This window comes from Haliaeetus leucocephalus, unplaced genomic scaffold (assembly GCF_000737465.1).
Source record: "Haliaeetus leucocephalus isolate CR32 unplaced genomic scaffold, Haliaeetus_leucocephalus-4.0 Scaffold284, whole genome shotgun sequence".
NCBI classification, from domain to species: Eukaryota; Metazoa; Chordata; class Aves; order Accipitriformes; family Accipitridae; genus Haliaeetus; species Haliaeetus leucocephalus.
In genome coordinates, this window is record NW_010972720.1 from 5,178,401 (window position 1) to 5,322,579 (window position 144,179).

Here is a 144,179-nt window from a genome sequence, read left to right on the forward strand (position 1 = left end):
GCAACAGTGATTTTCTCAATTTAACTGTGACCTGTTTAAACAAGTATCTCTTATTTATTGTTTTACAATTTCATCTGAAAAAAACAGTGAATACCAGTATTGATTTCCCAGAGATCTGTTATATGCCATCTCAGTTACCGTTATTCTAGGCAGAAGGGTCCTAAACTATTCAGTTGGCTCTCCTGCAGAAGTTGTGTTATCGCCTTAGTGATTTTTTGATGATCCTGTATTTTTTCTACTTCTTTCTGTTAAGGAATGTAACAAATTGTAAATCTTAGAGAAGTAATTTTGAATTGCATAGCTACTGTCTATTTAGTCTTTGTTATGAGGGTAATTTTTAACATTTAAAAATCTGTAGTTCTAGCATAAAAGGTTTTAGTGCAACCAATTAAGTTCCTTTAAAAGGATACAATAATTTGACACACAGATGAAGAAAAGCTGTGTTACTAAAAGCCTTGGAACAATGTGTTGATGTGTAGCATGATAAGGTGAACATTCTTGTTACATATGCAAGGATGGGCAGAGATTTAGGCTAAAGACCATGGAGGTAAGGAAGTTTAGGGGAATTTAATCTTTCATTTTCCAAAACAGAAAGGTCTTGGATTTTGTGGAAGAAAAAAATATTTAAACAATTAACTTGGGACACTATGCAGATGAAAAGGAAACAATGCAGTCCAGGGGAGTAGGAAAGCTTTTTAATTATCCCAGGATTTTTGAAGTTGGAAGTATTTCAACAACTTAATTCTTAAAACATTTCCCTGAGGAACAGAATCTCTTACTACATATTACTCAATGTACGTGAATTTAGTTCAGGAACTTAAGAAAGTGTAAAATCATAATGAGAAATGAGGTTTTGACTGATACCAGGTAGACACTGATTTTTAGAGGCAACTCAGATACCTGCCCTTGAAAAGTTTCATATACCAGATGAAGTGTAACAGTGCAGATTTGCTGCATTTTTTAAAAATGGTTCTGCATCTCTAAATATTAACATTGTCTTTAATTCACAAGATTACATTTTTCCAGAAAGATCATACCTACAGCAGAAGCCAAATTATTCCTCAGTGGTTTGGAAACTGCAAAAATGTTGCTGCTAAAAGTGAGAAACTTCTGCAGAGTTTTCATGATTATAGGTCAAAATCCTTTAACAATAATCAAGAAAGATACCATATATTTTAATATTGAAAATACTGATTTTAAATGCTGATTTGAATTTGTACAAATAATCCCAATTATTTTTGAGATTAGAAGAGACGGGCTAAATCATTTTATTAAAAATCTTGAATGAAATAAAAAGTACGTACTCCCTAACAATATGAAAATCTGCCTTTAAGGTAATAGCTCCAGTAGAATCACGGAATCATTTAGGTTGGAAAGGACCTTTAAGATCATCACGTCTAACCATTAACCATGTCCCTAAACACCATGTCTACATGTCTTTTAAATACCTCCAGGGAAGGTGACTCAACCGCTTCCTTGGGCACCCTGTTCCAATGCTTGACAGAAGTTTGTAAGGAAAAAAAAAAAAAGGAAGTAAGTAGTCTTAGTGAGGAACACAAGTACATTACTATTTCTGGAACCTCTGAATACATGTGAACTGCTAGAAGAAAAAAGACAAGCATAACAAAGACTGTCTACTGTTTTTGCTGAATATCTCTTGTAAAACAGATACGATTTGAATGTTCATAGCTTAGCAAAAAAACTCGATGTGTAGTTGACCAATACAGTAATTCTGCAAAGTGCATTAATACTTTTTATCAGAAAAAAGTTTAATAATGATTTCTGTGTTAAAATATTTAGTTGTTTCCCATTATTAGAGCTTTCAGTAAATAAAAACCAGAACAGTCTTTGTTTCCACCCTAAATTTCTGCTACAGCTTGTGTCATTGCATTGTTTAAAAATTATTCTAGCATGATATGTGTTTCCTTTTTGTGGAAAAAGAGAACAATTTTAGGTTTTTCTAAATGCAATGTTAAAAAGGTTTATTTTTTATTTTAAATGTGTTTTTACTAGCTTTGTTAGTAACAGTAGATTTCTGAAGGTGAAAACCAGACCTCCAAAATTCCAGTACACATCACAAACCAGTTTTCTAAGTTTCTTTGAATAGGAAAAGGTATTTTTTAATAGAAAGTGAAAGGAGGCTATTCAGTGGCTGAAGCTTCTTTTTGCTTTTGCCTAATTTTATTTTTGTCCTGGGTTGTCCTATAATATTCTTGAGACACTGTTCTGACTCTTACAGAACAAAGATCATCATGATAGTATGATATTGGTGGAAAAGCGGTACAAGGATCCTGAATATGTTATCATCGTGGGGCTTGATCCCCCCTAGTGGTCTGTAATCTTCCACTTCGTATGTTTAATGCAAGCTGTTTGTTCCTGCTGCTTCCTGCCTGTCTCTCCCCCAGCTGTGCTGAATCAGCATCTAAGAAGCAGTGCAGCCTTTCTTTCGGGCTGTCAGCAGCCCTGCACTGAAGGGTCCGATTTGCTGCAGCGGCAGTTCAGCACTCTGGAAAAGGTGTCCTGGTTGCACTGGGCACATACATTGAAATCTTATTAGAGTAAGAAAGGCACAGAAATATGGTCTAGGGGAAGAAAAATTAATGGAGAGAAAAATGCAGGGACAAACAGTAATATTTGGAAGCTACTATTAAATGAGAAAGGAAGACTCACAGGTACTGCTGTGATACAGAGGAATCCAAGCACCAGTAAAATAGAAAGTACAAAGTTTTTATATCATGGAGAGAAGAGAGTGAAATGGTTTGGGGGACCAAGGAGTTTAAGTGGTCTGTAGAGCTTCACAGTTTCGTACGCTCTGTGACACCTCTCAGTGACTGTTTTACAAGTTGCTTAGCTTTTCTGTCTCTCATTCTTCATGTATCAAATGAGGATAAGTATAGTTGCAGTAGTGGAATTTATTTCCATATGAGAACATTCATTTTTAGGATGGAGTTCACAAAGCTGATCCTGATGAATTCATGTTTGACTCTAATTCCAAGAGTTGGGGTGTGACAGCAGCTCAGATATGTGATCACACAATTTAATCACGATTGACCAGAGTGCAGCCTGGAAGCCTGATAAACCTTAATACTCTCTGTTACAGAAAAGCTAGCATATGCTCGGTGTGACATACTGGTCTTCAGCAGCCTTTTAGTTCCTCTGGGAAGTGGAAGTGGTACTAATTTTCTAGTGTATATGTCCCAAGCATTTTGGTAGACATGGTGGTAGGAGTTCCACAATTCTGTGTGGAGGGAAGATAAGTGCAGGTTTCAGAATTAGGCTATCTTTGATTGAACTTGAGAAAGAACATACACAAGAGTACAGTCTGCATTTCTCATCCACCTTAAGTTCAGCACACTTAACCGCAGATAAGAACACACAGAATATAAAATGTAAATAGTATCTGTTGAGTGACATTTTAAATCACCCCGCTAGGAGAGAATAAAAGACAAGGTGTGCGTGAGAGTGGAAAAAATATGAGCAGAATAATTGTAAAATCTGTCCCCAAAACAGACCTTCTACTAAACACAAAATAGAACACAGAACTGTTGGTGGGTCTGAGCAGCCTGCCCTCTCTTATACTCTTGGTTGAAAAGGATGTTCCCAAGAGCAATATTCCTGATGAAACTAAGCTGATAAAAGAATATATATTTTCTCAGACTGAAACTTAAAAGTAAGAAGTGTAATAAAAATATGCGTTTTTGTATTTTCCATTCTACTGTTGCTCCTCTGTAAGAACAAATGCTAGGTAATAATTGAAGATTTTCCCTGAACTGAAGACAGGCCCATACTACATCAGAAGGTCCAGTTTCATGACTAACTGTTCTTATCTCTGTCAATTCAATAAAGAAGAATGTCCAGTTTTATTTTCAAAAATTTATACCTGCAGTCTCACCATCATTACAAAAGCTGTTATGGTCCTAAGGTTAGTGAGATCGAATCTGACTTCCTCATGTTCTGATTATTTATGGTAAATTATTTTAAAAGTAGAATGCTAAAGCAGACTGTAAATGAAAAAATATCCAATTTTTCAAACTAATTTATTTTAAAATACAATTTCACATGCTAAAAGATGTCAAAATGAGTAGATATGTAACCTGCTTCCATTGTGTTTGCATATCAAATTTAACTAACTTTAAAAATATTAATATCCAAACACCAATGGACTGTAGACTTTCAGTAATTTAGCTTGAGATTATCTAAACAGAAGCAAATGTGTCTGCTTCTCATTTGATACTGAACACCCCTGCTTAAGCATTCTTCCTCTAACTTGGGGCACTGGGAGAGAAGAAGTGTTAGAAAAAGTAAAAAAAAAAAAAAAAAAAAACAGACTATTTAGACTTGCCACTACCTCAAACCAGAACTACTACGTTATTGTGCAAGATTCTGTTGTTCTGAAATTTTAACTAAAGATTGTGGGACAGAAGTCAATCAGTTCATAATTTTTGCTGCCTATTTTTGTGGGGTTTGAGAGATTCATTAAGTGGAGGAACTATTACTGGATTAAGAGGGAGAGAACTTCGTCAAATATGGGGAAATGAGAGGGGAGGAGGTAGTTACAGGAGAGGATAAAGAGAATTAGAGGGTCGAGAGGAAGGAAAGCTAATAGTCAATGACAATTCATGAAGTGAAGAAAAATGTCTGAGTTTAATACTTAGAGTGAGTGATTACATAAAGAAATTACAATGATTCCTCCTGGGCATTACTGTTCCTTATCTGAAGTGGTTAGGGAAAGATTCCATTTAAAGAATGTACTTGTGGTGCAGGAAGATTTTGCCTCAGATTTGCATTTATCTTTGTTTCTTGGAAGGATCCCCAAAAGGCCAGTTTTAAAGTCAGGTTTCATAGCAATCCCATCCAAATCTTAATGCTGCATTCCATGCAAAACTAAGATACCATGATTTTCAGGTTTAGACTCAGGGCATCATATTTAGCACAAAATAAATGAAAAAGGAGGTCTTAGCCTTTTCATGCTTTCTGTAAGTCAGGTGGTTAGAAGCCCAGAGCAGATGACTTGGGAAGTGAAGCTAAGGGAGCTAGTTTTATTAGTTTGGTGAGAAAGAAGCTAAGGGGCAATCTAACAAAAACTTACAGTTCTTTGATGGGCAGCTTCACAGCTGGTGGAGCCAGACTATTCCCTGTAGTGGTAGACTATGAGGTACAATGACCACTGTTTGCTCCCTGGGAGATTCAGAACAGGTCAGTAGGAAATACTTCTCCCTTAGAAGTGTAGTGCAGCACTGGAATAGGATACCTGGGGATGATATGGAAGTCTATAGCCTCTCAGTTTTTCAAGATTTGGCTAGACACATCTATCATCTCATCTAGTGATTGCAATATTTCTGCTCTAAGCAAGAGACAGGAATATGTGGCCTGCAGGAATCCCTTCCAATCAACATTTCTGTAATTCTGTGGTAGTTGTCGTGGTTTACCCCCCAGCCAGCAACTAAGCACCATGCAGCCGCTTACTCACTTCCCCCCCACCCAGTGGGATGGGAGAGAGAATCAGGAAAAAAAAGTAAAACTCGAGGGTTCAGATAAGAATGGTTTACTAGAACAGAAAAGAAGAAACTAATAATGATAATGATAACACTAATAAAATGACAATAGTAATAATAAAAGGATTGGAAGATACAAATGATGCACAATGCAACTGCTCACCACCTGCTGACCGATACCCTGTTAGTCCCTGAGCAGCGATCCCCCCCCCCCATTCCCCCCAGTTTATATATTAGATGTGACATCTCATGGTATGGAATACCCCTTTGGCCAGTTTGGGTCAGCTGCCCTGCTGTGTCCCCTCCCAACTTCTTGTGCCCCTCCAGCCTTCTTGCTGGCTGGGCATGAGAACTGAAAAATCCTTGACTTAGTCTAAACACTACTTAGCAACAACTGAAAGCATCAGTGTGTTATCAACAGTCTTCTCATACTGAACTCAAAACACAGCACTGTACCAGCTACTGGAAAGAAAATTAACTCTATCCCAGCTGAAACCAGGACATAGTCTTCTGCTTCCACAGAAGTCTCGTATAGTTTTTCCATTAAAATGGTTAGAATAAGTTGCCACTGGCAAAGATTTGGGGCACAGAATTTCTCTTTCTGTCACCAAAATATTGTGTACTGAGCATTTTGGCAAATACAGCCATGAGGCATAAAATATGCAGAGAGACATTTTGGGGTTCACCACAGAAGGCCTTCAAAAAAATGGTGATTTGTTTTCATTTGTAGCATGTATAAGAAGCAAGTAAAGGAGTATAATAATCAGCTGGAAAACTCTGCTAAATAGTTACATCTCATCTAGTTTTTCATAATCATTCATAAGCACAGTAACAAGCTAATTGATTGGATTTCAATCAATAAATTACAGTATATATAGTGCTGTCAATGTTATTTATATCAGAAAGAACAATGTGGATAGCCTGAGTGTAGCACAATTCAGTCTATGTTTCTGGCAAGAGAAGTCAGAAACATAAAAGTCTTGTTAGTAATTCTTGGTAGTTTAATTGTTATTAATTTATGGTATAATTTTGTATGGTTAATTCCCTCAAAACTCTATACCATCTAAAATTAGGCAGATCTTGTATAACATCTTTAATGAATGGCATGGTAGCCTTTTATAGCTTATGACATCTTTATTGTGGGGTAGGAGTGTCTTGCCTGCAACTATTTCATCGCAGAATTGTCTTTGGTCTGTTGCTGTCAGTATCCTAGAGAAAATTAGGTGTGTTTATTTATAAAGAGGAACAGAAACTGTGAATGAAAATCAAAGTCTTGGGCTGTTATCCTGAAATTTGTTATAGTGATGACTCAATAGACTTATTTCTTGTTAGCAAAATAAAGATAAAATCCTGTGTCTATGGCAAATTTCCTAGTGGGACTCACTTTCACCTTAATGTTATGACAGTAGGGAAGCCAGTCTTAACTTTCACCTTATAGTTCAGGCCCTTGCCTTAGGATTTTTTATTTAAATATTAAAAGCAAAATCATTCTTTTATTTGAAAAACTGCACAAAAAGCTACTGCCATGAAAAAAATTTAATATTTTCCACCATAGCTGTGTTTGCAACCAGAACTATTGAAATTATGAGGAGTTACACAAAATGTCTAAAAAGTGCAGGAATGCTCTTTTCCTAAGAAGTTTCTTTGTGGTTTTCTTTGACTACTGAGTTTAATTCTAGACATCTTTTTAAGTCCAGGAAGTGATTTTATACCATTTTGTTGTGGTCAGTGAGTGTTAACATTTACAGTTTTCATTTTCATTACATAGTATTTCTCACATCAAGGAAACATGATTTCATACACTGGATACACTATATAAAATTGCTTGTTCTATGACTTTTTTGGGAGCTGCTCAGTCATTATATCTCTGTGTATTAAATAAGAGAGTTACAGAGATCATATTGAAGAAATGAAGATTTCTTCTTTAGCCATGTCCATCTTCATATCCAGCATAGCAGTGGGAATAAGCTTGTATTGGTCATTGGGGATAGTATTGTGGCTTTTTACCCCTTTCAGGAATACAAACACTCAGTCGTATTCAGAGTAATGCCTCAGTGGCAGTGGATTTTTATCTTCAGTACAGACAAAACTGAGTCACTTCCTCATCTCTGTTCTTTCCTATTTCTAGTACAGCTATGAAATCGCTTCTAATGATTTCTAATTCTGTTGAAATATTATTTTTTTTTAAATTTCTGTACCATAGGTCATCCACTACCATAATCATGCAAGGGTAAGCTTAGATGAGGAAAAGGACAGAGTGATGTATGAGGTTAGCATAAATTATGTCAGGCACAACATGAGTGTACCTTTTTTATTAAAGAAACCTACACATTGTGAAATATTTTGTTTGTGTTTTTTCGAAGGGGACAGTTAATGAAACTAATGAAATTTTAAGCCAAAGGAATAGCATCTATGGTGTGGTGGGTTGACCCTGGCTAGATGCCAGGTGCCCACCAAAGACACTCAGTCCCCTCAGCTGGTCAGGGGAGAGAAAATATAACAAAAGGTTCGTGGGTCGACGTAAGGACAGGGAGAGGTCACTCACCAATTACCATCACGGGCAAAACACACTCAACTTGGGGAAAATTAACTTAATTTATTGCCAATGAATTCAGAGTAGGGTAATGAGAAATAAAACCAAATCTTAAAACACCTTCCCCCCACCCCTCCCTTCTTCCTGGGCACAGCTTTACTCCTGAATTCTCTAACTCCTCCCCCACAGTGGTGCAGGGGGACGGGGAATGGGGGTTACAGTCAGTTCATCACACGTTGTCTCTGCTGCTGCTTCCTCCTCAGGGGTGATCACTCCTCACACTTTTCCCCTGCTCCAGCATGGGGTCCCCCCCCACAGGAGACAGTCCTCCACGAACTTCTCCAATGTGGGTCCTTCCCAAGGGCTGCAGTTCTTTATGAACTGCTCCAGCGTGGGTCCCTTCCATGGGGTCACAAGTCCTGCCAGAAAACCTGCTCCAGCGTGGTCTTCTCTTGGATTCACAGCCTCCTTCAGGCACCCACCTGCTCCGGCATGGTGTCCTCCATGGGCTGCAGGTGGAGGTCTGCTCCACTGTGAACCCCCATGGGCTGCAGGGGGACAGCCTGCCTCACCATGGTCTTCCCCACAGGCTGCAGGGGAATCTCTGCTCTGGCACCTGGAGAACCTCCTCCCCCTCCTTCTTCACTGACCTTGGTGTCCACAGGGTTGTTTCTCTCACATGTTCTCACTCCTCTCTCCAACTGCAGTTGCAGCTGTGCAGGTTTTTTTCCTCCCCCTTCTTAAATGTGTTATCCCAGTGACACTACCACCGTCACTGATGGGCTTGGTCTTGGCCAGTGGCGGGTCCGACTTGGAGCCGGCTCGCGTTGACTCTGTCAGACATGGGAGAAGCTTCGAGCAGCTTCTCACAGAAGCCACCCCTGTAACCCCCCTGCTACCAAAACCTTGCCGTGAAACCCCAATACATTGGGTTAAGATAATGTGACGTAATTAAATTGTAGTACACATTGCCAGATTATGTTACAGAGGCCAAAACCATAGATGAGCTCAAAAAGGGATTAGTCTAATTTCTAGCTCAGGAATTTTTGTTCTAGGGATTGGCAGAAGCTTGAAAGGCATGACAGGGAAGAATTACTGTACACCTATTTCTATGCATACATCAGTTAATATCCACTGTCAGAGGTAGAAAACTGGGCAAACTGAGACTCAGTTCAGACTTTTCTGTGTCCACGTGCAAAGTATGTGTTAAAAACTGTATAAAGCTTGACTTCCATAGTACCAGGAATGTTTTCAGATGCCGCTGTGACAGCTGACATAGTAACATGGACCCAAAAGTGGAGGAGAAATGTCTGAAAAGGCTTAGCCCTACCCTTCAGATTATTTCAGCATGAACACTCCTTCCAATCACAACTAAAAAATGATAGTAAAGAGGAAAAGTCTTCGTTTCTTAAGTATTCATTACAGTAATGCTAATGCTATAATGGTAAAATGCTAAAACACATCATTAGTCATGGTACAGACTGCATTTGAAAATTAGATTTGGTCATAACCAGGGAAGAAAACTGAAAAACTGTCCACTAGCTACAGGTGTTATACAGATATTGTTTGAATATTAAAGAACAGCAAAAACCATGCAATTTTTCATGATACATAAATCAGTAGTAAAAATGCTGGATATATCTCCTGTTTGGAATAGAAAAGTCAGAAAAACAAATACATTTCTTTGAGTTACAACAGATGAAGATACCAAAGCATAAAGGTTAATACTGAGAAGGAATCAGATTAAAACTTAGAACACCTTTTGTGTTCACTGGGGGTATTGCCTTTCTCATTAAATATCCTGACTGTCGCTAAAACTACTTAATACAAAACACATTTGACTTTTAGCTACTACATTCAGTAGTAGAAAAGGCATTACTATTCTGCCTATAAAGGTAGGATTTGACTGTTTTCTGCATCCTAAAAAGAGGGTGAGAACATTAGCTACAGATTTCCTGGCACACAGTTGTTTCCTTTGTTAGTTTCATGAGCTAACAATAACCACATTCATAAATTTTTGACACCAGGAATCTCTTTCAGATTTTTGAGATTTTAAGGTGTTTAGAAGGGTTACTGTAGGTTTTGTGTGCTTCAATGTATGTCTGTAAAGCATGTTAATAGTAATCATTTTCAATGTTCTGATGGTTGCTATTTGAAAACTGTCAGAAAAAAGACTACAATAGGACTTTTTTTTCCTGACATTGTAGAGCTAGCTCATTGTTAAACTAAGAAATATTGTGATCTATTTAACAGATTAGCAAATGAAACTGTAAATGTCATACAACTATGGTCGATGTTTTAAAGACACAAGCCTAAACTTTCAGTCACTGCAGAATGCCAGTGAGCATAATTCTCCCAGGAATCATGCAGATGTGTTTTTAAACAAAGTGTTTTATTTTGAATCAGAGCAAAATGTCAGACCAAAATAGTGTGAAATTGTCTCCAGACAGCTATATGATAACAACATAAGAAGGAACACACCTCTATGTAGAGGACGTTATCTTGTCAAAGATGCAGAAAAATATTCTGTTCTCAGCGTTATACTTTGATAAGGATCAAAGGGTTTTAATCATCAATAATATCTTCTTTAATCCACCAAACAAAATATGGTTTTGATTTCTCTCTATTTATACTATGAAAAGTTTCTGCAAGCCATGTAGGTGGACTTGTCCAGCATTAAGGAATATCAAGCTTGTAGCTGGGGCAGCAAATCTGAGTATTTGTTTGCATATAGTGTTCTGTAAAAGCTAGTTTAAGTTTGTACTTAACAACAAATACCTTGGGAAATGTCATTGTTACAGGCTGAGACAAACCCCCAAATTTATATAAACTCAGGTAGTGCCTATTTTTTTCCATTTCTTTGCTTTTCAGCTGTATTTTTCAATGGATCTTAAATTTTCTGTATTTCTTTGTCCCTCTGGAATTCATTAACTCTAGTTCTAGAGTGTAAAGGGGACAATTTAGAGATAGCAATGTTTGTGTTATTTTCGTTTTGAACTGAGATGTCCAATCAACGTCTGCAGACTGTGTATGCATTAGTTTACTCTGCATGCTGCCTAGGAAGTATAGCCTAATGATGTTTTTGGTAGAGTAAACATTTGCAAACAAGGTTTTGGTTGTATATATTCTCAGTGCTGTATGAACAAAGCAAATTAATCACCCTGGCACCACTTTTCTTGTGAAATTAACTTGTTCTGAGTTTTATTTAATTCTCTTTCACTCTTTGTATTTAGATCTCTTCTATTCAGACTGTTCAGAGCCACATATACATTTGTAGGTGAAGTGGATTATTTTTTATGGTATTTTAGCTTTAAAGCACTTTCCTCTTAAAAAAAGTTTCATCTAAACATATTGTGGTGGCATTGTCCCTATAAATGTAAGCAGGGATATTTATGGATCTTGTACATAGCAAAGATTATAAGAGAGTTCTCACCAGGAATATGTTATAGATTTTTTTATAAAAAATATTACAAAAAAGTACCCGTTTTGTTAGATGAAACCGTTTCAAACTTCTTTCATTACTTGAAGACATAACATTGTCTTTACAGATCTTTTGAACTTAGGATTTTTTTAGATGGTTGAAAAAATTCTTCCAATATTTGAAAAGATCAGCTAAAAGAGATGACTGGTCATAGAACTTCAGGGCAAACCCCAAGAGGGTTTTGATCCACAGTCCCTTAAGGTGCTGTACATTTGTGTTTTCATTCATACTAGTGCCTTCAAATACTTGCCAAGTTTGAAAAATATATATCTTTGTTTTATTTCACACTAAAGGTCTCATTCAGAGCGGCACTGTAAAACAGTATATCCTCTTTATGTTGCTCTTCTTGGGAGTCAAGGAATAGTGTGGCCTAATGAGGTACTACATAGGTTATCAACAGGATTTTATGATGGACTTCAATAGCTTTACATCAGAAGCAAACTTGAAAGACTTACAAGAAAAAAATTAACTGAAGAGTTAGTGCCCCGTGATACCATTTTCCAGGAAGAGAAAGTTCAATAATAATACCAAATAAAAAATACCGATTAACAAAAGCAAATTCTTAATGAGGTGCTGTGTTTGTTCTGATTCATTTATGATTAATGAATAAATAATTTTGTGAATTAAATATTTAGATATTTCTCTAATCTTCAGAGCTACCAAGTATTTTTAAGAAACTTCAAAATAATTTATTTGAAGTAGCAGAAGTGACAGTTTTCAGAAGAGTTAAGGAAAACAGTAACATTTATGAAAAGCAATGAACACGTTTAATGTTTTACACTACTTGAAATTTGAACATGCTATATTGATAGTACCAAAACTGATTACATGAGATATATATTTATTGTCACTCTGCATATTCCCCATAGTTATTTTTTATTTCTGTGGAATGCTCATGTCATTATTTGTGCTTATTTGACACAGAATATTCTGAGCTAAATGCAGTGGGTCTAGAACGTTGGTATATATTTTTCTGGAGTATAGTTTTTTGCTGCTTTTAATTAGGCTTTAATTCTGTGTATCCTTGGGTGACATATTAACTTAAGACTGAGCTTAGTCCTGTAGTTCAAAAGCAACTGTGATCTTTCCTTTTAAAATGGATATATAGTTTTGTCCAGGAAGAAGTAACAAGGATGAATAAATCATAATTTTCCTTTTAATGATAAACAAAATTAAACCTAATCACTCATAGCTTCTAGACCTAATACTTTATGTAGTCTTACACCGTTAAATATATATCGAGGCACTTTGGTTTACAATTAAATGCCTGAGACAATATATTGAGATTTGGTATGTTAATGTATAATTTTCACCATGTCCCTGTCCTCTCTTGCCTGGAACTGTTAGTACCATAATAAAAACAAACAAACAAACAAAAACCCCACCCATATTATTTAAAAAAAAAATATATTGTAATGGTACTCCATTTCAGAATTTTCTTGTCCCTTTCTCCATGGATAACGTGCAAATGAAGGAAATAGAACAATATAACCACAGTAAGGTTATTTGGACATCTTCTGGACTATCAGATAAAGCTTATATACTTAAGAAACCAGAAATACAAATTGGAAACTTTGTACTGGATTATGCTTGATTTTAGAAGTCATGAAAAAATTGAATTCTGAGTATGCAGTTTAGGCCAAATCTGATGTTTAACTCTGTTCAAATGCTGCATCTGAAAATACAGCTACAGTAAAGCTAGAGTGGTTCAGTAAAACATGTTCTTGCATTCTGTCAGGATACCAGTAGAACTGTGACTCCCCTGATATATCTTTGCAGTTTAGCTATAGGAAAAACTGAGGTACAGCGTAAACACATAAAAAACTTACAGTATTGAGATCAGATCAAAGCTCTGTCTTGCACAATATTGTATTTGATCAATTATGAATATCTACGGAATAGTCTGAAAACAGGGCAAGTATATATTGATAGCTCCCAGCCTACTTTCACATAGGTGTCTGAATCCACTTACAAATCCACTGCTATCCCTTTTTCCTTGAATGGGTCTAATTCATTCATAGCTTAATTTTTTGGGTGAGAAAATACACCCTCTTTGCTTGTTTTGAGCCTGCCACCCCCTAGCTTCATTTAATATCCCCTCATCGTTGTATTAGAAGAGAGAATGAATTAATTATTGCCAGATGACTTTCTGCAAACCACGTGTGAATTTCTAGATACCTGTCAAGTAGACTCCAGACTTAGATTTTCTAGGCTGACAAGTTCTGGCAACCCTAGTCTGTCTGATCCATTCCAGTTACAGGGAATATATGGCATCTGAATTGCAAATAGCATATGATCATGGCTGAGGCCATAAAGACTAACTTCAAAATGTTCAACAAATCATAGAATCTTAGAATAGTTTGGGTTGGAAGGGACCTTTAATGGTCATCTAGTCCAACACCCCAGCAATGAGCAGAGACATCTTCAACTAGATCACATTGCTCAGAGCCCCATCCAACCTGACCTTGAACGTTTCCAGGGAAGGGGCATCTACCACTCTTTGGGCAACTTTTTCCAGTGTTTCACCACCCTCATTGTAAAAAATTTCTTCCTTTTATCTAGTCTAAATCGACCCTGTTGTAGTTTAAAACTGTTACCCCTTGTCCTATCACTACATGCCCTGCTAAAAAGTCTGTCCCCATCTTTCTTATAAGCCCCTTTTAAGCATTGGAAGGCCACAATAAGGTCTCCCCAGAGCCTTTTCTTCTCCAGGCTAAACAACCCCAACTCTCAGCCTTTCTTCATGGGAGAGGTGTTCCATCCCTCTGATCATTTTTGTGGCCCTCCTCTGGACACTCTCCAACAGGTCCATGTCTTTTCTGTGCTGAGAGCTTTAGAGTTGGATGCAGTATTCCAAGTGGGGTCTCGCCAGAGCGGAATAGAGGGACAGAATCACCTCCCTTGACCTGCTGGACATGCTTCTTTTTGGATACGGTTGGCCCTCTGGGCTGCGAGCGCACATGGCCAGCTCATGTCCTGTTTTTCATCCACCAGTACCCCCAAGTCCTTCTCAGCAGGGCTGCTCTCAATCCCTTCATCCCCCAGCCTGTATTGATACCAGGGGTTGCCCTGACTCATGTGCAGGACCTTGCACTTGGTCTTGTTGAACCTCATGAAGTTCACGTGGGCCCATTTCTAGAGCTTGTCCAGGTCCCTCTGGATGGCATCCCATCCCTCAGCTATGTCAACCACACAGCTCAGCTTGGTGTCATCTGCAAATTTGCTGAGGGTGCACTTGATCCCACTGTCGATGTCATTGATCAAGATATTAAACAGTACTGGTCCCAATACGGACCCCTGAGGAGCACCACTTGTCACCAATCCCCATCTGGACATCGAGCCATTGACCACTACCCTCTGGATGCAACCATCCAGCCAAGTCCTAATCCATCGAACTGTCCATCCATCAAATCCATATCTCTCCAATTTAGAGAGAAGGATGTTGTGGGGGACTGTGTCAAAGGCCTTACAGAAGTCTAGGCAGACGACATCCATAGCTCTTCCCTTGTCCACTGATGTAGTCACTCCATCACAGAAGACCCCTAGGTTGGTCAGGCAGGACTTCCCCGTGGTGAAGCCATTCTGGCTGTTTTGAATCACCTCCCAGTCCTCCATGTGCCTTAGCATAGCTTCTAGCAGGATCTGTTTCATGATCTTCCCCAACACAGAGGTGAGGCTGACAGGTCGGTAGTTCCCAGGGTGCCTTTCTACCCTTTTTAAAAATGGGTGCAGTGTTTCCATTTTTCCAGTCACCAGGGACTTCACCTGACTGCCATGACTTTTCAAATATCATGGAGAGTCACTTGACAACTACATCAGACAATTCCCTCAGTACTCTAGGATGCACCTCGTCAGGTCCCATAGACTTATGTCCATTCAGGTTCCTCCTGTGGTCACAAATCTGATCTCTTACAGTGGGAGGGACTTTCCTCCCTTAGTCCCCATCTTGCAGTCCACCCACTGGAGACATGTGGGAAGAGAGTTGCCAGTGAAGACTGAGGCAAAAAAGTTCTTCAGTACCTCAGCCTTCTCCTCGCCCATTGTTACCAGTTTGCCAGTCCTGCTTATCGACGGGGATTATGCTGTCTTTGACCTTCCTTTTCTGGCTGACATACCTGTAGAAGCCGTTCTATTATTCTTTGCGTCCTTGCCAAGTTCAGCTCCAGCTGCACCTTAGCCTTCCTCACCCCATCCCTACAAAACCGGGCAGCGTCCCTATACTCTTCCCAGAATACCTGTCCCTGCTTCTACTGCTTGTGCATTTCCTTCTTGCCCTGTAGTTTGACCAGCAGGTCTCAATTCAGCCACGCTGGTCTCTTGCTTTCCTTTCCTGATTTCTTACACTTGAGGATCGAGAGCTCTTGCGCTTTATGGAAAGCGTCCTTAAAGATCTGCCAGCTCTGTGCAGCAACCTTGTCCCTGAGGGCAGTTTCCCAGGGGGTCCTATTGACTAATTACTTGAACACCTGGAATTTTGCTTTCCTAAAATTCAGGGTCCTGACTTTACTCTTTGCCTGACCCACATCCTTCAGGACTGCGAACTCCACCAGTGCATGATCACTGCAGCCCAGGCTGCCTCCAGTCTTGACGTCACCAATTACCTCACTTGTGTTAGTGACCAACAAGTCCAGTATCACATCCCCTCTGGTAGGGCTATCTATTACATGGCTTAAGAAGTTAATCGTCAATGCATTCCAGGAGTCTCTTAGATTGCCTACAGCTTGCCATGCTATGTTTTCCAGCAGATGGTGGGGTGGTTGAAGGCCCCTAGCAGGACAAGAGCCTGCGAGCATGATGCCTTCTGTAGCTGGAGTAAAAAGGCTTCATCAGTAGGCTCCCCTTGATCAGGTGGCCTGTAGTAGACACCAACCACGAGGTTCCCTTTGTTGCCTCTGTCTCTAATTCTTACCCAGACATTCTGATTTGGATCAGTTGCTTCTCAAAATATTTCACCTTGATGGCAGTCACATCTAATAAGGATTAAAGGAAATTACTCGAAATAATTATTTCCTGTGAAAGATTTTATTTTGGAAACCATGCTCTGGTGGAAAAAAAAGGATTTGGAAAAGTTTCCTAATGGTTCTAGACATAAAGAAAAAAACAGAATACAGAGAGACATCTCTGTTACTTAGCTGTACAGCTTCACTACAATCCAGATGCACAGGCACCGCAGTATTTGTTATAAAGAAGAACTATGACAGGAGCACTCAAACTCTGCGCTGAATTTTGAGTAAGCAGTTATATTAAAAAGAATTATTGGAATTTTACATACATATACTAATAAAGTTCTGTACATTTGTATCAGTAGACAAAATATATATAAAAATGTAAGTTGGGTGTTAAGTCTATTTTGTGATTACCCTTAGAAACTAACATTTTACTTAAAAAATACCATTTCTCACCTAATTGTAAAGAAGGCATTTTTGTGTTTTGTTTTATAATGTGCTGGCTTTGAAACTTAATATTGTCTCAGGAGAACACACGTAATACCATGCTTCATGACTTTTTGAAATTTACTACTTCCTTGGCTCTCATAAAGCTTTTCAGAAAAATGTTTTACATTTCCTCTACATGATAATTGTTTTAAATCTAATGATGTATTTAATGATTAGTGTAATTCACTGTTAGAAAAATACTTGCATTTCCAGTTTGAAATATTACATGATAATATTTAGGAATTTATGTCATAAATTGCATTTAGAGTAAATGACAATACTAAAATAGAAAATCTAATAATTTTTATATTTTTATATATTTAAATTTTAAGAAAAGATCATTAGAGCTGTTTCATGTCTGTCTGTATTTATCTTAGTGAATAAGCAAGTTATTTTAAAAGTACATGTTGGAATGTGTTTTGATTCCATTTCAGTGGAACTGTACATTTCAGAAGAAACTTCTCCTGAGGTGATGTGGGATAGGTTACTTTGCTAATCTCACAGCTGTCTCTCTAGCTATCAGTACTCGTAAATCACACAGTCTGTAGTAAGAAGAGTAAGTTGGAGAGGTTAGAAATCCAGAGAAAACTGTGACAGAGGTGATAGATTATATAAAATGACTAGAATCTGAAGATTTTGTATGAAAGGCAATGTCTTGCATCTGAAATATATGCCTGTGTTTGTTGCCCTTTGGGGATATGTACCATATGCTATTTTTTAATTATTATCTGATAATGTTGATAATCTCATAATAGAAAATTATGAGATGAAAGTTCTCCTAAATGTCATGGATCACATTCTTAAATAAGTTCCCCACTTACAGGAAAAGATTGTGTGGTGTATTTTTTAAATCCGAGTTCATCAACAAGAGGGAAAGAATTCAAATACCCTATGTGGTTACACATGGTTACAAATGATTTCATGCTTGGCTAGAAGAATTCACAACTGATCTCAGTCACTGTGAGTTCCATTCCTTGAACACCCTGTGAAGCCATAAAAAGTGATTCTGTATGCATCTGTTGCACATTAAAGCTGTGTGATCCAGCCAGCATCGTATTTACAAAATAAAACCCAAGAAATAGCTCAAAAATTCTCATCTTCTGAAAACACTAGAAAATAAGTTTTTGCTTTTTCTCATACAAGAAAGAGTGATCAAGCTATATGTGTAGTGGCTGAATAATTTACAGTAACCTGTCTTAATTTCATCATTAATGTCCACAGCATGTTTAAGAGGATCTGAATTATCCTGCATGCACTAATTATTCAAAATAATTTTTTAAAGTTTTTGTGCAAATAATTCTTGACTTGTATCTCATTTACATTTGTCTCCAAAATACTGAGCTTTCATTCTGAACTGGATTTCAATTGCCTTGATTCAACATATGTAAACAGTTTTTCAACCCTCATTGCATTTAAGAAGGACATAGAATATTATTAAGCTTCTACACATATATTACTTATTTTATTAAAATGAGAAATCATTTTTATGGCTAGTATGTAAAATCTAAAAAAAAAAATGTAGTTCAAGCAACTGTGTAAAATTACGAATATTAAAATAAATTTTGCAGTATTTGCCCAGTTATAGAAATGTGCATATGAATGACCTACAGAAAAATTCAGCTGCATGTATGGTATGGAATTCAACTTATCATCTCTATGGAATAGTTGATAGGGACTTTTTTTTGTCTTTTCAAAATTTTGTTCTATAATTTGCTTTTAATACTGTACCTTGCTAATGTGTAACCTACCCATAAAGTTGAAATAGTACACTGTGCCAGTTTCTTCTTTTATTGAGGCCTATGATGTATATTCAAGTTGCCAGGAAAAGCAAAACTTAAAAAAAAAAAAGAGCGACAGATTGAAACATTGCAATGTTTTGGGCCTCAACTGTCTAAGCACAGATACAGTATACAATTCTGTAAAACTGTCTTTAAAAATCTTAGGTTTAATGAACGTTGGATTCAGTTCTGCATTTGATGAACCAAAATATTTTGATGAATCTGATAATTTAAGTGCATACACATCATAGAAGAAAAGGAGTTTTTTCTTGAAGTGATTTTTTATTGTAAAACTTGCAGCAAAAGGAAACATTGCTAACATATATGTCTCAATTTGTACATGGAACTTTTCTACCTTCAAAATCAGAGCTGTGGTTATTAGATATACTTTTCAGTTTATTTACATATGTTATCTAGCAGTCCCTTTTTGGTGTCTTGTCTTCCAGTTTTCTTTCTTTCTCTGTAAAAGACAAACATTTGTTCCTGGTTTAGAAAGGATTTCTTTGCTGCACAACTGTATAGAAAGACATTTCAACATCAGCTATAAAATGGTGAGAGGGATGTCAAGATATTTAGAAGCTAAAATGCAAGACATGGAGAAAATAAAACAGTAGAATGTTAGAGCTCTATCATAAATAAGTCTGTGTACTTGTTATTATTTATTCCTTGTATTGTGGCATTCAAGTACTGCAATACTTGAACTACAGTCTCTGTTTCTTGTATTGGCAAAGTAAATAAATAAATAAACATTACACACATAAATAAATAAATAAATAAAAGCTGATCAAGCTCATTCCAAACTACTGCTGATCTCAGTTAGAGGTCTGTGTGTAAGTAGCAACTGAATGGAGTGCTTCAAAAATGAAACATTTTTTGTGTTGAGATAAAATTCTTTCAATAATCCTTACTGTTGGATCCTGAATAGGAAGTAATACCATCTTTCAGCTGTCTAATTCAGGAAACACAATTTAAGCCAGCACAGACCTTTTAAAAATACTTTTTATAGTCAGTTTAATAATGAGATGTTAGTCTTCAAATAAGTGTTAGTCAAAAGAAAAAGAGATGTTGAGAATCAGTGACTCATTGTTTGGTTCAAAACTTGTAATTTTACAGTAATTTGTATCATGAAATGGCCTCTTCCACAACATATAGCTGGGCTGAATGAGAAGATTTAACTGAGAGGTAGCAGTTTTTCCTTTGTGCTTTTTTGAAAGGAATAAATTAGCTCAGATTAATGCAACCATTATATTTAGTTTCATTTTAACAACAAAACAGAATTTTATCTTTAGAAGGATTACGTGTCAATAATAGTCATCAGCTGCTGAAAGATTGGGTGCCGTTTCTAGTGTTAGGACACCTAGCTAGCTGACTAAATCTAAGGGTATTCTTAGTGAAAAACGTAGCCAATTATATCCTGGGAAAAATCTTTGAGACTGCCAATGTTGTTTAGTAACTTGAATTGCATGTGCTTTCAGGGTCATGCTTTCAGACCTCATGACTAAAGTCTTTTGAGAATTTTGGGTTTGGTGTGGAGACCAAGACATAGAGTACATGGAACACTGTGCAGTACCGCAGTGCTACAAGGAGGTGTTTCTGGAGCTGGAAGCAGTACAGCTGCAGCAATAGACTGCAGCCTTATTGCAGCTGAATTTCCCTCTCTAAGAGGCAACACTAATTAGCCCTTGTACAGTGCTAGGCTAAAACAATGGGAAATGAAAGCTGGTGAGCATAGAGAGCGTGCGCTCTGCCATGTAGATATACCAGCTCTCAGAGAGCTCACTTTGGAATGCTTGAACACAGTACTCTATTATATCATGTAGACATGCCCTGAGTAAGTAATTCAGTGAATAATCCTCAAAAATAGTACTACATGTTCTTCATAGTTTTTATGGTGTTTTATTTTTATACCTGTAGTTTTCAGAAGTGCTTACTTTTGGTTCATCCAGTTAACGGGCACATCAAAATGCCTTCCTAACTTAGTAGAACAGAAACTAGAAAGAAACTGAGCACGTTTTTGTGGTAGTTTTGTACAGGTAGTGCAAATGCCTCAAAGTTTTCTTCTAGAAGTTAATGATCACAGAGTAAGTGTTCTGCAGCATAACCCTGTTATTAATGAAGCCATGAAATTCTTGAATGAAAAGAACAATATAAGAGTTAATTAGGGATAGTTCTGTTTCTCTAGTTACTAAATTATTCTTGTATTTTGTAGATATTTCACAGAGTTCTTCTGTATTCAAGGGCTGAAACTTCTCATATGTTTAAATTTCATGCATATAATAAGTGGATGAATACTTATTATTTATACCGCTGCAGGGTTGCTCCTACATTTAGAGTAAATACTGGTAGTGCCATCACTCAGGTATTATAACTGAAACATTTAACTGTAAGTAAAGCAATATCAAAAGGCTAATGACATCATGTAGCAGCTGTGTTGCTTTTTAACTGAAATAGTTCAGGTATTTCTAAAGCAATGGCATTAGATATTTCTAGTCAGAAATCTTCTATATGTTAGGCTTCTGAGCTATACATACATAATTATTTTTTTCAGCTAAGAAAAACCAAATAATACTATAATTTTTTTCATACAATGTACAGTAGCATAAAGATGACTACAGACTGTATTTGCAGTTGTTAGTTCATATGGGGTTTGTCTTGTTTTTCAGAGAGTGGCAGGGAATATGAAAGAAGAATGATTCTACATGTACAATTCCAAATAGTCCAATAGCAGTTGGAGTTTTACATAAAATGACCCGGTCTCTAGAAATGGCTCAATAGGATATTTCAGGTGTGCTTTTAATTATTATTTCTTTTATAGTCTACATGTAATTACTCCCACAGAGATGGCACTAACTAAACACTCTTCCTCTCTAAAACCAGTGCATATTTTCCCAGCTGGAGATTAATGTATATTAGGACATTTTACTGATATTTTCCCATTGGAAAAACATCTATTTATCTAAATTAGTATCACCAGCATATTGATTCCTTAGCTTGGAGCATTTGTAGTCACATGCAGTTGTGGAGCATGAGAAATTAGAACACTAAACCCTCAGTGAGAACCCTCACTATCTTCAGGTTCCTGTTCTTAAGAATAGCCATGAGCCATTTTAAACTAACTTTTGATATATCTGTTAGGCCTTGCATAATCTTATAAACATTTCAGATTATTAGACCAAATAATTAAAATTAACAAAGGCACTTAACTCTGAAAATTATTTAAAGAATTCATTCTTTTGTGTCCATACAATCTGAAGTCCAGAAAAAAACCCAACAGTGAGCTACTGGAGAAGTTGCGGACTGGAGACTCTGGAATTCCATTTCACATTTTATGAACATGTACAGAGGGAAAATATTGAAGCTCAGATAATATTTTTTATAATCAGTAATTGAGTATAGTCCTGATTGTTACATGGTCACCAGATTTGGGTAATGGTCTGACTTTACCCAGGCATGCTTTCATAGGCAAATAAGTCTCAGCAGTTATCAGTACTCTCATACTACCTAGCTAACAATGGAAAGCATCTGTCTTCCTGGAGCAGCAAACTAGTCAGAAGAAAAAAAAAAAACCAACCAAACAAACAAAACCAAAACCCCCAACACCCTAATTTCTCTTCAAATGGAAGTATTAAAAAGGGATATAATTTCTATATTAGCAAATGACTGAACCTGATAGTCCTGAAGTCTTTCTCTCTGTTTCTAAGCCAAACATTAATTACTGTATGGTGTTCTATATTTTCCCTAGGAGTTTATCATATCATCTTGTAAAGTGCATAAAAAGTTGGTAAGGGTAGAATTTTGGTTCTGTTGCTACATCTCATGTCAAATCAGTTTCCTAATGTTCTTTAAAACTGCTCTCTGTTTTCTGCTAAGTAGAATAAACTTCTTAATATTTGACAAGATTGTTATGTGAAAGTGGAGCATTAAGTTGGAAGATGGGAAATTTACCTGTGTTAAATTGATTTAAAATAAATATAGCAAAGAACTAAAACCCACTCTTCCTTTCTATGATAGTGCACAGTCGTGCTTGCATAGAATGCTGTGAATGTGGGAGATGGCATGACTTTGGCAGTCTTAGGCATATTGCTGCCTGTTGTTTTCAGTAGGTTTTCAGGCACAACTGGGAGTATTGCTAAACTAATGAGTAGGCCTGTTTTTGTATTCCTTATTTTTTGTTATTCTGGTAAAATACAGTTGAGGACATATTCTTTTTGACCATCAACAAAGTAATATTGTAAAGTGAAATAACAGCCGGTAGACACTAAATCACTGATACATTTCAGTATCCTGGAATACACAAAGGCCGTGTCATGAGTTTACGGATACTTAATAGTGTGAAATAGGATAATGAACTATGGGAGAGCACAACTGTCCCAACTGCTACACCCAGCGAGCATGTAAACTGGAGAGAGAATTCATTCCTCCTGAAGAAGACACAGCTATCTATTGAGATTGTAAATTTGGTTTTAAATTACTCCTCCTATGCAAACTTGAAACTTCAGTTCTGGATCCCATGATAAGAACTGGACTCGGGGAACAGGACAGCATATTAGAGAGATTCATAATCATAGGCTCTGTTTTCAGTGGTTCAGAGTCAGGAAGAGTTTTTCTGACTGTATGTGGCTTTAGAGGTTTAGTATGATGAGATGAAGAGGGAAAATGAGCAAAGAATAGGGTCTGACAACAGTTTAATGCTGTCATTTTGGAATAAGTAAAATATTCCAGATTTTGGTAGTTCAGAGATTCGTTACTGGCAGGGTTTGTTTACCTTTATATTGTACAAAATCTTAGGGTACCATAGTTGCTTATGTAAAGTAAAATTAGAAAATATGGACAGTCTACAGCAGGTTTCTTAGGGTGCTAGTCTCTCCACTTTGATACCATTTTCTCCTAATAGCCCTTCCAGGATTTATAAAGCTGAAAAAATGGAAATGTAATCTGTTAGTGCAAAGTATTTACTCACTAGAACAAGGAAGAAACTACATACTGGTTGGATTTAAAATTACCTTGTCTTTGGTCTGCTCTTGGGGTAGAGTGGCACACATTACCTCTTACACAATCAACTTCATGAAAATCACTCGAAAATTTCAGGATCTAGGTAAATTTCAGGAAGTAGTAAGGAAAAAAGTGGAACTGAGTGAAGAGAACAAATGTAAAAATAGATATGCTGTTACCTGTAAAGAGCAGAGTGTAATACTCAGAAAAAGAGCAATTGATATCCCAATCTAAATCAGCCTTTTGAAGGGATTTAACCCCTGATATAGAAGTATCCATTATGCCTAATAGCATAAATAGAAATCATGCCTGGTACCTTTGAAAATGAGTCTTTTTGGAGTGTCTTTAAATACATTCTTTCTGCTGTCTTCTCCATTCCTAACAAGGCTAAAGAGCGTAGATCTGGACAGGATCACAAAACGATCAGGTTCTGCTATCCCAGGAAATGACATTATATAAATGGATCTCACTGGTCAGGATTTGTTTCCAGTATTCAGGATGAATTAACATTCCAGAACAACTCAGCTTTGGTGGTTATAACTTTCCCTTGGGGTCTCCCACCTTTGCTATTGATTGCCAGTTATATGCATTTATTCTCATGTCTAAGGCTTAAATTTTCTTCCAAAGCTTTTGTTTACTGCTATCAATAGTAATCATACTCCTTCTCAGATTTCATTTGGGAAGGCTAAACAAATCAAACATTTTCAGCCTTTTCTAGCTCATAAACCCAGTACTTAATGCATACATTCTAGTTGTTTAATTCATAAGTGCATGACTGAATTTTGCATTTTTAACTTTAATTTCATTTTTTTAATGTTCTGTTAATGTAGTTGGCAAAGTCATAAAGCTCTTCCTGTAAGATCTTGTGCTCCTTTTGTGTGTTGAAAATAATGAAATCAATGTCGGCAACCTTCATTGGTCCACTGCGTTTTACCTGACTCATTAAGGCATTACATAAGATCCACCTCATTTAAAGACCTCTACTAGAAATATTCCTTCAGATGCTAGCCAGATTCTTTGCCACACTCCCATCTTCATCTTAACTTCCTGTGAAGCTGTTACGAAATGTTTTAACAAGGTCCAGATGAATCAAATCTATCACATTTCTGTTTTTTAAAAAAACTGTTTAGCTTACTTAAAAGCTATCAGATTGCCATCACACAGTCTATGAAAACCTCTTTTTTTTTTCCTTTTGCCATGTCTTTAAATCTTCTTTGCTTCAATATTTGTTAAAGTCTTGTTTATTCCATATTTTTATCCTAATACCGTAAAAAAAATTATAGCAGATTTCTTAATACATTACAGTTATGGAGGTACATACTGCTGAATTACTGTTCACACAAGTAGCTTATAAACATTTTTGTTTCATGATCCCTACTACATCTCCTAAGTTCAGAAAAACAAAAGTGAGTACTGTAGTTTATAATAATAAAGTTCTGATAAATTGTACTTAGATTTAATATGATTTATTTAGAACATTATTTCAGGTTTAGTACAATTTCTGGAATTAAGAGTATTTTGAAGGAGTGGAATTTGGAAAAAAAAAAAAGAAAGAAAGAAACCACAGGAATGTGTGGCAGGAAGATGAGCTGAGGTTCTGAGGCTAGTCCCCACACTCGCCGCTACCTGTGCAATGCACACTGAGTCCAAAAGAATTTATCAATGTCCACTCTGTATGCTTCCATTCATCACAGGTCACAGAACTCTTTCCAGCCCTTAGAAGGAAAGTTTTGACTAAAAGCCTCGCTCTCGGTGGTGGGGTTGTTTTTTTTCAGTTATCACATAGAGCACAACATGGAGTTATGGCAAGCATATTACAGTTATAACATGTCAATAGATTACACATGCAGCCATAAAATTGAGCATTTGCATACGTAAAACGAAATGGCAAACTGAAATGAAAACAAAATGAATGCCAAAGTAATGGCAGTGAGCATCTCTACCGTATGTGAACCTGAGCAAGTTATTTTATGGAAATATTCTCCAAAAATAAAACGGTTACTGAAAATACTGACAAGCAAATCTCATTATATGAAGAACAGTGTAATACTGTCATCTTGAATCTTTTTTTTTCATACCCTAGAGATGATATTGTTGAATTCAAAAATACATGGGAACAAACCACCCCAACTGGTACATTGAAAGTCATTTAAGTTGTGAGAGGATTCTTCATTAATACATGAATATAGCAAATAAATGGTTTGATGAAATGGCAAGTGCACTCTCAGTGGAACATAAACTCATGCTAACCCATTTAGTGTGTTTAGATATAGACAAAATTCCTGATGTGACAGTAAAAGCTGTAGGGCAAGCTGCATTTACCATGTGCTATGATCAATTTCAACTTGTGCTTGTAACTAATCCACCCATACTGCAGCCAGTCTAACATTCATAGTGTCTAAGTAGCTTATTTACGGTAAAAACTGTTCTATCATCCCAAGTCCTAAACAATATAATAGAATTACGGAGTTTTGATGACCAGATATAAAGACATAGTTCTGCTTTGCGTTTACTTTATAGGTACAACTTAAAATTGATTTAAAAAACCCAGAAGTTCTCTTTCACTCAAAAATTGTGCATTAAAAGGTCAGGGTTTTTTTTCAAGATGTTGGTTTGAGATTAAAAGAAACATTCTGAGAGATAAAAGAAACAAATTTTAAGAAGCCTAATTGTATAGGAGATAATATTATCAATATATATCCTATGCAGCTAGTAGATGAGTTTAAAAGATCTAATGTATTAAACTTCCCATCCTCAAAAAAAAGGAAGCGTCTAAGGGCCATTGATGTACTATACAGCAACGTCAAGATTAGAACATATGAATTTTTTTCTTTGTTGATTCTCTGGGGCTAATATGTTTTTATGAGGAAGTTTCTAGACATCTGGCATTTGCTTAAATTAATGACCCTCAGATTTAAAAAAAAAAATGAGAACAGTTACAATGTAGCAACTCCAGGAAGTATGTGAAAATACTGGGCCTCAGGAACTGAGATCCATCTTCTGTAAAATTAGATGATACACTGACCTGCTTTAAAAAAATATCACTAAAAGCACTGTATGAGCTATCCATTTTATTTATTAATTGAAAATAAGAACTTCACATAATTCTGAATTCAAATGTAAAATATTACATGCTTTAATTTACCAAATAGAGCAATTCTTTATGCTAATGTATCTTTCAATACAAATATTAGCATTGCCACATAAAATGTGGTCATTTTAAGAGGTGTTTCATTTTCTCTAAATTTCCTCCAGACTTAATTCTGTCTGCAAAGATACTTCAGAATTCAACATTTTTATTGCGGTCCTATTTACATGAACATGTAACACAGCATTCTAACAGTATGTAATAATGAACAACATAAAGTTCTTCCCCAGTATAAAGTGTTTGCTTGTCATAACTATGTCAGTTTCCTGTTCTGTTCTTCAGCACTGAATTTGACAGATACACTCTGTGCTATCAGTGGCTTGCTCTGAACTGTATAAAGGGGAAGCTGCCAGTGCAATTTGTTTCAAAGAACTTCTAAATTGACTGCAAAAATAGCAGTATATATCCAGGGAAAAAGATACCACAATCATGAACTTACTTTAAGAACAGCACTGGTTATATATTTTAAAGAGAACAAATATAAAAAATATATTTGATGTATCTGTATTTTCCTTCTCTATAAGTTGTTTTCTCATTTTGCCGTATCATGAATATGAGAATGAATAACAGTGGAGAGACTCAGTGTGTGAGAATTTTTGCAATTGATTTTTACCATTTAAGGAACATTTATATCAAAAGGGTAGCTTTCAGCTTCCCTGTAAAGTCCCTGCCTGAGTTAATTGGGCCTTGTACAGACAAACCCTTGAAAATTCTGCAGGTAAAATGGAGTGGGTCCATTCTCACCCCATTCTCAATCACTTGGGTACAGTACAGCTGCTCTGTGCTCTTTATCTTCACCCTTTTTAAAGGTTTTCTGTCACATCAGACTGGCAACATTTTAAATATAATAAATAATCCTATAATCAAATATTATTAAGAGCTGCAAATGATTTGTTAGCAAAGTAGATTTTCTTCCCTTCTTCCTGACAAATGAAGCAGAGACTTCTCTGTCAGGCTACTCTGCTTTCATATCCAAAGAGTACCTACCGTTCACGTCACTGAAGTGATACAGAGTGCTTTTGCTTGAACAGAAGTGTTAGTTGTTGTCAAAGCTCTTTCAGGGTCTGACAGCTGTTAGCCTTCAGGAGTAGCACAGAATGAGACTTAATAATGTAGAATACATGGATTTGAGCAAAATACGGAGCAAAGAAATTTAGGAATAGGAGGAATTAGGGGCCACAGAGCTCCTACACAAGTGATAGGGAAGGGCTATTCATGAGAGAAGAGCAACCAAAGAAAGCAGCAAATACATCAAGATATTACGGGAATGAGTTACATTGACACAGGCTTATGGTTTTCTGCCAAGTGTTACCAATTCCATTCTTTGCTTTTGTCGCAAAAAGGGCATCAGACTTTCTGCACTCTGTAATATGCACCTGCTTATGATAGTATGCTTGCTTAATGGATCTTCTAAAAAAACATCAGAAATATTTCACTCAAACTTGTACTTTATATAATTAATAACTACTTTTAATATTGTAATTTTATATACAGACAGAATTGCTGCAAAAGAAGTATTTTTTTCCTTTCCTACTCTAAACTTGTTTCTAAGACCTTGGGCCTAATAGCTGGATTAAGTGCATGATAATTAAACTGGGTCTATTTTACTGGTTATCTATTTTCCTCATTACCATCAGCTAATATCTCATTCAAAATATATGTTAAGTGAAATTTTCGAGTACTTCAGATAATTTCTAATATTTAATATTTTGGGGGAGATGGTCATATTGCCTACATCCATGGGGGAGAAAAAAAGCAGTGTGAAACAGTTTTTGAAACTTTTTTTCAGTTATTTTGTGATTAATACCTCATATGGAACATCAAAATCAATATTGATGTGAGGGATTGAACCTGTTTGTAAGGTTAAGCTTATATTTTTAATAGAATCTATACAGCTTGTCATTTGATAGCAAACTTTGCTAAGGAGTTCCTCCCTCTGTCCCTCCATGGTTCTGTTTTAATCTCTGCTTTAAATATATCATATAAAGTTGTTTTTTGTTGTAATTGCACAATATATGATCTAACAGTACAGTGAAAAAGCCATGAATCTGTATTAATCTAAATAATCAAGCCACAGGAATAATAAGGAGGAGCATTCCAGTTTCCAAATTTTAAAATTCTAATGAACACTAACTTTGTACAGTATACGGAAAATTGTATCTTAGGAAAGGGAAATTAAGCTGTTTTGGAAAAGAGAGAGAGCAGCTGAAAAATTCTGCCTTGCTTTTATACTTCTCATTGAACTCATAATTTGGGTTTACATTCACTTACTCCCTCTTCTGCCATCTTCTGAAATAGCAGTACCTCATATCATATTATAAAGGAAATATTTGTCAACAGTTTTGTCTACAGAACATTGAACTACTGGATCAAAACTGTATCTTGGAGACTTTTGCTATGGGTATCCTAATTTTCTACCCAAGTTAGACACTAATTTTATGGCATATAATAGGTAGGTGTTTATAAGCAGCAAGTGTCTTTTGAAGGAATAAATGACTTACATTAACCCCTCATGTGACAATGTTATAAAAAGAGTTATTATTTTTCTCCACTAGAAAAGGTGTCTGAGATCTTCAAGGTATGTAAGAATGTACAATATGACTGTATAACATCACTGTCATAGTATCAGCATATGAGTGGAAACAAACTTTGGATAATTTTGAATTTATCACAGCTCTTAAAATAATTTTGGAGAGGAGAGGGGAATGACTATGAATTTATCCTATTGTAAATGTGTTCCTAAATGTTATAAAAATTACTTCAGCTGCTGCTTCTTAGGAAAAAGAAATCAGTAAAGGACGTCAGACATAACAAATGAGAATTTCAGGCCCAATGACAATAGACAGAGACCTGGGTGCCTTATATCCACACACCTTTCAATCAAGTAATATGTGTACTGCAGTGGAATAAACTGAAGACACTCTGGCAGCCAAGTAGACTTTGATCACTTTTGTTCATAGATGTGACTCATATTTCAGTAGCTTCTTTTTTCTAAGCTACTGATCTTCCCTAAACTTTACAGTGAGTGCTCAGTGAACTTAAAGAAACCTTTACTCATTCTGCAAACAGACATTAAATACTCATGCTGGGCCACATTGTTTTTTTCTTAAAATATCAGATACAGTCTCTTTCTTACAGTTTTTTTTGTCCAAAGTCCTTCACATTCTACAGAGCAAATTATGGTGAAAGAAGAGTTACTTTTTATAATCACAGTGCTTTCATTAGTTCAGTTTTATAGCAGAAATGAAGTTTGAAAATAGTAATTTGCCTACATTTGGTTTATTTTATGTTTTTTGTAAATTCATGGGGTTTGTTGATTGTGTGTATGTTTTTTGTCGATTTCATGGCACATTAAGATACTGTGCACAATTAAAAATAAAGATGATAAATATGCTTTCATAAATGACACTAGTATGTCTGAAGGGAAGGCTAAGAAGAGTTCACTTTTTCCCCATTAAGGATACATGATACAGAAGGCATAGTAGGGACTGCCTTATTCTTTTGGTTGTTTGTAATGGTAGACTGCACCCTGGTAAACAGCACACTGGTAGAAACACATGACATAGCCTTTCATCCTGCTGCTTTTGGGCCAATATGCTGTCTTGTTGGATCTAAGATATGATCATTATTTGTTACGAATTTTGTCCAGATTAGAGCATAATGGGTGGGGTCTGTGCAGTCTGTGAAAGTTGTATGTGCACAATATAAAAGTGAAGCAGAAAGTCACGTGTTCTGGGTGTGAGATGAAGGCATGTGGGAATCTGAGCATGTAAAGCCTGCTGAGGTAATGCGAGACAACTGCAGAAAATAGAGGGCCAAACTTGGTGCACTGTTCTCTGTATTGCCTGTTCACCATGACCTCTGGAATGGGCTGTGCCCTATGCTGCACAAGTTTTACTTGGAAAAAAAAAAAAAAAAAAGAACCTAGGAAAGAAATAACATCTGACTTTCAGAGTTGAGACTACTTGATAGTCTACTTGCAAGAGACTACTTGATAGTCTAGTTAAAGCTTTAGTTTGCTCCTGCTGGACATACTTTGGCATTGCCTTTTTCAGTGGAGCTAACTGGATCCTCTTTCTACCTCTCTACCAGTCAGAACAATGGTTGACCCATGCAGAATACATACTGTGCTTCCCCTGCTCCGAGGATGAAAAGCAGCTATGTTAGCCGTGTTGTCTCAGGTCTCCCAGAGGCATCACAACTATCAGAAGCAGAGTGCTACCCAGAAATTGTGGGAGTAGTGCTGCCTTGCTACACTTTCCTTTTTTTAAAGCTACAAGAATCGTAAATAACTTTCCTTGAAACATCTCAACCTCCAGTCTCTCTAGGGAAAAACCCTAAAAAAAAGATACATTTCATATGGTCATTTATAGCCAGGAGTACCAGTTTAAAAACACAGCATGGAAAAAAACAGGTGAACACTGAAGCTTTTTGCTTTCAATAGAGGGTGATACTGAAAGTCACCCTAAAAGAGATATTCAAAAACATTGGGTTTAGATTTTGAGCTCTCTAGGAAGTCACCTAAGAGATGACTTTCTGAAACACTGTCTTGTCTTCTGCTGCCTTTTAGTTAATGTTGTGTGATAATCCCTGGTATTCAAATCCAAAGAGATAGTTTTTCATTCCTTTTATATTAATTTGAAATTATTAATTATATCAGCACTTGCTCTTTTCTTGGCAACATCAAAAATAGCTATTGGAAGTAAACATTACAATGTTTTACAGCAATAGTGATCACATAAAATTAGCATTCTATACATTATCAGATTCAAAAAATTTTGCAAGATTGTGAGTATTTACAATGGTTTGGTTGAATGAACAAGGTTTACCAAGAAAATACAAATTCTTCAATAAATATATTCTTTAACTTTTTAGGGGATATATAAATAATGATTTTGAGAAACCAAGAATACTATCTGCTTTGTTCATATTTTAATAGTGTACTTCTCTTTGCTGCTTCAGTAATTAAGTCTTATGACATTCCAGAAAGCATAAATCCTGCTGAGATGTTTAAGTTTGGAGCAACCTCTTGATGTACAAACAAAGTAAATAAATAAATAAATAAATAGACACTTACCCAGGATCTTAACAAGCTTTTTTGCTTTTACCTTTGAAACAAAATGGAATGGTAAAGCAATATGGCCACTGAAACTGTTCTAGCCTCACTGTTAACTAGAACCTCTTTTTGAAATTCATTGCCTTCAATTACATTTTTTAAAGAATTTTAATTATGTGCCTGAAAAGAATAAAGATGCTTCAGGCTCCATTTGTTTATCATGGAAGGCCTAAAAAAATGAGGACAGAGCTTCCCAGCTCATGCAGGGGTTGCAGAGAGAGAGAGATGACTTTTAATTCGACAAGTTCAGAGAGATTTCTTAGTTTGACGCGCACAGCAGGGGGTCTTTGAGTGCCTGGCAATACTTCAGCATTCTGAGCTTTGAAAGTCTTTCCCTGCAGCAGAAATTGTATCAAAAGCCAATGATAATATTCCCTGCAAGGTAAAGGACCCTATTGAAGATTTCTAGAGCTGTTTATTTATTCATCACAGTTTTTTCTTTTAGGACGTATCAGGCATATAGGTAATAATTCACACAGATGCCAGGAAAATTAAATAAATAAATAAATAAATAAATAGGAATCCTTCATTAATCCTTCACCTTTCCCTTAAGGTTTCCATAGGCCATGTTCACCTGTAAAATTTCCTGTCATTCTCTGCCATGTATTCTGCATACAATCTTCACTTCAAATCTCAGCTTTTCCTTATTTTTAACAGAATTGTCATTTCTGTCTGCCTTCTACCACCAGCTGAGTACATAAGATGTTTATGGCCATTTCCTCCCACTAAACCCTCAAAGTGATTGATTAATTTTACAGAAGGATATTCAATTTCTTAGGGGTCTTTTTAAATCTTATTTTTAAAGTAGATTTGAGATAACTGTTTCAAAGCCAAGATTAAAGTGTTATTTATATTCCAGAGATCAGAGTCTTAATGTTTTGGTATTACTTTTATTTGAAAAGTATACACATATGTTTTTCTTTCTGTTTTTGTTTTGTTTTGTTTCTGCAGCAGAGCTGGGACTGTGAGACTACGACAACCTTTCCCTTGTGTAATGTCAATGTCGGCTATCACTTTGGCAGAATCAGCCAGCTCAGTGAAGACAGAAAAACCCTCCTTCCCTCCTGTTTTTACATCTGCTGGTGGCATTCAAAGTGACCTTCCCTTATAAATATTGGTGAGTGACCGCATGGGGAAAGCAGTTCCTTGGTGCAAAGAAAATTGTTTCAAAAAGCTGTGTTGACCTGAGGGGGATCCATTTTTTTCAAAGTATAAAAAAACACCATATATGCAGTTGTTTGGTTTTTTTTCTTTTTAATAATAACTTGAGGTATTTAACAACACTTACTTCTCTAGACTTATAAGCATTTATATAACACTAGAATGTGCTACCTATTCAAACTATATGAAACAATCTTTCAAAACACTATTTTAAAGAGAGAAATACTTCCTGATAGCAAACAAGAATCTCTCCTCTCTTCCCGTTATTTTCTGTTGGCTAAATGGTCTGGAATGGTATAAAATTATCATAACGTCCCAAATATGGCAAGATTAAACTTTCCCAAGTGCAGGAATTAAGGAAGATAGCTGGAGGCTGCGTTCTGGCACCCCTCTGGTTTGGGAAGCATGCCTAGGGTGAAATCACAGCACTGCAGAAATTCTGATACCCATAGGGCAGTCCAGGAACACTGTAGTAACTTTAGTTGTTCCATAAGGCTATCTAAATTATGTAATTCAGTACTGAAAAAGTTTTCAGGTCATTTGGGGCTATCTCAGCTGATTTATCCTGCCTGAGACATCCAGTATGTCTAAAGAGATTTTCAGTGTTGAAAACAGATGTGAAATAGCCACCCACAGCTCAGGAATATTTACAGTACTATAACACAGAACATTACAAAGTACATACTCAGATACAAAAAATATTTAACCTGGCTTGGAACAGTTTGGAAGCTGTAAATATGTGCAGGATCTAAGGCTGGAAATTATTACATGTATTTAATCTAAAGACATTGCCATAAAAAGTCACTTAGCCAGCTGCCATTCAGTATTAACTACATTATTGCAATTATCTCTTATTCAGACTACAGTCAGACAACTGTGATGTATCATTTATGACTATATGATAAGTAATGTTTGATTTTATTTTTTTTTCTTAACCATGTGTGTACTTGAAGTATGTCAGTTTAAAGGACCAGAGAATCTTCAAAGGAAATATTAATAGGAGCGTTATCATGGCACCAGCCTAACAAAATAATGTCTTTTCATCAAAGGAACACTTCCAGCAAAAGGAAAGGCTGTTATATGTAGCATATGTATCTCTTGCTTAAAGAATGAGCAGTGGAGCTATTTAGAAGCTCCTCAGCTATGTGTTAGGATTGTCACTGGTTTCCTTGGATAGTAGTAATCAGGGGACAGAGTGGAGAAGAGAAGGAAGAGGGCAAAAATTTAGCAGAATTGCATACATGCCTATACTCTATCAATGTTCTTTCTTTCTTTCTGTATCAACTATATAGTGGAGTCTTACTAATTTGGGGGTTAGCATTTGAGTGTACAGGTAAATCAGTATCAGGCTTGGTTTTGAGGATTTGTGTGAATCTCAGAACTGAATTAAGTCTTCATCCTGGTCTGGGATCATTGTAATAATGATTTCAAAAAATGAAGGAATAAATAAATGTATTGGATGAATATGTTTTCTACAGCTTTTCATCTAGGAACATCATGCTAGTCATAACCACATGCTACAACATTTAGTTCAGTGACATATGATGGTAAGGTTGCACACCATTTAAAACATGACGGGAGGGTAGAGTTTCAAAGCATTCATCTTTTGAGAAAGGCCTTCTTTAACTGTTTATGTTCTGAAGTTGCCTGTCAACTCATTTTTATATCTTTAGAGGGTGTTGCATAGCTTTACAATAGCTGTATGGAATAACTTGCTGTTTGATCATATTATGATATTTTGCAGATGTAGCTGCTTTCTTTTGAAATGGATAGGACAGAAATATAGACAGTCCAACAGTTAAAGGCTCAGAATTTCTTGTTTTCCATGCAAGATTCCAAGTATAGGCATACAGACCACAACTCATTTTTTTAAGTTATAATGACATTTTTTGAAATCTTGCAAGAGCAGCTGGTATACTAATAACGGGTAATTGGATGATCATAAGCTGTGTTGGGACCACAGCAACTGCTCTATCCTCACTGAGAGAGTGTAGCAACTTTGTAGAAGTTAGGATGTGGCTGGAGAGGATCACATATAATTGTTACCATTTCTCAGTGCATTTCTGGTAGCTCAGAAATGGTGGCTTTTTTACTTTTGGCTACATCCAGCATTAGAAAGAAGTGACAAACCATGCCAATAATTTGTGATATTATGTTTTTCTGTTTTAATTTCTCTTTGATAAAACCATGTACTTCAGCGTCATCTGCCAGATGGTTCTGGATTCAGTAATATGCTGCTTCCATTGCATTTTGCACTTATTTGGTATTTTGTTCAAGTTTGACATTTTACAAAGAGTAAGGGGACTTAATCAAGAAAATTGAGAGGAGTAAATTGATAAATAATTCTATTAAATATTGCATATATATACTTAACAAATTTTCCCTCTATGTGAAGAAGATGGGATTGAACACATTCTTAGTTTTAACCTATTGTGTCCCAGTGAGATTAATCCACCTCAGATTATTTTACTGGGTGTTTTTTTAAAAGCCCCAACTATTTTTCAGGGGTTTGGTGAAAAATTCAGTGTAAGCTCTAACACAGAAAGCTTTAAAGGCAAGTTTACCCCTTTGAAGCGTGTATCTCTGAACTACATACAAAGGCTTTATGAGGACACTTCCTTACAGCTTGGTTCAAATATCGATTGATTATGCACACTGCATTAACTTCTAGTAGTATAAACTATCATTAGTCTTAAACAGTGTTGTTCTCCCCTAAGTAAAGGACTTTGCTATAAAAGAATATGCATATTTCTTTGTATCTATGAGTTTCTTCTTTGTTTTCATTCAATTTTCTTGTGCCTAAACTCTTAGGAATCTGATGAAACTGGAATCATAGCACTCTTGGTTTTTAAATAAAAAAGTCACACAAATTGCCAACTAGCAGAAAGATGATGCTCCAGGAGCTAGAACTAATAAAGCCAGCTTTTCCTTGGAAATCTTGTTTTCTTTGTACTGTAAGATCACCAATTTAAACTGCAACCCCAATTTCCCTATTTCTTTTGTCTCCTATTACCCTCTTTGGCTGAGACAAAAAAGCTGTGCTTAGTCTGCAGCTCCCTGAATGCTGAGCAGCCCAGCCAGCTCCTTTCAGAATGACTGAATTCTACCCATATTCCTCTCCCTGAGGATTTTAATTTGGATCTCCATCCCTGAAACTTATAGGGTCTTAATTATCTTTAAGACTTGGGTTTTTTTCTGATTTGCTTAACACTTGACAATCACCCAGCTGAAAAATTACTTAGGGGACAGGGGTAGGACACACATACAGACTGGGGTTTTAGCCTTAGGTAAAGCTGAGATGTTCAGGCATAAAAAAACATCCAAGAAGTAACTGGGATCCCCATGCTGCCATTGGGAATAAGAGACAATTCAATTAAAAAAAAAAATAAAATCCACAAATGTTTTTCTTAATTAAAAAGCAAATTTTTGTGAACCGTACTTATGACTCTTAATTCTTTATTTGATATTTTGTTTGTTCAAATATCAGATAAAATAAAACATTCCCCCTGCCCAAGGTTTTTAACTTAGAAAATATATAAAAGTGAATTACTGATGCTAACTTGAGATTTTATAGTGATTATTTAGTTAAATCATCCCAATTTCTCATGCATAAGTCTAATTAACCAATAAGAACAGACAATACTGTGATTGTTTGCATAAAAAGTTCAGAGCTCAAAGAAATTCATAGATAATTCTGAGCAATCAAAATATTAATATTAATATAAAATTCAAAAAATGCTGATAAATACTTGGATAACATATCTGCAATTAATCAGATGTGTCATTAAAATTAATTTTAGCACATTGCAAACAAAAATGGAAAAAAAAATTATATACATATGTGGAAATCATGAAGGTAAGTATTCCTTTTCAAAAGGAAATATAATTTTGATAATACAATTTGTTTGAGTACAAGAAAAACTTTAAAATATGAATGGTAGTACTACTTCCTCTATTAAACTGTGGGGCAATCTTAGCTTAAGTATGGAAAGCTGCTGTATAAAGGAAGTAAATGAGAGGTTTCTGAAGAGGTGTCAAAAGCCTTTTGAGTGACAGCATTTGGGAAGCATTGCCTATTCATATGTCAGTACTTTCAGGTAATTTAAGTAGCTGTCTTATCTGCTATTCAAACATCCAGGTCAAAATTGCTATGCATATGTTCTTGTTACTTGGTTACAGTCATGCAGCAAAGTTGAAATAAAGTTGTTGTTGCTGTTGTTATTATTATTATTCAGACATCTTATTAAAAGAGGAGGGAGGAAAAGGTATTTCAGAAATCTATTTTGGTTCCTATTTTTTTGTTTGTCTTTGCTTTCCATTTTTACTTTTCTGTGTGTAAGAAATTTAATTTTTATTTTAATTTTGGTTCAGGTTAGGTGCATTTTTAACTAAAGGTTTGGAATTATCAAGCTGTGAATTTTACAACTTTATGGTGACTGTAGTAAGGGACTTCCGTAAGAGCACAACAGAGAATGATATCACTTAGCTTTCAAGCATCTGGTACTTGGACTGGCATCCAACACTATGTTATGTACTGTGAACTAAGTGATGTGTTTCAGCATAAGATGCTGAAAGGAGTCAGGCCTACTGGTCATTAGAAAGTATAGGCATAAGAGATATGCCACAAATCTCTTGTTCCTGGGCTACGAGCAGGCATCTTTGTCAGAGCAGGAGCTGCAGACAACTAGAAGCAGAGCAACTGTGAGAACATTTGCAAGGTTAAGGATGCCTATATTCATAGCTAAGATGAAGCTGTAGCTCACTGCCCATTTGTAATCCTAGATTTCCGGCCCCTGCTATGTCAGTCTGTGTGTCTCTGGCTGCAGGCATAGGCCTTCCCATCATGAGGATCATGAGGGAAGCAAGCTTCTGAATGAGCTCCATCTAGATATCATTCTTACAGAAGTCTGCTGTATTCATCACTAATATTGAGAAACTTTAGAAAATGAATGGGAATAAAAGGATCAGAAGAAGCACAACTGTAGCCTCATGGTTAGTATAGTCTCCACACAGAAGAAAGGAGAGGCCCCAATCTCAGTTTTAAGGACTGCCTCTGCATTTTTTACTGAATAGTCATTAGAAAAACACATTTCAACTTAAGAGCTTGATTTCTTGTAACAAAGAATATGATGACTTAACAAAATTTACTGAAAATTCACATAAAATAGAATTTGTATTTTGTTTGGTTTTATATGTTACTGATACAAGACTTTGGAAGCAAATACGCTCTTTCAATTTTTTTTTTTTTTTATTCCAATTGGTGGTGGGGGGGAAATGGTATCTTATATATCCCACATTATACTCTGCTTTACATGAATCCAGTGGGATTTCAGGGATAGCATTTCTTCTTCAGTACTCCATCTCTTTCTGTCGGGTATACAGCTTTTCTGTGTATGCTTTTCTGATTGCTATGCAAAAGTATGTTTAAAAGGCATTCTGGACCCTTGACTATGTAAGACTTAGTTAAAGAAACTTAACATGCATTTTATGAAAGCACACCGGCAATAGTCAAATTTGCTGTGAAGCAGCTCCTGTGATTCCTTGGCTTAAATTATGTTATCCTGATTTCAAATGTATGCTAGTAAGCCATACCAAAACAGTGCAAATATACAAACAAATATAATGCAATTAATCCGGTAAAAAGGAGGAAATTAAGGCCAAGGAGATTGTTGTTTGTTGGTTTTTTGTTTTTTTCGTTTTTATTTCCAGTTTGTTGCTTTTATTCCTGGTAACCTGTGATTGACATAGCCACTGCATTACTCTTAAAGAAACTAAGATGAATAGAGCGTCAGTCTGCACTTAGACTTTTGAATTGTTGGCAAGCTGTGACCAACTGACAGCAAACAGCAACCAAATTGAAGGTTTGCCAGCCATTAAGATGTACATTAATTAGTTTCTTGCACAGCTAAATATTCAAGCAGTCTAAAGCAAATATCAGAGATGAAGATAGTTTAAAAGAATTGTATTCTTCTTTTAGTGTCCCACTTCAGCCACTTTCAAAGTTTTCATGCTTTACAGTTTTATTCATCTTTGTGTCTGTTACGCTATTGCTTATCACGTTTTCCAGTCCCAGCTCAGGAATTGACTGTACGATGTGCTAAGGCAACATTAGCACTTGCTAACATAATGGGCTAAATCATAAAGGTCTTCTTCCCTTGTGTACCCACAGCAATATATGCCAACAAATTATTCTCCACTAATTTAAAGCATGAATTTAAGCATATCTGAAAATCTGATTTACCTTCAAGTCAAATTCTCCATTCTACTGGTGCTGTATTTCTCTTATCTCTACTGCAGTCCAGTTTGTGTGTATGTGTGCAGAATTTGTGGGCCAGTATAAAAGGCAAATTCAGACAGACACAACAGGAGCCAAATTCTGTCTTCAGGACCAAACGCATGATCTTGTAGGTGCTGCCCTGGCAGTGTGGTGATGTTTCTGGCACAAAGGTTAATCAAGTGAATTATGCTAATTAAGTAATATACTTATGTACTGGAGGATGATATATTTCTACACCTTAGAAAAAAGACAGAAAATGGACATTTCCTTTTCAGCTCAGTTTTAAGTATACTCACATGCCAGGCACAGAAAAATGGAAAATAATTCATACTAAAGGTATTTATTGTATTAGCAAAGAAAATTCATGCTTCAGCTGGTAAGGTCTGATCTACTAATCAGAGCCATGTATGGTTATAGATATTCTTCATGCCTTATTATTTTCTGGTGCCAATATTAATAGTGATTTTTAACACATGATTGATTTCTATGCCAGCATGAAATTCTGAAACTAAATGTACTTAAACTTCAATTGAAAAAGACAACAACAGAAAAATAAAATGGAGAAATTTAGCTCTTCAGGGTTAAATGAGCTATCGGTCTGGTTTAAAATTTTCAAAATTGTATATACTGAATTTGAACATGATTTTAGACACTGAGCCACCTATGGTTTATTTGTTTTCAGATTGGAAAATTCACCTAGCTTCTTGAAAAGTTTAAAAAATGTTATCAAGTTGGGTTTTTTTAACTCATATGATACATTAGTGAATGTTACATTCATAGCAAACTGAGGTCCAAATCCTGAAGTTATCCTAATTCCTTAAAGACTTTCACGCAGGTAAAGTAATTTTCAAGATGTGGATGGTTATAAAGGCGAGGCCTTTGCTCTATTGTGAAATGCCCTTACTGTGTTAGGGCAGAACTGTACCAGGAGAATAGTGAGGTCAAACTAGCTTCAGGCATTGATAAATGCTAAGTTACCAGAAGCTGAACACTGGGAGGATGTATTTTCCCATCCAAGTGGTTCTTTACCCTCTAACAAGAGAGAAACTGGATTCAAATGAATGCACATTTTTTTTCTATTTAAAAAAAAACCAAAAAACACAAAAACCTATTCTTCCTCTGAAAAACTCCATAAGTGTTTTTTTAACTGACTGGTTCTTATGAACTCCTTTAAAAAAGAAATTAGCTGTTAATATCCTGGGAAATATTTGTGTTAAAGGTCATATTAAACAAAAGTCAAATCCAGACTATCTGAGGAGTCTGGAGAAGATGTTTAATGCAAATTTTTGTGAAAAAAAGACCCGTGTCACTACAGGTCATCTCTGAATATTCTTGTTGGGGTTTCTCTGTTGGATATGCAATCTCAGCTAAATGTTTTGAAGAGGAGGAATCAAATAAATTGCCCTATTTTGGGTCTTTCTCATCTGTATACAGTTGTGCAGCTCTAGTAGACCTGAAAATTGCTCAGAGACAAACTTTTAAAAAATAGAGTGCTTTTGAGGCAGAAAATTGCTTTTCTGCAGCATGGTCTAAGGGACAAGATGTGACAGGAGGACAAGGAGTTGTCACTGTGTAGCGATGTTGTAAAGCATATCGTACATAACAAAAAGGATCATTTGTCTCTTTTTTCTTTCATTTTAAACTACAAGAGATTTAATTGAAACAGCTGAAGGTGTGCCCTAAACCAAGGAAAAGCCATTATAATTTACAGTTAAAACTGAAGGTTCCTCCCTTAACCCACCTGTAATAGCTATTCATTGCAGAGAGTATGTGGTATGAATGTCTGTCTACCACTTCAGAATCCTTATTCTGAAAAGGAAGAGTAAAAAAAAAAAAAAGCATTGTACAAGCATGTCAAATATTAGCGTGATTCCTGTAGTATAATAAGAAAGTGGTTTGTGCTTTTGATTAGCCTCTTGATGTTTGAGAGTGTTTTTGTATGGCTTAATTTTCCTTTTTATGGCAGTTTGTACATATAAAAGAAAATGAGGAAAGGAGTGGAGGGGGAAAGAAATGTGCCATTTATGTACTAAGGATATGAGGCCTCCTTTGGGCCCATTATACAATAATGGGTCAGCTGAGATTTATTAGGATATGTATATTAATCTTTATACACATTCACATACTATAATTGTTCCTTTGGTACTATAATGTGATTAGCTGTGAATTTGTGCAATATTAACAATAATATGGATTTCCATATTACAGAACAGTAATAACAAATGGTTATTAAAAATGCATGTAAAGTATGGGATGTGAGAGCACTTCCAAACGCTCAGTAATCCGATTATGTTCTGTTGTTTTTAAATACCAAAATGGTTAAGTCTTTATTGTAAAGTAAAATCTTGTATGAGAAAAGCAAAAAAATTATGTTCCACAAAATTGAACAAATTAGTCTAAAACTGTCTGAAAGAAATATTAGTGTCTGTTTTTCATAGAGATCCAAGACGTGGATTTTTGCATTACTATTATTTAAAAATATAGCAAAAAGTAGAATATAGAAGGTAACAGTAATGTTCAATAGTGAAGTTTTCCTAGTAGGATGCTCTTGTATATAGGAGTGAGGTGCAATGTGGAAGGAGCTGTCTAGGATCCTGGCTACTTCCCAGACACCAAATTCAGCATTGATACCTCTACACTTCAAAACTGAGAGGAACTTCCCTCCTCTGGAAGGGTATGAAAATATTTCCACACATAGGGCAATCATTGTGTGATATACAGATATAGTACAGTAGGAATATAGAAAGGGAGAACTATTAATTTTAATTTTGTGAAGTTAATTTTTTGTTTTGTTTTGTTTCTCAAATGGTGTAAAATAGAGCAGCCACTTTGATTTTGGATAGTTTGCAGCAGTAGTAGCTCTGTATGGCACAGGGTTGTACACCCTCCTCTGTTACTCTGGTTCTGCTTTGTGATCAGAAATTACAGAAGTCCCTGAACTTGGCTTTGAGAGAGACAAACAACAGTGAGACCTTTTTATATTCTTCTTATAGGATACACACTCCTTCCTCAAAAATTTGGAGCTTTTCTTTCAAGTTATTTTCATAAGTTAGTGATGTTTGTTTAGTGAAAGTTGGTTTACCCTTCCTTCATGACCCCATAGTGGGAGGGTGTCTTCTTTGACCCCTGTTTCCTGAATCATGAACTTCTATGTTCACCTTGTGTATATTTGGGGGGCTAGAAGGAATTTCTTTATTATACCTTCTACCATTTGCCACATAGACTTAAGATACAGTCTTTGGTGATTTCCAAAGTTCTTACTAGCATCACAGTTCGCACTTTTCATTCATCTGCTCTGAGAAAGTTTTAAGATTGATGAATAGATTACATACTGTAAAACCTGACCATAATGGTGGAGGACAATCACTCATTTTTTGCTTTATCTTCTAGAAATGCTCCTTTTCCAACTTCAATATTTTTTGGTCCTACAGGCCCCTGATCCCGTGATAGGATGTGCCCTTGATATGCACAGGGTAAAACAGGGATTATTTTTTGTTACGCTTTTAAGGGGTGTTCCTTAGACGTTCTTGGTCCTGTTTTATTGTGTCATTAAATTGAATCCAATAACCTGATAATCTCAAACCTGAATAAGTTTTCATGGGCTGAAAAAGGCTACTCACAGACTTTGGGAATACCATTTTCCCCTATTTCCATTTTCTGTTCCGATATTCAGAAATCTTACAAAATAAACAATGTTAAGTAACTTAAGTGTAGAATTTCTGGCTGTTTTATTTTTATACAAACTGTGGAAAAAAGACACCTACCTTATACCTACTCATGGTAATATGCAATTTAAGTAGAGGGACTTTTGTCATGCATTTTACATGAAGATGATGAGCATTCCTTTGTATTCAAATGCTTGTGGAATTGCTGTAAAATGACATACAGCAGGTGGGCCAGTGTCATTTGTGGAAAGTCTTTCTGAGCTGCAACTCGAGTTGCTCATTGGCATACCGTACTGCTGCAAGGCAAATACTCTTTGCTTGCTTATCTATCACATTTTATTTTGGTGCAGATTGATCCCCTATTTTCAATTCAGATTTGGTCTGTCATTTGCTTCTGCTTATTAATTTGTGGCTGCAAAAGGGAACAAGTAAAAGGCAACCATTAAAAGCATAGTTCCGTGCAGTGTAGTTTCAACAGCAAGGTGGGATAGTCCAAGGCCTGTGTTAGAAGTGCCTTGTCTCATATGTTGGCTGTTAAAAGTGCCTTCTGTCATGGTTGATTGGACTTGAAGGATTTTTCTTTTAACTTCGCAGTAACCTAACTAAAAGTTTTCACATTTTAGCTATGCCAGACTATTCTGATAGCTGTTGTGAAGTCTTCTTCAATGTTTTACAGTGCTTCCTCATAATTTTAATGGCATCTTTGGGAATGTGTATAGCCAGGCAATGTTGATATATGGACGCTTACATACCATTATGGATTAAACACTATTAATATAAATTAATCAGCTCAAAGAATAAGTATGTATATGCATTAACAAATATATTGGAGAAATAGATTAAGAGCATTTTGAGCTGTTTACATAACAGACATAATTAGTCTTGTAAAAAACCCAACCATTTTGTGTAATGAAATTACATAAAATCTGCTTTATTTGATTTTGAACAAATTTTCATTATCTGTTTAATTTAGATTTTCAGTTATCTAATCTAGAGAAGACCATTTTATAATTATGAACATAGTGTTTTAAATAAAATTAAGTAGAAGATTAAAACTCCTCATGTTGGAACATTGATTACCCAATCACACTCCTGTCATGCTCTTCTCTTCAACTGTAGAATCTTAAACTAAGGTATTCTTTCAGAAACTTTATGGAACTTATGATTCCAGAAGCCATAAAAGGATATTTTCAACTATCTATGGTACTTTTGCTGCTTCGACCTCATGAAAACCCTTAGATTGGATTCCCTTGTTTGCTATCTATAAATATTTCATAATACTTACGGAATTACAAAACTGGTCAAAATACCTCTGAAATAAGCCATTTTCTTTTACGTGGAAGGGAACACACCGAATACTTTGCAAGCAGTGCAGGTTGTATTGAGCTTAGTGGAATTCCACTGCTTCATACTTACCATTATACAGCAATTTCAATTCACAAACGAGGTCAGGAATGTTTTTTCTTGATTGATTTTTGATTTTGAAAAGTTTATTAGTCCTAACTTCTATCATATTAAATAAGCATTATAGATGATAATAATAATGGCACTATCATCTTTTGAAAGTACCTTCTTGTCTGCTGACAAATTTATTTCCCAGTGTTCCAGCAGGCTTTTGTCTGTTGAGTTGCCATTTCTTAGGGAAGGGAAGTGACATTTCTGAATTATCCAGAGAAATTGTGGTTAGAAATGTTCATTAAATGTTAGAGATCATACTTTCAACCAATTCTACTTAAAATGTAATTCGGAGTCTTACAGTGTGGTTAATAAGCCATGACTTTCTTTTACAGGAGTAATTTTCAAGGCAGTGGGGTACACATTGGGGTACATCCTTCTTCAACACGTGCTACAGACCTCTGATGATTATCTAACATAGGCTAGAGTTATCCTTAAGGTTTCCCGAGCTGTGTCCCATGCTGCTGCACCCCCTCAGAAAATGACAGTCCAGAATAGTGAGGCTTAATGTATTCTTAGCTGACGCAGGCCAGAAGGAAGCTTCAGTTGCTATTAGCTGGGGTTAGAGGTATTCCAGTTTCCCTCTGATCTCAGAACACTCTGGCACATCACTTACACCTGGCAAACAGACCTCATGTGCTAATGGTATTCACTGTGTGTGAGGACTTATACATTATATTTATACCCTTTGGGACAGCACAGCCATGTTCAATTACTACTAAAATTCACAGCAGTCACTTGCTGATGCTTGTGACGCATAATTTATACAATGATCACCTTTTAAAATGTGAGAACTTTCCTTGATGACAAAATTACAGTTCCTCAGTATTCTTAACAATACTGTGAATTGGCAGATAATATTATCTAAAGCTTAGCTGGAAAATTCTCATACGTTCTTCACATAGTACTGTTATTTGAAAATGCAATTTCTCCGTTTCATAAAATACTGATCTTTTTAAAATTTTCATAACTCACTGCAGATGTTAAAGCATCTGGTAGAGTTCAAAACAGGTTAAAATTAGGCCAAACGCTGAAAACTAATAATGTTTATCTCCGACATTTAGATCTGCAGGTGTGACTGTATTCAGCAAATGAATCAAATTGCAGCAGCTTTGCTACAGAACTTAGGTATGATGCTTGTATAGCGTAGGTAGAGAGGAGAGAAAAAGGATCAAAATTCAGAGTATATAAGTGCATAGACATTTCCACTGGGCAAATCTAATGTACTGCATTTTATAAATCAGAAGGTACCTTGCCATGCTGTTTATAAAAATACTTCTTGTTTTCTCTACCTTCCCTGCTTCTTCCTTGTCTTTCTTCACATCTTTTTTTTTTTCTTTTGGCTTTAATTACTTTGTTTTAAAAGCACTGACAGTTTCTGACCCCTACAGGATAGGAAAGCAGCAGTTCTGGTGCTGATGGACCAGATTTTCTGAAGCAGTGATCTATCCCAGTACACAATACAGATTTAGGAAATTACTTCTCAAGAGACATATGCACTTTCAAAGTAACAATAAAACAATCAGTGCATTTCATGTGACAAGGTGCATTAATCTTCAGCAGAAATAATTTCAGATCTGTATCAAGTCAGTTTATAATGATATTTTTCTGTACGATTCTATATTCTATATTTCTACTATTCTATATATCTTTGGTCATTTTTCCTGCTTTTACCTAGTTAGCAGGTAATGTCTTCTACTTGCCATTAAAACATTACTTCTTGACTGAAAACTAAATAATACATGTTTCCGTATTTGCATCTATAAATGATTTCTTTGGCAATAGGGGCGTAAGCACAGATACATTTAACTTTGTCAGTTATTTTCGAACTTTTCCAAATACTATAATTTATTCTTTTTCTTCTAGCCTCTTGTGGTCTTCTAGCCTAATTTAATTTTTTTTAAAGCATTTATATTATTTATAGCAAGGAACAGACTGTAACATACTTAGCAGAGAACTGTAGGCTCTCAGGATGAACAAAAGAAAGATAAAATGTCTTTGGATTTTTCAACTCTTTTCTGTCAGAATAAAATTTCACTCAGTGTGGAGACAACCTACACGCAGCCTTTCTCCACCCCCCAACCAGCCCAATGGAGCTTTCTTTTGACTCAGCTGGATATTGCTGCTGCTTTCAGATATAGAATGATCTTCTTTGATTTTGTACTGTATCACTAGATAAAGAGAAGGGAGGGAGAGGTGAGGCACACAGTAACTATATTGTTGTCACGTTTATGGTTTGACCATAATCTTGTGGATAGAATCACGGGAGGGGGTGGGGGGGTGGGGTGGTATTATTAAGAGAAAAACAAACAAACAACCCACAACACTTTGAGTACATCAAAATCTTCTTAAGTGATACTAAAGGTCCTAGTGTATGAAATCTAAAGAATCTGCATCTAAAGTATGATTTCTAACTGATCAGAATCTCAATTGACCTTCAATTCAGAAAAGAAAGAATAGATTGGGCTCTGCCCTTATGAATGAAGAGAAGTAGTTCAGACTTCTCTATCGGGGATTTCCTTTGTAAACTATATAATCTTTCCAAGACTTGGTTTCCTTTATGCTATATGTGATTTCTGTTTCTTGAGTACTTTTAAGAATACTGTGATATAAACTGTAGTACCTAAATACATGTACCTAAATCATTCAGTTTCCTTAAGAATATAATTTCATTTTATACGAGTTCTTATTGTTCTTGTTGCCTGGCCAGCAGAAATGTGAAGAGGAAGGCTACACGAGGCCTCTCCAATGTTTGGGCATCAGAATATCCATGGACAAATACAGTTTCTTCATGTAGTGAAACGAAGATAATTCTTTTGTCCTGTTTCTCTAAGGACACATAGATTGTTCGCTCTTTAGATCCATACCTTCCCAAAAAGAGGTTCCTGGAACATTACAAGAAGAAGGTACCCTCATTTTCTTGAGGTAGCAGTGGACTCCTCTTGATTTATCAGAGGGATCAAAGAGAAACTCTCTCAAATGAGGCTGTTCTCATATATCACTATTGTGTCTCTGATTTGTGAGCCTTTCGGCCAGAGTTTTTTTATCATGGGCATGTAACACCTTCGAATATCAACAGAAGTACTAATAATATACACATTACAGACAGGAGTTTTTTTAGCCCTTAGAAGAGCAGTTCTTTATGCAACTCTTTTTTCAGTGAAAATGAAATTCACCCATTGTGCCTTGTGCTAAAGATAACAGAGAAAATGCAACCACCTAATTAGAAAGAAAAGGTTTGATGTTTTACTAGTGCCATCCTGATGAATATTTGAGTTTTAAAGGAAATAGCAAATAAAATAAAAATCTACCAGAGGAGAAATTGGCTATTTCAGTTATTGTCAACAGTTGCATGGTTTTAATTATTTCATTTCTTTCATTTACCCAACTCACCTGCAAAGGAGAACAGAAAAGGGAAATGTTTCTTTTCTCTGATCTCTGTGCAGAAGGACTAAGTTTCATGTAATTTCAGTGATTGAGGAGAGAGGAAAAGAAACTCATTTTTCACCTAAATGTTTCTGTAAAGTTATAGAGAGCAAATAATCCTTCTGATACAAGTCTCTGGTGCAAGGAAAAAAAAGTTACAGTTAAGAGTTTCATTTAAAATTGTTTCTGGAGTTTGTACATTTTCTTTTACCAATGATCTGTAAGTCACAGTTCAGTCTGGCTTCCTTGGAAACAGTGTGAGTGAAAACAACAAGCAATATTAACCATATTAAACTTGCATACAGAGGTGCAATTTACTTGGCCATTACCAATGGAAAAAACATTCTTTCACAAAACAAGCACTTCTCTGACTTTTAAATCTGATCGTCTTGATGGACCCACACAGCATTTTCATATCACAACAGTGGGAACTGTAATTCATTACTTAACCATACACTAAAAATCATAGATGTGGATATTTGGTTCATCCTAAGACACAATATATATTTCCCCTTCCTTTCAGACTTCCACAAGAAAAGCTGCCAGTCTGTTTGTTGCTGTCCGAGAGGAACTACATCTATCCCTTGCCAGTGTTTCTCTCTGTAGTACCAGTACCAACTTCTCTCAAGTCTGCTAATTAATTATGATATTTAAGTTAAACTCAACCATTTAGGTCCATACCTACTTAAAGTTTTCTTTTCTGTCTCAGATCTGAAAATGTTGTGTGCCCAAAAACCTGTAGTTAATTACATGTGATAGAAATGGGCTAAACACTAAGCAGTTCCTTTGTCACCTGACTTCAGAGCACTCAGTTTCTTTCAAGATAAGACCGTTAAGGAGAGGAAGTCTATGATGTCAATGAGGATGAGTATTTCTACAGTTACTGCTGTTAGGGTTGTAGATTTAACATTCATCAGATCGTGTACTGACTGACTTAGTAGAAGCTCACAACTACACTTTTAATGGAGCTGCTACAGAATTAGAACAAACATTGTTTGAAGAACCAAAAAGACAGGTTTTGCTTTGGTAATTTCAAGTGCTGTAGGAATTAATATATATGCACCAAACTGAACTCAGTTAAATGAAGGTCAGTAAGTGTACATACTTAACTGCTGTAGTTCTACCCCATAGTACAAGAGTTTTTTAACTAGAAAGAGCATCAGAAATTGAGTGAATTTCCTGTTACTGCAATTCAGATAGTCAATACAAAATAGAAGCTAAAATGTTTAACAGTGAAGAAAATGGAATCACCCTGCTAAAAACTTTCCACCTCTTAATAATAATGTCTGAACAGGTATTAAATCCACATATAATAGGAAAATTACCTTCAGGAGATATTAACATTCACCAGACCAAAAATATTTGTTTTTCAGGAAGCTGTTGGCACAATCTGTGTATCACACATGTTTTTGTAGAGACATTCCCTATCTTGTAGTAGCAGTTGTAATGTTTCTGCATTTCTTTTTCTGATTTTCCCTAATACATTCTACATAACTCTCCTCTAATCAAAGAACAGCTCATATTTATACCTTTTAAATTTCTTAAATCTCTTTAAATGTGTGGCTTTGATGCAATTTCAAATAGGAGTAAGTTACCTCTTTTAATCCCTTATTATATGAATTCATAATTTAGTGGTAATAAATTAGACTTCTTTGACACTAAAAACAGGCTCTGCAGTGCTCTGTATCATGTTGTTTACTACTTTCCTTAGAAGTAATTCTGTCTTGCATTTTATCTGCAAAGAAGTTACTTGTGACCTCGAGGAAGTCACTTAGCTTCACAGTGCTTTCACTGTGTATTAACAAGGATAATTTTTTTAAAACAACCCACATTATTAATGAAAAAATATAAGACAAGTAATATGTATTCCCTTTTCTTACTTACATATGCATTGGTTGATATTCCATATTGTAATCAATGCTTTCAGAACTCAACCTGAGGCAAAAGAAAGGATGTAATGAATTCCTTGTCACACCATTGTCATTGGTCTTGGGTTTTGCATCAACTTCATCATGCTTTTCACAACTCCACTCGTCAACTTTTGCTCCGAAATGCCAGATGCACAGTGCAACACAGATCTGGTTCAGCCCAGTCCCCTGTGTGCCTTCCATTTAAAATGAGCTTTGATTTCTCTGAATGAGCTGTATTAGGACTTCTGAATGTAGTATAGACATTGGTTTTACATAGCTTTAAAAAAATATTTTTTAAAAGTGCAGTTAAGAATGTATTAGGCATTATAAACACTTGCCTTCCTACAGTCTGTTTCTATACACATCATAAACCAGTTACAGCATTTTGATATCTGTAGTTTAAATGCTGTATATAGTCTTTGTTTTCCTTTTTCTCTTACAGGCTACTCAATGGGAGCATTATTTTAGCTCATTTTGAAAAGGTTAGCCAGTTTCTCAGCAGTGTTTATTTGTTTTGGAATGTGGTCTTAAAAACTTGTCACTTCCAGAAACACACAGATATGCATAATGTTGTGAAGAAAATCTGTTCAGTCTTTACAATTTAACTTACAATTATGATTTGCTAAGTGTTATTATGACAAACTGTTGAAGTAGTATGTATAGGAAAGAAATGAAATCTTGAACAAAATCAGACATTTGGAAGGATGTTCTTAAAAATGTGATTAGTTAAGACAAAATGTGGGAATAGCTCTCTTGAAGGAAACAACTGTGATGACAAATTACCTAAAATTTTACAGTCCTTTTGTTTGGTTATACTGGACTCTGGGTAGCAGTATCCTAGTTGCGTCATGGAGTTTTCATGTAAGCTGTATCCATGAGGCAACACTTGGAAGCCATGTCCCTTTGCACACTGCCCACATAGTGAACAGAACTCCACTTTCATCTTAATTCCTCTCATCGCTTGGCCAGATCAGAGCTTTTCTTCTTGATACTCTTGAAGTCTGCTGTAGTCCACTTTTCTTTGTAGCACATTCATGATTCTGCATTAGCTACCTCCTTTTCCTTCTGAATCTTGCACATTTCTTTTCCTATCTTTGCTTTTAAACCAAACTGAATTCCTAGCTTCATATACATGCCTTTGATGCTGTTTGACTCTTTTAAGCCCTCCCCCCAAACCTGCTCCAGTTTCTTTGAGGGAATCGGGGAAACTAATGGTATCTCTTGACCCATTCTCTTAACTCTGTCATGCCATCTTTAGAACAGGACATGAAGAGATGTTGGCATCTGAGCCACTTCAAAAGCCACAAAACCCTCCTCAGTTAAGTTACTGGCACATGGAAAGAAGAAACATAGCATCAGGTATTAAACTCAGCTTCCATTAGTAGCAGTACACCCTTGTAGTTCTTCTGAGACCACAAAATTCCTCCGAAGGATATTTCATAAGACAACCCCACTGGGTACAAGTTATATTCCCCTTGCATGCATGCTCACATACTTATTTTTACGTCATTATGCATGGTCTAAAAATTTAGCAGTGCTGATTCACTGAGTACCCAGCATCCTCTTTCAGACTCCTTAGTTGCTTATGAGGATGCTGCTTGTTCATCAGCCACTAAGTCATTTGACCACATGTGATGTAGAAATGGCATTGAGAGACTCATTCCCTATGCTTTTCCCCTCCTCTAACTGTACATCTTGGAGATCAGGCTGTCATTGCTGAGAACCCTGTGGAACTCAGGTCTCAAATACAGGAAAACTACAAGCTCTTACAGGAACAGAAAAGACAAGTTGAGTCTTCCTTAAGCTTTGCTTGAAGTCATCTCACTTGTTAATGGATATTGTCTACCACTTCTTTTTCCTTTATGGATAAGACCATTACTCTGAAGATAGAAATACCGATGCTCTTCTGGACCCTGCATGGGTAATTTTGTAAAGCCCAGCTTCAAGGGCGGCTATATCTAAAAGAGTAGATAAGCTAAGCCAGGAGAAAATTCATGTATTTTCTTTCTTCATTGTCTACAGCAAGCTCCTGCTACAGGAAGAAGTAAGTTGACCTATTTTTTTCAGGGGATATAAACAAATTGATGTTTTTCTAATGTGATTTTTCATTTCAATTCAATTTGATTCATTTCAGTTCCACATTGGAAATGGGTTTGCTAATTACAGAAATAAAATTTGCTATTCCAAATAAGTTCTTTTCAGATCTCACCCTACCAGTTTTTAGGAGATGATACCTTGATTTTGTCCTACTTTAAAGCAAACTTGTCTCTAGGACAGTGCTTCAGGTTACAGTTGATGCCTTTGACACCAGGGTATGGTCAATAGTGGCAGCAGTTGCCCTGAGAAGACACTTCCTCAGAACATGCTATTCTCTCTAAAAAATCTCCTCTTTCATGTTAAACACCCATTTAACACCCAACAGGTCTGTGTTTGGCAACAGTCTCTACTGGATGATCTTCTGTTATGTTCCCACCAAGAAGAATCGTTTCCCCTTAGGTTATATCTACATGGGCTGTAGCTCTTCTGATATAAATTCTGCCCAGACAAAGCAATCAGAATCCCTATGTTCAATAACTAAGGGTTAGTAGCAAGTGTCCCCTGGCACCTACACTATCAGCACGGCAAACTCTGGCTTCAATTAAAAAAATGTATAAAAGTACACTGGAGAACTCCACCTTCTCCCCTCCTATAGCAACCGCTGTTATATTCTCTTTTTCAAGTGTTCTTCAGGTTTTCAGTTTGCCAGTCAAAATTGCACCACCAGTGGAAGCCTAATATATCCGACAAACAGGTTTTGTATACTGTACCCCACAGCTATAGAGCCAATTTCTGGACATACCATCTTCTAACTCTCTCTCTCGGAGACTCTTCTCACAATATACACTTCAGTACAGATACAATCTTGACTGTATTTCGAGACTATAGAACCAAATCCCTTGAGAGATAAGAGGAGTTTTATGACAACAACCCTATGTATATTTACAAAAAGTGATTCATGCTGAATACTTATTTAAAATACAAGAATCTAAATGCTTAAACTGAAGTTCAGTAACCCCCTTGCTTCCACAAGGGAGGTTGCTTTGCAACTCTTACTCTGCAGGATCTTCCATCACTCAGTTTTCACATCAGAAATGCCTGCAAATCATGCTATGCTACTAATAGTTGGCCTATTGTCAGAAACGAACAATTCATCTCCTTTATCTTCTTATGTGACAGCCTTTTGAATCTTTTGAATGCTGTCTTCTGCATTTATCTGTGAAAACAGTCTTTATGATCTCTCCTCTGCAACAAGGAGAGCTGAGATTCAAGCTCTTACAGTTAATTCCTTTGCACTGTTTTCCATAAGGACAAGTGGTAGGATCCATCTGAAGCTTCTACCTAAAAAGAATTCTGACTTTCATGTACTGAAGGAAGTTAACTTGCCTGTATTCTTTCTTAAACTTCACACTTCTTCTCTGGAAACAAATCTCCAAAAATTACATGTTATAATGAGGACATGACCTTAGAAGAACAGTCTTTTTTCATCAGAAGCTGAAAAGACCCAAGAAACTGCCAGTCCCCTCTCAGAGTCATCTGGTGTGCAAAAGAACACCATCAAAATCACTCTCTTTTTCTTATGAAAGGTCCACTTGGCTGCAATTCAAGCAGAAGCAGTGGCTTTCCCATGAACTTTCTTATAATTGACATTTGCCATACAGCCACCTGGAGCTCCTTTCACACTTTTCCTAAATGCGCTTCCTGAAGTGTCTAGAAAAATTACAGTCTTTGAGAAGTCCAGCTCTGAGTCTTTACTTAACTAGAGAGTGTGAAGAGCTACTCCGGTTCATTGCAAGCAATACTACTTGGAATCGTCACCATGTAAGTTTACAAAGAGACAGTCATGCCACAGAAAAGCAAGAATTACTCGCCAGAAACTGTTACTCTTCAAGATGTTTATATGCATATTCAAAGTTCTCTCACATGACTGTCCATCTCAAAATCTTCTATAACTTCTTGGGTACATCATCTTAGAGAAACTGAGGGTTAGGAAGACAGTCTGCCTCTTTTATTATTTTGTGGATAGCACACAGAACAGGGTATGGGAAGTGTCTTAATGGAAATTGCTAAGGTAAAAACTATTAGAATACCAATGCTAGTATATTGGTAACCACAGTGTGAACTGATGTTTAGATAATACCTCTTCAGAAAAAATTGCAACATGATCTGTCTTCATATCCTATGGATTTTTCCTTAGTTGATTAGTGGTGTAGAAGTCAGGTTTAATTCCTCCATTAACATCAAGCCAGTGAGAATTTCACTAGTGGAATTAAATTTTCAGTTATTTCTGTCCAGGACCCCTGTATTTTGTGTTGCCTGGGTAGGATATGGTGAACAGATTGGTATAATCTGTGAAGGTAATATACTGTAGAAGTTATTCTTAGCTGTCATCTTCTTCTGTAACTCTTCTAAAATGCTCCATGGCTATGAGTATCAGGTTAATAATGATACATGTGAGAAAGGTTGATGGTTATAAACATTACAATTAAACACTGTTAGTATTATGTGTGTAATCAAAGTGTCTTTGTGTTCTTGGACTGAAGGAATAAATAGATTTGCTTGATTTTTATTTTTTATTTTGTATCCTTTGATAACATTCTGTTGTTTCTCTCAACACTAAAGCTAACATTGCTTTTATTTCAATGTTTTTGGTCTCTCCAGGTTTGTCACCTGTGTCTAAAATATTTCTTTTTCTGAGCTCAGATGTTCATTATAGAACACAATTACAAATGACAGTGCACAATTATTTACAGTTTGTTTTAAATTGAGCAGTGAGAGATTAATTCCTGTTCTTTATTCCATTTACATTAATCTGGAACTGGGGGGTTGGGATATGGTTTCAAAACTGAATTGTGCTCACCATAATATTATTTATTCGCATAGATTTGTTACAGAATTTTGAAATTCCTTACTATCTTCTCTGGCTGCAATATAAGCAGTTGTATAAAAATCTAAAACATCTCACAATTTGCCAACATACTTTCATAAAACTTGAAGACCCTATCTCACAGATCTCGAAGCCTCTGTTTCAACCAGATTTCCCTATACTGAAAGAGAAAAAAGTGCCTAATGCTTCTCAAATTAGCAAATTGTGCCCAGGTGATTCTAGCGGTTATATCATTCAGCATAGGAAAATTTCTTCTCATCCCTAAGTCTGACAATCTAAAGAGGTGAGAAACACATCATAAGCAAGCAGATTTACTATATTACTTCAAAGCATTAGTTTATCTTTACTAGTGTTATGCTTCTAGTTGTAAATGCCCATGTATCATTATTTTTTGTCCATCTCCCTAAAAAAAGAGAGCTTCTTGCTGTGCTTAATTTAATTCCATCTCCAGAATTATGATTTGTGCTACATTCAACAGGATGCCTTTAACCTGGGTGGTGTGTTTAGTGCTTCCATGTCATATGGCTGATTAATATTTTGAAGTCTTAGAGAAATAGTGCTTTTCAGTTCCCAAGATGTTATATGTTAAAATACAAATTCATTAGATTTCGATTGAATTGTATCTTTTATGAATACTTAGTAAAGCACACAGCATTCATAGGTGCCATGTTTTATTTACACAAAGTACATATAAACAGGACATTGAAATCTAGAAAACTGCTGATTTTTAAGTCAGTGGTTACTATTTCATTGCTCATCAAAGCCAGTCAAATGGTGAATTCACTGAAATTGGAGGAGAAAATTTTAATAATAGAAATTATTATCCATTATTTGCAAGAATTATAAGGGTATTTAAATCATTACTTCAAGACATTTTTCAGAAATGTCTTCCAATGCTGAAATAACCCATGATTATGTATTACAGACACAGAACAGTTTGTTTTTAGAGGTGCTTGTTAGCATGGACTCAAATTTTAGTTTATAAGTTAAAGCTTTAAACAAGTCTCTATGCTTCCTTGTGTAGGCTTCAGGCTTCATAGATTTGGATTCCCACTTACTAAATGGAAATCTTGAACCTCGTATTTAATTATTTAATTTAATGGTTGTGTCGTCGTCCCCCCCCTTTTTTTTTTTGCTTAAGGGCTTGCATATTTTTTCTGTAATTCCTCCACAGTATGTGGGTTAGAATCTATGCAATAAATCTGGAAAATTGTGTTATATTATTTTTTATTATGCTATTCTTCCGACACATACAAAAACTGAATTACAAGCTTACTTCTGAATTGCCAGAAGTGATGACCTTGCTTTAATATGTTCATTGCTAACTATCCCTACAAATTCTTATTTGCTTCTGACTTAAATCTAGTAAAGAATAATACCTCTGCTAGTGTCAGAAGTCATCCATGGATTATCACAAATATGAGGAAATGCTAAAAAAATTTTTTCCTCACCATGTTACCATTTTCATTCAAAGATGGTGAAACATTCTTTCTTATGGTTTACATGAAAAGAGCAAAAATTCCTTTAATATTTAAACTTTTGACATTACTGTGCTTTCACTGGGAAATATGTAGAGCCTTCTGCATATATCTGTTCATTTTCTTGGTGATCATAAATAGCTTCTGTATGACTTGACAGCTTGGATGTTCCCTCCTGAATTAAGTTCAGGCCATTTGTTGGGTAGCAAGGGGAAACTCATATGACAGATGCCTACACTGGCAAGCCTAGAAAAGTTCTAACAGCACAATAGTTACTCTTCAGGAATTATTCCTCTGCTAACAAAAGCCCATTTCCCCCCAGATAATTAAAAGAATATTACTCTAGTTCTAAAGTTATTTTTAGGTAAGGTGTAATACAAAACCTGTCCAAACGGACTTGTGTTTTAAAATATTTCTGTATAAGTATTTTAAATTTTTTATAGATTTATGTATTTGAAAAAATAATACTGTACTTTTATGACACTCATCGAAAAATTGAATATTAAAAAGCGTAAGCCTGTACTACATGACTACTTACCGATACAAAATTGTACATACTTCTGTTACAGCCCATAGCTTCAGAAATTTATTTTCCAACAAAACATAAAGCCCACATCTCAAACAATCTGTAAGAATAATCTTTTTCTGAACTGTCTCCAAAAATGAATATGTGTGTTAAACAACAGCAGAAGGTTTTTAATAGCAAGTAAATGTATTCTCGGCTGTACGTGGCCCTTAAGAGTTTGACAGTATTGTCCACATCAAATATTGTTTCCCAATTAAAATGAAAATGTAAACATTTTAAAACAAAACTAAAACTTTAAAAAGAGAGGAGGGTGGCCTAGGTCAGGTGAGTAGTTTTGTGAAATACTAGCCTGCCTGTGAGACACAGAGAGAAGGGTTCAGCCAGGGAAGGGACAAAGCCATAAGCACATGAATTTTGCTCATATGAATTCACAACACCTACCACTAAGTAAAACTTTAAATCCAGATAGTCAATATGTGTTTTAAACTGTCTGACTGTATTCTTTTTATATATATATTTATTTTACATATATATATAAAAATAAAATACGCTTTGTGCTAGAGGGCCAGGAGCTACTACTGTTACATTATATATATTGTAGCATACTCACTGCAGTGATACCTAGAAACTCATCTGTTCTGTGCTCAGTTACTTACTGTTCATCTAGTGCAAATGAAAAAGCTGCTGTATAATTTTTCCCCTATGAGTTGATGACATCTTCCTCAGCAGCAGGAAATCTCTATCCCTAAGTTTTCAGTGAATAGACAGTTTGCATGTGCATAATTTTTTTCAGTAGAACTGGCCTATCTCCTCCTCTTTCACACTGAATCTGGTTTGGGGCACAAAGAAAACAGGACAAAGAAGGAGAGTTCATCTCTTCCATGCCACATGTCCAAAAGCTGTGATGTCAGACCCTGCTCAGGACAGTATAAAGAGATGACACTTCCCCCCCCGACCCCCCCCCCCCCCCGGTTGTTTTACTATAATCTATTAATTTATTCCAGATATTCTGTCATCATTGTTTGGTTTTGGGTGGGAAGGGTTGAAATATTGTCAATAGCTTCTGATGCCTTATTAAGGCTCCAGCATGTTGTCCTGTTTCCTGTCTCACTCACTATCCCTCTTCTGTGCCATCGCATTTTTTCTTTCTGTTTACCTTAAGCTCTTTGTCTGAGGACACTCACAGAAGCAGTAATAAGTGAATTTTTATCAGCATGCTTGATGAACTATTTTGACAAACTTCAGAAGAACTGATGAGGTTTAAATTTGCTGTCCTGAAATACAGAGCATTTATATACATGCACTAGAAATCTGTTCCAAAGACTGAGCTGTGTAGGTAGCCTCTAAAAGGATAAAGGAGAACTAAAATGTACTCATATGTGTTCTTCTATTGCTATTTTGATTAAAGATATTTCCTTCAAAGAATATAGTAGAGTTTTTGCTGTTGCTGCCTTCAGACATAAACATTCAGATAAAAGGCAACATGGGATCATTTTGAGACAGTCAAGTTAAAACCAAAGAGAATTTTCCACAGGTTGGCAATCCATATGTCTGACTAAAACCTAAAGCCCTGGTGTGATGCGATCTGGATAAAGAAGTGTTTGAGGTTTTTCTTGACAAGAAAGTGAGACTAAAGGTTTCTTGTCATTTGAATAAGAAGGTTTCTGTAGCTCAGTAAATCATTTAGTAATACTTCTTACCTCTCGCCCCACCCCCAACCCCCAATCACATAGGTGAAAATTGAATTTAAGAATTTTGTGGTCTTGCAGACATTATGGTACACAGGACATAAAAAGAGAGAAAACCAGAGATTTTACTATGTGCATTTCTACCTTAGCAAGTAGCAAGAGCTGCAGCCAAATAATCACATTGAATTCAACACAGTTTGGCACATTGTCCTTCCCTACTGTGGAGAGACCTAGATCTGAGGTAGCAGAAGATCTGAATTGGCTCTCCAAATTAGAGAGAACCTTTGCCTCCAGATGAGTATTAGTGACATAATTTGCAGTGCATTATGGGGAAGCTCCTTTGTAGCTTTTTGTATCAGACATAGGTTGTGAATTAATGGAATGTCAGTTTTCCAACCTTTACATAGTTGAAGTCATTTAAAAAATGTCAGTAGTGATACAATAGAGTTTGGCTTTTAATAGCAGAAATTGGGTGTATGTGTGCCTGGGTTTTTTGCTTGCTAGATGTGATCTCAGCATTCCCATGAATTTTCTGTGTTGCCTTCATGTGGGAACAAAGGCAGATCTTCAGTATTTAGCCATGGCTGTGTTTTTCCAGTATAAATTTGTATTAAAATCTATTAAAAATTCCTTCATATTTTTAAAGGCACTTTCTTTTTAGCTGTGGTAATTCAATGTCAAATATTTTAGAGACGAGACTAAGAGTCACATTTTTATGTGGGTTTTTTTCTGTTAATTTCAGTCTTTCTTGCAAATGGGAAGTATTCCCCCTGTTTTTGAATTGCTGAATATCACTGACCTAGGTATCTAGTCAAAAAAATATTTAATTTTATTTATCACATCCAACTGCAACTTAAAACAGAGTAGTTGTATGCTCTTATATAAACTTAATGTATTGAGAAGTTCCCACAAAAGAATCCAGTGTGGTATTTGGACTGTGAATCAACACTTCAAATAATCAACATCCACACTTAGTTCAGCAGAAGCAATTTTTTACATTTGTGATATTTTTGGAAATATTAAATGGAATTTACCAGCTTATGGATAAAAAAAAGCAAAATCAGAAAAAAATAATATAGTCACAAAGATAGTTTTTTCACAATTTTGCACATTTCCAGCCTTCTGAATTATTTTGTTTGAGAGAAAATGCTTACTTCAGAGAAGCAGATCAGCTGCAATTCAATTCATTATGGAAGCACATAAAAATCATCAGGTTTTCAGCTGATTGGCTGACCAGTGCTGAGGCTTTTTCCTTATCATGAGTGGGCTATTGTGTCACTGTCAGTGGCAATAATAAAAATAGTAGTCAATGGATATAGCCTTACATCATGTGTTTTAACAGAGGTAATTGTTTTTTACAGGCCTACTTCATGCATACTGCCTTTTAAAAATCAAAACAGGGTATGGTCTGATATCCAGCTTGAGAGATGGGAAAACCATCTAACTACTAACTAATAGAAAATTCAGGCTAGATCAAATAGAACAAAATGTCTGCTGGACTTTGATTTCAGTATTCATTCAAAAGAAAAAGATTAAATAATTGCCTCATTGAGGACACTTGCACAGCTCCTAGACTTTTCAGTTGCCAGGAGTTTACTTCAGGTGAATAATTAAACTGTCAAATCCCTGAATTTAGAAATGAAAGCTGAAAAGAACATATTACTTTGCAAAGTTTAGTATTCTTCCTTATATGTGGAAACCAGCTGACCAACTTTGCTTTCTCATTTACGTGTTTCAGCTTCAGCCTCATACAGTTCAGGACTTCATACAGGAGCGTGCGGCTTCATGCTGTTGTGCGTACATTGTGTGCATCTTCACATACTGTTATACTCAGATCTGCACAGTGAGGGAACTACCCTCCATGTAGGGAAATACTGTTACCTCTGTGAAACCATCTTTCCTATCTTCAGACTAAGGAAATGTGTTTTCATGGCATCTGTGCAGGGCAGCATTTCTGATACAGATGTTGTATAGTTAAAACTGTGAGGCACTCATCTTCAGAAAGGGTAATTTTCTCAAGCAGTAAGATTGTCCTTCAAATCATTTCACTGTCAGAGAGAAATCCCTAAGATGGCAAATGCAATGGAGTCTTGCTAGAAGGGAAAGAAGCCCACCTCATATGGAAGCTCAGAGGTAATGTGGATCCCTGGACTTTTACAAAATAGCATATTTGGGAACCTTCTATATCTCAGAGACTTAAGAGAAAAAGATTAACAGAGCTATTATGAGGTATTTTGAACTACGAGAAATTAAACAGCAGAAATATTTCTTTAACTGTTTCCAAAAGGCATTCACTAGTTTTGACCTGGTTTAGTTTTGATAGCTTAGCTTCTCATGGGCAGCCATGATTCATCCCTTGAGTTTAATTTTACTTGACAGGTTGGGATCTTAATATTTGTTAATTAACAGTTCATTCTCTCATCAAAACTGCAGAGCTCCCAGATGATTGGCTAGTATGTCTCTAAAGTTGTGCCATACATAATTGTTGCACCTGTTAATAGCGTCCTGGGGCCCTGCAAGTCCATGGTATTTAGTTCTTTCTGAAGCTCAATATATTAGTGCTTTATTTTTCTCTGTGTTTAATAAATTCTTAGCCTTGATGTTCCATAAGTCATTTCTCTGCATCTTGGTTGTCATATGCCAGTATCAATTTTCTGATAGAACTACCTGAATTGTTATGTGGGTAAATAAGTCTATAGTCATTAATTACTAAATTAATTAGAGTAGTACTATAATCTTGTTATTCAACTCTATGATGATTTTGAAGATATCCATTTATTAATGCCATGTTCCCCAATCTAATTAATATATTTTCATATATATTAATGGTTACATTGAAAAAATATTTATTCTCTCTACATGTTTGTGTGTGCAAGGTTTCCATCTATTTTCAGTTGGAGAAATGTGTTTACAGAAATGCAATTATATTGTCTCAAATTAGGCAGTAAGATTTTTATGTGAATATCCAAATTAAACATTATAAATGAATGAGTGCCTTACTTGAATTTGCAAATGAGACATTGGTTAGGATATGTAGGAGGGAATGAATGAAGAGTCTCAAGTCGATTTTAATGGCAGCTTATAATTTAATTAAGCATTAACCAGGACAGTATAGACTCCCTCCATGTTAGCTGCCATGTTTCTAACCAGCTCCATTTAGAAGCACCTAGAGAAAGGAAAAAAATGTAAATCCCTGGAAGAAAGAGGTTAACTTTGTTTGATTCATGCTGATTTATAGCACAGGTGTGGTTTTGGTTATGTTCCACTCTTTTTCCTCACAGAATAATGCCTCCATCTTTGGTCTGACACATACTTTGTAGATGGGTTATATCTGTGTGAGCTCACCTTGCTCTCTTTTCTGGAAGCAACGCATTCTACAGTCCAGAGTTCCTTGATCTTTGTTCCTTGAGGTGGGAACAAATTTGTTCTCTTCAGCAGCAAATCTCAAAAAATGAAGCAAAAGACAAGGTTAGAAGCTACTCTAAATGCTTATAGCTGCAATCTCTATTCACTGCTATCACTGCAACCACTGTTATCAGACAGTGAGATGCATATAATTAAATTTGAGAAGTGTGTGATTCAGAATTTGTGACTCACAAAGAAGTGTTTCTAACAAACCACAGTAAAAGTAAGAAGACATGGTAGCAGCATCTCTGAGATTCACAAAAGGTACATGATGTACTGAAGCAGCTATCATTTCAAAAATAATGGTTCTTACGGGTTTTTTTACAGATTTTTCATTGATGAAAACTGAACTCTTGAAACTGCAGGCAATAAGATGCCTTAGGCAGTCAAGCATATCAAAATATGGTGCATGGGGTGACTTTTACTACTCCTGCTATTTAAAGTCCTATTTTCATGAGCTTATTAGCTACTAGTGATCCCTAAGGAAAAATACAATTAAAACTTAATCATACCAAAAGCTGAAGTTCTTCTGATTCAGCGAACTTGTAATCTTTTATATTTAGTAGTTGTAAATGTCTTGTACTAAGAATGCAAGGTGTATAAATTAGCTTTGGTTTGCAATAATACTGCTCCTCCAAACTCAGATGGCAGATTTTGTCTGTGTCTGAAGACTTTAAGGAATTCTGAATGGCAGCATTGTTTATTTATTTCTCACATCAGTGCAGAACTTTTATTCCCTTTAACATTTATATTTCACAGCCTCCCCATACCCAGTCCTATTCTCCACAGAAGATTCAGACAGTTAAGAAAAGGTTAAGTGTGAAGAATACAAACAGCTTTTAAAGAGAGTCTGTGCATACAGTTGTGAAAATAACTGATTGTTGTGGCTTTTTTTTCCCCAAACTGAAAACTAAGTGAAAATAATTTGAAACAGATCTTTTTAAAGTTTTAATCTCTAGGTGAAATCCAAAACAGTCAAAAATGTTTATTTTGAGGAAATTAGATTTTTCATTTAAAAATACAAAAGCCAAATGTTTCTACTGGAAAAAAAAATCGTAGTTCAGACAGTTCAATGTGAGTACTTTCATTAATGTTTTTATACTTTTTTCACTCAGAAAGTTTTGGCAGAAAGATATTTCACACATCTCTTCTGTGGTATGACTAAATTGCAGAATGATTGTAAACATACAGAACTTTGCAACATTATTGCATTATGACACAGGACACAGTGTCCTTTTCCATAGGACCTTTTCCTATGTTGGCTTTTTCCAGCCAACCTCTGAAGAGAACCTGGGTCAAATCCTACTCCTGCTATTGCTTTGATCACACAGTAAATTAAAAAACAAAAAACACATACAGTGTGTAACATACAATAAATAACACTGTATTTCAATTCTCTTAGATGGAGTCCAGAATTTTGTCTCTTGGCTTAGGAGAAAAGGGCACCAGTCACACCATTCTAATCTCAACCTTTGAACTTCTGACTAATTGTGTTAGACTAAGTTAATTATCTAGTTGTCACTTATGACTGCTTAAATTAAGAAAAGAAATTTCAAATTAAGAAAGTTATTTCACTTACTGTGAAAAGTTCTTGTTTCAAGCAAAGAAGCCCTTTACAGTAATTGACAAGCTTTTGACTAATTGGAATAGGAATATATTTGTGGTCTTAATTTACTTTCTCTACCACTTTTCCTTAAATTCTGGTCTGTTGATTTCATACTACTCAGGTTTCCATCTTCAGTCTCAATAGTGAGGAAGCATAAACAATCATCTTCGGAATCAAAACATCTTCTTCACTAAGGTGTTTTTAAGATAAAATTCTTACAGGCTCTGTTTTCAAGGTACAGAAGATCTATGCCTGTTCAGAAGACCAAAATTCCAGGAGCAGAGTTTGATTTTGTTCATCAAGGGAGTCATGAGCTTTTTACCAACTAGAATTTTCAAAGTAGTTAGGGAAAATAGTAGTTCAAAGAAAAAAAAACCAAAACGCTTTATTATTTTTCATAGTGGGAGTTTAGAATAGCATCCTTACTAGCCACACTCTAGGAAGAAATACAATTAAAAGACTCAGATAGAGTCTTTTACCTTTAGTAATTTTAATCAGTGATACATTTCCATAAACACATTTTTTTCTGTAAACAATTTGCAAGGGAATGTATTTCATGCTGTTTTAACATGCTGAGACCAACTTTATTCTGATACATTCAGGTCTTTTAAAACAACTGAAATAGGACCCATTCTGTGCTTGCTGGAGGGCACCATGTCACAAAGATTATAAAACTATAAACTGCATTCTCCCTATGACTGGCCTTGAGACATCTAAAATCACTTATTATTAGGCAGTTTGCAAATAACCCTTTCAAATCTTTCATCTCATTAAAGCCGTACATTGTTGGTTACCATACAAGCGGTACCCTGCAGTTTATCCTATCTTAAATACCTGTCTGAATTTTTCCACTGATATAACAATGCGGTTCTTGTAACTATTTTGAAAGTTAAATTTAAAACAGCTTTGCCACCCTGTGCATGTTCTAGTCTTAAACTTCAGGCATATGATTGCAGAGATCATGATGTCAGAGATGTTCTAACACACATGAAAATTTGGTTTTCCCTAGTCAGTAGGCTTGTTCTTCTCAACTAAAAGAGAACCAAAGGGATGTTCTTATCTGCAGAAAGAACATTCTGTCAGGATTTATCTGATCTCCATCAGAGATATTCAGAGCTATTCATCAAGGTATTTAGTAATACTGTTTCCTTGCAAAGCCTTTTGATACCTAGAAATTCCATGTAGTAAAACAGGAAGAACTCCTAAAATCCAGGGGAATCATAGAATTATAGAATGGTTTGGGTTGGGAGGGACCTTCAAGATCATCTAGTTCCAACCACCCTGCCATGTGCAGGGACACCTTCCACTAGACCAGGTTGCTAAAAGCCCCATCCAGCCTGGCCTTGAACACTTCCAGGGATGGGGCATACACAACTTCTCTGGGCAACCTGTTCCAGTGCCTCACCACCCTCACAGTAAAGAATTTCTTCCTTATATCCAATCTAAACCTACCCTCTTTCTGTTTAAAGCCATTACCCCTTGTCCCATCACTACATGCCCCTGGAAAGTCCCTCTCCATCTTATAGACCCTCTGTAGGTACTGGAAGGCTGCTATAAGGTCTCCCCGGAGCCTTCTCTTCTCCAGGCTGAACCACCCCAACTCTCTCAGCCTGTCTTCATAGGAGAGGTGCTCCAGCCCTCCGATCATCTTCGTGGCCCTCCTCTGGACTCGCTCCAACAGGTCCATCTCTTTCTTATGTTGGGGGCCCCGGAGCTGAACACAGTACTCCAGGTGGGGTCTCACCAGAGCGGAGTAGAGGAGGAGAATCACCTCCCTCGACCTTCTGACAGCTTCAGTGATGGTAGAAAAGAGTTTGTTTGAACTGGAATGGAATTTCCAGTTTCTTTCAGCATTTAGACTTTCAACTCTGCATCCAAAATACTGGCTCTGCAATTTCTGCTAGATGATATGCTCCCTAAAATAGTATCAACAAAACAGACACCTTCACAAATTTGTTTGCAGTTAATTTCATATTATTCTTGTATCAGCTGTGCCTGCTTTTCTACAATCTTTGATTAAATCCTGAAGCATTGCTGTATCATAACAGGTCTCATGTAGGTTATGCTCTGGCAGTTAGAAACAATCTGTACCTCCCAGACACACAGGCAAACAAAGAGAGCAAGAAGTGGGACTAAGCTGCTAAATCAGTCTGGTGACTGAAGATTTCCAAGACTTTTTTCAGGTGCAAAGAACAACCCAGTTTCATTATAGTATTAGCATTTTTCTGTTCTCCTTGTATCACACAAGCATCGGGGAGGGGAGAAACTCAGAGACTGCTAGCAATTAACAGATAAATGATTTGTGAGCCCAAGTGCACAGAGCAGCAGTATCCTTTCCATAAAAAAAAACAGCCCTCACTATGAGAAATACTGTTTCCTGGGTTACATTAACTTGCAATAAGAGTGAAATGTGCCAATGATTGTCGCTGATTGCTCCTTTACCAAGAAGTTTCAACTTCTCTTCTTACTTAAAGACAGTTTAACAGGATTACATCTTTTTTTTTGTCTCTCATTTGTGTTGGTCTTAAGTGTCCCGTGACTTCTAACTACTGGAATTTACATCCCTTAATTTAATTTTACTCCCTTTTTAGCATGGCTTTGTTTAGGCTGTGGTGATGTCCTGTTGGTTATAATGTCTTGCTGTTGTTCTGGCTTCCACTAAACTACCAGCACAATGTTTTATCTGTCTCATTCTGTGTCTATTAAAGAGCCATAGTCAAATCAGCAGAATTCCTCTTTTTTCATCAAATCCACCACTTTCAACATCTGCATCTCCCTTCATTGTCCCGTAGGTTATCGCACATCACTCTGTGTGTGCACACACATCCATACACATATACATATGTATATGTATACATATACATATAAAGGATATTCAGGAGGATGTCTGGGTTTGTATGTAGCAATGCAGCAAGTGGATCAGTGAATGTTTTCAAACAAAGAGAAGAAACAAAAATGAAGGTGCTTTTTAAACTAACAATTGTTAATTTCAATACTTCTTCTGTAGCCATCTATAAAAATAACCACAGAATATAAATTAAAAGTCATTCCATGGTTAATCTAAATGTTCTGTGAGTCAATTTGACAAAAAACTCTTTCCTTCACAGACATCCTGTGCCAAAATGTTATGCCCTACATATTTTTTGCTAGGAGGTGGATTTTTATTGTTTTATTTCTTTTTTCTTACAAGATTGTAATTGTGTTTTGTATCAAGTTTGCTTTTTGCCTTGCATCTTGTCTGTCTGTCACTACATGAAAAATGAACTTGTAAGTATTAATACAATAGCATTACATACTTAGTAAAGCAATGAAGGAATAAATGATAGGACAGGATTTAAGACAAAGGAAAATCAAGAAATATCATAGTGTCATACAGCTCTTCCAGTTATAGTTCCATGTTAATGTATACAAAAAGCAAGGCCAGCAGTGAGGGGTATTTCTATTAATTGATTTTGGTCCATTGCCATGTTTGTTCAACAGTAGAGAAGAATCAGTAAGTAGCAACAGTCAGCAATGAAAAAAACTTGGAAATCAAATTTTTTATGACTTTTTATTGAATTAGTGACTTAGCCATTGTCATGGGACTGACTGGGCTCCACTAGGGCACAAGCTATTTCACTTCAAAACAACCTGATTGGAATGATTTCTTCTGTTACACTACTAGATGTGACCTTGTGTCCCAGCGGAATGTTATGTTCTGTGTGACTGACTTCCTCCCTTTCCCTTTGTGCACGTGTGCATAGTTAGTGATTCTGTCTATTAGACCAACCAAGTAAACATTGTTTGCCTTTGGGGAGCAGAAATATGACACTAGCAGTGGTCTGCAGTTGCTCCCTGTCACTGATTTTTGGGTCTTTTTTTTCCTTTTTTGCTTCCTAAAGTTCTGTTTTGTTTGATGAAGGAAAACATTTTTTTTTGCCTGGAATAAGGTGTAATGAGGCAACAGTTATAAAACTTGGTTTAATGATCTATTTTCATTAGGATCAAAGTTATAAAATTCAGATTTAAAAAAATAGATTTTTTTTTCCCTAGGAATGTTTTTAGCTTATTAAATTGTTGCATTTTCATATTCAATAAAGACCCTGACAGAGGAACTTTGACTATCTTCTTTCATATGTGAATACTACATTTCCTTAATAATTATAGGCATGCCATGAGTCTTTGAACCTTAGGGATTTAGGTATGTACCTCCTGCCAAGGCATTTTCCCATCTGTCATGGGTTGCTGGAAAACTCTTCTTCTGGTCCACATCCTTGTGTTCTTAACCCTAAAGGAGCACATGAAGCTTCTCTGGTCACTTCTGAATGCCACAGAAGTGTGTTTTGGATTCAGACATTTACTAAGATTCTTCCTGCTCTGTAGTCTGTTAGGTGAGAAACATAAAAAGGTAAAATAAAATTAATTCCTGGGAGTGTCCTTAACAATAAACATCACTCCTTACTTTTAGTTAACCTAAGATGTCCTGTTAACATAAGCTTCAATTCTTTGCCTAAGATATTTCTTCCTCTTACTTCTCTGCCTCTGCTTGCTTACCACCACCCTCCTCTGAAGGAGGGCAAAAAGGGCTGGAGATGAGACCCTTTTCTGCTGTTCTAATGCACCAGTCTTGTTTAGTCCCCTAATGAAAACACTCCTTCTCATTGTCCATGTTTTAATACCTGGCACCAATTTTGTGGAGGTGAATGTTATTTTACTCACTTCTACCCTTCTCCTTAAGATCTGGTAATCAGTATTTCATTTGAGTGTCTAAATTCCTCCCCCTCCTCCTCATCTTAAGGCTGCTTCTTCCTCTAGAGGCTCGTGAATGTGTAGTCTTCATACTAGATTCATAACAAATCTTATTCTGTAAGCATCATTTAAAGACAAAATATGCCTTTACAAATGGGGAAGGTAGAAATGCAGTGTCTAATGAGAGTTTTTCTCCCCTGTCTGCACTCTTGATTTTCTTGTTCTCTTTTCAGATACTATGCTGCAGCACAGTGATAAAGATTTCCCCTGAAATCTTAATCACTCAATCTACCTTAATTTTCTGTCATTTGATTCAAGGTCATTTCCTGTGGTCATTATCTGTCCAACTTGTCTTCTGCTATTCCATATGCATTTTAAAAAGCTTGTCTTTTCCACAGTAGCTTTCATGTGTGTTTGTTAATGTATCACTAATTTACATTTCTGTAAATCAGTTCAATTCATTAATAATTACATTATTGTTAACGAAGGGAAAGCTTCACTATCCTACTGTTTATATATTTGAGAAAGCTATTGAGGATTAAAACGTAATCAGTCTACGTTGCGATGCAATTCTACTATTCAAAATGGTAGCTTTAAAAAAAAACCAAAAAACAGTCATAAAAACGTAAATCTTTTTTTAAATGTGCATGTTTAGTTTTGGTAAACATTATGCTTCTTATTTTACATATGAATACCAAAGAATATTTTTTTTAAAATAAAGAAAAAGAAAACTTCCAAAAGCAGTTTTTTGTGGAGAGAGTTCCTGTCAAACAATATTTGATTATTTATTTTAGGAAAGATATATCTTTACTCATTAAGAAAATAAGAAAGGTCATTTTGCTTGGCTCCTGGCTCTTGCAGTGAGGTATCTTATTCATGTTAACTACAGTACTAATAGTATTTAAATCACATGCACTGCACATTACTACAAGAAATATTTTTTTATGTGTATATGTGTGCATATTGACACACAGAGAACTCTTAAGGTGCTCCTATAACATGTACAGAACTATAACAAACACACACGTGTAAAGTGGGCAGTTTGACTCTTTAAATAAGTGTTCTTTGCAAGTAGCTTTGATATTGACTGACTCCTGAATTTTTTTTTTTTTTTAGTTTTCTTTATGTTTTTAAATAGTTAAAGCTTTGCGTGTTAGATATTTTTCAATACTAGGAGGACGGGAGTGTACTAAAAATCCTGCATAGCAAGGAATTTTGCACAACAGGTGGAAGGTAAATGCAATACTTTTGGATTGCACATACGAACAGTTTTTCAGTAGATTTTCTGCTTGCACATACTGGGCAAATATGTGTTAGGAAATTGGTGTGCCATGCTAAAGTATGCAAAGTAGAATAATTACCAAAAATAAGTAAAAAGGTATCAGCGTTAAAACTTTAGAGAATAAAAAACAGAGACTGAGGACAAGATCCATGTTTCTTAAAAGCAATTTTGGGGCAAAAGCATCAAAATTAGGATTTTTTTTTCACTCTTTTCAATAAAACCTTTCCAAAAAATAGAGATGTTTCCATTAGAAAATATAATGACTTTAAAAAAAAGAAAAAAAGTTTAGATTTCTTTGTCTTGTTGCTCTTATTGTTTTCAACCAAAATTCTGAATTGTCTTTTCTAGTCACTTTGTGGCCATTTCCCCCAAATTATATAATCAGAAAAAAAAACATATTGCTGTTTACCAATACCAGAACAGTTATAGAGAGTGTAAAAATAATGGACACCTTGTTAGAATTTGAATACTTTGAATAATTTGTCTAAGTGTCCTGTAATACACAAAAGAACACCCTGATAAATTAAGTATCTGAGGAACATTTTAGTGCTAAGCATGGAGTAATAGGTTTCTCCCCTCCCCCCCCCGAGGTTAAAGCAGAAGTAGTTCAGCAGGAATTAAAAATAAATATTTAGATTTGTGTAAGACAGGAGATTGTTTTTGCCTAAGTTATGAGGGATATATTGGCCATCTTGCTTCAGGATATGAAATAATTGCCACTAGAGACTGAGGAGGAATTCTGTCCCATTCTCATGCTACAGCAGTCTAGGCACATGGTGGGCTTTTCTGTCTTATTAGGAGATACCAGTTAGAGGTCACTGCCTGAAGCAAGGTGACAACTGGAATTGATGGGCCATCATAGTTTTAGCAATCTGCTCTGATTTAGCACAGAATTATTACCTGAAGTGAAGAAAGATCATAGTAATCTATTCATCAGTTATTTCTTATTTATATCATTTGAGTTCTTTAACCTTACTAGAAAAATTCTGTATCTCAAATTAGTTTTTAGACTGAAAGACAGGAAATGGAGCAATGCAAAATGCAACTGCTAAATGTAAATCTGTCCAACCTTCTACAGATATATGAGCACTTTTACTCAGAATTTGAATAGGGGTGAAGTCAAGGGACTGGCTACAAAGCAAGCACATTATCCACTGCTATGCATATATTCCCACTGTCCCATTAGGAGAAGAACTGCCTTTTACCTGCTGAGACACATGTAAGGCAGCTCTACATGATCCGTAGCTTGAAAGAAAAAAAAATCTGTCTTCTCTATCAGCCCAAGAAGTAGACTTTGATTTTGTGCCCAGAATTTGGTCTTGCACTGTACCTGCACTAAAATTCCCAATGCCCAGGCAGATTGGTTCCTGTCTTCTGCTTGAGCTCCATAATTTCTATTCTCATAGTTAATGGTAGAAAGATGACCTAGTACAAATAGTTAACAGCGAAAGAAGATCTAGTGCAAATCATAGCAATTTGTAATTTATGAAACTTTTTATTTTGGTTTTGAAGAATATCATAATTCATTTTGTGAAGACAAATCCTTTAGGAAATGTCAGGAATGGCCCTGAAGGCAACATTTATTGCCTTATATAATCCTAGTTGCTACTTGTTAAACAGCACTGCTATTATTACTGTGTTTTGTCTGTCTTCCTCTGTAGCTTATTCCCTAGCATTCAGAGGTTCAGAGGGTCACATCAAGATGAAGAGTGGAATTGTGAGGTTGATTGGATTTGATGGGAAGAAAGAAAACAAAGTTGGACTTTTTTCTTTATAACCTGTTTTTGGTACGGTATAACAGTTGCCGTACTACATTGAGTCTATTCCATCATCCCTTCAGATTTTGCACATATAAGTATACATTAATGGCATTAAAGACTATGAATATAGGAAACAAACTCCTAAAAATTCAGCATACTTGCTTACACTACCTGTAAATAATCCCTGGTTCTAGAAATTGTTATTACAAGATCATTAATTCCACATAAAACAGTTATCAGTAGGCCTAGTGATTCTGAACAGAGAATGTCAATGTCATTTACTCAAAAATCTGTACAGCTTAGTGACAGTGAATGTATTTTAGAATTCAATACTTACTATGGCCTTGATTTTTGAGAAGAAGTTGCTGATTTATAGACCGTATGTAGAACCACCAAACAGCATCTACTTTGTTCTCTTTTGCTATCACATGTTCTTAGAAAATTTTGTCAGTATTACTGCATTATTCTTGCTCCAAACTAATTAGTGGCTGAAACAGCTGAAAAGGGATGCTGTGCTTCTGAACCAAAGAATAAATTTTCTGTTGCTAAAGGCAGTGGTTGTTTTCTTACTTTGTTTTCTTTTATTTTGTTTTTCTGTCTCTACTATCTACAGTTTTCTGGAGCAATTGTACATGGTTTCTAATGTGCTATCTTACATTCTTGTGCCTGCTGGTACATAACTTTTAATTGCCATCCAGTCAAAACATAAATAAGCTTACTGGTTAGTATAAATTAGTTTCCTTGCAGAAAATATTTTAATTGTATGTAAGGTTCTTTTATACATGAATTGTTGAATCCACCATCCATGGTATTCTCACTTAGGAAGCAGGATCTGCTATGGGCTGGATTTTTCTAAGCATACTAAAGGGCTTTATGATTTCAATACTTTTATCATAGTATGAGTAAGTTAGTTAATTGTCAGGTGAATGTTTTTAAAAACATGAGGATTGAGGGAGCCATACATTATTTTAGACCGTTGGGAAAACACTCAAATATTCATGCATTCCTTTAGAAGACTTTTATTTGTTTAAATCTTTCATGTTACTAATGAAGCTAATTTTGAGCAGTTTTAGAGGAAGGAATCAGGCCAGTCTCTAGAAACATCAGTGGCGCTATGTGGTAGTTTCACAGCTTTTTGCAGTCAGTTAGTGGCAGAGGTTAAGAGAACTCAACTGAATGATTTCTTTCCATCCCCTGTGAAACAAAGAATGCAAATATTGACTGTACGTGTATCAAAACCCAGACATATAATAACAAGTTAGATTCATAGCTTTTTTAGATTGATAGATTTTTTCTTTAGATTCATAGCATTTTTTTAATATGCAGTATGAATGGAAATCATTGTTTTGCTGAATTTGCTATAGAAGTCTGAAAAGTTAGCACTGCTACACTGCAAATCTAGAGTGAGCCTATGCTTTCCAACAAATGCTGCAGCTTTGTCTTAGGCGCTTTTGAACACTCACTCCCTTTTAATTAATTAAGTAAATTTTAATTTCCTTACCTTTTCCAAATAAGAAACTCCAGGGAGCACTTTCAGGAAATTTCATTTACTACATATGTTATCAACCTCATTCAGACTGAATAAAAGGCAGAGAATGCAGTTTGGCTTTCATTACTTAATATAACCTAGATTGTCATATAATGGAAGCTGTTCTTTTGGTCATATTTGCTAAAACACTATTTCAATACTATTTATAAACTACATTCTGTGCATTCGTGCATCTCCCTTCTCAAATCACAGTTCATTTCAATGATCTCTATGGTCTCTGTCTGTGTGCACTGGGCTGTCATGCCCTGTTTTCTCTCTGTGATTGACCCTGCTTGAGCAGGGGACTTGGACCAGATGACCTCCACAGGTCCCTTCCAACTTCAACCATTCTGTGATTCTGTGATCTTGAGAGTCAGCATAAAGCAGTAAGGGAGAGGTTGGCACCTTTTATTTGAGTTCCCACCTTCACACACGTTTAACTCATTTATATGGATGAATACTCTTTACTCAGTACTCTTCACTTAGTACTGTTGAGTTAGATTATGGGTACATCCTGCCTTGAGCATGTATCACAAACCACTTTATGCTGCTTCCATGTCCTCTGAATAGCTTGGGATAAATATATGGGAGCCGGGCTGTTGTTAAATGGTTCTATAACTTTGGGGTTTAGGTTTATCATACCCTTGGATAAGTGCCATTTCCTTCAAATTAATTTTCAGTCAAAGCAGGTAATATATTACTTTATGCAATTAAAACGTTTGTGAAAAAGAGATAAATAAAGAAAACCACAATGGATCTAGTTGCATGAAAAGTAAATATGACAGACCTCTGTCCTCATGTCCGGGGACTGCATATGCTTTCCTGATTCAGTTGCCAGGAATTCAGTCTTAGTGCATACTTTGCATCTCAGGTTACAGACCTGAGAGGTGGGGGCTCTCTTTCTTGGAATATAACCACTCAAGAAATCCTTCAGGATTACAATCAGCTTGAATTCACTTTGCTCATTTCCCTTTTCCCCTGCAAAAGCACATGTTCACTTCTAATGCATTCAGAAAGCAGTCTTAATAGTCTGCTTTTGAAGATACAAAAGCTAGTTTGCCAAACTAGTTTCACCTCTTGTACTTCATGTAACTATTTGATTTAACAGATTAAACTCCCCACTAAACTGACTCAGTATGTAGCTTTTAAGTGTCTCCGTCTACTGACCCATGTATTTCTTACCTATCTGTACATCAGCAAATATGCCTGATGAAGTATCTAATTGTGATTAATACTTGTAATTCATTGTGACTGAAACTGGGTATGATGGCCTCTGGGGGAAAATGGTTAGGATATTATGAGGTATTATATTCCAAAAATCCATCATTTAAAGATACTAGCTTCACCATTTAGCAAGGCAGTGAATTCAAACTGTTTGACCAGATGGCCATTGGCAACAGCAGATATATATTGGTGTTTGAAAGGCTTTGGGACCTCTGGAAGAAGGACATGAGGCAGCCTAAAAAGATATAGCTTTCAAGTAATAAAGTCAGAGTTAGAACAACCATAAATGAATGTGTTAGGAATGTCAAGAAAGGTAATAAAAAAAAAATACAGTTGAATGATTTACAAAAAGTATTTGCTTTGCCGTACTCTTGACCAAGGCTAGCTGGTTATTCCCGGGAAACATGGCAGATACAATATCTGAGTCATATGAGATGCAGCATGCTTTATGACAAAAAACAACAAGCAAAAGACAAAAACCAACAAGCAAACCAATGGCAGAACTTATAATGGAGTGAAAATGCATTGAAATAGAAATACCAATTGATGCATGCACGCAACTAAGTAGTTGTGTTCACAGGCACACTGAAGAACAAAACTCACCAAGAAATCAGGGAGATCAAGAGGACTGCAGAAGTCCACAAACTGTGAGCCCTCTTAGTGCTTTTCTGGATAAAGGATGTTTCAGTCTGATTGCACCTAACTTCATTGTTGTTACCCACAGGCTTTCATGTACTAATTTTTGAAAGTCACTTAGCAATTTGGTTCCATCAACCTTCATTTTTACTACCCTCTAATTCTGGAGGCATTTCTATGCCTTATCACACGCATACAACAATGCAGTATCTGACAAACACGGACATCCAGATGTGCTGACTGCAATAAGGTACAATTTATAAATATTTAAACTTCACTTTGTAAAAAAAATCCCTTGAAATTCAGCAATAATCCTAGAGCAGGCTAGAAACGTCAGGAAATGTCAGTGCTTGTGCATTGACAGATGCTTCAGATTATGACAGAACCAATTCTGTAGACGTTATACCTCCGTATGTGTATGACATGTATGTACATTATGTAATTTTTTCTTTCTCTAGTCCCCCCTGTTACTATCTGTGTACCACTGGCTTCTCAGGATGTTTCATAAGTCTGCTTGAGCATATTCACGCACAAAGGAAAAAGTGATTAGGGTGCCTGCACATGTTTCTATTTTTAAAAGCAGGATTTCTTTTAAGTGTTTTGCAAAAGCAGCACCAACTGAGAGCACTCACTCTTTCCTTTGTTCACATTCAGGTTTTGAACAGAGACAGGATAATCTTTTCATGGAATCTACTGGCCAAGCATCTTGTTCTAATTGTGCTCAGACATGGATAGTTAGAAAAAGAGTAAAAGAACCAAACTATTTTCCTCAGCTTCCACGAATCTACAGGTTAGGGAAAATTGTGAGCTAGAAGTTGTGTATTTGAATTTACCAGCCCTTCGTCAATTTTTCTTCCATGAATTTGCCCAAATAAGATTTTATGTGCTTAGTATTTTCCATGCAGTGACATGCACATTTAGAGTGTAGCAATGGAGGTTACTTTCGATCTTGTTGGTTTTGTTGGCTTACTTTTAGTATTTGTGTTGTACTTACAGTTACAATTCCTGTTTTAGTGCACATTTATAAGCTACTGTACTTTTTATTTTGAAGTAAAAGGGAAGCAAAAAGAACTGTTAGCATCTGGCAACCACACCTTGATTCATTCTAGCCCCCAGAGTCTTGGTATGGTGCATTAATTTTTCAGTTTGTAATTTGCCAGCTGCATTTAATGGAACCAATTTTCATTACATCTGTTCTATGGTTCAAAGAGCTCTTTCAGTTGCCAAAGGGGGCCAGCTTCACACAGATTCAGAGAGGGTGCTAATACACTGTATCTTGAAATATTAGATAACTAGGGATGGTTTTATAGCAAACAGATTATTTTTTACAGAGGCAAAGTCTATATTCATGACTTGCCACTATTAGAATTCAAATTTAAACTGCTTAAATCTCTTCCTCAGGAACCATATATTGATTTTCATGTCATTTTCTTCATAATACCCTCTGATTAATTATCTTTTCAATCAACTATATATTTCTGTTTATTGGTGAAAGAAGACATAATTATACATGAGTAAATCCTGTTTTAAAACTAAGAATAGTTTAGAAAAGTTTTCTAATGAAATACTAAAAGATATGAGGAATAACTGTGTGTAATTTTCAGCATTAAGACAAGGTATTTTTTATACTGAAACAAACTTGCATTACCAGGACAACTGCACATGTTGTGCATAATTTTAATCTTCATAAAATGTGTAGCAGTTGTATGGTATTAAATTCAAGATTCCAATTGACAGCAACTTTCAATGAAAAGGTTTTTCCTCATGGGCTGAAGAAAATTTGAAATGTTCTACTATACTTTGAAGTTCTAAAGCATCAGCCATATGAGAATTATAAAGCATTAATCCTGAAGAGTTTCCACCTGACAGTCATGAAATAACATACCTGTGTGAAAAGTGACTCAGTTTTACTTCCTCAGGCAATACTTTCCTTTTTTTCTGCTGCTTCAGAAATACCATACATCATGTCATAGTGAGAAGATGGCCTTGGAATGACTGGATCCTTTTGAAATCACTGAAGTCTACAGTATCACTGTATTTATCTAAGACATTTCAATGACATTTATGAAAGTTGTTTATACTAGAAGTTTTATTCTAGTTTCATAAGCCATGTGAAGGTTGCTCAAAAAAGTGATCAGTAAGTTATTTTCACTGTATTGTTTGAAACAGTTGTTGTCTGTATGGCTAAAAACAGAAGGAGCAAACATATTAGCAAGAGTTCATATGCAATTTAACAACATAACACACAAGGTAATGTATGTACATGTATGTACAATACTCCCTTATGCACTAGTTCACTTGCTTCTTTGATATCCGTGGGGTTATCTCCTGGTGATTTCAGTCAGGATCAGGACCTAAGATAACAGATTTTCATTTCAGAAAAAAATTATCTTCTTGTCTGTGAAGTATTTCTTTATTATGTACTCTGGCAAACACCAGGACAATGAAGTTTCCCCCTTCCCCTGTCTCCCCCAGTTTATTTTATATACTAAGCTAACGATCACATTTACATTTTCCAAAAGTAAAAACAAATCCTTGCAGTGGTTGGTGGCATTTTTTGTCGCTGAAACTGACTGAATGGGGGTTGAATGTGAATTACCCATTCTGAGGTAACCTTACAAAAATGCTTGGAAGAAGGAAGAAGCCCAGGAGAGGGGTGAAGAAGGACACTCACTCCAGGTCTGTATTTCAACTGCAAGATTCAATGTCACAATATTTGTACACCAGGAATCGCAGAGAAAGAGCAAGAACAGCCTCAGAAGGGAAATGAAGGCTTCTCAAGTGTTTTTGTGTTGCAGTAATTGGTATGGAGGAACGCTTCATACTCACTTTAAATTAAAATTCACTACAAAAGAAACAGCTGGAGGTGTCTTGTTACCGTGTGCATTGCCACAACTGGAGACTAACAAAACAGGAAAAGATTATAAAATGTGGTGATGTAAAATGAAGTTTACTAGGTTTCACTGAACCATTTGAGCTTTCCTGTACACAAATGCAATCTAATTCCTTCCTACATTACTGTACCTCTTATTTTAATTTCCTAGTCATTGGTTTGTTATATTTAGATGTATCTGGAATTAGTTGTTTATATACAGTAAGTGTCAAAATATTTCCATTGCAAAGACACAAAAATAAGTGCATGTGTAAAAGTACAGTTGACACAGAAAAGGATAAATCATGTTTCAAAAGAATCCATTTGTGGTCAGTAAGCTGTGGTCATTTGTAAATGTCTTTTTTTTCTTTTCTGCTACTGAACAAATCCTGAGTACTTAGTAGCATCAAAATTCTGACACCACCTTTTCTTGAGATCTGGCTTTACTACCAAAAAGATCACTATATGAAGCTCTTGCCGGTCTTCCACTGGTTTTCTTTGATTTCCTTTTTTTTTGCAAAATTTGCTTTTGCTTCACCCACTCAGAAGATCCCAACTCAGCTTTTTCCTAGAATCCATAACAGCTGATAACAAAAAAGAGTTTTTAGCCAGAAAGCAATAGATAGAAACTACAGCAGGACAGCCTCTATCATCCTAACTTTGAATAGATGCATGTCTAGTGAAAAGGAAAGCAGAGCGACCAGAATTAAGTGCTCCTCAGTACATTAAAATGACATTTCCAGTCCATAGATTCAGCTTCACCTACGGTCACGTCCTGGGAAAATAACAGTTTAAGGAATGAAAATCCCTCAAAGAATATTTCATCAAATCAAAATTCAACCTAAAACATTTTTTCAAATAAATTTAGCTAATAGTATTCAAATAGTATTCAGCTGTCTTCTTCCACTTTATGTAGAGTAAGGATGACATTTGATGCACAATGGACTACATATTAAGTTAAACATTAAATTTACTGATATAGAAATATTTTTAGGCGTCTTGCTCAGAAAACAGGAAAGTAACAGAAAGGTATGGATATTTGCTTTAGATTGGACTACGTACTACCAGGAAAAATTATGTGTTCCAGATGAGTAAATAAACTGAGAGACTAAGGACTGGAAACACTGCTTAGAGGCTAGTGTGTAGAGCACATGAGCTCACCTTGCTTTTGTTTACTATTTTGTCTTCTGTTCTCTACTGAGGTTGCCTAGTTGTCTGTAAAAATATTCCTTGGTAATTCATGAAGGAGAGAAGGTAACATCATCCAGAGAGGACTTCTGTAATCCTACAGAGAGCACATTTTGCTCAGTGTGGATTTGTGATGTCATGCCTCCTTAGGTGCTTTGTCACTTTTCCAAAGCATGTAACTTCTAAATATACATATTATTCCAAAAAGCAGTGCTGCTTTCTTTATAGTAGAGACTTACCCCTGTGCTGAGTATGGCTTAGTCCACATACTTACTTCTCATGGCCTGTCTTTTGATAATTCAACTCTTGTGATTTAAATACGGAACAAGGGCATTGTTCTGTCAAAATCAAGATGGTGAAAGTTGAAAGAAATAAGTAAAAATAATTTACATTGTTATCTGATGCTACTAATCAATCAAAAACTTGCAACAGTTTCTTACCGATGGATGCAGTAAATTTAATATTTGTTTATCATTAATTGGACTGTGACATAATGAAAGGTACTACATACAACCAAGGACTTGGGAACCTACATGCAGAGCCTGAATTTTAGGTCCTCCTTCCTCCCTTCTGCAGAAGTCAATCCTAACCTACAGGATCATGTTTCCTCCTGTGTCTGTCTCCACTTTCTGGCCCCATCCATCATTCCATTCCCCAACCTGTAGATAGCTCTGATGGCGGGGGCAGGGCTAGGGAAAAGCAGATTTGAGATTTACCTTTTAGGCTCTAAATTAAAGATCAGGATTATCACATCTTGATTAGTACACTAAACTGTCTGTAGATGATCTGAGGAAGGAGTGTGGGGATGCACAAGTGGAAGTACTGTTTATCTCCTTTGTGATGCACCTTAAGAATGACCATCAGATTTTTTCATATTCTCTGTTGTGACCGGTCCACTGGTTTCAGGTCTTTAAAGAATGACCTAAATTCTGCAGTTAGTCGGGATAGGTCACAAATAAAGTACTGAGGTCTTCAAGAGAGGGGCTGTTCTAGGTATGTATAAATAAACGCACACCAGAGATTTACATAGAATTGGGGCACTTTTGTGTATACACAGCATCTCCGAGGACATTTTAACTACTCTAGTTTTTTATTAAAATGCACAAATTTCAACCCTCATCCCACTTGAGGTGCCAAACTTCTTCACTTTACCCAAGCTTAATATATTGTCATTGTAGAGATTAAAAAAAAAAAAAGCTCAAAAGAGTTTGTTATATAGTAAAAAGACAGCACCTATACTGTATGTTTTATAAAAATACACAATCAGATCTGGTAGTGGGATCCAACCAGCATTTTGACTCAAAAATTTTTTGATACGTGTTAATGATAAAAAATGTACATGTTAAATGACCCATGTATCTGTCAATTATGATTGTGACACGAGTATGCTTACTTACAGAACTTTCTTTGTATCTTTTCAGCTTTCCTCAGCATTGGTCTTTATTTTCTTCTAAGCAGCTGTGATCACTTTCAGCTTGGAATCATACAGGGATTTAGCTAGTGTAGTGTGCATACCTTTTGCTTGGGAAGAACCAAACAGTCTGCTAGCAGAGAGTAATCTTTGTTAGTGGGCACAGAGCTGTGCAGCAGGAGCTTCATGAACTTCTGATTTTTAGCTAGAAACCAAATGTTTAATCACTGATCTGTGTGTATTTTAGCCTACTATGTGTTCAAATCATCCTTTTTTAAATGCATATTTCTATGACATGACATCAGTATGCCAGGTGATTCTGGGTTTAGCTTATGCAATTCTATGGGGAAGATTGTCTTACATGCATCACCAAAGTCAAATTCTAAGCCTTTCTAAGCTTATTTTTCTAAAAACTTTCTTGAGAAAGAAATTGAGTTAGATTTGCACAACCCGTATTATATAAACCAATATCACTTAATATTTTCACTTTTGTCTAGGATAATCTTAAAAAGCTTTAATTATTCCAGCAATTTCCAAGGCATTGGAAGCAAATCTACTATTCCTAGGTTGTTTTTTCTTTTTTCCCAGCAGTACATACCGTCATTTACCATTTACTCTTCTGATACTTCATGTAACCTGCTAAACATTTGGATACTGCTGATGCTGATCCTTTTTAGCACAATAGGCTGAATTTATTGGGTCTGCTATTTTTAATACATTTAAGTTGTCTAAATAGTCTTTAATGTACTGTCCTTTCCAAGGCTTTCTCATTACTCCTTTCCTCATTTGCTACCATTATTAGAATCTATTTTCCATTAAGATTTTCAGTCCAGACTGAAACAAAAGCTCTCTTTGCAAATCTTTCTTCCGTTTAGTGAGTTACTTTCCGTATTTCCTTTTAGCTTTCACTGTGCTCCCCTTGCTCTTTGTGTGCCTGAATGCAGCCTGGTCCCCTTTCATATCTGTTGGAATACACCCTTTTGTACCTTATTTGATACAGTAGTTGGCTTTGGTTGTCTGTGTTTTGGTCTGCCAGCACAGAGTAAGCCACAGAACTGAGACCACAGAATAAGGTCCTTAAGGTGAGATTTTGCCTGATTTATGGCTAGGAAGTACAACACCAGTGCTACCATAACTAGTTGCTGTTCTTGTTTCCTTTGTGCATATGGAATAAAATACATTTTTCAGCAACGTCCAAGGTACCTGACAAAATCACTACCATGAATTTCTGTTCTGTTAACTTTTTCATTAAAAAATTTAGATTTTTCATGAACGTATTTAAATGGCAATGAAAGCAATCATCTTTCTATACTTTTATTTATTAGTAGTACAGTGGCACATAAACAACTGTAATAATTGTGACCAAATATGCATCAAATTCATTGCTGCATAGTAATACCCTGATCATCTCCTTGACTTCAGGAAGTTAAAATTGTATGACAACCCAGAATCTGGCCAATTAAAAATGAATTAGATTACTGTTAATATAGTTGAATAATGTTGCATATAAGGAAAGCTGAAATAAAAAAAATATTGATTTGAATCATTGTATTATGTTTAAAAAAATTAAATTCCTTCCTATTTCAATGGTGCAGTATGTAATGGTGTTGCTCTGCAATATTTTAGTTCAGTTAAATGTCTCATTAAGAAAAATCAACTTGCTGATATATCATTGCTTTGCAGAGTAAATTTTAATGAGTGAAATTTCACTAATGAGTAAAATCCATTTTCCAAAGAATAATTTTTCTTTTATGGAGGCTGAGTGCATTTGTAATAGGCATGTTTAGGTTTAAAATTATTATTGCTCCTATGTTGGTTCCTATTTAGTGTAGATAAGTATATTTTCATGAAATTTAAAAGAATTATTCTTTATTTTAAATATCTTAATTATGTTATATATTTGAAGTATTTTTAAAACTGCTGGACTGCTACCTTCCAGAAGTAAGTAGCTTTTCCGTATTTTATATTTCAGTGAAATAATCCACATTTATATATTTATGTAAGCTGAAAATTATCGAGTTGTTTGGACTTGACACAATACTAAAAAAATGTAGACCTCACAGCCTTTTCCATACTGACCCAAGGCATTTGGATATGTAGTTTGAGATTAGTCTTAACATGAGCTATCACACTTTTTTTTTTTGCACAGACAAAAAGATATACATCTCTTTAGTTTGACAGAACTACACCCCTGTCATTGGGGCAATGTATTCTGCAACAGAGACCAAGAAGCTGTGCAAAGGAAAGTTTTGTTCAGTATTTAGAAAAGAGGAATATTCAATTCTGCAGCCTAAGTCAGTTTGTTTCCCACATGTTTCTGTTTTCATTGTAAGGGGGCTGTTTTTAAGACTCATACAGAAGAGAAACATGGTGAGAATCAGTTGTACAGATTCACACCTGTGCTACTATTAAGACAAGTCTTTAGTTGTAGGTAGACCACATAGCATTACAGTTAATTGCCTCCAATTGCTTTAGTTTCATTTCCTTGTAACTTATGACAATTGTGAATTGTTCAGGCACAAGTTGTCTATTCCAACCAGTTTGAGTCAGGGAACAGATAATAAATGCTTGAGGAAGATAAAATGGTTTATTGGATGGCTGTCTATTCTCTGAATGAGGTAGATATCCAAATTGCAAATGATCATATAATTTAAAAGGTATTTGGTTTTATCATTAGTTTAAGTGCATGAATAAGTATTTATAGGTTAGTATTAATTTTTGGCATTTGCAGTTGTAAGTCCTTTGACATTCATGTGTTAATCCTAGTTAAATCTTGCATTTGGTTTCTGTTTTTCTGATGTAACCTGTTGTATTATACTGGCATCATACACACTAAGGGATTGGACAATACATAATATATAGAAAGACAAAAAGCAGGGTAGTTTTATGAAGAAACACAAAAGCAGGTAATAGAACTGAAATACATCTCGCTAATTCTAGTCTATTTTTCACTAACATATTTACTTGTGTATCCATCTACTAATTTTACTCACACTAGGAAGATACAGATAAAACAGATACAAATAGTGGGGTATATTAATAGGAACAAGAGAAAAAAAAAGAGCAGGGGGAACATCAAAGACAGATGCATACCTTATGTTGAGAGCTACAGGGAGAAGAAGAATATGACATGATATGACAAGGCATCACCACAAAAAGTGGGAGAGCAAGTGGCATGGGAAAGAGGATGAGGAGAAGACTGCTCTGTAACACCTACGTATTCCCTACCTGTCAGCATCTGTTTTCTGAGATTGATGAGGCAGAAGGATCTGCTCTACTGTACTAAAGCACAAGTTTCTCTTACAGCAGCACAGTAGCAAGATTCAGGAGCTAATGGAAGAAGTGTTCAGGAAAGCAACTGAGTAGTCTTGAAAATACCTGAAAGAAAGTCTGTAAATTGTAAACTCTCAATCAGTAATATTTAGAATTTTTTAAAATAGTTTTGACTAGATGTGATTTCTGCCAGCTGAAAGCTGCTCTTAGTTGTTTAATGCTGCTGAAGTCTGTTGCTGTTGAGGGCGTGCAGGTTTTTTTTGATAGCCTACTTTAAATCCTGCAGCATTTATGCATGCAAGAGATATACTGTAAGGAGACTCTAGTTTTATTTGGGTGAATCTGCTCAGTTACCATGGTAGGTCATGGGTCAACTCCCTGTCAATATCAGTGCCAGCATCTTATTGATATGAAATTAATCTGGCCCTTAAAGCACAACATACACATGTAGCTCTTTGTGAGTTTCATAAATTCAGTATCAAATTCTCTACAGTGCCATTTTTCATTATTTTCTCAAAACATGCTGTAGTTTTTATATTTTCTTCAACATTGTATTGAACACCATTTAAAAGACATTCCATTCTCAAAGATATCTTTCAACTAAAACTTGAATTAAAACATGAACAGATATTTTACAATGGATCATTTCCAGGCATTTTGGAGGAAAACTAACATTTGCATTTTGTTTTGTTTTTCTCTCTTCAGAAATAGATTTTCCTGTTTGAACAGACTATAAGAAGAACACCTTTAGACTATCTAGTTTACAAAATCTGGGACAAAACACTGGGATTTTGTAAAAATCATAAGATCCTAAAAGAAAGAGTCTAATTTTGAAAGACATATGATAACAATACATGTATTGAATTTCCTAGTCATTAAGAGAATAATGGCTACTCACATTTCTCAAATGCAGTCATCCAGTGTTTAGAGAAATCTTTATTAAAAAAATGACCAGACATTAAAAGTCCTTCTCTTGTAAGTGTAGGCACTTAATTGACTGCTCTGATCATTAAAATAAATTAGACTACATTCTCCACAACTCCCCATGGAACTTTTATCTCAAGAGAGAATTGTAAAACAATTCACTGTTGCAATGCAAAAGAGAAAACCATGTTTTCTATACAGTGGCTGTCCCCAAGTATGTCCATTTCTTTTTTCCCTTGTCTTTGGTCTGTCTTCCCTTAAACCAGATTAGTTAAGCTGCTATCACTTCCTTTTCTCTCTCTCTCTCCTTCTCTACAAGACAGTTCAAAGTCTGCTTCAATCTTACAACTTTATTTTTGAAGTTTCAAGAAAATATGATTTACCAGAAAAGTCTAACTTTTTCAGATGGTGTAAGAGCTGTAGTTGGGGGTAGCAATTCTAGTAAGCATTGCTTCCAAGGTACCTCACTTTTTGTGACTGTTTAACTAATTTTGCATTCCACATGTTAAAGTTGTATTTCTCCTGCTCAAAGTCCATTATAGTAATACAGTGTCACTCATGTTATCAGCAGAGAAAGCATGATCAAGCAATTGTTGATGTAACCCTTATATTTCTATTGGATTTTCATCAAAGATTCTGTGTCCACATGGTTTCTTAAAAATTACTTTGTCTAAGGTGATCTTGAAAACTTTCTGTTCACTTTCTAGGTGCCATATAGATCTTACAATAATAGGACTTGAAGGTATCTCAAGAGGTCATTTAATCTTCTGCCAAAGACAGAATCTGCTGTGCTTATGTCATTCCTGTCAAACATTTTTCTAACCTGCTCTCAAAGACCTCTAACCTCTTCAGGCAAATTATTAGGATGCCTCTAGTTTGAAAGATTTTTCCTAATATCTAACTTGAGTCTTTCTTGTTACAGTTTAAATTCAGTAAAGTTTACCCTGTCCGACAGGAACATGAAGAATATTTCTTTTCCCTATGTTCATGTATTCCCCCCTCTTCTTGTTTTTCTAAATCCCTGCTTTCCATAACTCTCTGAGATATATCTTTCTCAAAACTGGGTTCCTAAAATTGGACCCAGTAAGCACCTACTGTGTTACCAGTGCCAGGCAGAAAGGAAGATTGATTTTGTGTGTCTTGCAACCTACCTTTCTATTGTTGTTCCCAATCTGATTGCCTTTTTCATAGCAGTAAAATATTTGTTGACTCATGTTGAGTGTGTGATCCTGTGCGACCCCAGATTGCTTTCTACAGAATTATCAGCAGTATAATCCCTGTCATACAATTGGTCATTCTTTCCTAAGTGGCATATCATCAATCAAAGGTTTTGATCAGCTTCTTGATTTCATCACCTCTGCTCTGAGACACAGAAATAACTTTAATCATGAAAAGACACACACTCAGCTTAATCTTTCATCTTAGGACTTCTGCAAAAGTATAAACATATCATATTACCAATCACTGTGATTTTTGTAATTTTACAGATTGTTTTGGAAACTGTGACTTCTGTAACACTTGCAAATAATTTCTGTTGGTTTTCAGAGATTCAAGGCTTCATTCAGAGTTGTATATAGATATGTATTGCTTTATAAATATACACACTATTATTGTTTGTAAGATCCTTATCCTACAGAACTCACTTTTAAAAGAGACAGAAAAAATGATAGTATCGCCATGTTGTCAGATTTCTTAAAGGACTCTGAATATCAAGTGTCAACTTAATGCTTTTTCTTTTCATTACAGCTCCATTTGTTTCTTTGAAGGTTTGTTAATTTACCCTTTGAGGTGCAGCTAGTAACCTTTGTACATTTCATTGTATTGCTACAAATTAATTACAAGAGGAATTAGACATGTAATATGCAAAGACCAAAAAAACCAGATCTATATCATTATGTAGAAATGGTAATCACAGGACCAGAGAAATGTGCCTTTTCTGTGACACAGTTATATTTTCTTTTGATCAAATTATCTTTTAAGAGCTGTCATATGCTGGGGAAGTGAATGAATAGATATAAGTTACACCTTCACCTTCCCTCTCTTCATGAATTTCATCTCCTTACAAAGATCTCGATTAGGTTTTTTTTCATTTTCACCAGGAAAGTGAAAGGATGACACATCTTGGATGCTTTAAGGGTATAACATTGTATTTTAGTATAATTTGACCTTTTGAATAATGTTGTCTTGTGTTTGCTTTTGAAGACCTAAAGTAAGTTGTAGCCCAAGACAAGTTGTTACATTCTTGGCTGTGATCTGTTTTCAATTTAAAATAATTCCTTGCTTTTCCCAAATGCAAGCTCTTCCAGGCTGGCAAAAACCAATGAGGCAACAAAAATAAAGTCGTTTTTAGAAAAATGAGCTAGGGGACTTATGTTCATATGAACAACTGTTAAGTTCTTCAGGCTGTATTCAGCCATGCTAAGCTGTGACTGATTTTGAACCATTTACTTTGGCCCTATCAACATGAGGTTCCAGATTTAGAGTATGACATTTTGGGGATGTATCTTGCATGTATCTCCTCAAATTCAACAGATTTTTCCCTGGAGACATGCTTAGTAGCCTGCAACTAGTAAAAATGTAAAAAATTATTCCAATAGTGGATTTGTTGGAAAACCTAATATTATTTAAATATAATTAAGTCTTCATTACAGAAGTTAAATAAATAGGTGCTTGCCAGAACTTAAGAAGACTGTGTGTGATGCAGGTGCTTGTGTTTTTTCCCGGCTACAGGTTCTCTTTCTCACCAAAGGAAGGAGGGATCATTCTCCTCTCTTTTCTTCCTGCTCTCCCTCACTTATTTTTTTCTTTCCCAGCTTCCAGACTACAAGTCAGTGCCCTTTCATTAGCTGTAGTATCTCTATAATCCTTCTCTGAGCCATTGAACATTTTAAAAAGGCAGAAAATTACCCAGGTTGAGTTTTACTGCCGTTTTAGTGAGTTCTACTTGCCTTCAGAAGGGTGCAAGGCTAACATGGTAATGCAGAGGGTGGAATAGAGGAACAAGAACTCCCATTTTTAATGACTGTGAGTTGTTCAGTTGGTTCAGTGGCTCTTTTGGAGCCATAGGCTGACTAAGCTGAATAAAAATACTGCTTGTCCATGCAAATCTTGTTTTCCTTATCTCCATAAATGATCATGTCTTCGAAATGATGATTGGCACAAAGGCAACTTCTGGCTAACTTGTAAATCATTCATCCCTAGTATATACTAATCAACATGGACTTTGTTTTTGTCACAAACAAGATAATTTAATCAAATAATCAAATAGAAGAAGTCATCAGTTGCAAATTATCACTTAGCAGTAGAAAATGCATGTTATTCCTCTTTGTGCAACACAGTCTCTTTCTGGAAATTAAAGGAGATACAGTCCTTGAATGTATGTGCAGGAACATGCAACATGCAATGCCATATCACACACAGCTCAAATTTGCATTTAACTCACAGGGTATGACTAGAAGTAACGTAAGAGGTGATTATCTATTTAGTTGGCAAGCAAGAATATGCTCCAAAAGCACAGCAAGGGGAGACTTCAGCAGTTAGAGGGGTGATTGTTTTCACTTTGCATGCTTTGAAAAGCATGCAAAAATAACATGGTTTTGTATGTTTTGGCAGAGAAGACTTTTTTTTTTTTTTTCCTGATAGTGGAGATTGGCAGTGGTGGGATTTTCTTCACATTTTCTGCATTTTGGTGGAGCTTTTTCCTTTCCATTTTTAGGTTGGTTGTTTAGATTTTTTTGTTCCTTTTTCCTTTATTCCTTCTCTTCTTCATTTGTTTTAGAATTTTTATTAATTTGGGCATTTTTATGTAGGTTTTTTAGTAGGTCTTTGTGGGGCTGTTGTTCTTGCTCTGGTTTTGTGTTCTGATTTTTTTTTTATGTTAATCTAAATTTCTGCTTTTAGTTGCTTCTGGTGCCTTCTAGAAACTTCTGCAGCTAACAGTTTTTCTTATTTTAAACGCCTGATATATGTAAAATTTAGACATCCCTTTTCAAATCTTAGGCATCCCTTTTTGATTTAATGGCAAATGTTGATTTCTGCTCTGTAAACTCACTCTCAAGGAATTGCTACATAGTAAGCAATTGTCACATCATACATCTGACACATGTCAAGAGTAATGGTAAAGGTGATTGGTTATCATTGTAATCATTCATCTTTCAGCAGAAAAAGTGTTGTATTTAAATGGCATTTGTAACTGGTATTGGTACACAACACATTAGCATGGTGACAAAACGGTCACTTTGGCCTGCCACTAAAAACCATATATTTTGTTTGGTTCCCAAAATATCTCCAAATAAATCTCAAAACCAGCCAGACTTCCAGATTTAAATGTAAAATAAGGTATTACAGACCAGCTGCTGAGTTGTTTTATTAACCTATAGCAAACTTTTTTAAAGATGAAACCTTTTTTAAATAGAAATGCAAATATGTAATATAAATCTGTAAGCATTACTATATAGGACTAATTTAAGAGGTTGTTCATCAAAATGTATTTCTTTCAAATGGCCATCATCTATGCTGCAATAACAATTATCATTCTTCACCAAACATCAAAGCAATAAAGCATAGAATACAAGCACTGTAGATCAAAGAGGGGGAAAAGTGTCTTTAAAAATAAGCACTTGACAGAAATAATGAATATTTGAACTTGAAGACTGAATTATAGTATTGAGCTAACTTGATGGCTACTGTCTTGCATTGTTATATGCGATTGAGATTTTGTAGTTGTTTTGAATTCCTACACTCTTAGCAGACTCTGCTAGAGTTACCATAAAAATGGTATTCTCAAATTAGCTGATATTACTCACAGATTTTCTTCTCTCATAAAAAGCAACATGAATTCATGAAGATAGGGGTGAGAAATGACTTTTGCTCTGGGAAAAATTGCAGTTTAAGAGCTAGTGGAAAAACTCAAGACTTCACTTAAAATAAATCAGCATCCTGAGTTTATGGCTCAGAGCAGTGAAAACTTCCCATGATACATTTCATACCTTAGCAATAGATTTATTTTGCTTTTCGAACAGGTTTTTCAGATCTATCTAAAAAGTGCTCACAGGGGAGCTTGCACATATGATCAGCTGTGTCAATTGGATGAATCAGAACAGTCCACATTTCTACAGAATTTTTCTTGTTTGATGTGAACACAAGGAAGAAAAAATCTATAATTCTGGACTAGATAGATATACCTATGATATTTAAATTTATGAAACCTGAAACATCACAGCTATTGTTCATGCTAGAGTTGAATCTGGTGAGGGATGTCAAATGCGATGAGAAGGGCTTCTATAAGTACATAAGCAGCAAAAGGAAGACTAGAGAAAACACAAGCCTGCTGCTGACTGGGGCAGGGGCACTGGTGATATAGAGCATGGAGAAGGCTGAGGTACTGAATGCCTCCTTTGCCTCAGTCTTTACTAGTAAAACCAGCCTTCAGAAATCCCTGCCAGAAACCAGGGGGTAAGTCTGGAACAAGGAAGATGTACCCTTGGTGGAAGAGCTTAAGGTCGAGGAACACTTAAGTAAACGGGACAGAGGTAAGTCCATGGGCCCTGATGGGATGCATCCATTAAAGTTGATGGAGGTGGCTGATGTCATTGCAAGTCAGCATTAGTTCACAAGGGGAAGTCAGACATAATCAACCTCATGACTTTCTACAATGAAGTGACTGGCTTGATGGATGAGGGAAGAGCAGTGGATATTGTCTACTTGACTTCAATAAGGCTTTCAACACTGTGTCCCATAACATTTTCATAGAGAACTTGTTGAAGTGGGGACCAGGTGAGCAGACAGCAAGGTAGACTTATGAACAGCTGAACGGCCAGGCCCAGAGGGCTGTGATCAGTGACATGAAGTCTAGTTGGAGGCTAGTAACTAGTGGTGTACCCCAGGGGTCAATACTGGCTCCAATCCTGTTTGACTTCTTCATAAATGGTCTGGATGATTGGTTAACTGCAAATGCACAGTAAAATTCTTTCTTTTAGTTTAATCATGATATTGTTGATCTTCATTTTGTTTGGACAATACTGGTTTATGCTAAATTTGCTTTCTGATTCAATGGATGCCATAAAGTTAAGAAAAATATAGTTTATTGTCTTCTGATTCAGATGTCTTCTGTCATTTATATAGCCTGAGACTGGAAAGCAAACATATCTGACAAACTATTTCCAGATAAGCAAAAGCAAAGAAAATCTTAACTGCTACTTAAAACATCAGAGATTATTTTTAGGCTTTGAAGATTCACTTTTATTTTTAGAAGTGTAAGGTGTTTCCCTTCTTCTTTCCTTTTCCCTTTTCTTTTTTCCCTTTTCTCTTTCCCTTTCCCTTTTTTCTTTATTATGTGCTTGTACAGTGTTTGTGCTTGAGCTCATAATGAAGCACTTTTGATCAGCACTAAAAAGGTCTACTGGTTGAGTCCTTAAATGCAAAACTTCTGATGAGAATAAACCTCAAGGTCTCAGAATGCACTTTTCAGATCTACTGTATGAATAAGTGTCAGGTCCCAGAGTAGATTGCATAAATCTTTTTGGTTGAGCTTGGCGAGTGCAAAGCTTAATACCCACAGGCTCGCAGTCTTTTTGAAGGTGATTATAATTCAGCACCAGCTTTGCATCCTGGATAAAGGTTCCCCTTGAACACAAAGTATGTTACATGCTTGTGTGCTAGTGATCAAAATACCCGGAGGGTTGTCGCTCTTGCAATTCTTAAACCTCCAAAATTATGTTAAAATGCTGTATCCAATCATCTAAGCTGTAAATTCAATTGTTGTAGATTGAAGGCATAGTTCTACCTCATATGCCAAAACCTAATTTCAGTCATAATATTTCTGTTACCATACTCCATGGTGTAGCATAACTCAGGAGATCTACTGAAAGTTTATAAATGGTATGTTTAAGATTTTGCGACAATTTTTTTTTTTTAATTGCACTTCGTGGTAAGGATTACTGCCTGAGGAAGAAAATATGTACTTTAATTTTCCAAACTAATGTAGGCGATAGATGTTCATCGATGCTTGTTTAGGATAAATTTGCAGTAATACCACATAGACTTTGAAGATTTAGTTGTTATTGATAAGGAACACCTTATTTTTTTTTTTATTTCTTTGTTTTGAATCTTCATTTAAGTAACAGTCCCAAGCTTGTCAGTTTGATAGTTCTATTAAAAAATTTCTATTGTGATTTTTTTAAGATACTGTGAACTGTTATGTTTTTTAATACCAATTGTCTCCAACCTCTCACTAGCAAAATACTAAAGATAATAGTGCTTATTATCATAACAGTCTATTCAAAAAGATTATTTTTGAAACTGTACATTATTAACCTCATAAAAAAGATTTTTGCTAAACTGAGCTTGAGTGTGATCTCAAATTTTATGGCCTATACTACTGAAAATTTCCTCCAACTTTTAAAAGAGTATATCATAAATCCTAAATTTAGATACAGCTAAAAATAAATTCACAACATACTTGGTTTTCCTTTGATTACAAAGTAACAAACTAATTTGCAAAATTCAGTGATTCACATGAAGTCTCAGCATGGTGAAAATTTGTGAGATTTAGCTGACCTTTAAGCCTTATTGTTCTGCTTTTAAATTCAAAGGCTTCTGTAATGAAGAGTTTAATAAAATACTATACAAAATTCCTCTTTTATTAGTTGGTGGTCACCTGATGATATAGAGTCAAAAGGAAACTTATATTCTAGTGAGATTCTTTTGTCACATATCATCAGCTTCCAAATTGTGATCAAACCTAACTTAAGTATAGTTTAACTGAACAGTTTCATCTCCTCTTGCTAGTAAATTCTTAAGACCATTTTCTTTCAGCCTAACTACTCTCCCAGAAAAGGAATATAAGCCTCTTTGCTTGGGAAACAAGTACATCTGACATTCTTATACACTATTGGGAGGTATTACAGAAAGCTTCTTCCCTGGGTTTGTAGACACATCCAAAATATTGACTATAAGGTCAAACAAATTGCAAAATTTGCTATACATATGTAGACTTAAAGTGGTTTACCAGAGTTAGCAACTACTCTCACTAAAAACAAACAAATTGTTCTTAATAGTTGTAAGCTATAGAGACACTTTTGGAAAATTATACAGATATGTGCTATCACTCTCGACGTTTATTTATATTGGTGGTTATGCCATACTGCTATGTCCTGGTTTTAATTTTATGTTGTTTTCAGTGAAGATAGACATTTATTGTATATGTATTAGTAATACTGTCTACTTGTACTGTATCTAATACACCAGTGTTACATGGATATTAGGTGCTGTAATGTAGATAAATAGCCACAAAAAGCATCTTCTCCATCACAGCGGTACTATTATAAACATTTAAGTTACACTTAAGACCTGTAAGGTGGTGAATTAACTCATTTTTTGGTAAGTGTCCTAATATTAATTGATGCTTACATTCTTACTATTTCCTGTTTATCTCTCTTTCTCTCCATATATAGGTAAACATGTATATACACACAAATATGTACAGTGATATGCACAATGTGTGTGTGCATTCAAATGTGCGCAAACATGCTCATGTCTTATTAAATCTTCCTTGGCAATTGTGCCTTTTCTGTTGATGTGTAGAGTTTGACCAGAGGCTAGGAAAAGAGTCATCATTAAAGATGGGTCAAGTCTTTTCTTCTTCAACCTATCCTTCAAGCTTATGTACAGTAGAAAGTTGTAGCACTTAGTTGTAGCCGTAACAGTATTTATATTTGAATTCCATTTGGGATGCTGTTAGGAAGTTCCAGTGAAGTTTTTCTTAGTTTTCACTCTTGTGTTTATACTTAAATCAGTATAAATAATTGATATACTGGTATAACACCAAACTAGGGGCTGCATTAAGATCACTGTTTTCATAAAAATAAACACCTATTACTGAGTATGTTAGAAAAGTAAAACTTCTTAAGTCATGATAACATTATGGTGGTCATGGTGTTCTCATGCTACTGAGAAGACTCACTTTGGATTTCAGCCTAACCATCAGTGTTAAGTCAATCTATAATCATCAAAGCCTTTCACTACCTCTGTTGCCCTAATTTTCTAAAGTCTTTGAGGCAATGTTGAAAACCAGACGGACCTTTTCCTGGCCAGAAAAGTTTTATTCAGCTATGGGAAACTATGATCTGTACAAAACAAGTAGGATGTTTTGGGTTGGGAGGGAAGCGGGGAAGGTTGGGTTTTTTCTTCAAATTACTTTATACTGTTGAACTTCCAGAATAAAGGATTTTAAAAGTTCTGTGTCCTAAAGGTGAAACTCTGTTTCTCCCAAATGTGAGGAAAATGTTTAGCAGAGTTACCAGGACTGCCAAGCATGTGAAATTATGATTTTGGAAACAGAAGGGATTGCCGTTCTTGTGTGCAAATCTTTATACTATGCTGCTTTTTTGGAAGTACTTTCATTATATATGATAGCTTATCTCAAGGAGAAACATAAAACTGTACCACAGATTTTAAAAAAATAAAAATTTCCCATGATAAGGAAAAAAAAAACAGGATCAGAGCAATAGATTGATGTATCAGCCAGTTCTAAAAAAATTGGAACAAAACTCTAGTCTCCCGAGTCCACTGCTATGCTGGCTTTACAGCAATGTTCAGAAATAATTATGGGGAAAACACTGAAATCCTTTTTTAGGTAGTTCTTTCTCCTTTCTCCTCGCTTTTATATGCAAAAAGAATAACCATTTTGTGGAGCAAGCTCAGGCAACCTTTCAGGGCTCCTTTCCATGGAAGCAAGATCCTCGCTCAACGGTAATGTCCTTAGAAATGTGAACTGAGATGCTCCACTCTGCTAAGCTAGTAGTGTCTAAGGACACACAGCGTAGCAGAACTGTATGTGCTTGCTGCCTCTGAACTGTCTAAGGAATGAGGCATGGTTCTTATGAATGTCTGTCTTGGCTCTGAATATCTAAATTCCACCTGAACAGCACTTCATTTTCCCAAATAGTTGTCTTATCTAGTCAGTTAATGAGACCAGAATCTCATTTATTTCCCTAAGATCTGTACCCCACTGTGTTATTACTTCCTCTGTTGTGACTTCGGATGCCATTGTTTGTGATGAAGCTTAGTATCAGTTTTATCACCAGGTTTTGAAGAGCTGTCAAAATGTTAGGAAAAGAAACAGGAGCATTATGCTCTGGAACTGCATTGCCTTTTGAAACACTTGGCACTTTACATCAGAAAGCTAGTAGTATTGTTTATTTATTTTTATAAATATTTTTAAAACATCTCATCCTTTGAGAATGGCCATCAGTATATTTTTTCCTTGGCTGGAGATGGTGTCAGTAAAAGCATGCTACATTTACAGCTAGTGACAAGTCCTTGACTGACTGTAGCCAGCAAGGGTGCTTAGGAATGCAACAGTCAAACTCTTTTCCTGAGAGACTGTGCTTTTGCTTTATAGGGTCCAGCTTCTACTGACTTAGTGATCAATTTGATATCTTGTTTCAAACTCACTGTTTTGAGCAGGTACATTAGACGACATCAAACCAGCCCCTCTAAGAAAGCTTCTTATGTGTGAATATCCTTGACCTTATGTGAGATGTTATGGATGTGGTTCAGGTAGCATTTTTGTCGTGTTGTGAGGGGCAAATTGTATTTGAACTTAGAACTCCTGCTGGTTTTTGGAGCATAGGTAATGTACTGCTACTGAGAAAAGAGGGGAAGACAAATGGGAATAAATCCCAGTGCTTGTAGCTCCTAGGTCCTGAAAGCATTCAGATTGGGTTTTTTCCAAATAAATGGAGTATTCTCATGTTTTACAAGAACATCTTCATTTAGGAAAACTTACTGGGTTTTTTCCTCCCTTTCAACTGATACCCTTTTTGACGAGTGTTTGCCCTTGAAATAATTGAAGCTAACAGTTCAAAGAATAAAATCCACAGAGTGCATAGCAAGAAAATCCATGCTGATTGACCTGTGTATTACCAAATTAACAGTTGTTCACCATAATCCTTCACCACAATTACCTCGTATCTGACCACCTACTTCCTCCAGTTGCTATCTCTGAGAATTTGTCTGCCTTCTTTAAGCTACTAAATAGCATACCCCTAATGATATCAGTGATTTCAGCTGCAGTGCTTATCTCAAAAGACACTTGGCCATTTGTGTTGAGCATTTTAAAAAAGATCTATTTAGTGATCCTGATGCTTATACTAAGACTGCATTTTTTAAATAGGAACCAGAATTACTGGCTGGTTTAATAGAAAAATAGCAAGAACAGTGTTTCCTTGCAATATTAGTGATAATACACATTTCACAAAATTTATAAATAAATAACAGAAATTTGTTCAGCTGTACTCTTAAGTCTGGTCTACTGGTATGTACAGGTATATATATATTTCTCTGGTAGTCCCACTGTGCTGATATTGGTAGACTGAAGATAGCAATTTAGGTAAATGTGACGAGCATGGAACAATCAGGACAGGATCTTGAATATCTAAGTTTATGCAGAATCTTCAGTGATTATAGTAAATATTTTTTTCACTTTGTTAGACTGAAGTACTTTTGTGTAGCTCTTAGATAAATTTAAGCTCTTAGTTAATTTAAAATACTGTAAATTGCATAACACTTTCTTATTGTGATACTGGAATAAAATCCCTTCTAGTGTCTTTCATATGTTCAGTCCACATCTAAACAAAGCAGCTTGTAAAAATAATCACTGTGACTGCAAATACTGGTTCATATCTATATTAATTCTTAACATACTTTAATAGAATTGCATTGGTTTAAATTAAAACCAATCCATTACATTTTCCTAGATCCAATTTTAAAAAATAAGGAAAATTATAGAGCTTTTGGCAGTTAAGACACAATGGTGGACACTATCAATATGTTTAATACTTGGATTTGAAAATAATATGAAAGACGTGCAGATGAGGGTAATGAAAGTGTTCAGTATTATCTGGTATTATTAAAAGAGTAAGGTATGATGAATTTCTGAGCAAGAGAGGAGTACATTCTGCCCCTTCTACTTGATGGCTTGAAAATGGTGGGTGCTAGTAAAGGCATAGAAAAAATGGATTGGAACCCAGTCAGCCAGCCATTCTAATAACCATTTGAGTCTGAGGTTTCCTACAAGTTGATTTCTTCTGACAAGTGAAAAACATGACTTAACATGGCAGACCTTGGCGGTATCAAGAACAAAACCTGTGAAGTGTGATTGTTGTGAACAGATTCACGTGCTTCCATAGCAATACCGAAACAGCAGGCATCAAGGAATGTTCAATATAATTAATGTATCAACCTGAAGGCTCCTTCATATGTATCTGTGCTTCTTATTACCCAAAATAGAGCATCCTCACGATATTCTTTGTGATTATTACTCTAAGTGATTCATTTCCTACAGATTCACAGAGTGAGCTCCACTTCTGAATTAATTAGTGTGTCTCTCTGTATATGTGTTGTCTCTACAAAAACAATGCTCTTGGTCAAAAATTACAGAAGTCCTGAAGTCTTTCCATAATATGAAATGAGTACCTAGTATGTTTTTATTCACACCAAAAAAACCCCAACAGATTGAACAAGAAAATGCCTAATACAATCTGAAGTTCCCAGTATTTGGGCTTTGGGGAAAGTACAGGCAGCGTAAAGTCCTAGAGGTAAGGATCTACAGCTGAGAAATTTTTATCACTAACCCCAGAATTCAAGTTGTCATCATTAACCTTGACACGGTAAACATGATCTCACCACTTCCTGTCCTGTCCTATCATGTCCTATTTCTGGTTTTGAGGTAAACTTTAATGGCAGCAAAGAATATTTTCCTTTGATTACAGGAGTGGGTGTCTTTTCCTTTCCAGCACATACTAAGCATAGGCATTTAATGGGAAATATGGGAAAAGGCAGAGGAAAGCATTCTGTAGATGGCTGGAGGAACAGCTACCACTCACCACACAGTCAGTGTTTGGCAGACTAACACCTGTCTCCTTTAGATTGTCACATCTTTATCTGAGCAGCCTCCAGACCTTTGTCTATACATTCTTGTCCCAAAGCATATTGTGGTTTGTGGCATTGGAATCACAGGCCTTAAGCCTCTATCCTCTTTGGGAAAAGTGTGAGTATTCTTCTGGAAAAATACAGGTATATCTGTAGTAGTCTAACTGGCAAAATAGAATTTTGCTCCTAATTGTTTCCTAATTTCTATGCTCTTTCATGTATCAAGCTGAAACATTGAAGTGGTTGTCAAGATACTTTGAGATGCATTGTGAAAACTTCCTATTATTATTTCAATTAGTAAAATTATATTATAATAATATAAAATAAATAATAATATTCAATACTCCTTCTACCCAATTAATGAATGTTCATTGCTTTTTCAGATCCCAGAATAGTATACTATACTTCTAACCTCTAGTTAAAAGCATGAAATATAACTCAATTTTAATTTATAAAAGGAGACACTGGAGGCAAGCATAGGAAGCATGTGCACTGCAAAGCATATTCTTTTTCAGCCTTTATCTTAAAATATGCTTACTCAGGCATACTGCAAAAAATCAACTCCCTTTGTAGCCAGTGAGATTTCAACATGCTGAACATCTCTCAGTAGGTAGCAGGACCTTGCAAGATCAATCTCATAAAGAGAAAAAAAATCTGAAAATAATTATGGGCAATACCCAGCCAAAGGCCCCTACAAAATTCATGGTAAGATAACTTGGTATACCCATTGATAGGTTGTGACAAAAATTAATATATCCAGCAGTTTTTAAACAACAGCAATTGATTTTGCAGAGGAAGCAGAAAGGTCTCCATCTGTGGAAGACACTGTCTATACTGAATACTTCAAAAGAATAATTATAAATTCATATTAAGAAAAATATTTCTGTGGTTAGGAGCCATGTTAATTGCATGTATATGTATTTCAGTTTCCTATCATAACTGGGAGATATGCTGATGTTTAAATAGGAGTAATGTCATTTAAATCTTGGGCAAGGTTTTACACTGGTGAAAAGTTTTATCCATCCAAATCTTTTTGGTGGTCCAGGGCTAAAATACGTATGATTTGTTTTTAAATAATTTTTTAAAGTTTTCAAAGGAACATTTTAAAACATACCTGACAAGATTTCCCATATTCTTTTCATATCTCTGCACTACAATTTGATTATGAACAAAAGTAAATGCTAGAGATTGCAGGGCCATAATCTTATTACATCTTCTCTCCTAGCTCAGAGAGTATGTATTGATTGTTTCCACATTAGCAACTCTAACTCCAAGACCATTAAAGGATTAATTTATATTCTTAAAATTTCATATTATGTTACATTACATCCAAGCAACAATTACAGGCCCTCTAGACAGAGTAACTAAGGATGATACAGCAGATTTCAGTCAATAAACTGCAAAATTTTACACCATCATAGGATTTTACCCTTCAAGAATCACTCAAGCATTCTCAATATAGTTGATTTAGAAGTACGCACGTTTCTTGGATTCCTACTATACCATGGTCCCCAGGCAAAGATTTCATGGGAGAAAGAATTTTCCTTGGAAGTGGGCAATTAGCTAAAGAAAAAAGTATCAATTTCTTATCACTTGGGCAGAGTCATAGAAATTACTGCAATCTCTCATATCTATTTTTAATTTAAGGCTTCAAGTTATTTGCTAAGCATGAAGGGAAGAAGAAAAAAGGAAAGAAACTTTAATCCACTGAGTGTCATATGTCAAAGAGAAAGTTTCCATTTGCTGAGAAAACAAGATTAGTACCTTTAAAGAAAAAAAAAATTTACACCAAAATCTAACCTGTCTACTTATAGGGGATCACTGCTATCTAAAGAAAGAATAATATTTATGTTAAACATCTGAACTGATCACACAATAGACTGATTTTAAGGAGATGATGGACGCAGGTTAAATATTTTGGGAAAGATAATTTTACTGTCATGTTACATATGTCTGTGTGTTTGTGAGTGCAAATGCACATACATGTATATACATAGCAATAAAATACAGTGCTACAAGTAATTAGAACCGTCAGAACTGTTTTGCTCAGTAATGGAGTTTTGGTACAATTGGCTTATAAAGCTCTCATTTTAAGAAAAATGTAGTCTTCACTTAGCCAATATGCCTTAAGCTCTGATTCTGCAAGCTGCAACGATATGGGTAATCTCTTATCCCTGCACAGAAATGCATCAAGTAATTTACCGTATTGCACTCAAGTCATGTAAGCTATCTGGAGCTATTTTATAAACACTATTTCATAGAACGCTGAAACACAAAATATAAGAAACATAATAAGCCCTTTTCTATTGTGGTATCATCCTGCATTTAGTTCAAAGTAGTTCAGTTTGCATAGCAGAGTATTAATTGTGGAAACAAGTGCATATGCCATAACCTTTTAATAAACTGGCCTAAGCGTAGTTGTTTTGAATAATGAGGATAAGTAATAAATACCTCAGGGTATCATTTCAATAATGTAGCCTGCTTAAAGTTATAGGTTTTTAAAGTAGAAGTCAACATAGTAACAGTTTGGGATACACCAGAGTACACTCACACCAACATTAGGATATTGCACTGAAACACTTTTATTTTGGGAAAAATTAACAGAGAAAATTAACAGGTTATGAGAGTAAATCACATTATGGTGAAATGGAAGAGATACATTTAGCCAGCTTTGTAAGGATTTCTGTTTAAAATGGTAGCCTGAATGGTTTTTTTACTAAAGAACCATTTTATAATAAAGAAGTCTCACATTGAAAATTTTCAAATGTCTCTTTCTCCATAGAGATAAATTGTATGTATATTTTGTTGTATTAAGCTTCAGATACTGGGTTTCAATTTAAACATAAATTATTAATCATGCCAAATGCATTACAGAATTTGCTGGAGTCATTAGAAATAATATCAAAAAATGTTAGGAGACAAAACCAAGAAATATTCTGTTAATGAAACTATATAGTTCTATTCCACTCACTATATATTTTCATGCAGAATTGAGTTTGGAGAACCATTTGCTAATTTATTATTGGAAAAGCCCTTGCTGGTTTAGTCAAGCAAGAAAATTATCCCCAAAGCCCACAAGATTTATAATGCTTAGAAAACAAAAAGAAAAAAATTGCAACAAAAGAAAAGGGCAATTCAAAACCTAATGAGACATTTTAGGCCTCATTTACATCTCTAACCTGATGCATTTCTTCAAAACGTTTTTCTTACTAATTTGCATACTAAAAGCTTATTCTTCCCTAACCAAAATGATGATGAGATTTCCCCCACTATACTGAAGTTAACATTACTTTAAAAGCTATTTATAGTCACTTTTAGAAGATGACTAGTGTATCATTCTTAAATTCACACCTCTATTAGAGCTGATAGTGCAACCAAATACTGTTTTCTTGAAATATGATGCCTATAAATTTAAAACAAGAGGTTTTACGGATCATTACTACAAAACATAGTAATTTTATCACTGAATAGACTTTTTTTGCTAGACAAGTCTTTTTTTTTTTAATTAAATGTGAATTAAAAAAAATCCAAGTATTTTGATAAATATCTTTTGATTGGATAAGCCTCATCTGGCTGATAGTGCATATATGGATTTCCAAAGGGCTTTCAACAAACCCCCTTGTCAAAGGCTTTTAGGGAAATTAAGCAGCCATGACATAAGGAAGGTCCTTGTGTGGATAACTCATCAGTAGAAACATGCCAGGCATATGCTCCCTGTAATCAGTAAAGGAACTTGAAAAACTAAGGCTACTTTCACCAGAGGATACTCATCCTATGGCCTATGTATGTCCTTGCAAATATATGGTTAAAGGATCAGTCTTCTAGTTCTGTTTATATTTTGATTTTGCAATTGCAGTTTGACTTTGAATTGAAATTTGAAAAAGAAAGGCATCCCCTATGAAAACAGTCACCTGGTATTTTCAGAAGTGGAATAAATACTGTTGTTAAAATAACAAGAGATAAATGAATATCAGTTTATTCTTCTTAACTGCATATACATTTTTTAATGTGGTTAAAAGGTTAGAATATTTTGTATTAGACATTTGGGTTTGAAGTGTGTAAAGGAAATAACACGCAAGAGAATTTAAAACATGGAACATTTTATAATGTGTTTAAACAGACACAAGATTAGTAGTAAAAATGTTTTTTTGATGAAATTTACATGATCTCTAACAAAAAACTGTATCTTAATTGGCAAAAAATCTCACTAAGAAAAATCTCACAGAAAAATTAAAATTTACCCTGTTTCTATAACAGCAGCATATCTGTAATAGATTCTTTACCTCTTTGCACTAAATAACACAAAAGTAACATTTTAATGACCTACATAATAAAACGGTTGCACTTTTAACAAAGTTTAGGTGCAAATAAGAATGATAAGTCTTATCAAATGTTATAAAATGATGAAAGTTATAAAATGCAAGCATGGGTACAGGCCTAAAATTCCTGTCAAGGCATAGCCTTTACACAGGAAAGTGCTTTTTAGGATAAATGCTTACCTAAGGATTGTTAAATTTTTCATGCACAGCCCTGAAGCGAGAAATCTGTCACCTGAAATTATCTTATGCTTTGTGTGTTTTCACACTTTTGTTAACAGTGAACTGTTAATTGATATGCATGGGAGACACCAAATAAAGCAAGATTTTGGACAGCATCCTGCCACTTTATGGATTAAAAAACCCACAAGGCTTCCTCCAATTACTAATAATAAGTAACTTTTGCTTTTATGTTATCTTTTTACGTCATGCTTTGAATACATCAAACCCGTTGACCCTGTTGACCAGTTTTAGACAAATAAAGCAGAGGAATGGAAATCTGAAGGAACTTTCCTGAAAGACCCCTGAAAATAGATGTTCGAGCAGAAGGGAGAGATCCAAATTAATGTCCCAGTTATATAGATGGAGTAAAATGAGCTTAACTGTATTATTGAAATTCCTTAGATACTAGACAGAATGAAAGCCACAGAAAACCTTGCTTTATAAATGTGCTGCTTATGGAAGTATCTGTTTCCTAAACAAAAGAGATGATACTGCAGTTTTTTAGATGCCTGCTGCATAGTACCTGGTAATGTTAGGATCTTAGAAACCTTTGCAAGGCTAAGTGAGCACTTTGACAGATGTGATTATTGTCCTAGGTGTTAGTGGTATAAATGGGTGAATAGATAATTTTGTCTGCTACTACAGTGTGAGGCATATTCCTTGACCTATAACATGTTAAAGTATTATACCAAGGTCCAGAAAAAGGGACCCAAAATGTTCCTTAGAAAAAATTTAAACCCCTATGTCCAATATGCATTTCTGAAAATCCTTTATTAGTTACTGCCTGACTCTGGAGGCACCTTAACTCCAAATACACTGTTTTTTTGACCTAAGGTTTAAAGGAACTAAAGTTCATGTTCCTTTGCATGAAAAAAATGCCTTGGTCTGAGAAACTCACAGTGCCTAGCTTGTGCCTAGGCATTTTTAGGCAGCCTGTGGTTTTGTCCAAGTCCAAGAAGGCAATCAGTCCAGCAAAGCTTCTAGGGTTACATATGCCTTCTTGAAGAATACCATAGCCACTAGATGCTCCATGCTATTTGTGGATTGAGACACACAGTTAAAAACTCTTCATCTCCTCCTAAAATTATGCACCATGCAGAATAGAGTTCAAGGTTCCTTGGGCTAGCACAATAGCAAAAATACAAGTTTAAATTTGTAGCCTGATAACAAAACCAGAAGGGCAGGAACAAAAAGGCTTGGCTTTCAGCACTCTTTTTTTTCTATGCAATAACTACATAGAAGTACTACATGTCAGCACCTTTATATTCCCTGTTTCCTCCCTTTCCCCAGCTGAACAAACAGACACTTCTTTCTTCCCAGAGCATACATTAAACAAAAGGGGAGTGCATCCTCCTGAAATAGTACCGCAAGGAAAAGAAAAGGACTGTCCTCTTCCTTATTTTTGGGAAAAAAAAGGCTTATAGCCTCAAGTTTCAACGATGTTCTCAGAGTTAAGATCCCAATTTGAAGGAGGAACCTCATTATACACCTATGCTCTGAGATTTTAGGCCTCTAAGAGAAGTTTCAAACAGCCTGTCTTGGCAGTTCCCCATTATCTAGCTATAGATACCAGCACATAGACTGGGTTTCCCCAAAGTGACCCCCAACTCCGTCTTTGAATTGTCTTGTGCTTTGTTTTGAAGAACGAAACTTCCCACATCCTGCATCAGAAGCCTTCATTTCTCATAAGGGAGTCTGAATTCTGTACTGCAGACCAGTTGTCTAAACATTAACTATTACAGTATTTAACTTTCAGCATTCTAAGTTGCTTCTATTTTGTTGATCAGTGATCATTGTGGAAAAACAAGAAAGATTTGTCATCACTAGTAGTAAGAATCCTGTCCACTGCAGGAAATTTTCTAAGGTCTTGTGGAGTGCAAGCACACTCTCTCTAGGGATTTCAAAATCTTACTGGCTTCACTTCCATGATAATGACCTTTTGTTATTCTCATGCTTTATAAACCTCTCTGTCGTAGTTATTTTCAGTAGTTCTTACCCCTTCTGTTTCTTTCGTCACCCGACTACATTTACGTTGGCGTACAGAACTCATGTTATTTTCTGCCCATATGGTCTTGGTGAGTTAATCCGTTTCTAGATTGTTGTACGTCAGTGCCGAGCACTCAAATATTTTCTTGTGCACTTCCATCTGGAAGTCAACATCTCACCTCCTGTCTTTCTAATATCTTTTCATAGCAATTTCATAGATTCCTCAGAGCACAGGGAAATTTGAAATTGCCTCTTTTTAAATTCTGTTTCTTTTGCTTTGCCTCTTTCTGCAGCACTGGCAACTGCTGCATTGTTGTCCCAGACATATAATTTTATTTGAATTGTATATGTTAATCAGTGAAAATAATATTTCAAATAAAAAAAATAGGCTTGCAGCTACATTTTCCATTAAAAATTATTTTTATTATTGCTAGAGGTTGGATGATTGAGAGAGGACAAACCTGTTTATAGGAATCTGTTTTTTTCCCAGATATAAACATTTGTCATTTAGAAATAATGTATGGTCTTCACAGTTCAGCCTCCATTACTTTTGGCAGTAATAATTTCATAGTTTTTTATTTAAACAAAATAATAATTTGTAATATTGTAATATCTTAACTGCATTTTACTTTGTGATGCCATAGATCCAAGCTGTTCCACTTTCCCCCTTTAAAGAAATTCGACAGAATTCATCATTTCAAGATTGCAGTTGTGCTCTTTTCACAAATTCTGAAACACTTTCAAGTTCCTCTTTTTTTATTCTTTCTTTCTTCTTTTTTAACAAAATGTATTTGATGCACCCAAATTTTTACAATAAATTAAATGTCAGCTTGAGCATCAATACTTTAAGAATCCTCATAGAATTTTTTATTTATTTTGATGTGTAATAAAACTTTGTTAGAGGCCTTTGTGACAATGAGATGCATTAAGTGCGGCCCTTTAAAAGTTTTATGGGTTATTCTCATTTTAATTTGTTTTAATTACCTTTCTTTTTTATAAAAGATTAACTTTTAAATGGAGATTTTTACATTTTTGTCTCATCCAAATCAATAAATCATAAGAAAAATATCTGGGGAAGTTATCCATAATAAAAGATAGAGACATTTTATTTGCTTTTTGACATTTTAAAATTAATTAAACATGCTTACATAAATATATTTCTTTTATTTCTTTTTCGTTGTTGAAATTGCTAACATCATAACATATAGAAATAGTACAGTGATAAATTCTCAAGAGTAGAGCTAATGCCTCATGCCTCATCACTTGTCAATTATGCCTTTGAAACCAGACTAGCTAACCCAGAAGAGTGGCTACTTTGCTTCTTTTGTCAACAGGGAGTATCTTGTTATAGCAGTTGCAGTTTATGGTAAACTGTACAGGTATCCTGTTGTGTGACAAAGGGTGTACACTGCTTGCACTGCAATGGAAAGTGCCCCCTCTCCCCCTCCCCAGCCCCCTGCCCCACCCTCCCGATATATCAGTGCCTAATTGAGAGTCTTTTTAAGGCTTTCCTTAAGCCCAGCAAAGCGGAAGTTAAAAGAAAGATTTCTTATATTCTTCTAATCTATGGATGATATACGGACCCTTTAAATCTGTTGGCAACCAGCATAAACTGAGTAATCTGCAGCCTGCCATAAATTATACCAGGAGATCCACAGCAGGATCAGTACTGGGGAAATGCAAAGATCGCAATTACTCATATCCATGTTCCCTAGCCACAGGTGAAGGTTTTTTCATATTCACTGTCATAACCGTTGTTAAACCCCATGATTTTGAGGATTATTTTAAAATTATTCTGATAACACAAACCAGTTGTAGATAATGAATAAATGTATACCATTAATGTGTTATAAATTGTAAGGACATGATTCCTCAAACGTACGCTTTGAAGGGTTTTGCAAGCTGTTTCTATGGAATTTTTCTTGCGTATCAAATGTGTGTTCTACATAATATTACAAAAACAAGCCTGACTTAAACTGAAATACATCAAGCTGTTGTGTATTACATATCAAGTTATAGCGTATCTAGCTATTGTTCAGTGTTACTAAGAAGTCTATTTACAAATTTATCATTTCCTTATGAAACATAAACTCTTCTAGGCATATTTATGGCTTTGCATCAAAGTCTTTAACAGAAAGTGAACTGCATAATAATTGATAACTAAGCCAAACAAGTAGCAAAGATCAAAACAGAGTCTAATACCTCAGAACCTGTAATCAATATGATACAGAAAATAATTCTGACATTTTCATTCTTCCCAGTTCTAGTACCTCCACTCTGGTAAAGCATAAGCCTCTGAAGGTAATACAGGAATTAGAGAAAGCAGGAGCAAAGTGAAGATGCACCAGACATCACTATAAGAAGTTTGCATCTCTCAGGTGTTGCCACTAAAAGAATTCGTGCCAGTTATGACAAGATTAGTAAATAGGACAACCTAACAGGAAGTTATACTTGATAAAATTAGCAGTTAGAAAAAGAGAGGGACTGGAATATCTGCTGAATGACTGAAAATAACATATAGAAGGCTCAGCCTGTAATCTTTCCCAGAATATACATTTCTATATCTTTCTTCCTAATTCTTTTTTTAAAATACCACCTTCTTTTCCTCTTCCTTTCTCTTCCCTTCCCCTTCCCTTCTGCTAGCACACTGATGAACAATTTGTAATTGTGTGGAAGATACTTCTGCTACAGAACTATGGAGTTGCTGTGATAATTCACTTTAGCAGCAAACAGAAACATTATTATTGTAAAATCATGTAAATTCAGTCAGTAAAACAGAAGGAAAAGAACAGGAATTATTTATGCCACAAGGCCACATTTTCAACTACATTTTCCTTGAATTAAAACTAAATTGATGAATCACTGCTGGATGGAAAAGATATAAAAAAACCCCAGTAATCTTTGTGAACTAAGTAAATTAAAGCCTTTAAGTGGAATGCCCAATATTTAATATATAACCACTCCCCTGAAGCCAAACTTAGTATATAAAGTCAAGTGGTTTCTGGAGGATGGGAGGAGAAAAGGGTTTGGTTCCATAGAAAGAAGAGTGAGTCTATTTTACTAGAATTCTAGTTATCTCCTCAGAAAACTACCCGTACACAGTGCTAGGTGCAATTGGGTGTCATTAACATCCTGCTTCCCTTTCTACCTGCTCGTCCTAAGGCAAGGATTTCTGTGACTTCTCCCACATCCTGAGATGTAGGTTGCTACATCTGGCTCTCCTATTTAAATGTACACATGATGCATGTTATAAATATCATCTTCTGTAGTGCAAAATAAAAGTTTTATGGACAGTTGCAAGCCATATGTTCTCAAAGAGAAATCTTTTCCAGATGAACTTGTGAAATCAGTTTGGCTTTTTTTCAAAATTAGTATGTAGCTGCCAAATTTTACATGGTATTCATCATTCATTTTTTGTCACATCTCTAATTCTGTTTTGTGTGAATCCTAACGATACTAACTTTGAGTTGTAGAAAAATGAATTCTGACTCCCTTTTTGTTAGCATATTTTTATTAAAGTCAAATGGCATTCAAAAAAGGATATCTTTACCTTTTATACTTTATTACATTTGGCTCAAATGAACATGTAAATTTACTTAGCACAGAGTAACTATCAGTTATGAAGATCTGAGTTGCTTGAATAGGCAGAGTAGAATTTTGGAATCAATCATTTCTCCCAATTTAATGAAATTTTGTTTTGAGGATAACCATTTACTATTATCCTTTACCTCATTCAATGACCCAGACTATGTCTTCTGCTTGCTAATTGGTGCTTATTAGGAGGGAGTTTGTGATGTTTTGATCACTTCACAAGGAATTAGACTGAGAAACTACCCATTTCTTTATGATAATCTGCTAAACAGCTGTCAGATGGCCATGTCTTTTGGTGACTGAGTTTGACTATATATTTACTTACTTTATATACGTGCAGAGTTACTAGAATACTACCTATGCACGCAAAGTTCAAGCACCAAAATAACTGTTTGCAGAATTAAGGCTTTAGCAATGGAAACTTCCATCTTCTGTTGCTCCAACAGGCACTGTGCTGTGTAGTGAAATTGTGTTATGGTGGGCAGAATCACATGGACCCTAATGGAATTGTTGTTACAAAGAAACAGTATCCAACAGTGTGATTTGCATCATGCTGTGTGAGCCGCCTACACTTTTCAGCAGTTGGTTCTGTGTCTGTAATTTATTGCTCTAGAAACCATTATAATAATACAAGAAATGCTGCAGCAAGTGTAGAGGAAAGAACACATCACAGTCAGACTGTAATGACTATTTAGACTATTTAGACTCACTCAGCTTGTTTTACATTAGAAAAACAAGTTCTTTTCAATTACTTATTTTATGCATTTTACTTGGCTTTCTGTTCTCGTGGTTGAGATTAAATACACTGTTACACATTTTAAGATCATTTATGATAACAACTGCTCAAAAATGCAAAACAAGGCCTAAATATAAAATGGTGAAAGCAAACATTTCTACCTTGAAAAAAAATGGTGGCAGATATGCTATTTCCTGCATAAGAAATGGTCTCATTCTTGTATAAGTACTCCACAATGCATGGTAAAAGTATGCTGAAATCTCTCTGTACATCAGCTGTACAATTCATTGTGTTAGTCTTTTTAAAAACACTGATATTTAATATATGACCATTATGGACTTCATTAAGTAGGAGGGACATAGCCAGGATGGTTTTTTGTAGCTCAATCTTTTCATTGGTGTAGTGATCACTGGGGGGCCAATATAAGAAAGAAATGCCCTGAGGCTGTTAAGAATCCTTCAACACACCAAGCTGGGACTTCCAGCTGGTGGCTCAATATCATCTTTTCAGTCTTGATTTAAGCACAGGACATGGCCCATAATTTTTATCCTCTGGAATTTTTATCCTACTTCTTTCAGCACACAGCTTGCTTCTGTGTTTGTACTGTCCTGCAGAATGGAGAACAATTTTTGTCAAGATTATTGTCCTTTTATCTTCTGCAGGTTAAACCCAATCATTTGTAACTGCATACTTCTTCCTCAGGTATCCAGATGCTTTCTTTGACACAAAGAAGTCACTCTAAACATTGGTGTAACATTCTGTTTTAATTCCTTGCTCTTCTCCATTTCTTCTGACTCAATTAGTTCTTTCCCCTCTCCATTTTCTGTCTCCTTTCTTAATTTTCTGAAATTCATATTCTAGAGTATAGCTGACAAAAATGTTTTGGTTCTAGAATCCCTTGAAATTTTTCTGTTGTAGATTTCTATACTGCCCTTTTCCCAAAGTTTTCTTTCCTGTCTGTCACTCACTGATTCCACTCCAATGAACATTCCTTTCCTCTTTTGGCAGAGCTCATTTACAAATCCTAAATGTTCCTCTCTGTCAGTTTACCTCTTTGTCTCTTCTATTACCATTGTTCTTCATTCCCAGAGCTCTTTTCTGTCAATTCCTTTGCTTCTAGCCTGTTACTACCTTTCCTTAAGCTATTTCTGCATTTCATTCATATTTAATGTTTCCACAGTTCTAACATAAGTATAGTCACTTCCTTAACCTCCCAGCATAAGTAATTTCTTCTGCCTGAAATACTCTCTTTTTGAAACCACATATTGCTTTGCTACCATATGCTTACATTTTCTTGGGGATGTTTAGCAGCCAATGTACCTTTGCTTCCTTATCCTTTACCTGCCATGTGAATTTATAGAAATCTTCATGTTTTCTTAGCATTCAGTCCAAAAACTAGATACACAAAAGCATGATGTATCACACCAACTGTATTGTAACAAAACCCCAGTATGGAAAATAACTGCATGTTTATTAGGATGCTGGTTTTGGTATTTCTTTTTCGTGGTCTGTTTCCAATATAGTAATACGCAGCAATGTGGCAGATAGGAAGGAGCAACTGCTAGCACCAAACCTCATTTAATTTTCACTGATATAACCTGAAGGAAACAAAATGCTTAAGCGTTAAAGCATTTTCACCAACTCAATAAGGATCTCTTCAGAAGAATAGATACAGACATAAAGGGACTGACCAACTAGAAACTCCAAAGGCAAAACTATATTTTCATCCTCTCATTTATTTGGTGCTTTGTTTATCTCTGAGTATTGTTTGTTTGGGGTTTTTTCCCAGAGATTTATTTTTTTGTCGAAAAAATGCCTTGAATGGTCTATTTTCAGCCCTTGAGTGCACATATGAAATTTAAACATAAAGTACAGCAAATTGAAAATACATGTAAATTCTAGAGAAAAATATAGGTGTAGTGATAGCTTTTGATCTTTTGACATAATGTAGGGAATTTGAATCATTATCTAACTTAAGACAAAGTTCAGAAAATTACTTATGGGTATGTTGTATTCCTTAACAGAGTCTGATTTCATATGAAGTATTTTTCCTTTAGGCAGAGCACAAATAAGCAGCAGTTTTGTCACATTTTCCAGAACTACTGGAAAAGTTCAAGAAGCTATAAACTACAGAGAGAAGCAATAAAACAGCAATAAAATTGTTAACATTATCTATAATTAAACAGGTTAACAGCCCACATTTTTATATTTGTTTTGGTTTTTTTTCACCAAAGCATTTACCATTTATTTAGGAAATTACAACTAACAATATTACAATAAGATAGTGCTAAGATATTTTAATGACCTTAGGGTTTTTTGGATTTTTTCCTCTGTATGCAAATTCTTAAAGACTCTCATAATTTACTTTTTGTTTCACTTAAAATGTGTCACTGGAAATTTTTTCTTTCCTTCTTTAAATCATTTACATATGCTCCATAAACAGGTGCTCCAGACAAGCCTGTAATTTCTCCGAATTGTTGTTTAGTCAAATGCATTACCTGAGCAGAGATGGGCTATTGCATTTCTCTCAGTTAAATTATTGAAATCTTATTTTTATGAACTTGTTAAAATTAAAAGACTTGGTTTTCAGCAGTGACACCAAGCATAGGATTCGTCTTTGGTGTTTTACTTCTCTCTCTCTCAACACCAAAAATGCTTTTTGGTTCTGCAGTGCGATCAAGTAAGATGCTAGACATTTTGTATCAGAATTAGCAAGAAGTTCACATTTTGTTAGGGGTGCTTTGAGTATAAAAACACTTGCACAGATCTAGCCTTCACTAGTCATTTTCCTAAACTGTTCTGAGTCAACCCATGAATTTCTCTTACACATCAAAGCTTATTTCCAACTGGGCATTAAAATCAGCTTAAGCTATAACAGATCCTGCCTGATGTGGGGCACCATCTGCACCATTTCTAGTACCTTATTGAACTTCTTCTCCATATTTTATCAGCAATTTATGAATGTATGTGATATGAAATATAAGCATTTTCTTTCCCCCCCCAACTTTTACAGGCTACAAAAGATAGTGTGTGACTATATAACTATCTAATTATCTATTATTGCTATGTCTGTTGCAAGTAAAAATATTTCTTTTTAATCATGTAGTCCACAGCATTTTAGAAATCTTGTGAACTTATTCTACTACTTCAGAATGTTTTCTGCCTTTTGCCTTGCTATTTTTTTCCTTTCTTTCCTGACTTAGTTACATTAGCTCAGCTGCTCTTCCCTCTTGGTCGTTGCTTTGATCCAAGGTTTGTGCTTCAGCTGCAGACATATCTCCAGAAAACTGACAGATGCCAACACCTTCTCTCCATTTACACAGCCCTTACTGCTTAACCTTTAGTGCAAAGCACTATACAGCATTTATGAACATGAAGGAATTATGTCATCAGATATCACTATGCCTAAGATCAACAGGTGACCTGAGAACTAGAGTATAGAGACAGAAGATAGGGACCTACTATGCATGCTATCAGTGATTAGAAGAGCAGTCCCTTTTGAAGGAAGCTGACTTTCAGTAACCTGTGTTCACAGTCCTGCTTGAGGTGCTAAATGCTATGTAATAGAGTGCTGTTATGAAACGGTTTCATCAATGAGCCAAAAACCAAAGGAAACCTGTAGTCCCATCCAGCAGTTGCTATGAGGATAAAAACAGTTTACAAAGGAATTCATGTACATACTAAATGTATTTCTAATTTAAGGTAAGCGACTCACCATTTTCACAGATGGATAATCACCTTAATGGCAAAATAATATAATGATAAAAGGCCGCAGAGGCCACTGTAGCCAACCTTACTGGAATATTTTCATCTCATCCCAAAACTTTAATTGCAAACATTTATCCTCATCTGCTCACGGGTGCTTTTTTTGATCCATTTTATGACAATCAGTAAACACTTTTTAAAAATTAATGGTGATCTCAGAGCAGGTCAGCTAGCTTTTGGCTGACCCTGAGATAACTGACAAGTGGCAGCATATGTTACGTTTCTAGATCTAGCGGGAGGAGAAAGCAAACATTTAATTTCCATCATGATTTGTGGGGCCCAGATATTTTCAGGCATGCTGTTGACAGAAAGTGTCAGATATATGAGCTTGAAAGAATTTTCTTTAAATTTATTTATGATGTAATATAATATGACAGTGCCTTTTACGATATACCCCTTTGGTGGTGTAAGTTTACCTATAACTAAGAAATATATTCATTTCACTGTGCTGTCAACTTCTCTATACTTCATTTTTTTCTTTTAGTAGGAAGCTTTTTTTTTTCTTTAATGGCTCATTTATAATGACCAACATAAAGTAATTGTTAGTTACTTGTATCTATAAATATCATTCTTGTCTCCAAGGACTAATAATTGCTATATGATTATGTAGCCTGCATCTGTCTTAACAACTTTTCCTCACCTTGTGAACCATGCTGATATCCTTAGTTTTTGTAATGCAGTGTTGTTTAGTGATCACTGTAAGTTTCAGGGCTCTTTTGTGGTGAGAATTCTCCAAAATCAAAGACAGTTCATACACCAGAAAGCTTAAACACATGCTAAAAACATTGGCTCTGACAGGCAGAGCCAATGATCACAGCAGAGAGAAAACCTAGTGAAAATACTGCCTTATTCTTATTATTCAAATAGAATGTGACCAGTTACCAGCTTGCCCTTTGTCTTCTGGTAGTTTTCCATGAACATTACAGTTAAGTGTGTACTGAACAGGAATTTTATTTACGGCACAGCTTTTTCTTTGAGGATGTCCTTTATATAGGGGGTTCAGTGGAAACAAAGATACAAATGATGAAATCAAAATGGACAATCAGATGATGAAAAATGTGTAAGTGTAAATAAGATAAAAATTATAAACCAAAAGAGAATTTTTAGTGATCACCAGAAATAAGGAATTGTGACTTGGATGGAATGATGAAACAGGTGTTAGTAACGTGGTTTTGATTGACTGAAGTTACTCAGTGAAAGGGAATTTGCAGCTAGAAAAGAGCTAAGGATTTAGATCAGAGATAAGAAACATAAAATGTAAAATAAGTTGAGTGGGGAAAATAAGGAAGGAGAAAGGAAGAGAAAAATAACATTTTTTTCATTTTGGGGAAGGCAAACGCACAAAGTATGTAGAGCAAAATGAAATACTGCTCTGAGGAAATGTGAACGTGTTAACAGTGCGAAAGAAAGGAATAACTGTCTGCTTTGGTCTCTGCCAAGTTCAGAAATGAAAAATACAAGTTTGTTAAGATTATAGGATAATTCAGGTAGAAAGGGACCTTAGAAGACCCTAGTCCAACCTCCAGCTCAAAGCAGGGTCAGTTATGATTTCAGATTATTATTTTAATAATTCACATAAAAATTATTTATTAAATAGTTTATAATAATCTGACATCAGAAGTTGAGACCTAGTACTATTCCTATCACAGTCTAGAGAATCTATACCATCTATATGTGGCGCTCCTTTGGATGCAGACATTACACTGATCTTTTCATTATTAAATGTCCTTGTATAAATGATACAAGATCTCACAATCAACTTCTATAAATCAGACTGGATTGTTGTGTATCAAGGTATGCAAGATCCTTGAGCTCCAAAAGAGAGTCAACAAGGTATCAGTCTGACTCTATTTTATCTAGCAGGTTCATCAGCCGTAAAGAAACTAGGAAATGGCACGTCATATCCTGTTCTCTGCCTTCCTTCTGTATCTCCTAAATGTCTGAATTACTTAAAATGCATTAGACTGAATACCAAGCAAGACATGATGGAGAGACCAAGCTGGAAATATGGGAAAGTTCAAGAAACAAATGAGGCATGCTAGTCAAAGCAAGACAATTGGATGGCAAAATTCAAGGGAACAATGGGATTATAGTGGTTGGTATGATAGCAGTTGGCCTCAGACAGTTGCAACCTAACTATTGTCAACGTTTTTTGTGTATATCATAGAATGTGGAAAAGAAATACTTTAAACAGGATTTTTGAAGGACAAAATGGTATCTTCATAGTACATGGCAAACAACCGGGTGGGAAGAGGCAATGTCAAAGTTTTACTGATCTTGCAGAAAGATCTCTGCAAGGGACTCATTCATCCACATAAGTAAAACTCTTACTCAGTCTCTTTGTACTGAACCCTTTCACTGAACCCCGCCACATCAAACATAGCAAAACTTCAGTGACTCTCTCTGCCACTCTTTATAGTGTATCTGGTGTATTAAAAAGATATCTCTTCCTGACTCCAGTGAAGTCACGCATTGTTTATAACGCAACATCCGTTTTCATCTGGTGAAAATCTTTCCATTGGGCAACTCCTTGGATGTTATTCGGTTAGTTTTGATTGTGTGTATATGGCTTACACATCTTTGAGGATATTTCCACTGTTGCACAACCTCTCTTTTATCCTGCTGGACTGTTATATAAATAATAATACAAGAAATAAAAAAACAGTGCTTCTGTAAGTGGGTGCCTAGTGCACAACCTCCTTACTTCAGGAAAATTATTTTGTCAAAAAATCCTCACCATCTCTTTAAAGTAATCTTTCTAGAGGTTTTCATTGTTCCTTGTGGAAATAGATCTTTAAAACCCTTACTAGCACCTTAATTCTCTTTATTGTTAGATCTGCATGTTCATACAGGCCTGAGTTTCCCAGCCTTGTTGATGATTTTAAAGGTCTTATCACATTAGCAGGTAGAATCACTGAGTGAATGGGAGCATATTCATGAGTAGATTGTTTTGCCTAGTGAAAGAACAAAAGGTGTGACAGCAGCTCATGACATTTTTAAAACTAACTCCTTCTTCCACAAATAACCAACCAAAGAGAAAGGGGCTCTTTCAGTTAAGCCTCTACTGAGTTCTGAAGCCTTGTTTACAATAACTAACTACATTTAAGGACTAATCAGATGACTTTAAAATGCTGTAACACTAAAAATTTCTGTTAATATCCAGTTTATTAGAGTAATCATCCCACAGAATTACAAAAAGGTTTGTTTTCTGGTTGTAGCTCAGCCTCAGAATACCTTGTAAACCTTTTTACAGTTCTATATATCTCAGCTTCCCCATGTTTAAAACTGAATGATAGTTCTTCACTGAAACACTTGTACGGTTCATCAGTTTGTCAGATGGTTTTGAAGACAATCACCATAATATAGCACAACCAAAAATCATGTGAAAATTTAAAATTATGCAGCTTTTGGTTGAAGAGAACACTTGACAAGATGGAGAATATTCCTGCTACGTGGCACTGGTATCCTATGACTAAAATACACATTTAAGTATAAAAAGGAGAGAATGCAAACAGTATCTAAATGATTGATTAACACTTCTGAAAAGAAAATGAGGTTTTCTTTTAACTAGTGACTGAAAATCTCTTAAACCAAAGAACAATTCACTTTAAATGTCATGGTATAAAAATTCAAACAATAAATTCAACTATAAATGAAATTTTCAGTTGGAAATCCACATGGTTTTCTGCTGCTGATGAAGAGAAACTGCTTTTTATGTGAATAGCAGTCATTAACAATGAACTTTTGCTTTATTTGCTCTTTGGCAGAATGACTGTAGTTTTCTTTTGTGTGTTTCACTTCTGGGTTTTGCGCTTTGGTTTTGGTTTTTTGATTTTTAATGGGAGTACAGAAAGTCTTTATTTGATGGTCTGCATATAATAAAGCAATACACCAAATTGCCACCACTGATGATATAAAATGTATTTTCTTCATGCAATAGTGCAATTTGGGATGGGAGACAACTCAGGGACCAATGACTAGAAGCATAAAATCCAAAGAAATCTGAAAGAATAATTTTTCTTGATGCTGAGAAGATGGCTATAGAATATTTTTTTGCCACTGAGGCATATTTGAGATGTGAGAAACATTAACAATGAGGAGGGCTTTAGGTCAGGATCACTCTGCATCATAGATGGCATTATCTGCTGATTTAGCTGAGCTGAAAACTGCTGAAAAATAATCCTTTTTGTGCCCTTGTCAGTGGCTTTGGCCTAGAGTAATAGAAAATCAGCTTTACCTGAGTCAGATAATCATTACAAAATGAATTTTGTTCTTGAGTCACAGAAATAATTGGGAGAAAAATATATTTGATAGGTGTGATGAATATTATTTTAAGTTAAAGCTTACTGAGATGTATAAAATAGTAAGTGCTCCTGGTAATTGAGCAACTCTAAGCAACTGTAAATTAGCTGCTTGAATTGAAAATAGATGATTACTGAAAACACTTTTTCCCCCTAGAAAACTTGCTGTTCTCCTTTTCCTTAGCATTCACAAGGGGCATTCAGTTAATCATACTGAGGTCTCTCCCTTAGTGCTGCAGTAGCTGATTACCCAGCAGGAGGTGCAGTTCCAGCAGGGTAAGTCAGAATGGTGTTGGTCGTTCCCTGGGGAGGGACATCCTGTAAAAACACCAAGGTTGAGAACTGTCATATTCACAGCAGTAGGTGCATTTTCCTCAGAAATTAATGGAGCAAGCTGGGCAAAAATGTTTTTAAACTACATCTTCCCTAGAGTAAGATGCAAATTCAAAGCTCTTTTGAAGCATTGGAATGAAAGTTGAAGATAAGACTTTTTAGTTTTTGACATTGATGATATAGGCAACACTAGCACTACGAATATTAAATTGAAATGGAGGATAAGTGGGGCAGATGTTATTCAAGCAGCTCCCAAATGCAGTCCTAACTATTTCAGAGCTACTTTAACTAAGGTGCTTGTAATTATGGTTGTCAGTATTGCAGAATACCTGTCATAGATTTCTTTCCTTCAATTTTTTATTAATTGATCAACAATGCTAGATTTTCTGCTGAAACAAGAGGATTGAAAGTAATCTTGCCAACTAGACACCCATCCAACAAAAGAGGGGTTGAAAAAGGAGTGAAGCTTTGAGATGTAGAATTTTTTTTCAGCGGCAGTCTGTGTGCTGTTCAGCAGCAAGCAGCAATTCTAGGCTGTTTTCTCTATTGTAGGCAAAGCAGCACAAAGTGATTGTGATCTGTTTACAGAAAGATTTTACAGAAACATTGAGCAACTTGTTTGCTCTGTCCTCTTGAACAAAGGCATATGAAGGGTCTGTTTATAATACACAGTTTCTACAGATTTCTTACTAATACAGCAAGATAAATCCTCAAGGATTGTCTCTAACAGATTATGTAAGGCCTACACAACCAGGTCACAAGTTCCCTCTCCCACATCTTTGCAGTTCCTATGGTCTTGCCCTCTCTTCTTTGCTCCAGCTCAGTGTTGCTTTTTCGTCCTCATTTGATTCCCATGTAAGCTTCTACACTGTGCCTATTACCACTGGGTTATAAGAACATGAATGGCCAGACCTGAAATCCACCTAGCCTGACATACTGTGCCTGTGTGGTCAATACCAGAGACCTAGATAAGAGTTGAAAAAAATGGGAAAAAAAATGAAAAGAAAAAGAAAAAAAAAGAAATTTTTCCTTTTTCTCCATTAATTTCTTTTTAGTTTGCAGTAATACCTAGCTCAAGGACTTCCTGATCCAGAAGTGGTATCTCTGTGTAACAATATTCTATTAAGCTTGCACAGTCAGTCTTCATTCCTTCTTTAACCAACAGGCCCTGATAAACATAACTGGCAATCCACTCCCTAAAACAGAGTTAAAAATGTCACTGAAAATGTGCAGAGACACAAATCTTGCAAGACTTTATTTGGTTTTCATTTATGCAGATTTTTTATTGCATCTGTCCAGTAATTACTATCAAGTAAATACTATTACAAAGTCAAATCTATAGTTAAACTAATGACCTTTAAAATCATTCTAGTATACTCTGTAAGTCATTAACTTTCATAAAGTATTACCCCAAATTTCACTTGGCACCATATCTGTGAAAACATTTCCATCTGTCTTTTTATTTCATACACACACATACCTGATAAACCATAAATGAAGCCCTCAATATTAGATAACTTTTTAAAATAGCTTTTTTTTTCCTATTTCTGCTAATAAGTTTTCATATCCCTAAGTAAAACATAGTCTGATATTTCTAGAAAATGGGGCAGCATATGAGAGAGATGACAAATGTGAAAGATGACGTCAATTAGGAGTTCTCTGTCACCAAACAATATATAAATACTGGTGTCATATCTCCACAAGTCAAGTGACAAGGCCTTCATTGTTCTTTAATAGGACCCAGTTGTTCATGAACATATGGGAAGCTAGCTTATTAATAAAATTTTTCTTCCCTAGTCATCTTAATTCTGCCAGATTGTAAATTATGCAGCCAAAGTGAATTAGAGTTAACTCACTATTTCCAGACATTGAGAGATTTGTTCAGTAAAGAAATTAACCTAGGAGATTTCTAGCTTCTCTGTGGACATTTTCCTCAGTAAATTCATTGCATACATCCAGCAACGTGCTTAAGAAAAAATATACTTTAAAACCCAGTGTGAACTAACAGGAGATTGATATGTTGAAACAAAAAGCACCTTAGTAGGCAGGAGAGATCTCAAGTATCTAATCAGCCCACTCGCACAAGGAGACAAGTCCAAGTCAAAACTCTAGACTGAAAATTCCCTAGGCTCTGGCCTGCTGTATTTTGCAATGCAGACCTGAGCCAAATTTTGCAGTCTGAGATAATATCTTTTAACACCTTACAAGAAATTATAATTTCAAGTGTAAAATAAATGTTTTATTGAAGTCTGCACATACGTTAAATATGCACATTTACACTGGTTCGTATGGTAAAGGACTATACCCTTCCTGACAGCAACGCCCTTTAATATATTGCAGTGTTTAAATTTAGATATTTGAGGCTCCCACTAGACAACAAGTTATTAAAACATCTGCCTTTCCATAAGCCATTCTGTTCTCTGCCATTCCACATGTCCTTTTCTACTTCACCAGGCAAAATTGCCCAATCTAAATTTCAGCTCAAGTGTTTGATGGCTTTCACGCTGAGCTCAAACTGTTAGTGCTTCCCTGAGAGAATAGAATTGAAACGGGATTTAATCTAAAATAACAAAATAGAATAAAGGTTTTACATATAAATAAGTAATGCCCTGTATATTTTTATGCACACTTTTCTTTTCTGGATTCTTTTATGCAGTGAAGTTAAATGTTAAAATGCATAGATAAACCCAAAGCTGACAGAGAAGACCATCAGTGCATGTTGCCTGTGTGCTCAGTTAACGCCTACCCTAAAGTATATTTTAATTCAAATCCATAGTAACTGTTACTACAAAATATATTGAAAAAAAGAGTGTTTCTCTTGCTACCTTTGTCTCAGACTGCTGGATGCTTGCTTACTTTTTTTTTTAACGATGGTATTTTCAAATAGCATTCCAAAACCATTACAAGCATGCTGTCTAGTATTTTCAGTAATGATAGTTGGGTTTTTATGTGCTTGCTGTTCATGGAAGATTCATATTTGGACCTAGATTTTTTTCACGGAATGTGAACAATTCACTTTTTAATAATAAAAATTATGAACTAGCTGTTAACAATAGATATTTTAACATTTAATGATGGGGTACTAAAAAAAATTCTGGACTTCTGGAGTAAAAATTATGGGATTGATTGCCACTGCTAACTAAAATCATGTGCTTGATAAATGAAGCAGAGCAAGGTCAAGCTGTTGTCACTTACCTTGCCATTTTTTCCACATCTAGATAAATGACCATTAATCACAGCTTCTCAGATAACAAAGGTTTTAGTTTTGTTAGCGCCCTTGTAGCAATGAAGGCTTACCACATACTGGGGAATGGCATATCCAGCAGGTTCAGGGAAGTGATTATTCCTCTGTATTCAGGACTTGTGTCCAGTTCTGTCCCCCAGCTGCAAGAGAGAATAACAAACCAAGTATGATGTATGAAAGGAAGCTGAGGAAAGTGGGTTTCTTCAGCTTGCAGAAGAGAAGGCTAAGAGAAGATCTAATTACTGTTTTCAGCTATATCATGGTGGAGAACATGGAGATGCATCTCAAAGATGCATAGTAAAAGGACAAGAGGTAATGGTTAGCAGCAAAGGAAGTTCCAACTGGTGTAAAGAATTTTTTTCACCAGGTGGGAGGGGCTAAGCTGTGAAACAGGATGCCTCAGATATTCAAAACTGGGCTGGACAAAGCCCTGGTAAACATGATAGAACTTTGGAGTATTGAGCTGGGAGGGGATTGGGCTAGATGACTTGCAGAGATCCCTTCCAACCTAAACTACCCTGAGATTCTATTCTGTGATTCATCCCACAAATAAATTGCTAAGAAAAGTCTTTGAAACCCAAAATTTTCGCTCCAGCATTCACACCATTAAGAATGTCTTCAGTTACTGATTCCATTTTTAACTCCATGCTTCTGTTCTGCAATCTACACATTTATCTTCATGGTATTTAGGCTGTATATTTCTAATTTTGTCATTTGACATCCAGGTATCATGGATGTCATACAGTAATACAAAGGCAAACTTCAAACATTCTGTAAGGCAGTCATTTTTCCAGGTATTACTTATGGGCATAATTTGGGGAGAACAAATGTTTGCCTATGGCCTGTACGACCTGATGACTGTGCATATATAGGTCCAAACCATTGACTGCTAAACTTATTACAATTATATATTTCCTGTATCACTCAGACAGACATAAGCTGAAACGTGTGTGGAATAGCCAACCTTCCATTTAACTGGATGAATTATAGATCTGACCACTGGAATTCCAAACATCTATAATCTTAGGAAGAACAACAAAAATAAAATTTTCAATTTAATTTCATTGTTCTATAGGACAGGATAAAATCATAAATTCTTCACCATGCAACATGGCATTGCATTTTTGCAAGAGGCTGAGACTTGTTAACAAACTGATTGTGAACTGCCATTAAGCTTCAAACTGAGCAATATTAAAATTCAAATCTTAGCTAAAATTTTCTGTCTGAAAGAGGTCTCTTTCACCAGAAGACTGTTTTCAAAATCTTTTATTTTACATTAAAACACTGATCAGTTGTCAAAGTATGAGCCTATAGCATGGCAATTTCATTAGTTGTTAGCTAATCAGACTGTTTAACCATACTTTTTGCATGGAAAACAGATTTTATAAAACACAAATAAATTATCTCAAACAGAACAACTGTGCCCCAGAAATTTCTGTAACTTCCTAACTTCACCTAAATTCCAGAACTGGAAATGTGAAGTAGTTTGCAGTTTAGAGAGTAAAATCCAAGTCATGCCATCTATTATTCCTGTGAATTTGAGCAGGTAGCTATTTACTTCATCAGTCATTAATATTTCCTGTTATCCCTTTCTGAAGAAGTGTCCCGTGAGGAGAGGTGGTTCTCCTAGCCTTAAGGAGTAAGCATGGGAGCTAGAGCAGCAGAATCCCAACAGGAAATATCTTCTCCTGTCCACTAGGGTACAACATGAAGGTGGAAAGCTGTTATGAAAAGGGCCCCTTACGAGACATGAAAGACAATTATAAACTGCTCCTCATCCATTCTACCATATTTCCTACATTTAGCAGTATGCTATACATGCTGTAGGTGGTATAAACATACTATATTTTCTAATCTGGAAAGCGCCAGGAGTCATTTTTTCATATCTACTTTGTGGCTTTTTACAGCTTGGCCCATGCATTCCACTTGTGCAAAACTCCAGGCTTCAGTGAAACATCATTTCCTTTGCAGTCAGTAACGTAACATTCCAGTAGGCTGGTAAGATGAGCATTTCAGAGAATGGTTTGATTTTGCTAATATGAAATGTCTACATAGGGCAAATGTAGTAAATTACTTACTACCTTTGGCTACCATGCTCAGCTGATGAAGCTGAGCTAAAGTATTATTACCTTTCTTGATGACATGAAGTCATTAAAACACTTCTCTGTGGTTTGAGATATAATTTTAACACTTGCAGGAAATAAGAGTTTTAGAAAGTGCGGTGCTGTCAGCTTGTATATTATCAGACACAGAGCATGTGCCTGCAAACTACATTAGCACTGTTTAACTTTGTGAGGCATGAACAGATCGAAGACAATATCAAATGTGTTCTGAAAAAAAGAAACAAAACCATAACTGTAGTAAAGAATCAGGTGGTATAATTGTATTTCTGGTAGAAATGACAATAATGGATAGTATTCTTGAAGGAGGATTATTATTTACCCGTTTAGTCTTTTCTAGCTTTGAGTTTATATTCCACATCTGTCAAGCACAAAATCACAAAAATTATCATTCATTTCCTTAATCTACACCCTTTCTGAGCCTTAATGACAATATTATTTTTTTTTAATTCACTTTTCAGTCAACTTTTATTATTCTGCTGAGTTAACTGTATTAATGAAAAAAAGTGTAAAAAATCAGACATTGCTTTCATGAGCTTTGTAAGGACATCTTAAGGCTGCTATTATAATTTTTAGTGCTGTGTGTTGAAATAATGTAAGCAGGTGAGTAGAAAGCTCATAATAATTGTATGTGTGACCCTCAATATAGGCATTTTTTGATTTTTCCTTTTCCGTGTAACCTAGCATATTGCCCATTTCCCCAATTTTATTAATATCCTGTGGATACAGTTCTTGTTTGAAGCTGAATGAAAGTCCACAAACTCCCAATTATTTTCAATTTTGCACTTGTTTGAATAGAGTGCTATTGTCTGTAATTTTTACACTTTTTTTGAATCTTCAAAGTGCATGATTCATGCCTTGAAAACGGGTTGTTTTGTGTTTCCCAGCACTGCTTTTTTTTTATCCCTGCCAGTTATAACCTGATAACCTGATTTCATACTGTGCTTTAGCACAACAATACAGTCATCAAACTAAAGCAACACAGTAAGTGGGCACATTAGCCATCATTTTACTTGATCACTTGGGAGAGATTAAATTTATTCATTTTCAGAACAGATAATGAAATATTTAAAACATGTTAGAGTAAATGGTGGCAGCATTTTGAAGTTCTGACATGCTCTTTGCCAAAGCAGTACACTATATACGGCACATGTAAGAATCTTGTGCAGATGTTTGGGAAATTTCTGTGGTTTTTTTTTTCTTAGGCTCATTTGCATTTAGTTTATCTAAAGTGAAATCCATTCAATTTTATTGAACTGTAATTCTGGTAATTTACAATATTCACATGCTGTGGTTAGATTGAAATCAGTCCTTAATTCAAATTCAATCTAAATTTACAGCATAGTAATTAGGGCTTTGTAACTGACACTAGGGGCCTATTGATTTAATGAAAAACTTAACCTTACAGTAAGTGTTTAATTAGTTGCTGCAGTAGATTCTGTGCTGTCCTAAATTGTGGACTTTAGAGAATTAGGTACTAATTTAAATTACATTACTATATAAAGATCAGAACTATTTTTTAAAAGAGCATGTAGCCCTACAGATGAATTAATTTCTCAGTCTTTGAAAATGATAACAGAAAAAGGCAGTAATGAAAGCAATTGCCTACCCTGCCTGAATTCAGGTAAAGCCATGCTAGGTATCCTGGAAATGACCACCTACCTTGGTAAAATATTGATTTAAAGAGTTAAAAAAAAAAAAGAAAAGAAAAAAAGAAAAAACAAGAAGTCAGTGAGATTTTCTTCATGGAAATTTTCCCCAGGAGATAAAATTTGAAATAATATATATGACTACATATTGAAGGTGTTCTCCACAAGTTGAAATAAAGAAAAAATCTAATTATAAAACCCAATATGTTTGTATTCATAACTGAACAGATGAGTGACACAAAATGAGTGTAAACATCCATTTTATACACAGAAAATGATATTTTCATTTACAAAATACTCAAACGTAGTAAGCAGATATTGTATTTCTCCAGTTCCATAAAATACCTCAATCTAGATCAATCCCATAAGTTTGCAGATTTCAAAAGAATGAATTAGCAGTAACAGCAGGTGTTTCCTTCTTCCTCTTTCTCCCCCTTTTTGTTATCATGGCTTGGTACAGCACACGCACCAAGTCACAAGCTGGAAGTGACTCTGTTATTCTCCAGATCTGCCAATAACATTTTGGCTTGATGTATAGCCATTGGAACAAATTACAATTCATCAGCAACATGTCAGTACACACTTTCTCAAAGCCCTTGCTATTAAGTTTACCCCTCTTTTACTGGTTAGTAAACCATCCTGGAGCAGCAGTGGCATTATAGCTCTTTGCCTTGCTGCCCATGTGTATGCTCCTGGCCCCTGGTAAACAGAAAGTATTTTGTAGTATGTACTCCTAATATGCAATTTTTTAGTGAGCCATAAATTTTATATCCCTAGAGGATCAGCTAGAAGGTCATCATGGATTTCAGTAATTATGATTATATTTTATATTTGCCTAATCAACCTGAATTCATCAACTGTTTGCACCCTACACTTGATTTTGTGGGGGAAGCAGAAGACATCGTTCAGCCAAGAACTACTATACTGTATTGCATATACGTAGAGACCAAACTAAGGTTAAACAAGGGCCCATTAATTTGGCACTCAGCTTTTTTTAAGGAGGTCCTTAAAGGCCTTTTCTTAGGGGACTGGAGAATTTCCGCATCTGAGAAACTGATCCAGTAATCCTGCTTGTTCATTCACTTCCCTTCTTCTCATTTCCTATAACAAGAGGACAGGTACGTCCACTGGTACTGCATGCTCTGTCCAAGAACTGTGCATTCAGGTGACAGGGGAGGTGTAGGTAAAAAGAGATAACGTAAGGTGAAGATAACTGAAGATCAGGAGGTAGCACTAAACCTCCTCTATTCCCTTCCTGTTTTCTGTGCATGCAGCGAAATACCATTAGGACCTAGCTCAGTCAGTGGCAATGCTATGGGAGCTATTGCAGCAGGTATGAAAAAAGAACTGTGATAGTTTGCAAAATTGTATGTTTTCTGGGACAAAAAAAGAAGAGAGAGTAGGAAGGTAATCTGAGACACATATGTCTACAGAAAATTACACTTTTTTCTAATACTTGGTAACAAGACAATGACAAAATGAAACAATAATTCTTTCCAAAGTAATGATCTGAAATATGCCTTATAATAATAAAGTGAAGGAAGATAAATATAGCAATAACTTAATACTCACAGCACAGCCATGAAGTAGTCTACAGGTACGATTCTGAGGCACAGAGAGACAATATTTTTTTTTTTCAGCTTCATAGGCAGTCTGTAGCAATCTGAAACATGTAACTTCACTAACTGATTTCATAGAATGTAACACAATAGTAGGAGTGAGGCTGGCAATCAGAGATGTAAAATCCCTATTTTTGTTCTTTCTAGGAACTACACTTCTTGATAAGACCTTTAAACAGTTCTCTTTGGACAATATCTCTGCTGAGCTGGCATTGTGCTGAGCAAGGCCTGGTATGAAATTCAATTTCAATATATTTCTGAAAAACGTACTTCTTAGAGAATTCAACTAAACTCCATGTGTTTTATTAAAACTTTTAATTATTTTACTTCATTTCAAAGATACTAGGTTGGTTGGGGTTTTTTTTTTTTCAAAAGTAACAGAATTTTCTTTTTGGTGTCAACCTGAGGTTTTTCTAACCTGTCTGTTATACTGGCCATGGCTTTTCAGGTAATTCTATGTTATTAAGTCTGGACATAGTAATATTCCCATGTGAGATTTTTACACAAAAGCCATGGAGCTGAGGAATCTGCCGATACGCTGTTGGGGTATTTTGTCTGTTCTAGTAAGGAGAGGAAAAAAAGTTTATTTTATCATTATCGTCTTTGCCTGCTGGTGAAGAAAGGCATAAGTAAAACACAGGTACAAAAGAACAGGTATTGACCTACCTCAATATTTATTGTAATGATAAATAATACCTAATCTTACTTTAATCTTTTAATGAGCAAGTAGCTGTCAAAATACATGAAAACAATTTACTTTCCTGTAGTCATTGAGTAAAGAATAGAAAGTAGATGTTTTGGTCCTGGTCTTGGTCCTAAGCTACACTGCTTCTCTTGATCTTTATCATTTTATTAATAAGTCTGCACTGTGACAAACCAAACACTTTCTATATTCAGAAATGATAAATGGCTTGTGCCTGAATTAGCATTACAACAGTGACACACATCACCATCAAAAACAGTTCTCAAAGCTAGAAGTTAATGTGCAGTTTATTTGGCAGGTCAAAATCACAAGTGTAACAAGCAGATAAGTTTCAAATTTTGCTATTTGAAGGGAAAAGTTGGTTTGGTGGGTTTTTTTCAAAGAAAGGAAAAGGAATACAGCACCTGAAGAATTGTAAGCCATCTCAAGTGCTGTGCTACATGTGGAAGAAGTAAAGGCAGGGAAGGGAAAGGAGATGCTGTGTCTGTAATCAGGTACACAAAACTGCAAAATAGAGATGAAGCAGCGCTAGAAAAGCCCAAATAATGTAGTAAAACTTAAAGAATTATCTACATGGAGACTAACATCAGAAAAGTCACCAGTTCTATCTTTAAACATACTCTATCTCAGCCATGTTTTCCCAATAGTAGTCATCTGTGATGTACGTTTTCTAGAAAAGGGAGACTTAGGCAAAAGACATTTAAAGAGCCCTAGAACCACCCTCCACCTACGCTGCTTTTGCCAATGGTTACTGGTTTTGTTGAGTCAACACAGGTTATCAGCAAAAGCAGCTTCATTAGTCAGTACGAGAAGCGTGATTTCAGTGTGGAAACTTGCCATATTTGTTACTCTATTGTTTTACCCTTTAGTAAGTTAAAACATAATGGAAGTATTGTATAATATTGTGGGTAATACCTAGCAGTTTGCAGCAGTAGACTCAGCACATTCAAACTTTTCTGGTTTTCCTGCATATAGAACTGCCCAATTAGAAGCCACATTACCAACATCTCCGTAGACTGATCTCATGAATATTCCCAAGAAAAATAAGTTAACTGGAGGATTTCTGTGTCCTAATGATCCTTAACTTCTGGAATATGCCTTTTTAGGAAACAGTGGAAGTTGAAGATAATTTCCATTAACCACAAGGTCCTCAAAATTTTGATTAGTTTTGGCAGATGGCCAAAGTGATAGTCTGGCTTTCAGAACAAGAGAGTTCAGAGGTTGTTTAAAAGCATTTTTTGTTTCTTCAGTCTCCAGGTTTACTGGAATGGAGAATACAGCAACCTTTGTCAGGGTACACAGTAAATTATTTTGGAAACAACAGATCGTTCTGTCATTATGAAGTGCATAAATGCAGTCAAAAAGTAAAAATTAAATATATGCTTCTCAAGTTGTCAATATATTTCAAGTTAAATGCTCAATCTGTGATGAAATTTTTGGCTATATATAGCAGACAAAAAAAAGATTATTTGAACCAGCATAAGAAATGTTTGTGATTTCCTGCCTCAGAAAAAGCCAGGTTCATGCTATGACTCTCCATGACTTTCCACAATTCATGCCATGACAACATGCTCTGTGGTTTTGAAAGGTTAATCGCAGCACAATACAGGTTGAAAGGAAGGAAAAAGTGATATTATGTGACATTTAAGGGTTGTATTATCCTGCTTTCTCTCAGACTTCAGGGCTTAGGACTGCCCATTTTTTTTTCATATAAAACCAATCTGTACTGAAACAGAAGTACTTTTTAATAGAAATTAAAAATTGCTTGGAAACTAGCAAACCAACTTATTCTTCCTAAAACAAAATAGCCCTGTTTGTTTTGGGTTACTTTCAAACATGTAATGCACAATTCAAAAAAAAAACCAGCAAGGAAAAGGAAGGCACTCCAGTTTACTGCATTTTTTCCTCTGTGGTCTGATCATCAGGTTGCTCACTCACATTTTGGAAAACCGATTCAATTTCCTTTTCTTCCAGCTCAGAAGAGACCAGAATAGATATCTACTTATTCCACATGAATACTCTGGCTCCAGAGTTTGCTGGTGTCAGTTGGTCTTGATCTTCACCTGTTGCTTTTGTTCCTGCTGCAGAGTGAATGTAGACTGACTGCAGATGAGTGCCCTAGCTACTGGCTTGACTTTGTGTCACTGAATGTATGCAGCTGTTCTATATAAAATTAAAATTAATTAAATAATGTAATTAAATAAGCAAAACCAAAGAACCTCATTCCAAACCTATTGTAAAGTTTCAAGCTAGGTATGGGCAGCCACCAAAGCTGTACTGAAGTCTGACAAGTGAGACAGTGTGATTTATGCCATTCCTATATTACTGGTGTACCAGGGGAATTTCCTTGGTATTATCCAGCTTATTTACAAACACTGTGGAAAGAATAAGGAAAAAAATGGCCCTTTTAGGCACTGCTGTGTTACAATTTTCAAAGCTTTTAGATCATTGGGAACCTGAGATGCCAGTGCTGTTCACTTCAGCTTGGATTTGAGCTAAATTTTAATAAATTTCAATTCAATTTTATTTGAAACTCCTCATGGAATGGAAGTATGCAAATTTAAAATTGGGGTTTTCTTTTTTTTTTTCCCAAAAAAATTTTTTTTGTGTTCTGCCATTTTGCAGTTTTCTAGTGGGGTATCCTGCAGTAACCTTCATATTCCAGCCTTAAAAAATACACAAGCTTAGTACAAAAGGTTTGGGGAATTTTATTTGTAGTGACTTAGAATCTTACTACTGACTGTAAAGCAAAGTGCCCCTCGTGTCATAATATTGTTGGCGTTCTCAAGAATGATGCTCTGTGACTGGAGAAAGGATTTTTTCCTTTATAAATGGATCATTTTGTTGTCATGAAATATCATTACAGTAACAAACATTATAATAAAACTAACATGCCCTTCTGCTACTGCCAGTCTTTCCCACAAAAGTACACATCAGTGTGATAGAAGAATGAAGGCAAATGTGATATGATAGGTTAAGAGAACACAAATATATAATTCCTAGCTTGTGATAGTTTTCATCTATAATTAGGCAATTGTCTTTCTTTTCTAATATAAGAACTTTCCACTTGTATTTGCATGCAGCAAGTCAAAGACAAGGAGAGTGTAACAGTTTCTCTGTCTTTAAACATAATAGATGCTTTCCCAACCTTACATTAAGTTAAATAGTGTAAAGCTTTCCACAAGATCATGGGATTTCTACTTCAGTGGCACCAGAAATAAATGTGATCAAATGATAAGAGTGCTTTACCCTCCGTTTTTAAATTTGTGCCACTTCTGCCCAAGTCAGAATCAGCACGCTTGAAAGTTCAATTCACATAGTAGCAAAAAAGGTAGAAATATTGCAGAGCAGCTCACTGTATAGTTTATGCTAACAGTTAGCTGCTTTTAAACATCTTTTGCATTTTCCATAAAATCCCACCATATATATATACATATATATGTATGTATATTTATATTCTCCCATACATTTCTCATACCTTTGGTCTTATAGCGGTATGATGGCTAAAAAGGCATTGCAGTATTTAAAATTTAATGAAGAATTTTGGTTCACATAGTGAAATCCTAAGAACTTACTTTTACATTAAAACGTTGCTGAAATCATTCCTCCCAAGACAGTACTAAAATACATTCTAGATATGCTTTTAATAAACATGGTGTAAAAACAATTTGTAATTTATTATTATCAATTGTCTTTATGTCAAATATCCAAGTTCTGTGCAAAAGTTCTTTCCTCAACTTTTCTTCAGTTGTATAATACATTCTTATTAACAAAATACAGGGCAGTGGGGGTGAAAATACTATGTAATAATTTTTACAAACTCTACAGAGAGTTTACCTGCTTCTCAGCTTTATCTCACTTGTTTTGCCTAAGGTGAAGCTGGTTAAGTTTTTGAAAACAACAACAGGCTCTCTTCAGTAATCATGGAAGATATTTGTCTCACTTGGATTTCTAAAGTCTGCTTTAAGCTAAAAGTCAGAATAGTCACTAGTTCCCTGTTCCAGATTGTAATCCTCCTATTTGCAAATTATTTAAACCAGCATGGGGTAATATTAAAACATGGAAATATTCCTCCTGCCACAGTTATTAAGAGAAAAAAAATAGTATCCAACTAAAATAATCTCAAGGAGTTAATAACAGGCCTAACGTCTTAACGTGATCTTTTCTGAAATGAATACTTTATTAAAGGGCCAGCTATAACCACTTCACCTGTTGAAAGGGAACTGTATTTTGTAGAGCTGAACAAGTAGGTCACTAAATGACAAAACATTTGCAAAGCCTAAATTTGTTATTTGTTTCCATAAGACTTGAGGTCAGCCCCAGCCTGAAAAACGTTTTTTCTACTAGCAGCTGAGGAGATACACACATGCTCTGGTTCTCTGAAGGTCAAGGAGCTGCGAAGGCCTCCTGCCTGCCTGGCTGACCATCCCCACTGTGTAGGGCTCCTGGCCCACGCTAGCAGAAAACAGTAGGTGCAGCTATAGGCATTCTGTCCACAAGTTGCATGCAACTTGCCTGGCCAGGCAGGCAGGCAGGGAAGGTTGTTCATGCACGCTAATTCAGTGTAGAAACACATTGCATTCCACACTCTGACTAACTGGCTTTCCTCTCTTTGTACCCATGATAGGATTACCTGTGCACAAGCAGAAAACTTTTACTTTACTCATATGTGTTGTTTGTGAAAGTGTGAAAACACTTTCCCGGTTTTCTGGCAATCTCTGTGCCTTTTTCTGGTATTTGGGAAGAGGGATTGCAAAGTGCACCGGGGCTTGTGGAGACGAATAGGGAGGAGGAGGAGAACAAGTTGCTTGTAAGGAGGAAGGTAAGAAGGAAGATGTAGAAATCAGTATAGTATTACAGCAAAGGAGAGAGCAAGGGTACTGCAACAGTAAGACAGGAGCTGGATGACTGAATGCCTGAATACTATAGACTAGTGTCAACTATTTTGTGAAAAGTGTCCCATTTGACAATGGAAATTCTGTCTTCATGGAAACTCATTTTTGAAGAGGGAATAGACTATTTTCATCAGCACTTTGGAAATGTTCCCTCTCCATTTGTGTTCTAATTGCATCTAGTAGTTGTTTGTACTGCCAAGATACTGCACTGTTCAAATTGACATGAATCTGTGCAGAAATCTGGAACTATTCATTTGGTCTCCAATGGGAAGAAACCTTGACAGCACTGTATGCTGTACTTAATTATATAAAATCTGTGGGTTCTTTTTACTATTTATACTAGTTTTATGCTCTGTCACTGTCTCTGAAAACTTTTAAATACTGAAGTGTTGCCACAGACATACAGCATAACTCTAAGCAAGTAATTTTTATCTCATAGGGCCTTGGCCTTTCATCTGTTAAATGGGAATATTTCTACTCGCTGCTTCTTGCCATTTGTCCTTCCCGTTTTCTGTATTCAGATTTGGATTTTTAGCTCCTTGGGATAGGAACAGCAGCTAACTATAGAAAAGTGCAATACACATAAAGTGGAGCCCTTCGTATTGTTGATATAGCTGGATGTTAACACAGTGCAAATACCTAATAATTCTTAGGCAATTTGTGATTATATAAACAGTTTTCCACAGTTCAAAATTCATGGTGTTTTATGGGTTTATTTAAGCAGAGATGAGAAGCAAACAGTGAACCTAATGTTGAAAATACTTTGGGGTTTTATGCATCTGTGGTGATTTGAATCTCTGCATGCTATGCTGTCTGGACACCTAAAATGATTATTTTATGGTTCAGGTTATGGAGCAGCAAAAATTTCATGAGCATAATCATACTTTTAAAATGTTGTCTATGCATGGCAGGATTCTCGTAACAGCTGAGCGGGGAAGATTTCTGCCATTGAGGAATGAAATTTCTTCATCCACCTTTCTCTAAAGATATCAAAGCCAATATCTTTTTCATGTAGAAGACTTTGTGCAGTCCCAGAGGTAGGCAATTCTTAAAACCTCAGAGGTTTCTGATAAACATTCAGATAACAATAAGCTTGCTAAATTCATTTTATAATCTTATTAATCTGTGACCATCTTTCCATTTCAGTTTGAAGAATGGCTGAGTGTATCACCATGCTGCATTGCTTAAATATTATTATCATGTTTGCTTGATTTCTTGATGTGAATAACTGTCAATATCTGTAAGGATTTATATTTTGTATGGATTTCATATTTTGGGAAGTTCATATTTTGATCACTCAAGATTCATAGAAGTCAGGATATGTTTTCTTGAACATTCTTTCAGTTATTAATTAAGAAAAGAATAGAAAATTTTGTAGAAATGCTTTCAGTAAACATTGTTTACCCATCTTTTCCACAAAATGAATCAAAAGTCTTATAAATCACAGCTTTATTTATTACACAGCTCTTACTCATTTTCAGAGTGCTGTAAATCCTGTGTGTTGAAGATGTGCATCTGTAGCATATATTATGCCTGGAGCATGCTTCTGCTCCATCCCAAACCCTTTTCACATCTACATTGTAGAATTATTATCCTGTCACTCAGGCAAGAACTTTAAGCAAACTCATTAGCACACCAAATTTACGCCTGCACCAACATTTATCATCTGGTTGCAATGTAGGCAAGTCCAAGCCATCTGCACACTGTAACAAGGATGCCCCATCTACACTGGCAGTGAGATTGCAAATCCAGTTCCAGACAGACAAGAAAGGACACTGCTACAAAGGAGATGTGGATTTATAGTAATGGTGAGGACACATCAAACAGGTCTACACATATCCTATATTCTGGCAATGTAGAAGCTAGTTGGAAAGCAGTCCGAAAAAACACTTGCAGGATTAGGGATTTCAGTCCTTGATCCAGCCGACTTGGCACAATGTTGTTTATGCAGAGATAATGAGTCCTTCTGATTCTTCTCTATGCCAGGCTGTTTCCTTAGCTTTTTCCTCCCTCTCCAAGAACTAATGAGACAATTTTCCTTCTTCATACCTGGTCCTAGAACAACCCTAACTAGTTAGAAAAGCAACCAACCATACAGAAGGTCCTGTCCAGCTCTTACAGTGTTGGGCTACAACATTCTTGGTCTATACCATCTTCAGGTGATTCAGCTGCTAAATTCTTAGCAAGTCTCTAGTGAGCTTATGCAAATTGAAATCCCCAGAGACTAGTAACATGTCCAAATTTGTGCAGTTTTCAAAGGGTCAATGACAAAAATTCACTGGCATGCCCCTTAAGATTTCAGTTGCCTTCTTCAGAGAATGGAAGGTGTCTGACAAACCTAATTATATGTATTGCTGCTTAATGATGATGTGAAACAAGGCTGTCTATTTTGTGGCATTTGGGGAAGGATCTTTAACAATGGGAAACTGCTAGCTTGTTAAAATGTTCTTTCCTCAAAAGTCATTTAAGAAAATGATGAGTGAAAGTTTTGAACTAAAGAGGACCAGAACTCAGTCATTGTTCAAATAAGGTAATGCCAGATAGAATAACATATAGTTAGACCTCAGGACATGTTTTTTACCTCCAGGATATTAATGACAAGTGATGAAGATTCAGCAATCATGCATTTCCATTTACAGTACGTTCATCATTCTGAATGTGTTAAAGAAAGTGAGGGAAGGCAAATACTTATTAACTTTAATCGGTACTGCATGGCCAGACACTCCTGATTTGCGGTTCTGATTGATGTGTCTAGCTCCATTCTTAAAATAGTTTTATTCATGGGGCCTTCCTTGGCAATCAAATCTCAGAAAAGTCTTGCATGTCAGCAGTGAGAGTCTAGTAGACACTATTTCTGTGAAGTAATTACAGGATTATTTCCTTTTTTTTATGATATTCTGCATCCCCTGAGTTACTCAGTACCACAAAAATGGTGTATTGTGTTGTATAAATTTAAATAATGTTCTGTAGCCTTCACCTAAAATAAAAAAGAAAAATTAGAAACTTATTATGGGAAACATTAGTTGAAAATATAAGAAGTGCACTTGAAGTATATTGCTCAGCAGATAGTGATACTGAGATAACAAATTAAATCAGTGAGACCTCTTCTCTGTTTAATTATTTTTCAACCCAAGTAGGGATGCTTGAAATGGTTTCTTATGTCACAGTTCTCAAAACTGACTAATTTGGGGTACCTTGATTTTGATTCTTGAGACACAAGAAGGTCTGTTATTGGAGAAAATATTAATCTCACATCGCTTCAAAATTAATGCAAGCACTTTGAGACAACAAAAAATTAGTGGCACCGAAACTTTGTAGGTGTTTTTCAGTAAGTACATGTCTATTCTATGTGCTTTGATTTAGTTTACCTGTACTTTAATACAAGAATAGCATTTACATATTGCTGTTGATGTTACCTTTAAAAGTAATTACATCTGGGACATTCTAAATACCCATTCTTATTGTTTTGTGTGCTGTTTTTAAAAATGGCTACCGAATTTCCCGTAAGTGTGATGCCAGACACCATAGTCCTATATTCGTCTAATTAAAAGACATGGCTAGAAAGAGCCCTGGATATACCATGCACAGGCCATAAGAAGTGTTTAAAGTTCATCTTAGGAAATGGTTTGACATCAGGGACTTCTTTGGCCCACCTGAGACTCCGTTAATTTCCTGGGAAACAAGAACATCTGAAGATTGTTACTAGATAGCTAAGGAAATAAGTCAGGAAGTTTATAAATTATAACAACAATACCATTTTATTGGCATGAAGGGTTTTCCAGTTTGGAGTATTTTATCTGGGACAAGGTTCTGAGCTGGAATTGTTGCACCACCCACATATTCAATTTTTCAGGTTAACTGCTTGCATGTGACAAAGAGAAATATCTGAGCACCCCACAGTTCTTGGGAGCAGTGCTTATATGTAAGCAAGGGAGACAATTTCCACTGGCACAAATACAGACGTTTTCCATACGCACAGCTGTAGTCACTAAGTGCAGGAAGAGCAAGGATAGATATAGCCAGGTCCTGCTATAAAACTGAACTGATTAACATGACAACCAATGGCTGCAGTCCTTTTCATATAAGCCAAAGATGTTCACAGGCAATTTGTGGAGAACAGTAAACTGAAAATATACATAGGATATGTGGCACTAGGAGGTTACTGAAGTTCTACAGTGTTCAGTTCAAGTGTTCAGAACAAGTTACTGCAGAGCTTCAGTACTATATATGATCCCTCAGTCATTTTTGTATGTTATATTAACATCCATAGTGATAGTAATTATTGTAAGAGCTTGTGCTTGCATATGGCATGTATAAACTGTGCTGGGGAAAAGACTCTTAAAAAGTGTGCTAGGCTAAAAAAAGAAGTGAGAGAGAAAGAAACTATTTCAATTCAGGACATCAATTAACACTGATTTGCAGTGGAGTGCATTTGAAAGTACATGCAATATTCACATGCCAAATGAATTCATTAAAGACCAGTGTGATTACAGTGAATGTCAAATGAATTAATAACAATGGGACCTTTAAGTGTTACCATTAATTTCACAGTGTGTTGCTGTTTTATACTTATGGGCTCTGAAGCTAAATGACACTCTACAGTTGCCCTAGTAGATTAATTGTGCATTAATAATCTATGGGTGGGCCAGCAATCTGGTGGGCACTTACATTTCATTGACACTTGGATACTAAAGATCATCTTCATTTCCAGTTTTCAGTCAGGAAAGTTATTTTACCTTTAAAATAGGCTAGCTCCATTCCTTCTATCTTTGATTAGAGTTCTTAAAGCAGCATTAAGTTTTTGTATTCTAGGTCCACATTCAAAGTTAAGCTTGATTAAAGAATTAAACCCTTCTTTGTTTTTTCTCTATAGAGCTCTCTATCTGGGAAATACGGCAGTGATTTCTGCTTGCTTGTATACGTTCTGGTCTGTTCAGGGCATTTATTTTGCTGCCTAGTATATAAGAAATTACCATAGCAGGTCTGACTTCAGTTTACCACAGTAAAAGGAAACTTCAGTTTTCCTTTTTTCTTTTTTTTTTTTGTTATGGTATTTAGATCTGTTAAATGTAGGAGGCTATCATTGTTAGAAATATATGCTTTCATTCAGAGCTCAGAAAGTGCCTACCAGTTTATTTACCCAATATTTTTATATGCCCTGCCTTGAGAGTTCAACTTAAGTGAGAAGTGAAAAAGAGAAACCTTTTTTCCACAGATTATTAACTAATTAGTTGCATACTTTTATTCCCAAGTATTGCACTTTTGTTAAAAATGTTATCTAGCACATGCACACACATGTATGAATTCTTAGTGTAGAGGAACTGATTTTATTATCATTAGGCCTTTACATTCTGAAGAAAATCTTTAATTGACAAATTATTCTGTCTTGTTTTCTTCAATGACACACTAATATTGTAAGCTGTTGCAAGCAAGTAGACCCCAGGAGCCATGTGGAGATCCACTGAAATTAAACATTCGACAGTCTAAGTCAAGATTTGGAAAGAGAGACAGAGGCACGGACAGAAAGTGAAATTTTGTTTCAGAACATCCAGAAGTTCTGAAGAAAAGTGTGCTTGACCAAAATTTTGTCTCATTTTTCAACTTAAATTACTTTCAATATAAGATGTTATCCTTCTTTACAAACCTTGCCTATTTTAAAGTTTTAGATCGTCATTCCTGCAATAAAACTAAATACTACAGCATTTAAATCTGGACAGAGTTTGCGAAACAGTTGTGTAGGCGCATGTTGCTACATACCTGATGCATCGCTCTTTCTCACAGAGATAGAAATATAAACATATAGACAACCTTATTGTCACATGGGGAAGGGGGAAAATATAAAACTAAGGCAATCTAACCTCAGTTATTTTTTAGGGATTTTTTTGGTTTGCTTGCTTGCTTGTTTGTTTCTTAAGCCAACAAAGTTAATTGATCTCAGACCTACTTAGGAATCAGATATGTGCATGCAAAACCTCATACTATTGGACATGACCCTTGTACAGATTCTAAAAACTCTTTTGTATACTGTTGTACAAAGGCAATTTAATCAGCCAATAATTCAGGTTTGAAAACTAGAATGGCATGTTCCCACTTCATTTGTACATTTGTACACAAGCCATTGTATGCTACAAGTGATTTAAACAAAACAGTAGTGAGTATTATAGTAGTCTTCATGAAAATTTATTATAACTAATTAAACTGCCAATAAGCCTGTCATGGTTTAACCCCAGCCAGCAACTAAGCACCACACAGCTGCTCACTCACTCCCCCCCACCCAGTGGGATGGGGGAGAAAATCAGGAAAAGAAGTAAAACTTGTGGGTTGAGATAAGAACAGTTTAATAGAACAGAAAAGAAGAAACTATTAATGATAATGATAACCCTAATAAAATGACAGCAGTAATAATAAAAGGACTGGAATATACAAATGATGCACAGTGCAATTGCTCACCCCCCGCCTATTGATGCCCAGTTAATCCCCGAGCGGCAATCCTCCCACCCTCACTCCCCCAGCTTATATACTAGATGTGATGTCCCATGGTATGGAATACACCGTTGGCCAGTTTGGGTCAGGTGCCCTGGCTATGTCCTGTGCCAACTTTTTGTGCCCCTCCAGCTTTCTTGCTGGCTGGGCATGAGAAGCTGAAAAATCCTTGACTTAGTCTACACACTACTTAGCAACAACTGAAAACATCAGTGTGTTACCAACATTCTTCTCATACTGAACTCAAAACATAGCACTGTACCAGCTACTAGGAAGACAATTAACTCTATCCCAGCTGAAACCAGGACAAAGCCATTCATAAAATACATGTTTATAAGTCATTAGTAAAATTTAATAGTTATCTAGGTATTGCATTTCTTTCTATCTCAGTTTTCTAGGACAAGACTCAAGCTCGGGATATATACACATATAAACACTGAGATACTCTATGTCTTAACTGGAATTGATAAATGGCCCATCAATCACATATTTTGAGTTTCATCCATTAAACATTCTCTTCATGTCAAGCTTGCCATGACACTTCCATACTTGAACAAGAGATAGGAAATTGCTTAAGAGTATTCTGAGTTTAAAATTAGAGAAAATATGGTAATCCTGAAGCTCCTTCTAATTGTAGAAATGTTGCACCTGTTAAACACACTGGGTTGACTCAGAAACTTCCCTAGCATGTTATACATGCTCCTACATAATGGTGAGCAGATACCAGCAGTTTGTGATGATATCACACAAAATATACACATGTGCACACACATAGATACACATGCAGAGTTTGGACTGCGTGTTCTGAGACGGCATATAGTAGGACTGCAGTGTAGGAAAGTGAAGACAGTTCATCCATCAAAACTTTTTACATTTGAGATATTTCTAATCTATACATTGTTGTGATTTCCATTGTATAAATCGGGTATTTATCACATAACACTGGTAAATCACAGGAGAAAACATACAATCATAATATGCACTTGCTGAAATCAAATATATATTCACAGATTCCCTGTTCACCTGCTGATACCTTTTATGCTCCTACATATTTACATTTGTGTTTGATTTAACGAATGAAATTGTCACTTGTTCAAGTTCATTCCAGAGAAAGCCAATAACAAAAAATACATTTCAGTTTCCCTGTTTTCCTGTGTGTATATATATACATATACATATATATATAAAAATGTCAGGGATTCAGATTTATACATGGACTCTAAATTTACTTTCAATTTTATGAACACAGCTATGTACGTTTAATGAAGGAATAACAGCAGTCACAGATAGGGAGAGAAGGAAGGAAAAGGTGTGAGAGCTCCTTCACTCCCCCAGCGCACAAGTCAAGGAATGAGATGGGAGATCCCAGGCAAGACAGGAGCAGTGCCCCATCCACAGCCTTGTGTGCTGATGTGTGCTGAAATATAGCCTGTCGCTGAAGCTCATGAGCCCCCTCAGAAGCAGCACTACTGTCAGCAGGGCTGCCCACATCCCAGCGTAGCCACAGGTAGAGATGGTATTTTCTCCATGAGCCAGAACTCCTGTTCCCTTGCCCAGCTTAAGGGAACCTATACTTACCTCCCTCTACCTTAGCAGCACTGCTTGAACTGTCTTGTTATGGAAAGAAGTATGTTAGGCAAGATTTGTAGGCTGTGGTAAACTGAGTGGTTTTATTATACTCAGTAACAAAATAGTCAACACAAGGACTTAACAGAATACTGTACTTAAACAATTCTTATTAGAAATGTAACAGCTATGAGGTATGAAACAAGCCTAAAAACTTTTCCTCAAAAAGACCATCATAGACCAGCTAAATGAAAAATACTGACATTTGGCATTTGGCATTTTAGGTAATCTAGGCATTCAAAATTGATACTGAGAACCTCAGGTGGTGCTTTTGTTTGTATGAGTTGATCATTATAGGTCTTCATTGAAAACCCATCTTTTTTAACATCTCTGACACTGCTCCAGAGCTCTCCGTTCATAAGATAGTGTCAACAGTTCTCCCATAGAAGTTGAGTGGAAGCAATAAAAGCCTTTATTATTAAAAATTATTATTGTATATAGTATCTACTATGAGAGTTTTCTGGATGAATTGCAGATCTGCTCATAGTGCCTCCAGCGTAATTTTGTTGTAGTTGACTGATGGATTTTGCTTCGCTTGGGAAAGCTCCTTCCTCTTAGTAGAGGAATCTGAAAGTCCAGTCTTTGGGCTATCTGTATGGTATTTCATGCATCTGTTAAATAGAAATGGGTTTCCCCTTGCCACAGAGATGCAGGATAATGTTTTAATGAGAAGGGGCTAGGGAAATGAGTGTTTCACCCATTCTATCATTTCATGCCACTTTTTTTTAACATTTGGATACCATCCACCTCCAGCCTCCCTGTTCATTAGCAACACCTATGTGCCCACACAGTCCCTGCAGCACTGACAGGCTCTTTGGAAACTAAATATTGCTCTATGTTTGCTGAGACTATTAGAAGCAGTGGCAACTATCTCTTCCTCTGCTGCTGATAGTGGTGGGGGAGTTGAGCCTACCCAAGTTTAAGGCAAGCAGTGCAGAAGTACATTCCCAGTGTTGCCCTTGAAACTGAGCACAGTCTTTTCTATTTGTCTTCTGTTCCTTCTCCTCTGGCAGGTCAGCTACTTCAGGCTCCCTGTCCTCTTTCACAAAATAAGGACCTACCAAGTAAAATACCTGAATTATAAGTAATGAGCAAACCTAGTGTCTGGTTAAGGGGCTTCTTCTCATGTTAGCAGTTTGCAGCTCAGCAGTATCATCTAGATAGTTAGCAAAGATCTCAGTTTGGGTTTACCTATTCATGGGGTTTTTTTACTTTTGAAGAAGATCAGCTGCATCCTCTGTATATAACTATAAGCAATTTATTTATATGGCATAATCTAACTTTCCTGGGGACGGGTAGGGGGAGGGTTTCCAATTAAAAAAAAAAAAATGGATCAGAAGTATGTGTATATCCTGATCAGGGAGCTCTCTGAAGTCACTAATTTTAGGTAAGGTTTTAGTTGTGAATGTTTTTTGACAGAGGGAGGGCTACCGGGCTACAGTGAACTTTCAGAGTCCTGGCCATGAGTCATTATTCCTTCTGCGTGCAGCTTGCTCATTAAAGAGAAAGGAAAAAAAAAAAAAAAAAGCTTCTCTTCCCTTGCAGCCAAGAATATCACCCCCCCCCAAAAATTGAGTCAGAAGGTTTTATTCTTCTTCCTACATCACCATTTTTCATTTTCTTTTTCCTAGTAAAATCTTTAATCAATGTTTATTATTTGGAGTTTTCTCTTCACTGCTCCTTAACTTGGAATAGATAAGACTTCCATTGAGGTAAATGGTAAAAAAAGACACAAATAGAAGCAAATCTTGGCCCAGGATACTCAGAAATGGTGATAAAATTATCTGAAATATAACCAAGTTCAAAGATTTTTTTTTTTTAAGAGTTTCAAGAAGAATTGGGAAAATCCTCTGTTAAACCTTCTAGCTTGAGCTGTATGGGATTTTTCAGCACCTTAAGCTACTAGATCCTAGCAGAATGGAAAAACTCAGTGCAATGTGCATATGTTTTTGTCTTAATTTAAAATAAAAACAGTCGTCAGTTATTGGGGGGACGGAGCGGAGTAGCATAAGATTTTCTGCTTAAGAAAGTAGGACACACAGAAGAAGCTTGCAGTTTTTATTTTTAAGTGACTGAGTGAACTAGAGAAAGAGGAACCCAAACAGGAAAAACTTCCATCTCTTACAGTCACAAGAACAGACATGTGCAGCTCTGTTAGAATCTGGATACTCACCAGGGATCTTACTGGCTCAATGCATCAAGAAGAAATGTCTGTCAAGCTCCTACAAACTTTGCTTTCCCAAACAACTGCCATATGCCACAACTAACAGCATAAAGACACTATGAATCAAGCCCCAACATTGTGAGATTTAAAGATGTTTGTAGATTTTTTTAAAAAAGTTTCTATTAAATCTTTTTATTTCCTCAGTTTCCCAGGCAGGTGACAACATCAGTGGAGTGCTCAGTAATGCACATTTAATCCTTTAGTCTTTTGGTTTGATGATATTGTGCCATTAGAGGAAGTTTAGGTCAGATTCTGATGAATCACAATATTTCATTCTGTCCAGGAAGGCATTAAGCAGACTGACACGGCTCCACACTGCCACAGTGCATCCGTACTGCCAGTGTTGATTCCAACATTAAAAACAGTTCCCTGCGTGCTGCAAAGCAAGTATCGTCATTAAAAAGGTACTTAAACAAGCTGCCTCCCTCTCTCTCTTTCTTCACTAAATGTCTTAACGATATAAGCCTAACCGTTCTTTGGGATTGCTTTAAGCTGTAGTGTGGAAGAGTGCTTTATTCACCCCCTAGACTTCCAGACTTCAATTCCCACGGACATCAGCTACACCCTCTTTGTGAGCCTGCATGCTAGGCAATCCATACAGAAGCACTGTGTCAAATGGTTAAATAAATAAATAATGTGCACTGGGCCTGGAGCCAAAAATACTCTCCCCTTGCACCAGTGAGAAAGGTAGTAGGAAAGGAAGCTTGTGCTCTGATGCTACTACTGCTAATGAAAAAGGCAAAGGCAGTAAGCTCGGTGTGTTTGTCATCTAATATTACATCACAGCAGCTCATGATGTGGTGTTAAATATGTCTGAAATCTCTTTATTTTTCTGAGCCTATTTACCAGTGCTTCCCAACACAGATGGAACCCTTTCTTCCTGCACATATTAATTCATTTGTTATTTATGCACTTCTGATCTTTGTGACATTTTGTCCTTTGGCCTGCTACCAAGTCATTTTTTATACATGTTCTGAGAAAAGGTGGCCCTTGCCCTGCAGTGAGCCTCACAAATCCCTGACACACACATATGCATTTTTTATTGTTCTCACATGTTGCTTAACAGTCTGCATGGTTCCTGCTTTACAGCACAGCAGATGGGTTCCTGCATAGCGGTGAAACAGATGAGATGTTCAAATCGATTGTTTTATCAACAATCAGTTGTAGATAAAAATCATTTTAATGAGAGAAATTAATGGTGTTTGCAAACATGATGTTAATTAAAGAACATAGCTTGGGCTTTTTTCCCTCCTTTTTTCCCCCTGCACACAGTTTTTGTTACCCATGACATCTTTCATTATTGACTCATGCCCCAAAGAAAAGGCGATTAAAATCTGCTTTTGTTTGATGTAGCTTTTATTGAAGAAAGAAATAGATCTTTCTGAAGCTTCCTGGTGAGATGAAAGTCTAATTATCTCCACAAATGAAAGGAAAAGCTTTAATTAGGCCTGTGCTGAATCTGCGCACTGTGAATTTGTGCATTGTGATGGATGGAGCCCACGTCTCCTCAGTGACTGCAGTTGAAATAATGAAGAAGGAGAAGAGGTAACCTGCTCCCATGATTCAGCTGGCAGAGCAGACTTGGAGGTACACCTGTGTTGTGAGAGCGTGCCCAGAGCAGCTGCCACAGGCCATGTTTCTGTGCAGTGCATTCGGCTGTTTTACAGCCTCCTCCTGAGCTTTGATCTCTTTTCAGACAGCAGGGGTCCTAACAAATCAAGCTTTTCATGTTTCACTCAGTTTCACTCTCTTTTGCTTCACCATTCATACTCAAACTCCAAAGAGGACGGATAAAATATTGTCTTTTTCTGAAGCAATTAATGATCAGCAGCGGACATGACTGAAGTGGGCATTTTGCCTTTTGTGAGGTGTTTTAAAGTTGACTGTGGGGTAAAGGCTGCGAAAGAATCAGAAATCACATTTATTTACTTTGCCATTTAATTAATTCACTATTTATGCTTTTAACGTCCTTTGTGCATAACACTTCATCTGCTACACACTTCTTTTTTGCAATGCTGTAGTGTCTGCCCAGTTAGGAAAGGTGACATTCTAGGATAGTGTTAGACTGCTAATGGCCCCCAGGGAGAAAACTGAATTATGACAAATAATGTACTATCCCAGATTTTATAACATTTATAATCTATTTTTACCATGTTGCATGCAGCTTACTCTGTCTTCGTGTAGTCCGCCTGATATCAGGAAGGTCAAACCACTACTTATTCACATCACTTGCAGCCAGCATATTCTTCTTTGTGAGTCATAAAGCACCTTTGACATCAAGGGCAGTCAAGGAGATTACCTCCACACCTTTCTGGACATGATAGCAGTAAAAACAGGGAAGAAGTAATTGAAGACAAAGTTAAATCAGCATCACCAATCTAATCTTTTATTCTTTCTGTCAGTGTATTCTGTGTTGTTTAGAATGTATTGCGTTAATTGTGTACCAGTCTCTGGAATTGAGGAGCTTAGCAGTCAACTGGAAACATGCAGAAATAGAAGGATATGGGATAAATGGGAATGCATCCCCTGTTGATTTGTTTATTTAAGGAAAGGAGGCATCTGAAAAAAAATAGTAATGCTGTCTTTGAGAGCAAACATTCTAGGAAGTCTTTTTGTAGGTACAGCATCTATAAAGCCTGAAATTGGTGAAAGTAAATGATGCTGATTCTAAGTAATTCAGCAAAGTGGTAATACAGATTTTAATTTAGTCTGTGTGAAACAAATCTCTGCATTACAGTTCTCCTTATAAACATAGCTTTATGTCCTGCTATTCTAAAATTTTATACATTAGAAAGTTACTCACAAGCTGAAATCTTACTATATATATTTTGTCATTTGTTTAGAGACCTTTAAGGTAGCTGGCACTTTTCTTACTCTGAAATGCCTTGATTTGTTCTTTCCACTCTCTTCCCACACGCTCCATTTCACATTTTCTTTGTGTAGATTTGTGTCCTATGTTTATGCCTTTGTAAGTATCTCCCTAGTGTTAGTACTGTGTTCACAGAGCTGAAGTCAAAAACCTGCCTTATACAATATTCTAATCCTTAGGCCATCAGTGCCGACATCCAAGTCTGGTGCCCTAGAATTACAGGGATGATGGTGAATGTA